The 103143-nt window shown below is 37.4% G+C and overlaps 12 protein-coding genes, 1 long non-coding RNA gene and 1 pseudogene across 13 annotated transcripts; 7 read left to right on the forward strand and 7 right to left on the reverse strand.

The window, feature by feature from the left end:
• Window positions 1-11805: 11805 nt before the first annotated feature.
• On the reverse strand, window positions 11806-13376 carry LOC126583708 (zinc-finger homeodomain protein 9-like). Its single transcript, XM_050248213.1, has one exon. It carries the CDS (start codon window positions 13082-13084, stop codon window positions 12038-12040), a length of 1047 nt encoding a protein of 348 aa, XP_050104170.1. The 5' UTR covers window positions 13085-13376; the 3' UTR covers window positions 11806-12037.
• Window positions 13377-36325: 22949 nt separating this feature from the next.
• Window positions 36326-37694, forward strand: LOC126583713 (gibberellin-regulated protein 6-like). The gene is made up of 4 exons (XM_050248219.1): window positions 36326-36498; window positions 36623-36664; window positions 36811-36844; window positions 37224-37694. Exons 1-4 carry the CDS (start codon window positions 36430-36432, stop codon window positions 37403-37405), a joined length of 327 nt encoding a protein of 108 aa, XP_050104176.1. The 5' UTR covers window positions 36326-36429; the 3' UTR covers window positions 37406-37694.
• Window positions 37695-38962: 1268 nt separating this feature from the next.
• Window positions 38963-40937, reverse strand: LOC126582521 (uncharacterized). The gene is made up of 5 exons (XM_050246666.1): window positions 40891-40937; window positions 40178-40442; window positions 39488-39559; window positions 39281-39360; window positions 38963-39146 (listed from the first exon to the last, which is right to left on the reverse strand). The coding sequence occupies exons 2-5, from the start codon at window positions 40421-40423 to the stop codon at window positions 38963-38965; spliced, it is 582 nt and encodes a 193-aa protein (XP_050102623.1). The 5' UTR covers window positions 40424-40442; window positions 40891-40937.
• Window positions 40938-43443: 2506 nt separating this feature from the next.
• LOC126583714 (aquaporin NIP2-1-like) lies at window positions 43444-46808 on the reverse strand (annotated as a pseudogene).
• Window positions 46809-53833: 7025 nt separating this feature from the next.
• Window positions 53834-56235, forward strand: LOC126583715 (amino acid transporter AVT1I-like). The gene is made up of 3 exons (XM_050248221.1): window positions 53834-54332; window positions 54846-55453; window positions 55535-56235. Exons 1-3 carry the CDS (start codon window positions 54152-54154, stop codon window positions 56048-56050), a joined length of 1305 nt encoding a protein of 434 aa, XP_050104178.1. The 5' UTR covers window positions 53834-54151; the 3' UTR covers window positions 56051-56235.
• Window positions 56236-56381: 146 nt separating this feature from the next.
• LOC126583716 (ATP-dependent zinc metalloprotease FTSH 6, chloroplastic-like) lies at window positions 56382-61579 on the reverse strand. Its single transcript, XM_050248222.1, has 6 exons — window positions 60800-61579; window positions 59592-60132; window positions 59173-59486; window positions 58818-59058; window positions 58362-58679; window positions 56382-57900 (listed from the first exon to the last, which is right to left on the reverse strand). The coding sequence occupies exons 1-6, from the start codon at window positions 61408-61410 to the stop codon at window positions 56446-56448; spliced, it is 3480 nt and encodes a 1159-aa protein (XP_050104179.1). The 5' UTR covers window positions 61411-61579; the 3' UTR covers window positions 56382-56445.
• A 931-nt stretch (window positions 61580-62510) lies between these two features.
• Window positions 62511-63476, forward strand: LOC126583717 (protein DMP8-like). The gene has a single exon (XM_050248223.1). It carries the CDS (start codon window positions 62555-62557, stop codon window positions 63260-63262), a length of 708 nt encoding a protein of 235 aa, XP_050104180.1. The 5' UTR covers window positions 62511-62554; the 3' UTR covers window positions 63263-63476.
• Window positions 63477-67489: 4013 nt separating this feature from the next.
• LOC126583718 (granule-bound starch synthase 2, chloroplastic/amyloplastic-like) lies at window positions 67490-72159 on the forward strand. The gene is made up of 8 exons (XM_050248224.1): window positions 67490-68291; window positions 68416-68962; window positions 69036-69100; window positions 69315-69392; window positions 69491-69601; window positions 70417-70461; window positions 70568-70741; window positions 70989-72159. The coding sequence occupies exons 1-8, from the start codon at window positions 67935-67937 to the stop codon at window positions 71943-71945; spliced, it is 2334 nt and encodes a 777-aa protein (XP_050104181.1). The 5' UTR covers window positions 67490-67934; the 3' UTR covers window positions 71946-72159.
• A 475-nt stretch (window positions 72160-72634) lies between these two features.
• On the reverse strand, window positions 72635-75728 carry LOC126583719 (defective in cullin neddylation protein AAR3-like). Its single transcript, XM_050248225.1, has 9 exons — window positions 75485-75728; window positions 74660-74789; window positions 74446-74497; window positions 74257-74332; window positions 74066-74148; window positions 73654-73750; window positions 73474-73519; window positions 73277-73365; window positions 72635-73163 (listed from the first exon to the last, which is right to left on the reverse strand). The coding sequence occupies exons 1-9, from the start codon at window positions 75540-75542 to the stop codon at window positions 72775-72777; spliced, it is 1020 nt and encodes a 339-aa protein (XP_050104182.1). The 5' UTR covers window positions 75543-75728; the 3' UTR covers window positions 72635-72774.
• Window positions 75729-76414: 686 nt separating this feature from the next.
• On the forward strand, window positions 76415-77263 carry LOC126583720 (E3 ubiquitin-protein ligase RING1-like). The gene has a single exon (XM_050248227.1). The coding sequence runs from the start codon at window positions 76523-76525 to the stop codon at window positions 77069-77071; it is 549 nt and encodes a 182-aa protein (XP_050104184.1). The 5' UTR covers window positions 76415-76522; the 3' UTR covers window positions 77072-77263.
• A 722-nt stretch (window positions 77264-77985) lies between these two features.
• LOC126582522 (uncharacterized) lies at window positions 77986-78369 on the forward strand. Its single transcript, XM_050246667.1, has one exon. It carries the CDS (start codon window positions 77986-77988, stop codon window positions 78367-78369), a length of 384 nt encoding a protein of 127 aa, XP_050102624.1.
• Window positions 78370-78843: 474 nt separating this feature from the next.
• LOC126583721 (pentatricopeptide repeat-containing protein At5g50390, chloroplastic-like) lies at window positions 78844-81589 on the reverse strand. The gene has a single exon (XM_050248228.1). It carries the CDS (start codon window positions 81157-81159, stop codon window positions 79039-79041), a length of 2121 nt encoding a protein of 706 aa, XP_050104185.1. The 5' UTR covers window positions 81160-81589; the 3' UTR covers window positions 78844-79038.
• A 2358-nt stretch (window positions 81590-83947) lies between these two features.
• On the reverse strand, window positions 83948-85355 carry LOC126583722 (uncharacterized). Its single transcript, XM_050248229.1, has one exon. The coding sequence runs from the start codon at window positions 84853-84855 to the stop codon at window positions 84154-84156; it is 702 nt and encodes a 233-aa protein (XP_050104186.1). The 5' UTR covers window positions 84856-85355; the 3' UTR covers window positions 83948-84153.
• Window positions 85356-91832: 6477 nt separating this feature from the next.
• LOC126583723 (uncharacterized) lies at window positions 91833-93023 on the forward strand. Its single transcript, XR_007609811.1, has 2 exons — window positions 91833-92262; window positions 92347-93023. It is a non-coding gene; the product is annotated as an uncharacterized LOC126583723 (long non-coding RNA).
• The last annotated feature ends 10120 nt before the right edge of the window (window positions 93024-103143 follow it).

Raw genomic sequence — 103143 nt, forward strand, 5'->3', positions numbered from 1 at the left:
AAGGTAAGAGCTCATTGACAACTTGGACAATTTGCACTACAATGCACCCTTCACAAACAAGAAAGTATTTAGTGTCACTATCACATCATGTAATAGCAATTCACTTATATTATCACTCTTTTTAACTATATATACATGTGACGCATAATTTTGTCATATATTCATATCATTATAACACGTGAACAAAACATTGCATAAAGTGTGAATCTACACTTAAAAAAGTTTTTCTTTAGGAACATGATTACTGCATACAAGTTTTTCATCCCAAATTTGCATTTCTCCAAGCGAGCACTAAGCAAGCAAGCTACCACGCCTTTCTTCTATTCTTGAAGAACTCTAATGTGACCTTAGTACTCCGTAAGACTGAAGCCAATGATGGTTAGTTCTCAAGAAGCCATCTCTTGTATTAGTCTATTTTCCATTCGAGTCTACTTAAATCATTTTTCAACTCACCCTCGTATTTTCTTGTTTTTTCATTCTTTCTGGTTGTTAATCTAAAAATATTTTATGCTTAAGTGTCGTATTAGCCAACTATTTCTGTACCTCAAATACAATCAGAAATTCCCAAATACAATTTTTGCTTGTAAATGGTCTCACAATTAATCGAGTACATTCCAAATTCTACCGGTAATGTCCAATATATTTGTTTTATATTCACTAGGATGGTAGGACTAGGTTTTAAAAATGGTACGCAGGGTTTAAGATCTCTATGGCGACCGGGAATTCATTGTGCAGAATATTGGGCTTTAAAAGTTATGTTAAAATTTAGGGTTCAGAATACACAACCTATAGTGAACCGAACTCTGTTATTGGACTATGGGCCAAAAATTTTGCTGTCCGAGAACAAACTTTAGCTGGGTAATTCTTGGTCTCAACTTTTGAACATTCAAAATCCGTCAATTTATAAACCGTAGAGAATTGGTAATTGGTTCACAACATGAACCGAGTAACCGAATGTTAAGGTGAGTTTGTCCACAAATAATTACCAATCGTTCGCTGACATTAAACAGAGTCACCACCAATGATTAATTAGTGCATACGGATTTGACATTGGTTTGTACTACCTATCATATAACATCGCTTAACCATAGCAAGAGCATGAAATATTGAGAGCTTCTTTCCATAAAAGAAGAATTTACCGATTTTATAGGAAAATATGTTGGTCTAGTAGAAACAACCATTCAATAAACGCTTACCCCATATCTAAAAAGTGTCATACTCATCTAATGGACGATTATCATGTGGTGAGTTGGGAACATGAGAAAATTTTGATCTCTCAACAATTAGAAGGTTTGAATTGATTTTTTCTCGAGAAAAAGATGGTCTCATCAACACTTACAGTAGCAAACCTCTTCATTTTTTTCAAATTTCTTCAAAAAATTTGCTTTGGCACTATTTTTAAGTAAGTCACCAGCAACTCTTTACCTCCCCCCCCCCCCCCCAACAAAAAAAAAACAATTATCTCCAGAACAACCCTAATCGAACTTTGAAAGACCCAAAACTGAATGCTTTATCAAACTTGTAGAAAAACAAGTTCAGTTATTAGAATCTTCAGTAAAGATTGAGCTTGACCTAATTCAACAGAGCTAGGTCAGCATTTGCATTTACCGAAGTCAATGTTAAGGTTAGCAGCACGTGAACCAGACTGATCATGGTGCCATTTGGTTTCCCAATTAGGGTAGACAAATGACGTCTTTCTTCTTTGTTTCACATGGGTTCAAGTTCCATACCATACGATACGATGTAGCTATAGTTTTACGTGAACTCTCATTTGATTTAGGGCATCGATTAATCTATAAATCCGCATGCATGTGACTACAATACAGATACGTGATACAGAAGCACAATTACGTGCATAGATAGCTTACATATTACAACATTAGTAGATGTAGATATCATGCATGTGTCGAGAAGGTAAATTTTCAATGTCATGGTTTGTGGCAGTAGTAACTACTGAAGTTAAAAGGCTATCGATGGTTGATGGTGCCACATGTTGTGAAAACACACCCGCACGTAACTTATTCACGCAAAGTAGAAACTAGAAAGAGAGAGCCAAAATTTTCATAAATCGGTAAAATTCTCATACTTTCTATTCGTATTAGGATTAAGGACTTCACAATCAACCAAATCTGTTCTCATATTTACATACGTCCTTGTCTTATTTAGGGGTGGAAATTCTTACCAAATTACTGTACCAACCGCCCTACCAACCATATCATACCAAATTACTACCAAAAATTTGTACCAATTGGTAATGGTACGGTATTTGTACCATACCATACTGTTTCAGTACGGTACTGGTATCCAAAACCAGTACCAGTGGTATACCGTACCTACCAATATTATAAATATTATATTATGTATTTATTCATATAATTATTTGAGGAAAAATTAATAATAATTATTGTATAAGTGTAAAAAATGTAAAAAAAATTATACAATAACTCATAGTGACAAGCTTTACAACTTTCATGAAGGGGTCAGCTTCAAAATCCAACACTATAATCCATAAACCTTAAATTTATATTTAACCGTCGATTGTCATTTACGATTTATTCTTCTTACTGAATTTCATTTTTTAAATTTTCTTTTCTGAAAACATGATCATCTGACGGATGTAAGAAGATGAACGGTTCAGATCTTTGATATCACGTTTCGATATTTACGGTTAACTGAAATATGAGTCGATGTCATATAGTTTGTAGAAACTTTATAAACATCAAGCAATATTTTCACTAACCGTAAAACTCTAAACATAATATCAACGATCCAAACCTTTCATCTTTCTACATCCTCTAATAGATCATGGTTTCAGAAAAGAAAATTTGAAAAAAATAAACAAAATTTGATGAGAAAAATGAAGTGTAAATGTAAACAACAATCAACAGTTAAATTTTGATCTATGATTTATATGATTATAATGACGAATTTCAAAGTAAAGCTCTTCCAAAAAGTTGTAAAGTTTGTCATTACGAGCGTTTATATATTTTTTCTAAATTTTTTACACTTCTACATTAATTAAAAAATATTAGATTTTGTGCAAACAAAGTGACAATTACCATTGGCATACCATACCAACCAAACTATTTCGTATACCGATATTCGGTATACTGAAAGTTTGGTATGGTAATGGTAATAAATTCTGCCGTACCAAATATTTGGTATGGTAATTGGTACAGAAGTTTTGGTACGGTAAGGTACCAAAACCACCCCTAGTCTTATTAATATTATTATTATTTTGATTTGTAGATGTCTATGTCCCACTTATGAAGAGATAAGAAAAGTATGGTAAATATAAATGCAACCTTTAATTTGATATATATATATATATATATATATATATATATATATATCTTAAGAAAATGTGCAACCTTTATTCTCTCATAAAGCTTGTGCATATACTTATTATCCTATTTTTTTTATGAGTAGCAAGACTACAAAAAAACTCGTTCGAATATGATAAGGTATTCGATTGTGGTCAATTTTTGTTTTTAAGACACTGTCACAAGTACGTAAAGGAATATATATAAACACAATTAGGATGAGATTTAAGGTGAATTAGTTGGGTTTGCGCAAGTTATAAGTGTATATAATTACTAATTCATTACTATTAGACTGATAATATAAGGAATATATATAAAGAATGGAGTTCGGGGACATGTCTAGAACATTGTAGCTAGGACCACTGAGTAATGCGTTAATCTTTATGCTGCAAATAATTGCGTGGTCCTTCATTGACTTGCCGTATTAATTTTGTTTATCATCAAATGCATATGTGTTTGCAATTACATGCTTCCTTTTATATGTAGGATGTCAATGACATGAAAAAAGCTTTTCATAGGTAGCCTTCCTACTAACAAAATAAAGACAGATAACTTCGTTCAAGGGGTTTTGCTTTATACATTGTGTTGTTCTACTTTAAACTAATCTAAATTATAGAGAAATGAATGCGAATTCGGATTCATACGAGAAATACTTATGAAGTAATCATGTGACGCTGGCATCTGCTTGTTGTATTGGGTTTTTAGAAAAGAAAAAAAAGTTTGGAAATGAAAACCACATCATGGGAGAATGTAGAGCTAGCTAGTTGCTTGTGTTAATATCAAGCAATTTGAGGCGTCTTTGTTTTATTGCGTTGTAAATGATAAAAGGTTTGATAATTAGACGTTGCAGCTTTCCTCTCTCGTGCTTTTTATTCTTTTTCTCATGATCAGTCTTTAATCTTTCTTCCTTCCACCGATCATCCATAACGCAGGTACGTTAAAAATCGACGTGGAGGATGTAAACACCCAATCACCACCGATCAAATGCAAAGATTGAAAGGACATCATAATTACGTAACAACAGCTTTCAAAAGATTCCTCGGGATTTATTGGAAAAGTAACTAATTAGTAGTATGGTTTATCTTTATGTTAGGGTATTTTTAATACTAATATATTAAGGTTTTATATTAGAATAGGGATTATGATGATTTGTTGTTAGGGTTTAACATTACTTTTGTTTATATCATACTTCACCAATCTCGAAACTATCGAGTACCTGTCAACTTTATACCTTCAAAGACCCGGATTCATGTTAAGGCATCCATGCTGAAGCACAAGGTTTTTCTCCAACCAAGAGGCTAATCACAACACGACACATGACAACATAAGAATAAAGCTTATAGGGTCCCACATCGACCGCGGACAAAAGCCGAAGACTCTCCTCAACTATAAAAGGAGATCATTCTCATACAATTAATCTTTAATGTCATTATTCCACTTAATCCATTATTAGAACTTACTAATGATGATCATGTTTGAACCTTTGTATTATGCAAACTCTACATTATTAATGAGACTCCTCTATTCTCGTGGATGTAGCACTACTTAGGGTGAACCACGTACATCTTGTGTTTATTTTCTATCTCAATATCTTTACATATTACCTTCATAAGGTGACCAGAGCAACTTTGCGAAGGTCACAACTTTAACATTTTACGTTGTTCCAAAGTCAACCCAATTTGTATATGAACAACTTTCATGTTTGCTTCAACATTAGGTCATTATAAATACACTTATTGTAACTTTGTAGGCGTATGGGAAATTTACGGTCTTTTTCATTCTTTTTATCAACGGATTAACAATCATATATAGTTTGCAATCCGTTGTTATTCTTTTCTCGTTCTATTATTTGTAAATTTGATTTCCATTTAAACTTGTTTCTTTTAGTTACTCAAATGTTACATTCGTTTATGTTTGGATCTGTAATCCGATTATGTTATCAGATAAAAATCAAATTACGCTATTTAATATGTGATATTTATTAGAAAATCTAATTCAGATTGATAGTCTAGCCCAACAACCATATGAAATAAGAAAACCTAAGCCTCCAATTGAATTGTAACCTTAATTATGAGTGTTTGTAGCTGTAAAAAGACCTAATAGGATGGAAGTTTGGGGTAAATTTTAATTTGGAGCTTTCTTCAATAGTAGCTTGGTGCTAATTTAGCCACTTTATTTCTTGTATTTTGGATTAGGGTGATGTTAGAGTGGTTAAAATTTTAAATTTTCATTTGTAAGCCACATAATGTGACGATAGATTAATGATTGGACACTTTCTTTGAGTAATTAAAAAAGAAGTCCAACTATTAACTGTCATATCATGTGATCTACAAAAGATGATTTTAAAAATGGGTAAAAGATTATTTACTACCCTTATGTTTCGTGATTTTCAACATTTAATACATCAAGTTTTTTTCGTCCTAGAGTCATACCTAAAGTGTAAATTTTGGAACAGTCTCATACATCCGTTAGTCAAACTGTTAAATCTACCGTTAATTGTGACGTGGTGCCCATGTGAACAATGAATGGGCGCCACGTGTCATCCACGTTTTGTTTTTTTGTTTTTTTTCCCTTATTCTTCTTCTTCTTCTTCCTTCTTCTTCTTCTTCTTCTTCTTCTAGGGTTCGGTTCCTTTTTTTTTTTTCTTCTTCTTCTTCTTCTTCTTCCTCCTTCTTCTTTTGGGTTGCAGGGGGTTGGGTTTTGGGGGGAAGGGGGGGACAAATTGGGTTCCCTTTTTTTTCTTCTTCTTCTTCTTCTTGCTCCGAATCTAGGTTGCAGATTCGGTTTTTTTGTTCTTCTTCCTCTTCTTCCTCCTTCTTCTTCTTCTTCCTCCAAATCTGGGTTGCAGATTCAGTTTTTTTTTTTCTTCTTCCTTTTCCTCCAAATCTGGGTTGCAGATTCGGTTTTTTTTTCTTCTTCCTCCTAATCTGGGTTGCATATTCGGTTTTTTTTTTCTTCTTCCTTTTCCTCCTAATCTAGGTTGCAGATTCGGTTTTTTTTTTCTTCTTCCTCCTTCTTCCTCCTTCTTCTTCTTCTTCCTCCGAATCTGGGTTGCAGATTCGGTTTTTTTTTTCTTCTTCCTTTTCCTCCAAATCTGGGTTGCAGATTCGGTTTTTTTTTCTTCTTCCTCCTTCTTCCTCCTAATTTGGGTTGCATATTCGATTTTTTTTTCTTCTTCCTTTTCCTCCTAATCTAGGTTGCAGATTCGGTTTTTTTTTTCTTCTTCCTCCTTCTTCCTCCTTCTTCTTCTTCTTCCTCCGAATATGGGTTGCAGATTCGGTTTTTTTTTTCCATCCTCCTCCTCCTTCTTCTTCCTCCGAATATGGGTTGCATATTCTTTTTTTTTTTTCTTCTTCCTCCTTCTTCCTCCTTCTTCCTCCTTCTTCCTTCTCATTCTTCTTCTTCTTCTTCCTCCAAATCTGGGTTGCAGATTTGGTTTTTTTGTTTTTCCTTCTTCTTCCTTCTCCTTCTTCTTCTCCTTCTTCCTTCCCCTTCTTCTCCTTCTTCCTTCTTCTTCCTTCTCCTTCTTCTTCTTCCTCCGAATCTGGGGAAGATGAAGGTTTTTTTTTTGAAATATATATATATATATATAATTTTTTATTTTATTTATTTATTTATTTTATAAATATTTTATTTTTAATTTCCACGTGGGTGACACGTGGCGCCCAGTCATTGTTCACATGGGTGCCACATCACAGTTAACGGGAGACTTAACAGTTTAACTAACGGATGTATGAGACTGTCTCAAAATTTACACTTTAGGTATGACTCTGGGACGAAAAAAACTTAATGTACTAAATGTTAAAAACCACGAAACATATGGGTAGTAAACAGTCTTTTACCCTTAAAAAATTGATCTACCTATCACTTTCTTTTGGATTGTGGTCAATTCAAATGGTCTAGAGAATCCACTAATTTTAATGTTACTGGACAAATCCCTACAGTGACACAAAATAGCCTATAAGATTGAAAGGTGCTCAACGAGAATCCAAAGAAATTAAAATTGACTAGAGAAACTAAAATACCAAAAAACACCTGGCCTATCGTGGCTCTTGGAATCACTAATCAAATTTCTCTCACCAAAAGCTTGGGATTAAAACCATACATTATATTGTGAGAATGTGAGGATGATAGATCAAATCATACAAGGGCTTATAAGGAGTTGACAGTTGAGTTACTTTCCATATTGTTTATTAATTTTATAGTGAACCTTAACCTTTTTCATGATATCAGAACACGTTGGCCCACATGTGAAGCCTAACACACATGCTCCACATCACCCAATTTGTGTTGTCTACATGTTAAGGTTAAAAATTCGCCAAACGTAATAGGGCGTGTGAGAAAGTGAAGACAAAGTCTCACATTTGTGAGAGACCAACCATGCAAGAGCTTATAAGTGTGAGAATGTGGGGACAAAGTCCCACATCAGTAAGGGACCAAACCATGCAGGGGTTTATAAGAGGTTGGGCTATTCTCCATATTATCAATTGGTTTTATGGTGGAACCTCAACTTCTTCAATAAGGAGTTATATTGTTCCCCATATTGCCAATTAATTTTATAGTGGAACCTTAACTTTTTTTCATATATAACATATGCTTCGAATTTATTTAAGGTAATGTTATTCACACACTGTTAAATTTTTTTCCATTGACTTTCCTCAATTAATTCAATCTGACGATTGAAAATTAAGAGAGATATATGAGAGATAAAAATAAATGTATGGATAGCATCACCTTTTATTTAATTTGTGGTTCGATGTGTTATCCACTAACCCTAGCTAGTTCCCTCTACAGTGTCCTCTCTTCACATGCAGCTGCCATGCACATTGAAATTGTGTTTTTATTATTACAACTCATGGAGCATCATCTACTGGCACTAATTTGGGCAAACCAATTGAACAGTGTCCTGGTCACGTTTTGCTTGGACTGGCAATAGAAGGAAACAAAAACTTAAAAGGGGTGAAACATTGCATGATGACTCTGATCCAAAGTAAAAAAAAAAATCCTTCTTTGATTATGTATAATTCATATGATCCCCACAACTCCATTTGAGCTCGTTCCAGGAATCTTATCGTACAAACTTTAAAACAATGTTTAGAAGCACATGACTAAAGAGTTTACGGAAAAAAGATATAAAGTTACTTTATAATAAGAGCTTACTTGAAAACGTTTATGCGGAAAACATTTCTACTAAAAACGATCTTGTTAAAAGTAAATGTATATTTTATTAAGTGTTGGCTTCTCTATAAAGCACTACAAAGTAGCTTTTTAATCAGTAAGTACTTTTACTGTGTCCTAGTCAAATTACTTTTGGTTAGGAAGGGTGATGAGCCGTGTTCCATCTACCCATTCTTATTTATGTAATATTCGTGTAAACAACAATGCAATAACTCATGCTATTCATTAGAAAAATTGAGAAAAATTATCATTTGAACAAATAGGATATCAGTTGAACAGTCAACAGTGTTAGTTGTCTACCCAATGAATTTTAATTTGTGCTAATTTCAAGTTATATATTGTGTCATGCATGAAATTGTCATTCTTACTTTTGATTATCTCAAAAGATATTTTAATTCGCAAAACATGCCCTTAATCTTATCAGATAGAGTAAAAGATTTGCTTTCTTCACAAACAATTCTCAGAAATCACCCACAGTTGTATATTGGATTGAGTAAAAGATTTTCTTTCTTCACAAACAATTCTGAGAAATCATCCACAGTTGTTCGACCAAATCCCAACAAACTGGCTACCAGCACTCCGAAATAGTCCATGCGAGGAGTTGGCGAAGTGGGTTTTCAACTTAGAGTTCGAACAATCAAATTCTTGCAGTTAATCTTGTTTTAATCAGGGTTATAAACAGCTTCAATATCTAACATGCAAACCCCAATTTGATTAAGCTAAATTGCTTATTAATTAGGAAATTTTAACGAAAAACTCACATAACTGTTCACTTTAAAGAAAAATTACATTTTTACACTACAAAGTCAATCCTGATACTATTCACTTAACCATTTATTTTGTTCTTATCATTAAAACTCAAAATTTTCAAAATTTTTTAATTAATTTACCTTATTAATGAATGATTAATCCTGTTTACAGACACAGATAGCAATAAAGAAGACAGGATCACACAAGTCTAATGACATCATATCTGATGGATACATGGATTTAAAGTCAAGGCTTTACATTCAATACAGCCCTTTTTTCTGACACTGCTCTTATATTCCAAGAAATTTTTTAGGGCGGTAGGAACACAGATTGATTCATCAAGTGTCATAATACAAGTGGTTAATTTTTTTTTTCTCAAGCATCTAACCAGTTGTATTATGACACTTAGTATTTTCGGCACACTGAAAAATCTCTCTTGTATCGTAGGAAAGTTCATCAAATCTAAGCATTTGTCCGGCGTTCAAGTTCGGACGGTATCTCTCAGAATTAAAGAGTTATTTCTGGTATTGTAATTATGGTGAGGTTTTAATTAGATCCTGGCTACTCTCACCAAACCGCATCTATGCTCTACATATATTTTCCGATTGGGGCAAAGTGTGACTTAAAAGATAAATTACTCCTTCACTTTGAAGCTTCAAAACCTAGATTAAGCAATTATTTCCCATTACCTATTAGCTGATTTTCTTAATTATACCTTATATCACTACCGATCTATCCACCTTAAGGGGGGTGTATTCCATTGGAATTTTAAGGGATTTTAATTCTTTAATAAATTTAGGGGTATTCAATTTGGATTTAAGTGATTCTCTGAAATTTAATGTGTATTCAATCATGATTTTAAGATAGTTTATTAAAATCCTTATAAATCCGGATGTATTCAATTATAATTTTAAAGAAGTTATTAACATTCCAGGTGTATTCAATTAGAATTTGAATTTAAAGAATTTGGAAAAATTGAGGAATTAAAGGGAATTGGAGAGATTTTGTAGTGTATTTTAAACATCCACAAATCTCACCTCTCCCCATAAGATTTTGAAGGAATTGAATTAAAATTTACGTAGAATCTCTACAAATCAGTTAAACTCCATAAAAATCTATGGATTTACAAATCTATTAAAATCTCTCAAATTCCCAATGAATATACCCCTAAATCAGATAGTAAGATGTTAACATTTTCCCTGTGTGAGGAGTTAAGAAGGCCCATCCCCATTTCCCCACTAAACGCTTTAGAGGGTAAATTGACTGAGCATGAGCAACCCATACTTGGCCATACTTGGCACAGTTGGAGCCTGGAAGGGCATATGCAGGCAAAGGACCCGCCCCCACAAAAACAAGATTACCGACTTCATCAAATGAGAAAAACACCAAAACAAAACCAAATTTTGCTGGTGGAAAAGACACTTGATTTTTCTATGTACCATTTTCGATTTAACGTCGTCGTCGTCTCATTCTTTATCCATCTAACCTATTAATTTAGTCCAACATAATTTGGGTTATCACTAATATCTGCTTCCCTTCAAAGGCAAGGGACAAAACATTACACATCCTCAAGCTTACCAACTGACCTCATTAGATTATGCTTTACTTAATTCAACTAATTAATTAATTAACCCTTTTGGAATAGATTAAGGTTAAAAAAACATAGAGTAATCCCTAATTGAAGCCTACCATCCAAAACCCACCAAAAAAGTTCACACATTTGCAGTCATTGTTCTATGTATTGCTTTTTTTTTTCTTCTGGTTGCACACGCTGTAGAAGGAATAAAAAATTAAAGCCATGATAGCTAGCTGAGGATTTCTTAATTTACAGGCATTTTAATATATGATCAGCAGCAAAGAGGTCCATACCACAATTATTAATTAATTAAAAACAATTAAAATAGTGGTGAAAAAAGTCTAAGACAATAATCGGGATGTGGGTATTAATTTAAAAAATGATTTCTCTAGATCTCTCTTGGATCATTCTCTAGTTTAATTTTATATATAATTAAAACTTAAGAAAATGCTTAAAGCTAATGGGATAATGTAGAATAATTTATTTTGTAACTGCCCACAATGATCTTATGTTTTGTGCCAACACTTTCTGCTTCTTTGTATCGGACACCGGATAAGAAAATCTCTCCCTGATGAGACATTAGATTCAGAAATTACAATGCCTCTCTCTATCTCTCTCTCACCTTCTGAAAAAGAAAAAGGGAAAAAGGGTCACCTGCATTTCTGCAGCTTATTCTCAGAGAACAGAATATTAATAAAATCCAATGCATTTGTTTTAGTAACAAGAAATTGAACACATTTTCGGCTTGACATAGCTTTAGAACAAAAAATAATAATAATTTTTACGCTCTCGTTTTTTCTGCGCAGTATGATTTATTTCTGTTATGCTCTTGACTTTAGTTAATTTATTGAATACAAAGGCGAAAAATAAACACAAGAATTAAACAGGAAGAAAAGCCTATGCGGAAATCGCTATGAACTAATAATAAAAATAGGGGGATATGGAAAGAAACTAAAATAAATAAATAAAGAGAAGATATAGGCAGCAAATTAATTCCCTTTTTTTTTGTCAATCAATCTCTCTTCCCAGGTTATCCTCAGCAAACTGAAGTATTGATAGTCTCATTACTTAAACTAAACACAATGAGAAAGAAGAATTAAGAAAGAAGAAGAAAGAAAGAAAATTTAAGAGCAGCTAATTAATTAATTACTTCTTAGCACTGGCCTTACTCTAATGCTAATTAAGCTCCTCTTATTATTCATCAAAAGGATCAAGAAGAAGAAGACGACCCATTGTTGCCACCACCGTCAGCACCCTGGTAATGATGATTCGGATTCGGAACGCCGTTCTTGTTGTCGTTTTGATCATCATCCTCCTCCTCGTCATCATCGTTGTTGTTGCCGTTGCCATTGGTGCCGTTGTTGTGGTGGTGGGAATGCTCAAGGAGAAAGCTGGGTCGGCTTAAACTACCAGCACGGCCGCCAGCGCCGCCATTGAGCACGTCTCGCTTGGAGAAGGTATTCTTATTGTTGTGCATCCAGACTTTGAGAACCCCTTTTTCGACGCCGGCCTCATTACAGAACTCCCGCACGATTTCCTCGTCTCTCTTCTGCATCTTCCACCCGACCCTCTCTGCGAATTGGTACATCTTCTCCTTCTGGTCCTGGGTGAACTTGGTCCTGAACCGCTTCCTCGCATTCGGGCTCCGCGACATGACCTGGGGCATAGCAACGGCGTTATTATTATTCGCACCTGCCAAGGCGTTTTCGTGAGCGGTGGACAGAGCCAAGAGCATGTGGGGGGCGGAGGGGTAGTAGGAGGACGAGATCGGCGGTGGAGAAGCTGAACTGGGGCTTCGGTTGCCGGGGTGAGTCGGCGGAGGAGGATGGTGGCGGTGGTGGGGTTGGTACTCGATGACATGCGTTGTTGCGGCGGGGGTGTTTGGCTGCACGGGGTCCTCGGGGTCACGGCGGTGAAAATTGCGGTGGCAGCCGCATGCAGCGCATTTTAGTGAGGTGGGGTCGGCGAGGTTGGCAGCGGGAGACGGCATGAACTCGCCGCAGCCGTCGAGGGCGTGGCCACCCAGCGCAGCGGCGTGGTTCTTGAGGCATTCTTTGTAGGTGACTACGACAGGGGTGATGGGGATGTTTTGGTGGTGGAGGTGGTGCGTGGGGTTGTGGCGCTTGAGGACGCCGTTGCTGAAGGACAGAGGCTTTAAGGGTTGCTGGATCCGAGTCGGAGTTTCGCTGTCGGCTTCCGGGGATTTTGTACTGGCGGTGTTGTTGGTGGTGGTGGTGATGGACGGGGTTATATCCATCGCTCAAACATCTAGGGGTCTCCAAAAAATGAGAACAAAAATCAAAAGCAAATACAGAGAAAGTTAAAAGGGAGCTGCTTTAAGTCGTTAGGATTAGATTTCTGTGCAGATTACAGCTCTGAGCTGCCATGGAAGCTCTGAGGATGTTGAGAAAGTGAGGGGAGGTATGGAGGAGTGATAAAGATGGTTCCGTTTTTTTGGCGAGAGAGAGAGAGAGAGAGAGACACGGTTTAGCTAGCCGAGAGAGGGATGATGATGTTGATGATGAGCAGTGATGACTGTCGATAATAAAAATCTGGGTTTTGTGGTTGTCCTTCTTAACCACTTGTTCTTTTAACCCTAGTTCTAATCCATGGTTAAGTTGCTTACCCCACTAGGGGTTAGATGTTGTGCAATAAATATACCTTAGCAACTTATGCCACTAAGTTGAGTTCCGGAAATAATTTTCACTCTTATTTTTTATTCTATACTTTTATTTTGGTCTCTTAAATTTTATTAATTTATTCAATTTAATTACTAAAAATTATTAAAGTGTTTAAAAATGCAAAGGGGTGGGCAAAATTTCACTTCAAATAGAGACTAACCTTTTACCATCTTCCCATTTATTGATTTTAATTGATTTTGACTTAATAGCTTATCATTCACGCGTAGTTTATATGTGTCGCTATTTATATATGCGTATTTAAGTCACTAACGCATGGTCCATACATGTCACCGATTATATGTACGTATGTAAGTCACTATTAGCTGGACTAGATCATTGTTCTACATCCTGATAGCTTAATTTTTTCAGAGCCAAGTGGTTGGCATGCGAATCGTGTAGTTCATCTGTCTGCATTTCTCTCCAAGTGCAATATAAAGTTGGTTGTATTAGCTTGATATGCGCATCGTTGTTCGTGTCAATTCATCTTTTTCCAACATATTTTTATTTATGTTATTTTTATTAGTAACTATAAACAAACAAAGTATATGGTAAAAAAAATAGATGTGCAAAAATTACTTCCCATTGAGAATTAACCTTTTTAATTAGCTATAACACAGAGTAAATGGTAAAAAAGTAGATGTGCAAAAAATTACTTCCCATTGAGAATTAAACCTTCTCAACTTTTCTCGTTCTGGACTTCAATTATTTCTCTAACATAATACCATATACTTCATGGATGGATCATATGTGTCACCGATTATACATGTAATAATGTGCGTATTTAAATCACAGTTAGCTGGATAGCATCGTTGTTCCATACAGGGATGAAGCTAAAGATTTTTTTGAATGGACCCATTAAACAAAAAAATTATTAAGCAAAATGAAATGATATCCAAACACATGTTTTATCCTTCTATGTACACTTTTATTTATTTTTTTCTATTAGTTTTATTTTAATTTATTCAATTTAATAACTAGAAATGCACAAGAACATGTAAGAAGGGAATGTGAGAATGTGTGGAAGTTGAAATTACATGTAATCTGTTTTATTTTCAAACCAATGTGAGTGGGCGCATCCGCCCTGGTGAGTACAAGGTGGCTCCGTCCTTGGTTCCATATTTTAACAACTTAAGTTTTTCGAAGCCAAGTGGTTGTCATGCATAGTGTTGTGCAATTTGTCTTTCTACATTATCTCCAAGTGCAAGATGAAGTTGCATGGTGGTGTTGGCCTTATATACATGGGTATTTTGTGCAAATCTGCTTTTGCACGCCCTGTTTATTTTTGTCCGTTGAATCTCCTCTAATAGTTAATAACAAATATAATGCATAAGGAGAAAATAGGTGTGTAAAAATTCCTTTCCATTGAGACTTAGGCCTCCAGCCAAGGGCTATAGGTAACTTTTAGTCCGAATTTGAACAAAATATGTCTCCAACCAAGGGCCAAAATGAGTCTGCTACAAAGAATTAAGGCTACATTTAGCCAAGGGTAGAGTACATATAGCAAGCCCCCAAGCGCCTTGGCGGGCTCACAACATGTGCTTCCCAAGCTAAGGTGTTAAAATTTAGCCTTGCATAGCTGGAGATGGAAAAATTTAACCTACAATATTCTTCAAAATGTAAATTTTTGAAGGGCTCCATGATTGCAAATGACCTTAACCTTCTCAAGTTTTTCCATTATAGATTTTAATTAATTCTTTGACTTAATAGATTTTACTTTGCTCATATATTATATGTGTCACCGGTTATACACATAATAATGCGTATTTAAGTCGATTTTCTTTATCCTGATAGCTAAACTTTTTTAGGCCCAACCGGTTCATGCTTAGCAATGTCATTTGTTGTTTGTATACCTCTCCAAGTGCAAGATGAATTTGCCCGAGCATATTGGTTTGAAGTAAACAAGAGAGAAAAAGTGGCAAAAATCACTTTCCATTGAGAAATGACCTTCCCACAAAAAAATTCTGATATGAATTTTAATCGATTGATTATGTAATAATGTGTGTATTTAAGTCATTGTTAGCTCAATTAATTAATCGTTGACGATTTAATTTCTCAAAGTCAAGTGGTTGTCATGCTTGGCATTGCCTTTTATTTCTCTATATTTCTCTCCAATTAAAAGATAGAGTTGAAATGTGGGTTTGGCTATACATCCTCGTCTTGTTCCATTTATCTATGTCTGTCTCTCGAAATGCAAGATCGAATCTCACATCGGTGTTAGCTTGAAATACATTGTAATCTTGTGTTGATTTATTCATTTCTCGCGTTCATTTCTAGGCCGAGTTAACTCGGTGGTGTTAGTTCATAATGTTTAATGTAGGAGTGAATGAATTACAAAGTCCTGATGAGGGGAGGGCCTGCAAATCTTTAGACTTTGACTCTAACTTTTCTCCATTTTTTCTGTCAAGTGGCACAGTGACGGTCTGGACCGCTTTCACACTAGGTAAAGCTTTGCAATTTGCTCTTGCCACTCTCCCTTGAACTTTTTTGGACATTCTAAAGACAGTATTGCCCTTGTTCAAAGTACACGATAACATATATGCAGTGGCAATGTTGGGTTTTCAGAATGATGGGGAGCGGATTCATCAAATCAAGGGTGTTTAGGCAACCAAGTCCCTGTAAATCAAAGGCATCTCTGTCGCGTGAGAGAATTTCGGACAATGGTGGTTTGTCCAAAGAACATTTTGATACGTCTTTTGTACCTACTGAAAATTCTACTATACATATACATCAATGTATAGGATGGTCAAAAATGCATGCCCGATAACCATTATTAGGAGAGAAACTTACCAACGTCAAAAATACAACTATGAGTAGACGACAAATTGTGGAAGGTCTAGGGTTCGATGCTCCAAGCTAGTAAGTCTGCTTAACTATGGTCACGAGTAGGGTGAAATTCTTCATAGTCTCTCCGGTCGAGAAGAAACGGATAACCATGACTTGCCACTAGTTATGCTCATTTTACAAAAAAGAAAAGAAAAAGAAATACAATTATGAGTATATGAAACTAAAATCATTACAAGACCTTAATACAGTTACAATAGCATCTATTTTAAAGCATTTTCAAAAGAGATGGCAAATTTTTAACATCAAAATGATATTTGATGGCTTATGTGGTAATTTGACATTTTTAGCAATTTTTTACTCCACCAAATATGTTATATAATAATAATTTGACAACAAAAAGCTTGCCTTCTATTAACTTAGCGCCACGAAAAAAATTGAAGGCTTCGTTGGAGAAAATTTGCTACCCTTTTGTATTTTTATAAGTTTGTTTCACTTATTTGCGTTACGTTAACTGTACCGTAAAATGGGGGTCGTAGTAGGCGCAGAATTATTAGACACTCGTTTGGAGCTTAGTGCATGACCCTAATCATACTTAAGACGTAATAAAGCAACTTTATTCCCCGACACGTGTACAAAAACTGTACGTTGCGACACGTGTGTGCTACCAAGGGGCTTTAAGCTAACCACGTGGCTTCGTGCCGATCGTATCCAGCTCGACTACAGTATGGCTGCGTGGTCCGGAAACCGTTGGACCGTGCACTGATTCTGTTGTAATTAGTTAAGGCTGATTGGATAATTAGTGCAGTGATTAAAGGTGGGATTAGCATCGGGAATGGTGAAGGTGCGGTACGGGTGACGTCATCAGGCCAATCATGGAGCAGCGAAGGTTTAATCATCGAAGGGCGTGCAGATTAATCCACAGCCGTTAATCCATTTGCATCGAAACTCACAATTCATTGAAATTTATTATCGCAAGGTTGTTTTTTTCATGCGGATTATGTATGTACTTATAAAATGGTTAAAAGTTTTTTTAGAGGAAATATTTTTTTGTTTCAAAAGTATTTAGAGTGTTTTCTGTAAGAAGTATTAGTTATTTGCTTTTTTCAGGAAGCACTCTAAGTGTTTTTATAGAATTTATTTGCATTTTTACTAATGATTGATCCAAAAACATTTTCACCAAAAACGTTTTCAATCATTTTAAAAGTATATCCAAACAAACACTATAAAACTAAGAAATAAAAAATTTATAATTGATTAAGATCCTGGTTTAAGATCCATTTGGTATATTTGAATACAAGTTTTTAATCACAAATTTTGAATTCTTGTTTGGTAAAAAGTTGAACTTAAAAATAATAAAAAACCATGCCTGAGTTCTGAAAATACAAAAGGTCATTATTTTTTAAAAAAATTCTTAGTCCCAATCTCTTCTCTGCGAGTTGAGCTAGGGCTAACTTGGTACGTTGTACTTTGAAAAAAAAAATATTGTTATTGTACTGTACGAATAAATAGATATAAAAAGTTGTAAAGTTTTTTATAAGCTCTAGTTATAAAAATGCATTTAGCAAACAAACAGTGTTAAAGTGTTAGTAAATTTGCATGTTAAACAGTAGTGGATGTGTAAAAAGAACCAAAGGACATAATACTCGTTGTACTATTAATTTAGTTGTTTGGGAAATAAAGATCAATTATTAAATATACGTTGTTTTCTTAAGAAGTATCACATGTCGTTGTTGTGGTCAGCAAAGGAACCAGATTGAATATAAAACAAATGGAATTAACGGTCATGATTTACAGGGGTGTTAAGAAGCTAAAACGGTGAATTAAAATCACTTCCCTTACCAAACTAGCTAATTTCCAGATTTGAACAAAAAATAGCATTATCTTAAGCAATAGAGCATTACTCGAGAAGTTGGAACACTTGTTGTGAGCATTCGAGATTTAGAAAATAGACTTTGTAGCTTTATATATGTTGATGGCCAAATTTATGACAACTTAAGATTTTACATACTAGTAATTATTTACTATGGTATCATCACTCTGTTGTACGTGTAATCTTATAGTTCAAGTACTACTAAAGTTTCTTCATTTTTTCTTCAATCGCTTTCAAGTATAAACCTTCTTCTTTTTTTTTTGGTAAGGAAGCATAAACCTTTTTTTAATTTATCATGATTAAGGATCAATATTATTTGAGATCAAAATAATGTTGAATTCCAATCAAAGTAAGGCAAGGCACATGGGATTTTCCATCTATGAGGATACATTGCCTTAATTATAGATTTAGTCCAATAATTTTCTTTGGCCATCGATCCCACTGGCTAAATATTGCTAATGGAAAACATAGCTGGATATAACTTTGTTGCTGGATTTCTTCGGTGGAACCCATCATTCTTCAATGGGACCCAAAATTGCAACTTGTGAGCTAGCCCAAGTTCCTTAGTCCTAGGTCCCGACCATGACCCGAGGGTGGATATAGGGACAGACCACCTCCCTCACACCTACAAACTTCCCATCCTTAGGGACACCGTCAAATTTTTTGTGGAGGCGCATCACTGCCATGACAATTACTTGCTCTCTCCTCCTCTTGATTTCTTTTTGTTTTTTTTTTTGACTTTTTACATTTGTCTTTGTCAATTTCTTCGTAGCATATTCGGGAACTATGATGATTATGTTTCTAAGAGAAGTTCTTTTGTACGATTATTACATACGTCAATAGCTTCTTATAAGTACAAGATCACATGCACAGTCGAATGAGAGTAAATTATAAGGAAATATATTTTTTTTTTCTGTGGTTGGTCGCATGATAAGTGTTGTCCATGATGGATTTTTGAATTTCTCCATTCCTTGGAGTATGAGTTTTTTGTTATCTCTTAACTATGTAAACTTGATGCTAAAGATATATAGAGAAATCAACGTAATACGTAGAGATATGAGAACTATGTAAACATTGTGACAGTGATATAACTTGAAAATGGTTAAGATTTTGTCAACTTTGTAAGCGCATGGGGCCTAATTGAGATGATTAAGTGACCAAATGCATGCATAAATCCAATTTGCAGGACCTGTGAAATGGTTTTGGTCCAACCGTCCAAGACTAATTGTGTTGATTAATGTCCTCAACCTTGAGTCGAATTCTTAACGAAGATGAGATTATAATCCCATGTTCTTGGTGCTATGAAAAGGACATTGTAGTAACTTAATCGATTTGGTACGTAGCAAAAAGATTTGCTGATCGATCCAAGTTCATCAAATTCACAATACGATCGACTTTCAATTATTTAGGGTTTCCCTGCAGCTACACTATGTTTATAATTTTATTTGCTGTGACATCTTCAATCTTATCAGATAGGCTTCTCATGTATGTACTAGGTTGGACATGTAGGAAAATGACTCCACGAAGCCTTATCCTGCCTTTCTTGATGTAACTATTTTCAGGTTTTGTTAAGAACCATATTTCGGGTTTTTAGCTTCGATGCATGCTTTTATATCTCCGATGTTTAAGTATTTATTTTGGCATTCACGACGAAGGTTTGATTCTTGTTTGTCGATGTACTTCAATGAATATTTGATTTTCATGATGTACTTCGATGAAAGTTCGATTCTTGTTCTTCTATTGTACTTTTTAGGGTTTTATAGGTTCCTTGTGAAGAAAATGAAATAAATTTTCCTTTGCAAACAATTCAAAGAAATAATGAAAAATCCAAAAATCATAAACAAAAATTAATAGGATGACTCAAATTTGCTAAACAAACCATTTTTTTATTTGGATGTACAAAATGCAAATCCCCCACCAATGTTAATAATGCCTCATGTTTCCTTGCACAGGTACGTACCTGAAGATAGTGCAACAATGTGAAAGCTCAGCTCTACCAAAATAAATCAACTGGAACTTGGAAGAGAAACAGCACACCTTCTTCAATCATACAACGGGCCAGTAGTAATGCATTTCGACCATCAGACAATTCCCTACCATCCAATAATAATGGTCGTTTATATAATTACAACGTTTCATTAATAGTACACAATCATTGAAATACAAAATGTGATATTGATCGATGCTATAAGGGCATTTCATAGCTTCATTTTTCTGAGTTTTCTACTTAAGTTCTCATATGTTTAGTAGTTTTTCGATGTTAGATTGTGATATGAATTTTGTCTGAAAATTACTTGGCACATTTCTTGTAAAAAAATATTTATTTACATATAAATCAAAAATTGATAAATATACGTAATATTCACTCAACGCATGCAAAGGAAAAATTATGTACATGTATCAAACGTCTCAAACTGTGATTTTGTCTGTAAAGAGGTTTCTTACATACAATAGCCAAGTATTTTTCAATAATTATTTCTTGAAAAATGCTAAAATGATTCTTTCAAAAGTGTGACTCTTCATGAACTATCTGCCACCTGATAGTTTAATATTAATTTTCGTTCCTAACATTATTTTTTGTTGTAAGCATTAGAATGTTTTTTGGTCAAAGCAAAAAACAGTAAGTATACTTCACACATGCATCGGTACCAATGAATGAGCTAGGGGAGGTACGAGTCTAAACAGTAGTGTCTCTTGTATTTTGACATATAATCTGTCTGATCGCAAAGCTAATTATACAACCAACGATGTGAAGTTGCATTCCAAGACATATGAACTCTCGCACTCTCACCTCGCCTTTGGCGCCTTCTACTTTCATACACAACCCAAGTGGAGTTACTGGTGACCCAACATATCCAAAAATTCTGTTCATGAATGTTACAAGTCTAACGTTCAAAATAATGATTTATTTATTCATTTACGAAAATTGACTCAATGAGGATACGAATTTTCCTTTCTTCTTTCTTACAATATGATAATTTAGATTAACATATTTTCACTTTAATGCAAAAATATTGACTCACAATTCTGACTAACGTATCTAACTCACATCTACATAGTTAATAATTTGATTTAACCTAGTAGGATTTTAATTTCTACTAAATTTGTGAGCATGACCAATTTGCTCAGTCGCCTTCTCTTCTGATTAATTTGCCCAGTTTCATTTTTTCTTTTGATCTGGTTTGCTCAATTACCTAACTAACCCAATCAATTTTCTGATCATTTTATCTTATGCAGGAAAATGTAAAAAATAATTCTCAGACAATAAATTTTCAATCTGAGTAAGATTTCTGTAAATCTAGTTAGGACTTTACTATTAAGTACTAATAACAAATGGAGATGGTGTAACATATGAACGGAAGAGGATCCTCCCCTGAGCTCAGGATGCGGATCCTCCTGACCAGCCCATCTGGACCGTTCAAATTTAACCTAACAGCTCCAAACAGGGAACTCTCTAAAAATTATAATAATTACAATCGTTAAATTAAATTTGAATGGTCCAGATGAGCTGGTTAGAGGATCCTATCCTGAACTCAGGAGAGGATCCTCTTCCCATTTGAACAATGCTTGGCTGCTAGAAGCTCAGCAGGAATTCCTGCACAAAAGTGACGTGGCATGTCCAGAGAACTACACGTGTGGTTTTATTTTTTTGTTCCATCGTCACCATCTTCTTCTCTCTTCCTCTCCAACCCCTCAGATTTGAAATTTGAGTAGGTGTGGGTTGTGATGATCGGTAGGCTATGGCGGTGGCGGATAACAGTGGCCTCAACAGATGGTGGGTTGAGCGGGAGTTGCCGATTGGAAGTCAGAAAGAGGAACATTACTTGGGTTAAAGAACAAAACCAAAGTTAATAGATTTTTGGAACTAAATAGAAAACCACACGTGTTGTCATCTAGTTCTCCCACGTCATTTACGTGCATGAAGTTTTGCTGAATTTGCAGCAGGCCAAGCATTGTTCTTAATATTTAGGATTTAGGCCTAGCTAGTTAGTTATTCACCAGGCCATTAAGAATCTAATTTAGGATAGTTTGGAAAAATTAGTATCCGGTCCCTAATTCTTATTGTTTATTGACTAAGACCTTATTAGTTCTCAAATTTTGATTCAAGTCCCTAGCATTAATGTGATAATGAATTTACATGTTTATTATATAATTTTTTAATATAAAAATTAGTAATTAATTTAGGGTTTAATACTCACACCTCTATTAAACTTCTAATTAATTTTCAATTCAAACATTTCCAAAATAATACTAAATTAAATTAAGTTTGTACCTATTAGTTTTTTTTTAAATATATATAAAAAGATTCTCAATTTTTTAATCTTAAATGTACCCATTCATATAATTTTTCAATTTTTTTAATCTTAAATGTACCCATTCTCAAATATATCAATTTGTTATATTTAAAATGTACCCTTTTTTTTTAATATAAAATCCTTTTAAATTTTTTAATCCATGTTTAAACTTATATGGATACATTCTTTTTCGTTGATTTGAGAATGTATCCATGTTTTGGTACAATAACTTTTTTTTGTTAATTTTGGTTAATGTACCCATACATATATGTACACACACACACACAATATAATAGAGAGTATAATTTATATTTTATTATTTTTAATCCCATAAATTATGGGTTTTATTTAAAATCTCATTAATATAAACAATTACAAATTTCAATTTTTTATTTTTAATTTAAAAAATATAGTAACTTACATTATTACATTAATGTCAGGGACCTCAATCAAAAACTAAAAACTAACAAGGTTTCAATCAAAGAATATTGATAGTTAGGGACTGCATCCAAAGTGTCCCTAGTATAAATCTAGTTGCTCTACTTTGGAAAACCTAGAGGATCCAAAACAAAATCATACAGTGTTGTGGTAATTAAAAGGGATTTGGATTCTCTCCTGAGGAGGGGGTCCAAATCCTCTTGATCTAATAACACGGACTGTTGAATTTTGATCAAACAGTTATAACTGTTGCATTTTGATCAAATGGCTACAAACAGATGACCTCTCTAAAAATTATAATAATTATACGATCCGTATTATTGAGTTAAGAGGATTCGGACCCCCTGATCAGGAGAGGATCCAAATCCTTGCCAGATGTCGGTGAAACATTTAATACTACAATACTGTTGCCCATTGACCAGGTCAGTAAGGAGATTGAGATTAAAAAAAATAATGCTACACTTCCTAACAAAGTTCATCACGAAAATAATGCATTTAGTAGGATTGAGTACTTAATTGATGGGTGCACTTTTTTCTTCTGTTTCCCATTTAATTGGTTAAGGCAACAACCAGCATCACTTCCATAGAGCACTTGCGTGTTTCTTCTCCAATGGTCATGGTGGCAAATGATTATGACCTACAAGAACATGGGTTATTAGGGATTTAACAAATTAGGTCAAATGTACGATTAAGATTATTTGGTACGTTATAATCTGTGGAATTTTTCAGGTCGACGGGCCAAGAGCGCACTTCAACAACATTGACATTGTCCCACATTACCATCTGTCCAATCCGTCAGTGGGGTTTTATCACAAAAAATTTGGTGTTAGTTAGAGTGTAATAATTCTATTTAGAGTAAATTCTAGCAATGGTCTCTCAACTTTAATCAAATTGAAGCAATGGTCCCTTAACTAAAAATCCATTACCATTGGTTTCTCAACTCATTAAAATGTGTAGCTATGGTCATTTTCATCAACTTCGTCAAATTTTTGTCAAAATAAGTTATATTGGAAGGACCATTGCTACAATTGGGGTCCTTCAACTCATCAAAACGTGTAACTATAGTTCTTTTCGTCAATTTCGTCAGAATTTTGTCAAAATAAGTTATGTTGGAAGAACCATTGCTACAATTGAGTTAAAGTTTGAGGGACCATTATTCCAATTAGGTTAAAGTTGAGGGACAATTTCTCCAGTTGGATTAAAGTTGAGGGACCAATGGTAATTGATTTTTAGTTGAGGGACCATAGCTGCACATTTTGATGAGTTGAGGGATCAACAGTAATGAATTTTTAGTTAGGGACTATTGCTCCAATTTAGTTAAAGTTAAGGGACCATTGCTACAATTTACTCTTCTATTTAAAGTGATTCTCTTCTTTCCCTCTTGCCGACGCGGAATAAATGGGATTCCAACATAATCCTTGTGTTTTACAAGCTCGAATTTCAATTTGGTTTACATCATTTTCTATTTGGCCCATTTGGTTAATCAATCAGTCATTTTCGTCTAATTCATGTGTTACTCTGCATACATCACTCATAGAAAAACTCGCATATCATAGTTGACTAGTGTAAAGTTATGCAAAATAGATCAAGATTGTTAGTGTGATGAGACACAAAAACCACGTTAGGGACCATTTGATAATTAGTTCGTTTTCATATTTATGTTTTTGAGTTCCGAATGAAAAACGGTTACTAAATAAGTTTTTAATTTGCAGCTATCAGTTAAAATCATTGATATATATTTGAGTTCCTACTTGTAAGCTCTTAGAAGTTCAAAACCACAAGGCATGCATAAAGTGAGAATAGTGAGTCGTACTCCAATGGGTAAGGGAACAAAAAATAATTGCAGAGTTTAACCCCCAAAGAGTATGCAAGAGCCTAAAATGATGGCTTATGTTTCAAGAAACACAAGTTCCAGCTGGTCTGATTGAGCAAACACAAACACAAACACATGTGGTTTGTCAAATTATCAACACCAAACTCGATTGCTCGTGGTTCTTACACAAGGCAATTATTGTTTATGGTGCCACTGCTGCAACAAAATTTCACTCCTATATTATTGAAACGAAGATAATTGAAACAATATTTTAAGGGATACTTTGGATGCGGTCTCTAATTCTTAACATTCTTCGACTAAAACCTTAATGGTATTCAAAGTTTGATCTAAGTCCCTTGACTTTATACACCTCATTATATTACAATTAATATTAATATTTTTATAGTTTTGATATTAATTGTTTGATATTTTATGAGATTTATAATCCTATAAATTTAAAATCCCTCATTATAATACTATTAGAAACGGTTACAATGAAAAAATTCAAACATTTTGATTGAATAAATGGATAAAAACTATGTAAAAATAAGAAATAATAAATGGCAAAAGAATGTATCCATAGTGTTAAAAAAATGGTACATTTTACAAAAAAATTGGTATATTTCACATATAACAAAGTGGTACATTAATAAAGAAAAATGATTATATTATAAATCAATTAGGGTACAAATAAAATATTAAAAAATTATGAGTACAAATGAATTTTTAAAAAATATAGGCGCTAAAAGAAATTAATAAATGGGTACAAAATAAAACTAAAAAGAAAATATTACAAATTTAAAAAAAAATGTTGCAAATTAAAAGTGGGTACAAACTAAAAATATAAATATATGATACAAAGTTTAGGCATAAAACATAAATATACCGTATGTAATTTTTCTATCATTGATTAAATATACAATGTCACGTGACGGTGTACACATGGGTACAAACACAAATAAAACTTTTTAAAATATGGGCACAAAAAGAAACTAATATATTGTGACATCCCACATCGCCCAGGGGAGTGATCCTTAAATGTATATTCTCATTCCTACCTAGCACGAGGCTTTTTGGGAGCTCACTGGCTTCGGGTTCTGTAGGAACTCCGAAGTTAAGCAAGAAGAAGGCCAAAGCACTCCCAGGATGGGTGACCCACTAGGAAGTTGCTCGTGAGTTCCCAAAAACAAAACCGTGAGGGAATGGTAAGCCCAAAGCGGACAATATCATGCTACGGTGGTGGAACGGGCCCGGGATGTGGTGGACCCGGGTCGGGATGTGACTAATGGTATCAGAGCCAATCCCTGGCCGAAAGTGTGCCGACAAGGACGTCGGGCCCCTAAGGGGGTGGATTGTGACATCCCACATCGTCCAGGGGAGTGATCCTTAAATGTATATTCTCATCCCAAAGCGGACAATATCGTGCTACGGTGGTGGAACGGGCCCAGGATGTGGTGGACCCGGGCTGGAATGTGACTAACTGACACACCCCGACCGAGATCAAGGCATGCTGGTCGTCGCGTGACAGTGACGTAGCCATGTGCACAGTGATGAAGCAATAAAGATAAGAATTATATGAATAATTAAAAACCGAATTACTAAAGTGCACTACTAAACATGAAGTGATAGGAGTTAGTTACAACAGTAAACACTCCTAAGCAGAGCATATTAAGTCTAGATGCAGTCCAGTAGGATAAGTACTAATTATACAGTACCAGGAATGTTCTTCTATTATTTAGATAAGTCAGAACCACCGACGTCCTCAAGACACCAACAACAAGCTTACTTAAAACCTGAAGAGGCGCAAAACAGAAAACGTGAGTGGGCAAAAATAAATGTTTTACAAAATTATTTTCTTTATCAACATATCTAACCTCTCGCTGTAAAACATGTATTATTTTCCAAGAACCAAGATATAAGCATATATATATATATATATATATATATATATATATATATATATATATATATATATATATATATCTCTCTCTCTCTCTCTCTGAAATCATAACAATTCAATTCATGTTTCACATAATCATATTCAAATATATGCCATGCCAATATAAATCAGAGTAAGCAATTCAGGTAAGAATAAATTCATAGAAATATGATTAGCTGGAACCCCTGTGGTAGTCTGTACGGTTGAATTCATAGCTCAAAAGTCAATCTAGCCGGAGTCACTACAATGACCTATACGGCAATATACTGCACATAAGTCGGAACCACTAAAAATGTCTGTACGACAAAATTGGGTGTAATATAGTTATGCTCAATTTTACTCTCTCATAAAAGCCGGGTGATAAATCGCTAGTCACCTATGAGTCGGAACCATAAATAAGGTCTGTACGACAAGACTGTGCACTTAAGTTAGATCCAATATGAGCATATAATGCGGGAGGTGACGTAAATAAACAGGCTTGTACTTCATATATCTGGCTAAATCACAATCACCCTAGGTGCAGTTTTATGAGCTCAATATTATTCAATCACATATCACATCATCGATAATTCACATAATCAAACATAACTTACCTGTGCCTCCACAGCACCACACACACACACACACACACACACACACACATATATATATATATATATATATATATATATATATGCAACCATGAAATGCATATTCAGAATATAAAAGCATTTGACATATTATTTCAAAGCATACTTTCCTTAAAAATGCATTTCTGGGAAATGTATCAAGTATTTAAATATATACTGAAAACAAAAGCCCACTCACTGGTACGTCGACGGGTCGTAACCCCCGAGTCGCCCGTGGATACGCTTGTCCTCGGGATAAGTCTCACCTATATGCGAATTAACTATAAAAACGTTATTTTAAAGCACATAAACAAAACTAGCTAATAACTTCTCATACATTGCTCAAAATAGGTATATGAATATATCATAGTGACCTACACAACCTCAAGATCAACCCCAAATTTTTAGAATATTTTTCCGAGCTCCCACGCACCACCATGCGCTAGCCACGCGCGGCCACGTGCTTGGCACGCGTAACGGAACAGAAACAGCGTTAGGAATATTCTCTGAAATATTCCGTTAAAACCCAACGGTAACCGTCCAAACTAACTGACAGCATCAGCATATTCCGTCCAAACTGACGGAATATTCCGTCTTCGTCCCCGACGAGTCGCCGGTCGTCGGAAAACTGGGTAAAACTTTAAACTCACTAATCTCACTATTTTTCAACCATTTTTCATGAAATTTAAACCATATGAAAGCTTACAGTGAAAAGAATGGAGTTATACCTATTTGAAGCTTCCAATCTCATGAAATCACGTTGAGGAAGCTTCGAAACTCCAACCAAAACTGCAACTCGACGTTTCTCATGATCCTGACGTCCAAATTCCTCGAACGAACTACCCCGAGACTCGTGAGGACCTCAATAAGCTTCCTATGAGCTTAGACTTCCCAAAAACATAAGGTTTTACGTGAGTATGAACAGTGCATGGAGATTGGGTTACAGGTTCACGAGTTTTCGAATGATTCCTTACCTGAAATTGGTGTCAAACGATTCGTATCATCACAAGGAACACAATGGTGACAATTTCACCCTCGATCTGCAAGGTTTGGGGTGAGTTGAAGCTTGTCCGTACGAAAGAGGGAAGAGAGAGAATGAAAACCGAGAGAGAGAGTACGGGAGTGAAAGAGAGGAGGGAGGAGTAACGTGTGTGGTCCAAAACTAGCCAACAACTCAATCACAACCAAAGCTTCTTAGTTCCTAAGTGGTTCCAAAAACTTAGGAGAAGCTTAATTAATCCATCTCAAAACAAATCACGCACCACACATTTATATATCCAAGGGTAAACTAGTCTTTTCACATCAACGATAATTATTTCTCGGGATGGGCTGTGACATATATGGGTACAAATTAAAAATGAAAAGAAAATTGGTACAAATTTAAAATAGGTACAAACTAAAAATAAAAATATATGATAAAAAATTTAGCCATAAATATAAATATACTAATTTTAACATTTTTAACACTAAATGAATATATTTAAAAATAAAAATAATTTATTATTCAAATAATTAATGATGTTATTAATACCCAAGGACCTTAATCAAAAATTGAAAATGAATAGGATTTTAATCCATTGAGTAGTAAAAAGAAGGATGTGAACCTAATTTCTTCATATTTTAATTTACTGTGAACTAATTTAAACTGTGAGATGGAGTTTACAGATCTCGCAAAGAAACCAGAATTATTCTTAAAAATGGAGCATTAATGATACCATGAAAATCTATGGTTTCAGAGAGATCAAGAACTCAAGAGCTCGAAACTATACTCATTAGATTAGAAGTTTCTTTGTTAATATTACAAGAGAAAAGCCAACTGAAGTATCAATCCCACATCGGAGAAATGAGAGATTTTGCATGTGCTTATTAGCAATTGAGTTACTCTCCATATTGCCAATTGATTTTATGGTGGAACCTCAACTTTCTTCATGATATCAGAGCAGAGTATCCCATGTGTGAAGCCTAACGGCCACACGCGCTCCATGTCATCCAATTTGTGTTGCCTACATGTTAGACTTGAAAATTCGCCATATGTGAGGGGGTGTGTTGAGAGGATCAATTCCACATCGAAGAAAAGAGATAATTCACATGTGCTTAATAAGACTATAAGTAATTGAGCAATTTCTATATTATCAATTGATTTTATGGTGGAACTTCAACTTTTTTTCATATACAACTACAAGCATAGCCATTACTAACTATGAACAACTGATCATTAACTAACCGCCATGATTAATCATTACAACTAACTAACCTGCAAAACTGTCAAAACTAATCTAAATTACTAAGACTAACCACATTAAATATTGAGCTAATGCGTCACATAGACTAGCTATTACTCGGATGCACAAGGAGAGCATACTGATTCAAATCGATGTTGTTACGCTCATATCTGCAATCAATATGTTCCGGAACATGGTAAAATTTTCGCTATTCAATTACCTAATTCCTCATGGCAGTGACCAAATGTCATTTTCAAACTCCATAGAAAGGATCACCTTCACCAGGACACAAGCTTATCTCATTAATGGCGTCTGACGAGCCTACCAACAACCTTCACATTGTTGTACACAGTTTGAATAATTTCTCTGGGTTAGTGGTGGTGGTGAATCAGCTCATCTCATATGAAGTATGTGAAAAGCCCGTCGTTCAACCAAAATACCAACTGGTCCTACGTGCATGCTGCTCCGATCGGGCCCCGCGTCCCGCATTCAGGTCCGTTTCGTAACGTAGGACTCAATTTGCATTATTTGTTACTTTGGATAGAGAGCTAAGAGAAAATTGGTTCATCCTTGATACATAATAAGATTGGCACTATTGTCCAACTGACTAGCATGAGTTGTTGGTGTAATTTAACTCTTGTTTTTTAAGGTAAAAAAAACAAAAAGAATTTGGCAGGTAAAGTTTCGGTAGGACAACCTAATCAGCAGGAGTAGAGCATTGATGATCAAGGCTTGAAAGGTGGGGAGGTTTTAAGAGCAAAAAAGGGATGATAGTCAACTGTCTACAAATGTCTAAAACTGATTTTTATGGGCTAAAATGGCAAAAGCCCAAAATTATACAAAAAGAGCCCAAATGCTTGGGCTACAACCCAATCAACTCTGAGCATAGCTCCACCCTTGCTGACTAGTTGGTCAGTCCATCTCATAGAGGAGGAGCCTCTGTGCATTGAAATTGTACTTGCTTCAACAAATAAATAAATAAAAAATGTACTTATGTGCCGTTGAATGATAACCCCAATATGGCAGAGTTTTATTGTGAGAGTGTCATACCATTCAGTTTGTCACGCTGTCTTATTTAAGTTTTTTTTTTAATCTAACTTATCTTTTTTATTTTTTATAGTCAGTTTCGTATCCAAACAATACCAAAGTTCTTATTCAATCATTAATAAGAAAGAAGTTAAAGACAGAAAATTCTTAAAGAAGCTCAATGATGCTGATTTGTTAGGGTTTTGAAGGTGATTCTAATGAGGAGGAGAGCGAGAGAGTGAGAGAGAGAGAGAGAGAGAGAGAGAGAGAGCGATACAGAGAGATCGAGAGGAAGGAATGTTGTGTTATTTGTTTTAGTAAGGGTTTTGCGATTGTGGCTTTGAAAATTTTGGGTGGTTTCCGGGTTTAGTTGTTGGGTTTTATGTTGCTTTCGTTTAAAGGTTGTCTTATTGTGCTTATTCTTTCTTTTCTACGTTATTTTAGGTACTGATAGTGTTGTATAATTTGGTCTATTAATTTGCTTAAATATTCCTTTGCCGTAGATTTCTTAATACCTAGCTGCCATTTGGAGTTAATCTTGAAGATGTTCTTGATGTCGCGGTTATGGAAATGATGGACGTGGTGTAGGCAATGTATGCAAGTTGTTGTATGTTGAAGTTCAAGTATGTGCAACGTCCTTTGTTTCGTATCCTGAAGTTTTGTCCCACGTGATTTTCTTTTGGAAGGTTTTGTTATGAGGCTCACATCGATGGAGCACACACCTAGCTTCATGTTCTCTTCTTGAAAGACTTTCGTATTTTATAGTTAATTAAGCTGGTATTTGTAAGACTTTTTTTATAATTTATGCCCCGTGATGTTAATCAGGCAGCGTGTCTTTTAATTAAGAAGTAACTTTAGTTTCTGATCTTCACGTTTGGGTTTGGATAGATCTATCCTATGTATTATCTTATGTTGTTTAATTAAGCACCTGATTCATTAAAAAAAATTCCAAATCGAAAAATGAAACAAAATAAAATAATACACATAATGAAGAGTTCTGCTACTGATTCAAGGTTCTTTGGAATAAAACTTCACACATTTGCAGGTTTGTAAATGTTTAAGTTGAATATAATTAATAGTCGACTGTACTTAATTAACCTTGATATTTTCTTCAATTTAAACATTTTTTTTTATTAAACTTTGAACACAATAATGAATATAAGATGATATTTGTGCATATATTTACGTAAGACATTGGTGTTATTAAACCTTTCCTCTTATAAGAAAGAGGAGAGAATTTTGAGAAAGATCTAGCACCAATCATGTTGCTTTTAAACTAAATTGAACCCCTCCCGATGTGGTAGTCGGATCATGTTCACATGAAAGAACAAGAACACTTCAATAAGGCATACCTTTTTTTCTCTTTCTTTCCGTGATGTACCTTGCAATGCACGACCCTTAATTTGTTGGAACAGGATTGTCTCCCCTTCAAGTCTCCCTCCTTTTCTTTTCTCTCCTATCTATTTAAACAATTACAATTAAGATACGTCAACATTTTGTGTTAAATTTTTTATAGACATAGAAAGATAAAGAAGAAAGTGTGAGAGAGAATTATATAATTACATTCCTAATTTGTTGGAGGGTACTATTCATTTAACCCTTTTTGTATATTCTTGCAAGTTTAGGCATCATCCATTTCATTTATGTATGATTGTGAAATGTTATTGTAAAAGTTTCTCAAGTTGGTGCAATTTGTTTTCCAATTGCTAATTGATCTTGATTAGCAATATTTTTTAAGATAAAGTGAGACAAAATATAACACGAGGTCTTCCCATTTTCTTTGTTGGGTCCGTAATACTTTAATAGCAGAATGTAGATTTCAATAGTTGTTTAAGCTCGTTTAAAATTGTTTTTAAAATGACTAAAAGCGTTTTTAAAGAAAATATTTTTGGGTCCGAAAGCACTTGAAGTGCTTCATGTAAGAAGCACCAGTTATTTTCTCTAAAAGTGCTTCTTACAGGAAGCACTTCAAGTGCTTTTTCCAGATTCACTTGCATTTTTACTAAAAATTGGTTCTAAATATTTTCACCAAAAATGTTTTTAACTATTTTCAAAACACTTCCAAACGAGAAGATAATATCTAAGTTCTAATTGCTGTTAATTTACAATGCAAGATGGAAGTTCATGTCAGAGTATGAGTCATTTGCGTCTCACTTAGGGTTTAGAGAATTGGAATATAATTCGCTTAATTATGGTTGTTGATTTTGTTTGACTTATTCGATTAAATGGTTATAAAAAAGTTTAAATGTCAAAATGATTCCTATGTTTTACTCTATCAGCCAATTTAATTCTTGTGTTTTCAATTTGGCTAAATCAATCATGTGTTTACATCTGTAAGCCAAATTTAGACAAACCATTAAAAGACCGTTAAAATTGACATGTTCTAAATTGCATAGTATTCAAGTGAATTGAACGAAACATCAATTTCTACAGATGGGCATTGTATCTGTTTAGGGGTGTACATTAAATTTACGTTTTTGTCCTCTGATGCACCTGACACATGTCAATTTTAACTATCTTTTAACAGATTGTCTTGAATTGGCTAACAGAGGACAAATTGAAAATACAAAGGCTAAATTGGCCGATAGAGTAGAACACATAGACAATTTTGACATTTGCCTAAAAAAATGTGTAAAACTTACTATTGGAAACAAAATGTCGGTGAATCCGTTGAATGTAGAGCCTTGGAAGGGAGGAGAGCAGTTAACCATTTCAACCATTTTATTGGCACAGAGAACCTGAGAGATGAGATTTGGACGAGACAACTGAAACTGAAAGGGATGGGAAGCGCAGAACACGCAGTTTTGTCAAACCCACAAACGCATCCGCATGCAGCAGGCCTTCGGCTTTGGGTCATGTGCTCTCGTCAGTTGAAGCACATGCAGCTGCAGCAGTGATACATGGAACAGAGTTAGCCCTACGGTGACCTTTTTTTTTTTAATTTTTTTAATTTTTAAAAACAATATATTGTAAGAGTAAATTGTAGCAATGATCACTCAACTTTAATTAAATTGGAACAATGGTCCATCAACTAAAAATCCATTACCATTGGTCCCTCAACTTATCAAAATGTGTAGCTATAGTCATTTTCATCAATTTCGTCAAAATTTTGTCAAAATAAGTTATGGTGGAATAACCATTTATATAATTAGGATCCCTCAACTCATCAAAATGTGTAATTATGGTCATTTTCGTCCACTACGTCAAAAAATTTGTCAAAACGAATTATGTTGGAAAAACCATTGCTACAATTGGATTAAAATTAAGGGACTATTTCTCCAGTTGAATTAATAACTGCACGTTTTGATGAGTTAAGGGACCAATAGTAATGAATTTTTAATTGAAGGACCATAACTGCACGTTTTGATAAGTTGAGGGTTTTGATGAGTTGAGGGACCAATGGTAATTCATTTTTAGTTGAAGGACCATAGCTGCACGTTTTGATGAGTTGAGGGACCAATGGTAATGAATTTTTAGATGAGGGATAATTGCTCAAATTGAGTTAAAGTTAAAAGACCATAGCTACAATTTACTCCATATTGTAATGTTGAGAAATTTACACCCGAGTGCCTATAAACTTGTTTCACTCGTCTCGTTAAACGCAACATAACCAAAATTTTCGTTTTCTTGTCTGTCAACTATGACATTGCGGGGACACCCTCACTCCCAATGCGCTTAACTACCTCTACCCTCCCTTCTTCAATGCACCGTCCATTACATGTTCAATGAAAAAAAAGAAAACTAATGAAAAAAGACTTGAAAACTTTGAGTTTTAATGATAAGGACAAAATAAAGGGTAAAGTGAATAGTACCAGGATTGACTTTTTAGTGTAAAAATGTGGTTTTTCGTTAAAGTGAACAGTACCGGGTGCTTTTTGTTAAAGTTCCCATGAAAAAAAGATTAGGCATATTATCACTGGAGTTCAACCTACGCATTTGATATTAAGTTATTGTTGACATATCATATGATTTATTTTAACTTGGATATCGTATATAGTGAAAAAATTTAGAGTGAAGAAATGGTGGAGAATCTGAAGGACCTGTTGTTCCGGTGGTGATATGGAGCTCTTTGATTTTAAAGAATTTCTTGCCGGCTTTGTAGAGGAGAGACTAGTAGAATCACACAGAGAAGTCGAGATTTGAGAGCGAAAGAGAGTGACAAGGGCAGAGTTTCGTGAGAGAAAAGTGAAGAGGAAAGGAAAAGTGGAGACGAAGTTGAAGTAGAACCTTCAGCGATGATGGACGCGTGGGCAGCGAGGGCAAATTTGTCTTGTTGCTGTACAAAAATGGGAAAAAACACACGACCAAGAGCAATTGAAGGACACTTTGGTCAGTTCTCCGTTAATGAACAAGAACATTGAGTTTGAATTTTAGCATATGTATAATTTGAGCAAACCAGGGAGAGTAAAGATTTTCTGTAATGATTTAACATTTTTAATTTTTTGTCTTACGCTCTGTATGTTGTTTTTATTTATCCATTAGCTTTTGATTTATAATGAAGTTAACAACAAAAATGCTAAATTGCTAATACTGAAAAAATAAGAGTGGCATATGATGTTATATCGTAATAACAAAAAGTAATGATGTTTATATATTTTGATACGAGCTCGATTTCTATTGATTTTTTTATTTTTAACGGCTAACAATTCAACTCACTAAAACTATTCTCTGTTAAAAAAAAAAAAAAATATTTGCAGAAATGACAAACTCTCACATAAACCTCTCAAACGTTGACCTAGTGGGCTAATTTGCCCTCCTTTTTAAAGGCTGAGCATGAGCCACACTTTGATTTATAATGATCTGCCAAGTTACCCAACTAGTTCACCTACAAGGTAACTTTTTCCCCTTGCCTTTAAGGCTCACCATTTTTGTACCAAATATATTAAATTGCATTCCTGCATAAGATAGGATTGGTGCAACAAGAGATATATTCTCATATGTGTAAAGCTTGGAGCAATAAAAGGGGAAAGATTTTGGGTGGTTTGATAAAATTCCAATCTTTTGTTTTAATTTTAGTTTTTAGTGAAACGTAAAATATGAAAGTAATTATTTATAGTTTAAAAAATAATTATCAAACAGCTTCTTAGACCATCTCCAAAATGTCAAATATGTCAAATAGGATTAAAAGACATTTAGGTATTTTCCAATGGATATGCTATATATGATGTGGCATATGAGTCATTTGACTCGTTGCTTTCTAACTGACTTTTTTGACAGCAAACAAAGAAGGAGTCAAATGTATTTAATTAAACTTTTTTAATACATGAATCTCATTAACAACCAATAGAATAAAAACTACAATTAATTTGGATTATTTTTTAATAGGTAATGTAACTCTATGCCTAATAAAATAATAAAATAAATATTTGACACATCCATTGAAAAAGAAGAGAATTTAGCACTTGTATTTAATTTGTCACATCAACCATCAAATAAAATTTTGATATATTATATTTGACATCTTATTTGAAAATGCTCTTAGGTTGTTTACACGTAATAAATATTCTCTCAACGTAATAAACGTGGGTATCTATATATAAAGAAACAATAAACATTCTATCCATATATCCTGTTGCCCATGTGATGATCTTTTATGCCAACTCAGAACGATATTTTCAAGAAATGATGACTCAAGAAGACATCTTTCCCTTTTTAATAGTGGGTTAAGCCATACTTAACCTTTGCTTCATCATAGCCACTCAATCAATGTGCCTGCACGCGTGTCAGTTGATGCCAAGCTAGCAGCCCTAGTAGTCTGTGTGAGTGAGTTTACCCAACAATTGCGTGCTCGTTGATTTTCTGCTACTTATACCCCCCACCACACCACCAAGTACGCATAACTCCCCTTTCTTCTCTTTCTGTTCACATCACCCTCCTCTTGTCCCTGAGGTTAGTTTCGCCATTTAACGGGGACTTGTCTGTAACAATGGCCATGGCTAAGTTCTTTGCTGCCTTGTTCTTGGCTTTCCTTGCCATCTCCATGCTTCAAACCATGGTATGAGCTCAAAATTTCTCTTTTCAAACCCCCCCCCCCCCAAAACCTTTGAACTTGTTCCCAATGACAAGAATGCCACCTACATTCACAAAATGACATGTTTTGTTCATCAATTTTGTTGCAGGTTATGGCAAATCATGGGCATGGAGGCCAGCACAAGGGCAATGTAAGCTCTCTCGCACTATACCCCTCACACACAGATAATGTGGATCTTTCTATAAAGCTTGAATCTTTACCTTGTTTTATGAATTATGATTGAACTGTTTACATTTTGCTTAAATGTTGTTACTATTTTTTTTTTTTTTTTTTCAGAATGCATATGGACCTGGGAGTCTCAAGAGCAGCCGTAAGTAGTTAATCTCACAACCCAATTTTCTTTTCTCTTCTCTTCTCTTTTAACATATTACATAGCAATGTTTCAACTATTTCAATTCACAAAAAAAGAGTATGAATTTCGATGCAATCGTGGACACACTGTCTTACTGACTTAGATGTTTACTTATTTATTTTTTCTTCTAAATACTAAAGAAATTATTTTTCTTTAACCAAAAGGAAAAAAAAAAGCTTTAATTTCTCTTCCCAGTCAAAGTCTTGACCATGGTCTTCATTCATTTACCAAGGTTCAACAATATTGCAATCTGCATCTGGGTTGGGTTGAAAACGGAGACTGTTACTGTTTCGGTTTTGTGACTTTTGCCTGTCTCTGTGTGTGATAAAATGACCAGAATGCCCGTCACAATGCACGAGGAGGTGCAGCCAGACGCAGTACCACAAGCCCTGCATGTTCTTCTGTCAGAAATGCTGCAAGAAGTGCCTGTGTGTACCCCCTGGGTTTTACGGGAACAAGGCTGTGTGCCCTTGCTACAACAACTGGAAGACCCAGCAAGGAGGACCCAAGTGCCCTTGATTATTAATCCCTTAATTATCCTATTTATCATAATCCTCTTAGTATTACTAATTATCTATATATAATATCATATATTCATGAAATGTATGAATTCTCTTTTGTACTGGGTTTGTTTTGTTGGTTTGAGAAAGACTTGAAATTCTCTTAGCCAAATCCAGTCACTGAGAATTTTGTTTAAGTTAGAGAGAGACAGGGAGCCTGCCTGATGTATTGTTACAATATATATTTGCACTACCTTTTGTATTGTGGATGGTGGAATCCTACTCATATCCATTGTGTGCCTTTTAAACCAGAGTTTCTCCACTATTTCAGTGGCGTCATTGGTCTAATGAATGTTAAACATAAACGTGACTAGTCGAATGAATGTTAAATATATGTTTAACGTGAATATTCTGTTCAACAAAAGTTCGTCACGTGATAATATTTAGTTGAAATTGCATCCAATGCCATTAAGAATTTGGAGTACACAAATTACAAACACAAAAGTATAATACAGTCTTCAGTACATCAATGGTTTGAAACACTAATATTTTCGCCTTTGTTTCGTGTATAAGTCATTCTCTCAAACACTAGGTCTAGTGCCTACTTCCGTGACAAGACTTCTCTTGTTCTAAGTAAGTCATCGTGTTCTAAGTAAATCATTGTGCATCTTTCCAAATAGCACCTCCTTATGAGATTTGTAAAGAAGAGAACAATGCATGACTACATTTAACAATTAAGATGGGCCACAAGGCTCGAAGGCCTTAGCTCAAACAACCATAAAAAATGTTTGGGCCTCTATCTTTAGAAAGCAAATCTTAGCTCAAACAGCAGACTTCACTTAATAAAATAAAATTTTGTTGTATTCATAATAACTAGTTTGCTCTTGTAATAAAATAAAACATAAGAGTACAGCAAAATAAAATTACAAATTCACATAAAACAACCAACATCTGCATTACATAAATTTCATTTAGGAGAAGAGAGTTTATTGGCTTATAGAACCATAGTTATTCCCCATCAACTCTGAAGAAGAGTCTTTGCATCAATATCGATGAGCAGTCCAGTTATACTGCAGCGCCGCCGCAACTGGGACCTCCGGCACTGCGACCTCCACCACCGCTAAATCGCCTTCACTTTGGTTCGGTGCACAACACTAGTAATTAATGAGAAATATGTAATTAGATAATTAATCATGGAAGAGGTCAGTGTAATAAGAATGAATCATGGAAGTGCTTGCTTACATATGCACTTGCGCACCAAGCTATGAGATAGGATGGTATGAGAAGACCCAACAAAACCTGTGTGTATCAATCACCATGGTGCTGAGTTAGTCTTAACCTTAACATAAAAGAATTAACCATTTTCTAAGAAGAAAATATATAGATTTAGTGTTGATTAATATCCTACTTACCCAAAAGATAGTAAGCAAATGGCTATCCTGTCCACTTTCATAGAAGTAGTACATATCTTTCATTACAAGAAATGTGAGGCACTGCAAGGCGATATTACTAAATAATAAATGAAAACTTGATAAATGTATAACTGAAATTATTATGACTCAATAAAGATATATAATTAGCTTCTTGGCCTTACAATAACTGCTGCAATGCGACATAGTGCATTTGCATTGAAAGCTATACCACCGTGAGCCTGCATAGCATGCTGGCGGCGGAGGAACTCCGCTGCTGCCTCTGTCTGCGCAGTCCTTTGTGCAGCTTGCAGCCCAGCCTGAGTATTCACCATGAAATAAGTTCCATCTCTGCGACACATGCATCCATACCCATATATCATATTAGTTTCATGATCAACGTTAATTTTATGTGGTTATAATTATTAGCTAATTACAACTATGGTGCTACTGCATGTTTTATAGCTTCGGGAAATTGGACTTGCCTGATTGGAATAGTGACATTTTCGGTTTGAGGACTGGGCTGTGGAGGGGGTATCACCATCGTATATCCAGCCTCGTAGGGCTGTGTATTCAGTGGCACAAGAGAAACAGAAAAGTTCATTTTCTAGATATAAACCCTAAACCTATATATATTTGTATAGAAAAAAAAAAGCAGAAATAAATTAAGAAGCATGCTATATGATATATACCTGGTTGCAGATTTCACAAGTCATACTTAGCCTCTCGTTGATCCATTTTTGAACACAATCCCTGTGAGCAAACTATACAGCCGAAAAGAAAGCCAGCCATATTAATTAGAGTAATGCTAAGCAAATCATTTATTTAAGAGTGATGTTACATTTACCACTTATTTGTACCATCATTTGTATCTTTTCTCTAGTAGAGGTAGAGTCTGTCAATACATGTGGGCTTCATCTCTATTAGATACAAATGATGATATAAATAGGTGGTAAGAGTAGCATTCATATTTTGTAAAAATTATATGACATGGTTGTTAATAATTGAATTATTATTGAAATGTTGATTAACGTGCTAATACATTATTTACATTAAGAGGGAGGGGGGTTGGCTTAGCCTCACAATGGGCTAGCAATAATGTAGTTCAAAATTACCTTTGGCGAGGATTGAACTTAAGACCTCTCACTTAAAAGTGAAGAGGAATATCACTAAACTGTAGTACTATAAGTGACAATAAACATCATATTTGGACACATGAAACTGCCATCGTTGATAACACCATGTAATAAATGGATCCTACAAACATACCAAAACAAGTTGACTAGCTGACATTGCAGAGACGTCTTCTTAAGGATTAAAAGCGTTACATGCATGTTCGTATTTAAGTAATTAATTCATAACATATACATGATATGGTGTACCTTAAGAGTGCCGTTGCAGCGGCAAGGAGCTTCGAGTTTGTGAAGGTAATCCTCCTCCTGGCAAATTCTGCATTCATTTTGTATTCCAATACCAGATTCCTGCCCTTCTTCCGAGTTCACATTCGAGGATCCCTGACCTGCTTCTATGTCTTTGTTCAGCGCCTCTACTTTCTCCTTTGCTTCAGTACTACTTTTCCCTGAGGCGAAGGCCGCCGCTTTCTCCACCATCTTGCTTGCGGTTTCCATCGAAGATTTTGTACGTTACCTGCTTCCACAAAACATATACAGATCAGGCATGCATGCATAATAAGATGCCATCAGATCTGAAACAATAAAAAAAAATGCTATATATAAATTTATCTTGGGAAAAAATAGAATATATAATCACATTAACCAATTAAGTGTAAGGCATTTTAGTTTACCCGAATATGTAGAAAAATAATTAAATGTTTTCATTGGGAAACTATTAAACCGATGCAAACCCTCTAAAAACGAATTTTTTTTGGGAAAGATGGTCTCTTTAAACCCTAGAAAAATATGATACATCTATTATATGTACATGACCGAACCGACCAAAAAAACTATATGTATACACATAAAAATAACTCGAATCAGAATACATTTGTATATACAGCAAATTAGACAGAAGGCTCAAGAGCAATGAACTGAAGGAATGAAATTAAAAAAATGAGAGAACAAAATGCACCACTGACTGGAGATCTCCTCTAAGCTTCTCTCTTTTCAGAGACTCTCTCTCTCTTACATAGCAGTGCGTGTTTTTCGCTTTGCATCGAGGGCTTAGAATAGCTCACATTTATAACGCAGTGGGTGGACTAGGGTCGGAAGGAAACAATGTTCATGAAATACATTTGGCGCCAGGCATGGCTGGAGATGGACGCGTAATCCAGTGTTTGTGCCACATAACCATGCTTTTGTGTGGCAATTTGCTTTTCTATTCAATTTCTTCTGGTGTTTTCTCCCCTTGTTCTACGACGGTTACGCAAGGTTGGCTTTTTCTTATCCATTTACTACCATGCCCTTCTTTTTATCAGAAAGCCTTCTTCTTAGATTTTATAGATTTACGTTCATGTATCCAAAAAAGAAGTTAACATGTATAATTAACCATGAAATTAACACATATTGAAATTCGTGATTAAAAACAGTACAATACTTGCGTCTTCTGTGCACCTTCTTATCAACTTAGTTGTGATTGACGTTTTTTAATCATACATATATCATAATCAGAACATCATTCATATTTTAATCACATTTTAAGATTGATTCTACCAAAAAAATTATCAAATTGATGATCGTTTAATCATTTATATATAAATATATGAAACAAATTGATGATTCATGAGAATGTTAGTAGAACCATTGATTTGTTATATGCATAAGGATTACTAAATAACCCCAAATTTGATTGCTTTTTTGCAAAAAAAAAAAAAAAAAATACATTTCATGGTTAAAAAAAATAAACAATTAATTATGTATGGACCATGGTTAACATTCATATTCACATATGGGTGACCAAAGGGTTCCCCTAATAAAGTGTGAGTATTTCCCTTAATTAATAAATATGTATTTCTCACCTCCTTTAGTGTAAATATATCGTTGTATTTAAGAAGAAAAAAAGTTTATCTAATTTTAAATGCTCAATATTTAAAAATTACAATTCTTAGTAATATTATATAAAAAAATATTCAAATAAAATGAAAAATAAAAATTAAGCAGATACATAATGATTAGAGAGAACTCAGTAAATTTATTCCAATGAAAAAAATTGTCGCCATTCGCAGTGACAAAATTGTAATTCAACATGATAATTTTTTCTGACACAACTCAAATTCCGACAAAGTTTCACGTTTAGGTTCGTTAGTGTTCTTTTTTCCCGATAACCTAGATTCGTTAGTTATGATATGTTACGTTGACAACAGTAAGTTAATACGACAAAACTGTAATACGACATGATAATTTATTCGGGATAACGTTGCGACAAAAATGTACTTTCAACTCGATTTTGTAATTATGATGTACTATACATAGACAAATGTAAATGAATTGTACTTTCAAAACATGATCAATCAACTAAACCTAGTTGTGTTATGCCTAATTGTAATGCTCAACTAGATTGCAGTTTATGCCAAATTTGTTGGAGTGTAGAATTGAATTAATATTTGGAGAGCTTAAAATTCTAATGTAGTGTATTTTTTATCTTTTGTATTTTATTGTTTTTTTTATAACTAACATATGCATTCTAATTTTATTTATTTTTACTTGTAAATTCCTCATCCAATTATAGAAAAAGATAGAATATATAGTTACTTTCACATTTTTATGTAATAATTTTGATTCTCACCTTCTATCTACTAATAAAAGGGCTGGACCACTAAAAGGACAGTATGATGAATGGAGAAAGATGAGGCATGCCATAGTTGCAATTGTGATCGTAGGCTAGATGAATTCATAGCAGGATTGAATGCAATCACTTTGAAGTTAGAGGAAATGTATCAAGTTTGTCCACTGATCTCTCTCTCTCTCTCACTTTGCCTCTTCTCCAATTTGTGATGGATTTTATATATTTCCATTTTCCACCTCACATTAATACACTGCAGGTTGTGTACAAGTGAGCTTGTTGAACAGGCATTCTTTGTGCCACATGTACGGCGGCAGCGAATGGTGTTTCAGTCATGCTTTTGATTTTGTGTTAAATGTTTCTTTGGATGAACCTCCATGATGATACAGTTTATGTTTTATTTCCTTTGTTGAGTAGGGTTTTCTCGAATCTTTTCTTCATAGAAGCTGCCCTAGTTACCTTTCGATGAATGCTAGAGCTAAATTCCTAATTTTATCATATCAGTAAATTAACGTATCTTTTTTTATTCGTTTGACCAACATCATTTTATGCTTGATGTCATTGTAGACTTCAAGAATGTTTCTATTGTGGGGCATTACGATGAAGGACCGAACGAAAGATGGGCGGTTCGTAAGCATATAAGGTTGGTTGATTGGTGTGATGGATTATAACTGGAACCACTGACATCAAATTCACTTTGAGCTGTTGTTTCATATAACATTGTATGTTGCTTGCAACCTAAGGAACAATATTTTTTAGTGGGGGGTAGATTGATTGGGATATATATACAAAACAGATAATTGCACAAAGAGCACTATCATCAATCCAAGGAGTTTTCTGGTGTGCGTACAAGTTGCTTAACGTGTTTTGCAGACTTTTGGAAGATCCTATTGATCTGTATACAGAAATTTCAAGCTGAATCCAGAGGGCCCTTGAAGGTAGGTTGTCCATTGCCGTCGCTCTTGATTCAACGAAGCTTGGAATGCGAATGAGGGTGGTGATACTGCCTGGATCGGGTTATCGCTGACCCGAATGAAGCTGTAGGACCATGAGCCAAGTAGGGCTCCTATCACTGGTCCAACGATGTAGACCCATATTCCTTTGTAGTATGCATTTGTAATTGCTGGCCCTATTGTCCTTTCTGGGTTCATTGATATCCACCTGATATTGGTCTGTGTATTCACCAAACACCACGTTAGCTGTTTCCCTTGCTCAAATATATGCACGGTTATTGTGTGTTTAGTGTCTATTTTTTTATTAAATATTTGTAACTAGTTCTGTTTGTGCGTATCTCCACGATCTTTTACTTACCCGGCAAAGATTGAAGTTATGCAAACCGCGGAGCCAACCGCAATACCTGCTAGCTCTCCTACCTGTTGTGAACAGTCCTCAGTGAAATGTCAAATAAAGAGTTGGCATTTCATGTCAAAATAAAGGGGAAGAATTATATATGTGAAAACAGTACAGCTTTGGTATCAGTTGCGACAGCGGAGGCTATGAACTCCATGGAAAATGTCATGATTATCTCTGAGATCAAAGCTTGGATCTCTGATCCAGAAGGTGAAGTGGTGCCAAGTTGTTTAATTGGGTGCAATAGTACAGAAAGGGTGAACGAGGCAGATATTGATCCTGCTAGTTGAGCTACTGCATAAATTGGGACCTGAAAAGAAAGGTCATGAATGTTTGTGGTACAAAAGTATGGTATACATTCCTAAACCACTCCACCAACTTGCTGAAAAGTGGACCATATATGGTATACATTTCTACAAGCCTTTTGTGCAAAGGGATTCTCATTTTTTCAAGACATGAGGATTAGTTGTGGGACTCACTTTACATTGAACTCAACGATCTGAACAGTCTATTTTGTAGGTCTCGATTCCTAGATCATCCTTGCAAAAATTCAATTCAATCCAAAACTATTTGATTATTTAATTATCACAATGAAATTTCATTGTTTTTTATAAAACAAAGCGTTCGTTAATTTCTTTGAACCCAATTAGATGTCTCAATTTTTTCTGATTTGATTAATCTTTTGCAAGGATGACCTGTGAGGTATAACTTGGAAAATAGATTGTTCAAATCATTGACGTTCGATGTGGTATGAACCATACAAGTAATCCTCATTCAAAAAAAAAAAAAAATCTCTTCCCTTAAAGACTTCTTACATTCCTAAATCACAACATATAGAATTGGTAGCCCAAAATTACTCCATGTACCAAAAAGTCTTTTGGGAATTTTTCACAATACGACATGTATTATGATTTTTTTTTTAGTACAAATACAATAAAATTTTCGTGAGATTGAGTTAGACATAATACCTAGGTATTGAACTCACAATAAAAGTAAGTCGAATTTAAAACCTCTCACATATATAAGTATAGAGATTACTATGTTAATGATTTCACGAGACAATATTTTATACCATTCAAATATTTGGAGAAAAGAATTTGAACTTGTAAGGGGGCGGGCACACGCCTAATAACCCGAACTAACCAAAATGTGTAAACATATGGGTTTTTTTTTATCATAGGGTGGGGTGACTAAACTTATAATTTCGGGTAAAAAGGTAAACGTTTTTTTATTACTTGAGTTATGGAGAAATGGATCACAAAATGCAAATAGGAGGGATTAGAAATGTGCCTCACGTGTGAAATACAAATACATGTAACAGGAATTTGTAAATCCCTTGTTAGAAGGTGTCATATGCAAATTCCTCTTATATACCTTTGTAATGGTCATGTAATGCATTTTTAATCTATCCTATTTAAAAGAATTATGATGTATTTTTTCACTCACTTAGTCTAATTCCTTTGAAACTTGAAAAATCTTTTACCCAAATATAATCTTAAGAAATTAAATATTACAGTTTGTTATCCCCAATATCATAAATCATAAGAACAACACTTGAAATGCAATTCTCTAACAAACATATATGGATGACTATGATATAGAGGATTCAGTTCACTTCAATTTATGAGAATTTCCAACAATCTCATTCTTTTAGAACCCATGGTTTCGGGAAATTGTAATTATTCATCGTTTGATCTGAATCTGTTATTTTACGTTTTCTTACGTTGTTGAATTAAAACATAATTGTGGGTGACTAAAATTTTCTTAAACCGTGGGATCCAAGAAAATGGAGCTCTGTTTTTATTAAATGATGTTCCCTTATGATATTCACTAAGGGAGAGGGGATGGGCTTAGCTTCACAATGGACTAGCAATAATGTAGTTTAGACTCGCTTTTGACGTGAATCGAACCTAAGATCTCTCATTTATAAGTGAAGTGAAGAGGAATATCATTAGATTACTAAGTGGCAAGTTTGTTGGGTTTTTATATTAAAAAAAAAAGTTGAGTTTTGTGGCCAAGTGTGTGGGTACATAGATAACGTTATGGGTTATGGGCCCAAATGGGCCTTAGCCTGGACCCCACACAAGCATCTACAATGTGAGTTTCATGGGCCTGTCTATGCATGGCATTATATTGTCCATAAGTCACGTCTCACACATAGTTCTGAAACAAATAAAAAATAAATTTGCAATTCCATAATCTATTAACAAAATAGAAACATGGGGACCTTAGAAGGCTGGCAGTGAGTGTACCTGTTCCCATGGAAAATGCCTAACGGCGGCGAAGGCAAGAGTGACGGCCGGGTTCATGTGCGCACCGGAGATGTGGCCGACCGCATAGATCATCACGGTTATGATAAGCCCTCCTGCAATCCAAGCTTCAAGCTTTGAGACTCTGTGTTCGTCGCTGGCAGCAAGAGCAGCTGAGCCGGCCGTGACAAACACCAACATATACGTTGCTATCAGCTCTGCCACCACCTGCAAGCATATACATATATGAAATTGGATATTTTTTCTATTAGTACATATTTACATTAACGATTAACTCATTTAAACTGCGAGAAAGAGGATTCAAACTTGAGTAAAGCACACTATTCTATCTGCGAAGTTGATAATTTAAGAAAACGATGAAAGTGCATGTTTGCAACGAAAGCAAAACAAAAGCATACGAGATATATACAACGTTATACCTTTTTGAAAAAGCCAGGTGGGTAATATTGTTGTTCAAATAATGTCGATGACTTCGGAATATGATCAGACATGTTTGGATTTTGGGAGGTCGCCGGGTGGTTTTCCGGTGAGGCTAACTGACCAATTGGAGCCATTTCTCGATTCACAATTAAAAACCTGGAATACTTGAAAAATATTTATAAACTAGTGATGGAGGAAACTAATTAAGTAGTGCAAAGTAGCAGCTCTTGACATATATAACTATGACATCCTCCGGGCTGGTTTGGTGCCTAGTAAGAGCTTAGTTGATCACTATATATAGAGTCCAACAATTATTGCCCTATGTTGGGGGACTTTGATTGATGGAAGAGAAGAGAATAAAACAAGTTTGAGAAAGGGACTATATTATATATAGAGAGAGAGATTTCTGTAGTGCGGTTAAATGTATTTAAAAAAAATGAACGTGCAGTTGATATGTCATTTATTAAGTTACCGTTATTATTGATAAGTCGACATTGTGAAGTTACTCTTTGTCAAAACGTTGTTGTTATGGTCATCAATAAGTCATCGTTGTTATGCCCACAAGTACAAATAACTGCAATTTTGCTGTTCGGTGTTTCCAGTGAGCAAGTGATAGAGCACGGTCAAAGAGAGGTCTGCCTAGAAAATCTTTTGTGTCATCAGGTATAAGATTATATATGCTATTTTATAAGATTTTGATCACGCTTGTTGGCATAGTTAGTGTCACTAGATACAGTCTCCACTAGTAGGCATCCTTTGCTCTCAACCTCAGAAAATCTAACTCGACGGATCAATTTACAAGCACAAAATCAATCATTCATAAGAGCTGACCAAATCATTTGGTCGGCAACAGTTTCGTCCCTTAAAAATGTGCTTCAGCTCGAATCTTACTAATTGTCTCATCATTGTTCTACAACAGCTCAAAATCATATCGAGTGAATGAAAGTTATCAATAAGATTTTGCTTGAGAACCCTCCTAAACAATCAACATATCAAACACGTTAGCCACCTTCCAGTTCCACCCTCATGTGCTGTATACACGATATAGAATTTGAATCCAAGGACAAAGGCCTGACACAAATTTTGACACCCATTTTCTAAGGCTCACTTTCTAATTTATTTTAACAATCCGAATAATTTATATCTTACAGTTTCCCTCAAAGATAATGTCTACCAAAAATCACTCAAATCCGAAACTATATGACCATCGTATACGTATTACATTTAGTGTTTCTTTTTAGAACCGTATCAGTTCATTTTCTTCACTGCATATAAATGTCTTAATTGTTTTGAATTTATCTAATTTGTAACAAAATAATCATCGAAACACAAGAATTTATTTCTCCATAGGTCCTCGAATCCCCTCTTAGACATCAGTTCCATCATGACTCACCTGGACCTGTTGGAACTCCATTATATTAAGACCTCCTTATTGTGGCCCATCCTATGTAGTCTTCCCTTGGGCTTGGCCTACAATTACACAAGAAAGAGGAAATCACATGTTGTGTATGTTCCATCAACATGTGTACAACCAGTCTTCTATCTATTTCTTAACTTGTTGCGTCTCAAAAAAAAAAAAAAAAAAAAAAAAGCTAAAAATTGTAGAACATATAGCAACTAGAACCCTCCCTGCCTCCCACATGAGTTTCCAATGAAAATCCAAACCCTATCAACTAGATTTTCCATTCCACACCAAGACGATAGGAATCATAGGATTTACCTATCCTTATCCGTTCAGCATAAGAAATTATATGGTCCTAGATATAACAAGTTTCACTTTTTCTTGGCACTATTTTAGCACTGCACAATAATTATTTTATAATAAATCATATTAATCAAGGTTCACTCATTTCGAGTGACGTTATTCAATTTAAACTAAATTAAACTTGTCTGGTACTGTCATAATGTTATTGATCCCCTATTTATATATCAACTATATCATTCACTCTTACTATAATTCATAAATTAGTAACATCGTATGATAATATGAGGCTGATTCACATAAACCAATAGAATCATGGAGGCATCTTTATCTAAACATTATATTATCTCTAATTTGTATCATCTTTGTTGGATGTTAGAGAGTCATTCGTTAATCAAGTCAAGTTTATATAATGAAATCAACTATTATATTGAATAAAAGGACAATGTTGGTCGCTTTCTAGTTCCCATGATATGACAAGTTAGAGAATGTGGGTTCTTAATTTTTCAGATTTTTCAAAGAAAATACAACAAAACAACGAAAGGGGAAAAGAAGGCTGGGCAGAAAATCTGACAAAGAAAAAGAATAAGTGGAATGAAGGAAAAAACAGGACATTAGATAAATTTCACGGTGTATATTAATTCGGAGAAAATTCTGAAAACTTTAAATATAAAAGTTACGACAAATATTGTACTTAATGCTTACCAAGTGACATATTTTGAGTGGATGCTAGTATGACTTGTGTCACTCAAAAAGCTTCCTACAAATTTTTCTCCTTAAGAGTGTAACAAACAAGTTCACTTTGTCTTGGTAGTACTGTACAATAATTTTGGTTTATAATAAATCATCTTAATTAAGACATGTGCATGTCGTGTGATGTTATTAAATTTAAACTTAATTGAGCATGTCTGACATTGTCTTAATCTACTATTTACATATTAATTATATAATTCACTTCCTTTACAATACGTAAATTAATAATATTATATAACCCCGCACTCAAAAAACTTTTCCCCAGTCTTATCAAGATAAAAAGGAAAATACTTGGCTGCCGAACGTTTCGGCAAGAACTCCTGCTTACACCTAATTTTGGATGAATGCGTGTCCAAGTTTTGATTAAAGAAATCAAAACTTGAACACGTGTTCATCTAAAATTAAATGTAAACAGGAGCTTTTGCTTTTTAATCAAAACTTGAACATATGTTCATTCAGAATTAGGTGTAAGCAGGAGCTCTTGCTGAAACTTCAGCAGCCAAGCAGCGTTCAAATAAAAAATCTATGGGCCATATCACATCAATGTTTTTGATGGTGTGGTACAGCAGTGATTGATTGGGGGCCTTGTTTGCGTGGGGCTTTCATTGCCTCCTTAGAGAATGGGGAAGTGGGGTGACACTGATTCACCAGAGCCAAGAGCCGCGATTGTAGTAGATCAAGTTAAAAATACACTCTACCCTTTAGCCCTTTATACATTAATTTGTATGAAGTTTCTTATCAACTGTGCACAGTCCAGGTTTTTCTTCTTTCTTTCCTTGTTGTCGAGGTAATCTCAACATCTGTATCAAATTAGACAACTTTCACATTCTTTTCTTGAGTAAATTGTAGCTATGATATCTTAACTTTAATTCAATTGGAGTAATGGTCCCTCAACTAAAAATACATTACCATTGATCCCTCAACTTATCAAAATGTACAGCTATGGTCTCTCAACTAAAAATTCATTACCATTGGTCCCTCAACTTTAATTCAACTAGATAAATGATGATCTCTTAACTTTAACCCAATTGTAGCAATGGTCATTCCAACATAACTCGTTTTGACAATTTTTTTTGACGTGGTTGACGAAAATGATCATAATTACACACTTTGATGAGTTGAGGGACCCTAATTATATAAATGGTTATTCCAACATAACTTATTTTGACAAAATTTTGACGAAATTGATGAAAATGACTATAGCTACACATTTTGATAAGTAGAGGAACCAATGATAATGAATTTTTAGTTGAGGGATCAGTGCTTCAATTTGATTAAAGTTGAAGGACCATTGCTACAATTTACTCTCTTTTCTTTGTCTATTTATGTGTGTCTCTCTGGGTCATGGAGGCAGAAACCATGATGGGTTTCTCCCACATAAAAGCAAAACAAATTACAGGACGATGACATGTCAGGGAAGGCTGGTTCTGAATCTGAATATGGCCACCAATCGAGTACCTCATTTTGCATGGCTTTCTTTAATCGACTAAATGCCTTGTCAAGTACTTTCTTCGTGCCGTTAGAATGTAAGAATCGAACTCAAAATTAATAAGTAATGTGATCGAGATGATGTAAGGCTCTAATTCATTTTTGCGTTCAAAACCTTGGTTGGTTAGGGTTTATCTTTTGGGTAAAGATTTGAACACAACCATTTTCCTTTTATGCCTAATTCTATTATTTGATTCTCTTTTAATTTTTTTCAATCGAACAATCATAAATAAATATAAATGTGCAGAAAGAAAACAAAAATGTAGAAATCTTTCTTCTTTGTTTTTAGCCTAATTTTTAATACCCTCTAATTAAAATAACATCTCCTTTGCATTGGGAATCCTGACCCCTTTTGATTTGAAAATCCACAAACTGAGTGAACTGATACGAAATTTGCATGAGCCGTGCTTTGATTTCTTTAGTGTGCAATTCTCCCATTTACTAATTCAAAGCAGTTCATGCAGCATGTCAAATTAAATATACCCTATTTTGATTTCTTCTTCTTAAATCTGATGAGACTTCTGACCTAATCCATTTATTAATCAAAAAGCAGTGCAACAGCAGACCAATCATATCTGTCAATCCAAATCACATGTATCATGTGTAGGCAGATTCACCATCCCACTTTAAGGCTTTTTATACCCTAAGAGCAAGTCCACCTCTAAAGACTTTATGCCAGCATCCAGCGCATTTATCCACTCAAGTGAACAGTAATAAACCCCAGTGAACAGTAATAGGCCAAAGCATCTCCACCCTTTAAAATACGCTGGCACCCAGCCTATCTAATATTATATTATTTTATTCATATCAATTAATATTTTATCATTTAATTTATTTTTTATTTTTTTTTTCTTGCTTTCCCTCTCCGGTCCTTTCTTTCTCTCTCCCTCTCTTTCTATCTATTTTCTCTCCCTCTCTCTTTTTTCCAGCTCACTCCCGTGAGCTCTCCTTCTTCTTCCTCTTCAAAATCTTCAACAAATCAAACACAAAATATCTCTGCAATCAATGAAGCCGAGAGCTTGAGCTCTCCTCAGATCTTTCTCCCCTAGATCTCTCTACAATATCTCTGCAATCAATGGTTGTTTCATGAATTGAATCCCACAAACCCCAAATGGAGGTTGAAAATTAAATGGGTTTTTAATTTTCTGGGTGAAATCTCCATCGACGGCCCCAATTCTCTCGACCATCCGGCGTCGGAGAGGGCGTCGAAGGCCCCCAAACGCCATCCCCACCGCCCTTTGCTCTGAATCCTACAAATTGGCCTTCTTCAAAACCTCCTTGACCCGACCTGGCGCGGAAAAAAAAAAAAAGGTGGCTGATGTCACGCTGGCGTCAGATAGGCCGGTCTCTGGGTCTGTCAAGAATGAGCTGGTTTGTTGCCTGGCTTGGGTTGGGTGCCAGGCAATTGGGCGGGCTAAAGTGAATTGACAGGGTGCCAACCTGATTTTTTGGCTGGGTGCTGGGCAAATCCACCTCCGGTGGAACTGCTCTAAGAGCAACTCCACCGTGGGAGTCCTCCCCCAAATAATAATACACTATGCTATCCACTCAATGAATAGTAACTACCATAAATGAACAGTAACCATCTTTTGCATCTCCACCGTTGCACTTCAATAACCCTGGCAATAGGCAATAAAATATTAGTTTTTTTTCTAAATAATACAAAATAATTTTATTTGTAATTTCGAATATGATTTATAATTTGTACAATTTTCTATTAAAAAATTATTTTTATTATTTCTTTTCACATGGTGCAGCACACCATTCCAAAACCTTTTTTTAATTATTATTTTCTTCTTTTCACATGGTGCCAACGCACCATTTTTTTCTTTCTTTTTCTCCAGCTCAGCCACACCCGGTTTTCAACCCGTCTCCCCCCGCCCCCAACACACCAATCCCTCCTCGCCTCTCTTCCTCCATCTTCACCATCCCACCCACCTCAGCCTCCATCAACGGTCCCGATCTCTGGTGACCCATCTCTGCCACTCATCTCTGCCATTTTTTTGTGCCATTTTTCAAGCTCAGCAGTTCCCACACCTCAGCCACCCATCTTTGCCATTTGTCTGTGGGTGTTCATCACCTCAGCGACGAACTCCGGCGAGAGCCGTTGAGTTCGAAGCCTGGGTTTTAGTTTTTTTTTTTAATTTATTTTTATTTTACTTTATTTTTATTAATATTTTATATTATGGCTGACGTCGCCTTACGTCAGATCCACCTTGAGCTCTCGGGCTGGCAATTCCCCACGGGCCTGGCGCTTAGGCCTCCCCTGTCCCTCGGGCTCCCAATGCTGGAGTGTGTCACTCGAGCTCTCGGGCCCTGTTTGGTCCACTGTCCCCCGAGCAAACTCCCACGGTGGAGTTGCTCTAACATCACGAGGCTACATATTTAAGAATATAACTGCTCTCCTTTTCATCGTTTTGTTTTTGGAGTCGATAACTCGTATAATCATATATTATAGAGAATTTTAATGAAAAACTTATGGTACTGTTCACTTTAACGAAAAATCATATTTTTACACTAAAAAGTCAATTATGGTACTATTCATTTTACCCTTTATTTTGTCTTTATCATTAAAACTCAAAGTTTTCAAGTCATTTTCATTAGTTTTCCTTATATTATATGAAGAGCATACATTATTAATGGTCCCTAGGATTTTGGCTTCGACTCAACAATTTTAAAAGTACTCAACAACTTTATTTTGTGGTAAATACTTACTCGACAACTTTGCTTATGTTATTTTCACCTTGTTAGTCTAATGGTAGCTTAACCTCATATGAGAGAGGGGTTGTGATTTTCATGTTCTCGTTTTTTCTATTTGCACTCCTCTTTTGTATTTTTAGATTCTCTTTGATTTTTTTCAATCTAAACACTAAAAAATAAAAAGGAGTGAATATAAAGAATAATGAAGTGCGAAAATCACTACTCGAACTATTTAAATGTTCGGAGAGTAAATAGACAAATACTATCTGCCTATTTTAATTTTTGGAGTCAATAACTGCGCATAAGTTATACTTATAACCGTATTTTATATGAAGAGCATGGACTGTCAATGGTCCCCAGGATTTCGGCCTTTTAAACGATTTTGAAATTACCCAACAACTTTTTTTGTGGTAAATAATTACTCAACAACTTTGGTTATGTTTTTTCTATGAATAATATACAAAATATGGAGCAGATGCTGTTTTGTTGTGTTCGTATTTTAGTTACTCAAGTTTCAAAGATAAGTCCCTCTCAGTGTTATTATTTTGTTTTTTTGCCTGTATTAATGTACTGTCATCTTCTGTATGTATGTATGTATGTGTCATAGAACACTGCATTTTTTTCTGGGAAAAAAGCTGGCTCCTACAATTGTGCAAAAATTCAAAAATATAAATAGTAGTTTTGCAGCATTGAGTCGACTCGTCGTCGCATTCGTTCCTGCTCCCAAACCTAATGAATCTTAATTAGGACAAAACAAAAACAGTGTGCAGTTTGAAACCTTTTTTAAGTATTTTTAAACACTACATACTACCAAATTTACATATATACATCATCACCAGCCTTACATATAATATATGTCTGGATTCATTCTTGTTCTTCCCTTCTAGTTCTTTTGACACCTCTCTCTCTCTCTCTCTCTCTCTCTCTCTCTCTCAATGGATGCTGATTCTTCAGAAAAGTCATCATCCTTGAGCTTGCCTCTAATCCTTGGTGAGGAGCAACATGAGCAAGCTGGAAGCAAGGTAGAAGAAAAACTAGAGTCGAGCTTTCATCACCAAACTACAGCCACAACCTCCTTCCTCAAAACCTGTTTTAATGGGCTCAATGCTCTCTCAGGTAATTATCTACTTCTCAGATTGATTTTTTTTAAGAAAGCTTAATTAAGTTACGAACTTATCATCTTCTCAACCTTTTTGGTGTTTCTTGCTAGAATTTCTTGCCTCTTCATTCTGCACACAACAAAAGTTAGTTATGAACAAATTATTATGTTATTTTCACATTGTTAGCCTAATGGTAGCCTAACCTCATGTGAGAGACGGGTAGTGATTTTCACACTCTCGTTTCTTCTGTTTGAGCTTCTCCTCTTTCTTCTGTCACTATATTCTCCTTTGATTTATTCGACCTAAACGCGGGAAAACGAAGAGGAGTTGATATGAAAAAATAGTGAAGTACGAAAATCGCTACCCGGGGCTATATATAATCTAGTTCATGTGGAACCATGAATTCTGATCTGTGTATGATTTCATATTGTTACATTTGCATTTAAAATGTTCTTCACTTCTAGCTCAGGAGAGTACGAGATTTTAATATCGAAAATTGTGCTTTTTTTTTTTTTTTTTGGGTTTTCAGGAGTAGGGATACTGTCAGTTCCTTATGCACTAGCATCAGGAGGATGGCTAAGCTTGATCTTCCTTTTCTTAATCGCGGCTTCAGCCTTCTACTCGGGCTTGTTAATCCAGAGATGCATGGATGTGGATTCTGATATCAGAACTTATCCGGACATAGGTGAGCGCGCATTCGGGAAGAAGGGAAGAGTTCTGCTGTCGATTTTCATGAATGTAGAACTCTACTTCGTTGCAACAGGGTTCCTAATTTTAGAAGGAGATAACTTACACAACTTATTTCCCGGCGTGGAATTAGACGTGGCTGGATTAAGAATTGGCGGAGAACAGTGCTTCATAATTGTTGTTGCCCTCATTATTCTGCCAACAGTTTGGTTAGATAACCTGAGCCTTCTTTCTTATGTGTCTGCAAGTGGAGTTTTAGCATCTGCCATCATCCTCGGTTCGATTTTGTGGACTGGTGCTTTTGAAGGAATCGGATTTCATCAAGAGGGCACACCACTGAAGTGGAATGGAATCCCTACCGCTGTTAGCTTGTATGCCTTTTGTTACTGCGCACATCCGGTGTTCCCTACCCTCTACACTTCAATGAAAAACAAACGTCAGTTCTCCAATGTAAGTAAAAACTTGTTACCAAGTGACATTCATGCTATTTTGTTGCAGCATATTTATCAATCCGCTGTTTCTTTGTTGCAGGTTCTTCTCCTATGCTTCATCTTGTGCACCATCTGTTATGCATCAATGGCAGTTTTCGGGTACCTAATGTTTGGATCTACGGTTCAATCGCAGATAACTTTAAATCTCCCAACTCACAAAATTAGCTCAAAAGTCGCGATATACACCACGCTGGTCAATCCGATATCCAAATATGCTTTGATGGTTACACCAGTTGTAAATGCTGCAAAGAAGAAGTTTCCGAGTCACTACAACAAAAGACTCATCGGCATGTTAGCCAGCACCACCTTGGTGATCAGCACCGTTGTAGTAGCTTTGGCTATTCCATTTTTCGCTTATCTCATGTCTCTTGTCGGAGCTTTTCTGAGTGTAACAGCATCGATTATATTGCCGTGCTTTTGCTACCTTAAAATTTCAGGTATTTATCGACGCCTTGGATGTGAGATGTTGATTATAGGGCTTATTTTAGTACTGAGTGCTGCAGTTGTTGTATTTGGCACTTACACATCTCTAGTAGAAATAATAGGGCACCTGTAAACGGATTCTCTTTGTGGTCAATATATTTGTTTCGGTAGCAGTTTTCTCGTTCGTTCTTTCTTTCGGGCTACTGTATGTGCAATCTGCATAGTATGGGAAAACAGAGGCTCATTGTCGGAGGGGTCAAGGATTTGTAAACTTCCTGTTTTTAGTTATTGAAACTACAGATGCTTCTTTTTCTTCCATTTTCTTTGGGATTGAAAATGCTTCTCGAAGGAGTTCATTTTATTAACGATCACATACTAACAACGAGGACCCTTTTCGGAATGTAATGAATTCCATTACGACTGAAATACAGAGTTTCTTGAATCCTAGAAATCACAATTCGGGCTTGCAGAGTAAATTCACTGATAATGAATTTTGAATAAAAGAGGTTACATGACAATTGATTTTGATTACATGTTAACTAACTTCATGTGCAAGCTCAATACATCTAGTAAGTGGTAGATAGTCTCGTAACCAGCTTGGGAATCATAGCCGGAAAAGAACTTATGGACAGACCCGCCTAACTCAATGCAACTCTCCCCCGCCATCTTCTTCATCCGTCTTTCTTTCATAACCTTCCTCAAATTTGCGGCTTTCTCCCACATCCCAACTTCAGCATACATGTTTGCGACCATCACAAGATTCCCACCCCTTTTCGGCTCTAATTCAAGCAGCTTCTCTCTTACTTTGTTTCCTACCCCTTCATTGTCCTTAGCACTATGAGTAGTGCATGCACTAAGCAATGTCCTCCATACAATGGGATCGGGGTCAAGGGGCATGCTCTTCATGAAGCTATAGGCCTCGTTGAGACGGCCAGCACGACCTAAGATATCCACCATAGCACCATAGTGTACCATCATGGGTTTAATCCCATGTACATGTTCCATATCATTGAAGTATCGGTAGCCATCTTCTACCAGTCCAGCATGGCTACAAGCACAGAGAACCCCAAGAAAGGTGACATAATTTGGGCGTACTGACGAGCTCAGCATCTTCCGGAAAATTTCAAGGGCTTCCTTGGCAAACCCATGCTGTGCTAACCCTAGAATCATGGCACTCCACGTCCACACATTCCGCGTCTCCATCTTATTGAAAACTATCCTAGCATAACCCAAATCCCCAGACTTTGCATACATGTCCACAAGTGCAGTACCCAACTGACAATTCAAAGCCAACCCTCTTTCAATCACTTGGGAATGAACCCATCTCCCAATGCTCAAGTTCCCAAGCTCCGAGGACGCATTCAACACTACCACCATTGTAGTCTCGTCTGGCTCAAACCCACAACCCCGCATCTTCATAAAGTACTCAATTCCCTCATCCAACCAAAAATTCTCAACGCAAGCGGTTATAATTGCATTCCAGGAAACAACACTTCTCTCAGACATTTCATCGAACACTTTCCGCGCATCTTTAATGTTCTTACACTCCCCATAAAAATGAACCAGATTGTTCTGAACATAAACATCACAGTCCAACCCACACTTCACGACTCCCACATGCACTTGCCTCCCTTCTTTCAACGCGGCGGCCGAAGCGCAGGACTTGATCAGGAAAGGGAAGGTGAGCTGGTTGGGTCGAACGCCGCGGGCGAGCATTGCTCGAAAGACCCAGATGGCCTCTCGGGGCGAGTCGCTGGAGGCGCAGCCACGGATGAGGAAGTTCCATGAAGACGGCGGGGAAGACTCAGAGTGGTCTAGGAGGTTTCGGGCGTAGGCGAAGTTTTTGGCGGGAGACGAGGCGCAGAAGCGGATGAGTTGGGTGAGGAGAAAGTGGTTGTTTTGAAAGCCGGAGACTTGGATTTGGGCGTGGATCTGAGAGAGGTGTTTGAAGGTGGAGCACCGGCTGAGGAGATGGAGACATTGCTCCTTCTTGGAGCCAAAGTTTGAATTACAGTTGTTGGCGGTTGGGTTTGGAAGCCGAACCATGCACTTGGGTTATGGGGATTGGATTGGATTGGATTGGATTTGGGGAGAAGTCTCGGCACGTAACAAAGTAGTAAAAAAAACAAAGTAGTAAAACAGAGTGACTTAACCACACGTTTGTTGAAAAAGGTTAGTACGTGCTTAATTGTTAATTTCGGGCTGGTACTCTTTGGAAATACTTTTTTAGAAAGTACTTTTCCTAAAAAAAGTTTGTTACGAGCATGAGAAATTCAAATTCGAATATATAGACATAGTAGTATGTTATATTTAATGTAACTCTATCCACGTCTACAAATGTATCCAAAAGTTACTGAGTGATTTACATTATTTACAAGTATGTGATAGCAAAAAGTTTGTACATGTATGGTGATATATGCCTAGGCTTCAATCATCGCCCTTACTGATTTCCTATCCAACTTTGCCATAGAAGTATCTGTGAATTCAGAAAGAATTGCTCTGAATTCATCTCCTGTGAGAATCTCCTTTTCCAAAAGCACTTCTACTAACTTATCAATGGCCTCCCTGTTGTTCCTCACATGCTTCTTAGCCATCTCATATGCGTTTTCAATTATCTGTCTCACTGACAAATCAATGTCCTCCGCCAGCTTCTCAGACATGCTGTTTCTTGCCAGCATCCTCAGCACGACATCGCTGTTTTGTGTTGCCGGATCTATCAGCGCCCAGGGTCCAATCTCCGACATCCCAAACATTGTCACCATCTGCAAAGAATGGCAAACTTGTAAACTTTCTCTAGTACTTTTTGGTACATAGTTCTTGACATTTAAGATTGGGAAGTGATTTTCACACTCTCGTTTTCTCATTCTACACTTGCGTTAATTAAAGTATTATGTATTTACCTGTCTTGCTATCTGTGTGACTTGTTGCAAGTCTCCTGCTGCACCAGTTGTTATTTCTGGTTCCCCAAAAATCACCTCTTCTGCTGCCCTACCTCCTAGACCTCCAACTATTCTAGCAAATAGTTGTTGCTTAGAAACAAGAGTAGGATCTTCGCCTGGTATGAACCATGTCAAACCGCGTGCTTGGCCTCGAGGAATCAAGGAGACCTTCTGCACTGGATCGTGGCCGGGAGTCAGTGTCCTGCAGTTCACAAAGAATACATAACATTTAGTTCAAAAGGCTTGAAAAAAGTTGCTGTATTACTGACCTAACCTACGTTTGCGACAGCTAAATGAAGAATGAATGCAAACTTACGCACAAATAGCGTGGCCAACTTCATGATAAGCCACAAGAACTCGGCTCTTCCCATCAGTCATTTTTGTGCCTTCCATCCCTGCCACAATTCGATCAATCGAGTCATCGATTTCCTTCATTGTTATCTGATTTTTGCCTCTCCTACCAGCAAGAATGGCAGCTTCATTCATGAGGTTTGCAAGGTCTGCACCGCTGAATCCAGGAGTTCTCATGGCAATAACACTCAGAGAAACATCCTTATCAAGCCTCTTATTGCTGCTGTGAACTTTTAGTATCTCTTCTCTTCCCCTTATATCCGGTAATCCAACGCTAACCTGCCCGAGAAACACGACAAAATTAACCCGGTTTTCGAATACCAGTCACAGCTCAAAAACTTAAGAAAGTTGGAAAGCTTGGAACACAAGTAACAGCTAGCTTACCTGCCTGTCGAATCTGCCAGCCCTAAGCAAAGCAGAATCAAGAATTTCAGGGCGGTTTGTGGCGGCGATGACAATCACTCCACTGTTCCCACTAAACCCATCCATTTCAGTGAGCAGCTGATTCAGAGTTTGCTCCCTCTCATCATTTCCGCCGCCGATTCCTGTGCCTCTCTGCCTCCCCACAGCATCTATCTCGTCAATGAAAACCAGGCACGGAGAATTCGCCTTCGCCTTGTTGAACAAATCTCTAACCCTAGAAGCTCCTACTCCCACAAACATCTCAATGAACTCTGACCCTGACAGAGAGAAAAAAGGCACCCCCGCTTCACCTGCAATGGCCTTGGCCAGCAGTGTCTTTCCGGTCCCTGGCGGCCCCACAAGAAGAACCCCTTTGGGAATTCTTGCTCCAACTGCAGAAAACTTTTCTGGGTTTTTCAGGAATTCAACGATCTCTTGGAAATCTTGCTTTGCTTCATCGACTCCGGCCACATCATCAAATGTCACCCCTGTATTGGGCTCCATCTGAAACTTGGCTGTGCTCCTGTTGCTCCATATAATATAAGAGTACGTAAATCATGTCAAGTATTCAGTTCAATCAAATCATGAACGTTAAACACCCTAACTTACAGTGGTGGAGATGAGTGTGCCCTTGCACCACAACATGGGTTATCATCATGTCGGCTTCCTAATCTAACATCTAATCGAACAATTTTATCGTTTGACAAAAAGATTAAAAAAAAATGTAAAGACGTTTGTTCTTTATTATTGATGTGTTATCAATAATGTGGCAATATCATCATCGTCAACGAAACGTATCAACATGGAGTCGATACGTTCTTCAACAATATTGTACAATAGAGAACTTTTGTGCATTCCTTAATAAAGAACATATGTCATTCATACAGAATTTCGGCCTTGACTTAATATGAAGTACAAAATATATGCCAAGTATTTAGCAATGCAACCTAAACTTAGTCCGTTGTTTTGATTTGCCTTCTAAACTATTAATTTCGTCCGTTCAAATGACAAAAACAAATTAAAAGTTGCCTTCTAAATTATTAATGTCGTCCATTCAAATGATAAAAACAAATTAAAATTCGAGAGAGCAAATCGAAAGAAGTTCATTACTTAAAGGTGCACTGCTAAAGTTTTTCCGGAAAATTAAAACTAGCTAATGCCATATATGAGATAGTTGGTAAATTGTATACCTTCCAAGTCCAAAAGGCAAGTTGGGGCCTCCTGGCACGTTTGAAGAACTACTCCTCAACAGCAATGTCCCGAGCAGGATCAAAGGAAAAGCAAAATTTCCCAACAAATCCAGCACTGCTGGCAACCAATTAACCTCCATTGGATGAGCTGCAAAATCTACGTTCTTCTGTCTCATTTTCCTCAGCAGCTCCGGTGGCAGTCCAGGCAACTGAATCTTAACCCTCTGGACTTTTTCCAACGCCGGATTAAAAATCTCGGCGATCGCGACGGTGCCGTTCTCAAACAAGTCCACCTTCTTCACAGCGTCTTGGTCCAAGTATTCCAAGAACCTGGAGTATGACATTCTGCTCGAAGTCGACGCGGCCGGGCTCTCTGGCTCTGGCTCTGCTTTTGCAGGGTTAGAAACAGAGAGGGGTCCTGCAGCTCCTAACAGGGTCAGTCCCAGTGAAGTGGAATTTAACAGCGACCTTCTGGTAGATTTGAAGTTTGAGGGAGTTTTGTGACATGGGTTCTGTTTTTTAGGGTTTTTGGGGAGTTGGGTGTCCTTTGAAATGTCCTGGGATTTGCAGAGTGGAGAGAGGGAGATTGAGAGGCAGAGAGCAGGTGACATGTTCTTAGGTGAAATTGCTCGATTATGGTCTGTTTGCTACGCAGGACTGGATTGGACTGGACTGTTTTGTGATTGGAGTGCGTCGATCGTTTGAGCAAGTTTAGAGTGGAAGAGTGGTTTAATATGGGAGGCATTGGAGGTTTCTAGCACTTCCAATTTGTCATGTCTCTTCCAGTTTTCTGTTTGATTCATGAAACGTCGAGAAGTCTGTACAAACTTGATGTGCAAGATCAATACGTAATCACAGTGAAAAAAATTGGTGACCTAGAAAATTTATGAAGACGACATGAAATTTTGAAGTCTTACCATCATCTCTCAGCCGCACACTTGGAATGGAGTGGTACATTTGGTAATCAACATCAGCATAGTATTGGGTCCAAATTAATCATGCATAATCGTGGGTCCAAATTAATCAAGAAACTCTTAAATTTGGAGGGTGCAGTCTAAACTTCACTCATATCGAATAAACTCTTAAATTTTGGCTAAAATTGCTAGACTTCAACAATATTTTCCAATGATCAGTTAAAATATCGACAAACTGCGATATTTCTTGTAAGTTTCATTTTAAATTAGAGAAATTTCTACTGGAGCAGGTGCTATCCGAGAATGATTTGGATTTGCAAATCACCCTTTTTAGAAAATTTCCATCATTTTGTATCGAAAACAATATATATTAATATTGATATTTCTACAAATTTACATATCAATATTTTCACCGATATAGATATTTCAAACATTGATTATACTAAAATAATCTAATCGTTCATACATGATTAACATGTCAATTTTTTTTCACTATAAACAATTATAGAGATGGGGAATCAAATTCAGATACCTCGACTATAATAACCCTTGTGTGTTGCATGCTTTGCTTCCAAAGAGAATATATCTAATAAGTAACTAGAGAAAAAAAATGTTTTGTAAATTGTTTGAATTATTTTTCAGAAAGAAAAAAAAAAGATTTTGAACAGTTATATAAACCAGTTATCATTTCACCAATAACCGTTGATAACTACCTAAATTTGAATTTAAACTAGTGACAAAGCCTCTATATAAATGTAATTGAAAAACCGTTTGAAAATTAAAATCCATATCCAGAATACCAATTGATCGAATTTGCCCAAAGAGAAGAACAACTACAAAAATGGACCAAAAAAGCGATGGAGTTGGAATCAAAATCTATAACAATGCAGTCTACGGGGACCCGCACGACGACGAGTCCGCCAAGTCACCACCAAAGCCGCCGCCAACTTCTTCTTCATCTCACCCTCTGCCTTTGCTCCGACTGAACCCGGACCACTTACACGGCCGCAAACGCCGTGCCGTTGCGAAAGGGGTCCAGAAAACCCTATCCAAGACCTCAATGCTGGCCAACTTTCTCCCCACAGGCACTCTCTTAACCTTTGAAATGGTGCTCCCCGCTATCTACAGAACGGGAGAGTGCACGGGCGTCACCACTATGATGACACTCGTGCTCCTTGGCATGTGCACCCTCTCATGCTTCTTCTTCCACTTCACGGACAGTTTCCGTGGTCCTGACGGGAAGTTGTACTACGGATTCGTGACGCCGAAAGGACTAGCGGTATTTAAACCGGGCCTGGGGGTGGAGGTGCCGAAGGAGGAGAGGTACAAATTGGGGCTGTCAGACTTCGTTCACGCCATTATGTCTGTCATGGTGTTTGTGGCGATCGCGTTTTCGGACCGGCGCGTGACGGACTGTTTGTTTCCGGGGCACGAGAAGGATATGGATGAAGTTATGGAGAGTTTCCCGTTGATGGTGGGGATCGTGTGCAGTGGCTTGTTTCTTGTGTTTCCGAGTACTCGCTACGGGATTGGCTGCATGGCTGCGTGAATGAAGCATGCAGACGCGTAATTCAAGATACAATTTATTTGTTTTATTAATTAATGATGTTTGTGTTTCTGTAAGTTGTATTAATATGTTTTATTGTATGTGTTTTTATATGTTAATATTGATATGTTGTATCATGCTTCACTTTGACAATGAGTCTGTCTGAGTACTAGTATATCAAGTTGCAAATTTTATGATATATATGTGTGTATGTATATATATCTAGATAGATATGTGATACTACTTTTTTTTACACAATTTTTATTCAAGTTTTTGTGGAGCCTATATTATAATGTATTTTAATATTTCGAACCATCTATTTTTTAGGTTTCTTTCAAAGATCATGTCTACAAAAAATACTCAAATCTGAAACCATATGACCGTTTCAATCGATCACTAATCATATATTTATCTAATGACCTAAGTCATGAGCATGAGTTGATTTCTTCTCTCCTAATATTGCTTGAATCTTCTTTTCCATTTGCAAAGGATAATCATAATAATAATCATATATAACATGTGTAATCAAGAATTTGCCTAATCAGTATATATATAACATATGCTGTAACCATTATCTTGCCTAATTGCCAGATTCATTCAAAATAATCATTAATATACCTTCTAAAAATTTGTGTATATATTTGGACAATCGAACATATGTAGTTTCTCATCCAAATTAAGGTGGATTAGTTTTAGATACAGAACCCACCCATCAATTATATTCTTGTTAATTATTTGTTAATATTTTTGGAAAATGGCCAGCGTCAATAAAATTGTATTTTGCATGGCGATCGTACTGTTTATAACTGTAGTAATACGACAATGAAAGCTCAAGCAACTACTCGGCTCTCTAGCCTCCCATATCCATATGTCTATCTCAACGACACCAGGCTGTCTTCCTTCGCCAAGGCCGCCGTTGCCAGTATGTAATTAACAAGTTTAATTAATCCCCAATAGTAATTTAATTATTAATTAGTTATGTACTATACACAGTTAATCGACTTAATTTTGTTTGTTGAATAACATGTTGTAGAATGTGAAGGGAGATGTGTATGCTGCCCGCGTGTGTATGAACCCAAGCCCTATTGCTTTGAGTGTTGCGATCATACAGGCACTGCCCCAACGCCGACCTCTGCTTTGCAGTATTATGCATAATCCTACTGCTCTCAAGACTATGAAGAGTGAAGGCTGCCTATAACTTTTTGATTAATTAGTCAATAAATGGTGTAACTTCAATCATATAATCATCGGGATAAAACATATGTATTAATTTTAAGGCTTATTTTTAGCTATGATACATATAGTATTCATCAAATCTCACTTTATCATCTACACTTTGTATTGTCTCATTTTACCACCTGCACTTTTTCTTTGTATCCCACATATCTTCTACACTTTCTATTGTGTAACTTTTAACATCTGCAGTTTTTCTTAATGTCTCACTTTACTCTATTCCGTCAATTAAGTTAAAAAAAATTGTTAATTGTATTGATGTGACATGAACAATTTAGTCTTTTCAACTAATTTTGTTGTGTGGCATGTGACATGACATGCTAGCGGAACCCTTGGGTAATAGGAGGTGAGTTAAAATCAAACTAGGTCTTGATTTCTCTAGATTAAGACAAAAATATAAGAATAGAAGGTTGAAATATAAAAAAGAGTGTTGAATTTCAATACTTCGTGAATCAATTTAAAGTTTTCAAATCATTTTGTATAGATTTTTTGGGTTTTGTCATGAGAATCTCGACCTTTATCACTTTCCTCTTCTTTATTTTTCTTAATTTGAAAAAATCAAACCCTGATTTGAGGTTAACCCATATTCCTGCATTCATGAGTCTTACTAACATGGTTGAAAAAACAAAATTGTCCTTGCCACATTAGCACAATTAACAGATCTTTTTAACTTAATTGAGCGAATATGGTAAGGTGAGACACTAAGGAAGAGTGCAAGTGTTAAAGTGAAACAATATAGAGTGTAGGGGGCAAAGTGTGACACAATAATTAAAAAAAAAGTGCAAGCGGTAGAGTAAGTTAATATAGAGTGTAAAGGCTGAAGTGAGATCTGACGAAAAGTAAAAGTGTAAAATATAAGCCTAATTTTGAAATGAAAGTTTGGATTTTGTTGTCTTTTAAGTATGAAATTTTACTTCTTTGGTTTGCATTTGTTGCAACTTGCAACATTATGCAAAGTGCGTAAACGGGATATGGCAATTGGTAGTAGCTAGGACCCTAGGAAAAGAAAGGTCAACCCCCGTCCATTATATGTAAGGTTGGTCACAGTTTAGTTTGGTTCGGTAGTAACCCAATTATTTAACAGTAGATTACGATCGGTTTGATTTCGATTTGAATAAAATGGGCATATCAACAAAACAAAACCGGATTTATCCAATAATGATTCGATTTAATAGTTTATGTTCCGTGTGTGCATGAACTCGCGTAAATTTTTGTTTTAGTATTACATTTACCATCTATTTGTACCATCATTTGTATCATTTTTCTAATAGAGATAAGGTCCGCTAACGTATGTGGATTCTATCTTTATTAGAAAAATAATGCAAATATATGATAAGAATAACATTTTTCCTCATCTCATAGCCTTCAGAGGCCAATACATTACTTTATGGCATGCTTAGAAATTCTACCAGTTGTACCAATTCATTTCAACTTTCTAAACAAAGAGATTAACTAAAGCATTTTCAAGTTTAAAAAGCAAAAAGGTATAAAGAAATTGATTACAAAACAACTTGATTGTTCAAGATTGGAAAAAGTAGAAGAAAGTTGCCTTTTAAATTTAAAGAAATAGATAGAAAAGTTCTTATAATTTCATAATTAAAAAAACTAACAAACTCCTTTGATAAATTTTTTATCCTAACATGTTAAATTATTCGACAAATTTCAATCATCAACCTTTTAATTCTCGAAAAGCTCTACATCATGTCTAAATTCAGATTCTTTCGATATTTCACAGTTCGAACAACCCAATCATTTAACAGAGCGAAAGAGATCTAAATTCTTAATTTGTATGTGATAAGTTAATAAAATGAGAAAAATGATCCAAATTTCTCATTGGTCCACCCAAAACTGCGAAATCTGTTAGATGACCTTGATTCCTCGTATCTCCCAAAACCAAAATGACACTACAACTTTTCATGGTGTCAAAGTCGGTGGCAGCAGACTAGAAATAAAACAACTTTTCATGGTGTCATAGTCAAAGCGAAAAATGTGGCAGCAGATTAGAGATAAAACAAAATGAATGAGAAGCATCTTCGGATTCTCTTTATGTGGAGCTTATGAATCTTTAAATTATGTCTGTTTATTATACATCGTGTGATTCGTTTTCGTCAGATACTATTCATATTAATTTCAAATAAAAATATTTAAAATAATTTATGATCGCACGATGTACGATGAACAAGTATGATTTGAGGATCCTTAAAATCATCACAAAGAGGATCTAGAGAGGATCCTCATTCAAACAAAATGAAAGCCAAACGTGAAATTCGTTTGTGAAGTGTTTTTTGATGATTGAAAGTACTTTTTGAGGAATATTTTTGGGTTTCAAAATCACTTAAAATGTTTTTTTTTTCAAGAAGCACCAGTTATGTGTTTTTTATAAGAAGCACTTCAAATGCTTTTCCAAAATTAACTTGTATTTTTACTAAAAATCAGTTCCAAAGCGCTTTCAGTTAAACAAGTATAATTTTAAATAGAATATCACTTTGTTGAATAAGAGAAGTGATTTTCACATTTTTTTTCATACAATTTTCTGTTGTGCTATTAAATTCAGTATATCATTTGACAAAGAAAAAAATCAATATATCAAAGAAAATATAAAACAACAAACATGGAGTCCAACCATAAACTATCACATTATGCGGTCTGCAAAATATAGGGTTTGTTTGGAGATTCTTTTGAAATAATTAAAGAGCTTTCAGATTGCTAAAAGCGCTTTTGACCTTGTATGGCAGAAATTTTCTCGGTTCAAAAACACTTAAAGTATTTTCTGAAAGAAGCACCTGTAGTGTATTTCTTTCAGGAAACACTTCAAATATTTTTTTCATATAGCACTTGCATTTTTATTAAAAAACCAATGTGCGTTTAATAGAAACGCTTTCATTGAAAGTGTTGAAAGCTCTTTTGAGCAAAAGTGCTTTTAAATAAGCAATTCCAAACGAAATTATAGTTCAAATAGATGGTATTTCTAGTACCAGAAGTATGTACAAATTTTCTTCACATCGTCACCATAACTCGAGGAAGCCCAGGCCCACACAGAACCCGAGTCTCTGGCAGAAGAATCACAGTTCAGTACGGAGTCTGTGTTTGTGGTCGCACTATCATCCAAAACTCTTGGCGATGCTCCTTTCTTCCCCAAATTTTCATCAGCAAATTTGAGCCTTATTTCCCCTTCTTCTGTGGGACCCATCTCAACGATTGTGCTCTTGCTTCTTCTCTCTGTGTCCATGGTTTCTCTTTCTCCCGTTTCAGTTTCGCCTCCAATTCCTCCTCATTGTTCACTCCGGCGTCGTTTATCCACCATTTCCTCAATTGGGTTTGTTTCTGATTAAATTTCCTCAACTGGGATTGCTTTATTTTCATCCGAATCATCTCAGTGTGCTGTATCCGGTCTCTGAGCTCCTGCTAGTTCGCTGAGGCATTTCATCGAACACATTGTCTCATGGCTTCCATTGGGTCTCTGCATTTTATCATGGGGACCAAGACTGATAGCTCTGTGCTCGTTCACAGCAGTACTAATCCCCGGCTCAGATTCCCATTCTTCACGAATCGGCCAAGAAGCTCCATTGAAGTTAGTGGGATCAATGCTTCTGCAAATGGGTCTGCAGGAGCTGCGCGAATGTGCAGAGGACGGAATAGTTGGTGCACAAGAGGGAAACTTTGGAGGATTAAGCCGCTGAGAGCGATCCGAAAGAGCTCGGCGGAAGGTGAGGACGCGGGCGAGCCGGAGGACGCGCTTCAGGCCACCATTGAAAAGAGCAAGAAGGTTCTTGCTGTGCAAAGAGAACTACTACAACAGGTAATTTCAGAAATACTCTCTTTTGTTATGAAAGTAATTAATTTTAGGCCAAAAGATTGCATCTTTTGTGTTTTTAGGAATTAAGGAGAGTTGAAATTAGAATTAGCAAATTTGGGTTTTGCAGATTTCTGAAAGAAGGAAATTGGTATCTTCTATACAAAATAGTGATATAAGCCAAGAAGAAGGGGAAGCTTCTTTTGAACAAGGGAATGAATCGTTTTCGAATGCGGAAAGTTCTTCAAGTAGTGTTGATAAAAGTGTTGACCAAATTGGCAGCATTGTTTTGAGCAGCTATGAGCATTCAACTGAAGAAAAGGATTTTGAAACCGTGCCTTCTGCTCTTAGTGGAGGGCTTGATGAAATAGAAAAGGATCATGGAGATGCTTTACCGTTTGATAAGTCTCCCAGTGAACTAGAGTCCAGTAACCATGTGGGTAAGGATAGTTCCAAGACAGAGTGGTCTGATGGTTTGCCAACTTTTCTTACTAACCCTGAGTCGTCTATGCTAAAAGATGACGAGCTTATTGATTTGAAAGAAACAAGTGAAGAGGAGGTCAGTGATGGGGCAACTGGTTTTACGAGTGAGGACGTAAAGCCCCCTCCTTTGGCTGGGCCTAATGTCATGAATGTCATATTGGTAGCTGCAGAATGTGCTCCATGGTCGAAAACAGGTAATGTTTCGTAAGCCCAGAATGCGAGATGTCAATGTCCTTTATAAAGACTGAAAATGAAGAATTCTTTTAGGTGGGCTTGGAGATGTTGCTGGGGCTTTACCAAAGGCTTTGGCTCGGCGTGGACACAGGGTCATGGTAATGCTTTTCTCTTTTATAATTTGAAACTTCTTTCCCAAGTTTTGTTTTTCAGTAATTTCATGGACAATGAGCTGGGAATATAATGAAATGTTAGGCATGGGGATCAAGTCAAACTGACATTTCCAGCATGCATGTTTTATAGACCTCCCATTTGATTTACAATTCTATGGCTGCTAAACCCATACTCTCTCTCTCTCTCTCTCTCTCATAGGTTGTGGCACCTCGCTACGGTGATTATGCGGAACCCCAAGATTCAGGAGTTCGGAAAGCATATAAAGTTGATGGCCAGGTGTGCAGCATCTGCAGCATTTGATTGTTACTAATATTCTAAGTTCTGAATTAGATACATTTTAACTGCTCGTCATCTAAAAATAACTTACTTTGCAGTATATGGAAGTAGCATATTTCCATGCCTATATTGATGGTGTAGATTTTGTCTTCATTGAATCTGCTGTGTTCCGTCACATGGAGCACAATATATATGGAGGAAAGCGTGAGGTAAGATATTTGTTCTCATTTTAGCTTCAATTGCTTCTCAAGAGGGATAAACAATGTTCGTCTTATTTAGATTTATTAGATTACTTTTGCTATGCTATGCAGCAGATTTATCATTAGAGACTAGCATTGAAGAACCACTACCAATTAAAAGAATGGCTCTGACTTAATGACACCTTTTTCTCCTGAAAAAATCTATCAGCTATGTCATTTGTACCCCTTGTTAACAAAGATTTGTTTGCTATTTGTTAATTATTGTATCAGGATACAGATATGTAAAGTTTGTCTTGATGGGACTTGGATGGGCTTAGTTTCTTAAGCGAAAACAAAGTTTAGGTTGGGTTTCGGATTTTAAATTAGGCCTCGTCTAGCCTGGTGCAGCTCAGTATTTATTTCTTAAAATATATTTTTCAAGAATCGGTTAGAGGAGGAGGGGGAGGGCGTCAGGTAGTTGACAGCCGGCACTCCGTTTTCACGTCGAGTCCCTATGGTTAGAATTGATTAGGACTTGCTCATACACACTCAAATCTTAATCTATTTGTGATTAGAAATGAGAAAGCAACTAAAACTAGATAACTTTGTGCATGAAAATTTACAAGATAGGCAGCAGTGGCTTCACAGATAACCAAATAAATAAATTGAGCCTAAGCGGCATCTCAACCTTGATGGTGCTCCTTGTGTGATACTTGCTGATTACATTGTTGATTTTGGGTATCATCGATTTAAAATTATAAACTCCTTTTGCAATATGGATCACTGTTGTTTTGCATGCCATTTTAATGCAAATTGAGTTACTTTTCTTTGGTTTTATGGTGCAGGATATTTTAAAACGCCTGGTGTTATTTTGCAAGGCAGCAGTTGAGGTACACCACCTCACCTCTTTGCATAGAGTCAAATTAGCAAATGCTCTTTTCCATTTTAACTGCTAAGACGTGATTAAAAAAAAATAAAAATAAAAACTGGTTGCAGGTCCCTTGGCTTGTCCCCTGTGGCGGTGTTTGCTATGGTGATGGAAACTTGGCTTTCATTGCAAATGATTGGCATACTGCATTGTTGCCGGTGTATTTGAAGGCATATTATCGGGACAATGGTTTAATGATATATACAAGATCCATCCTTGTAATCCATAACATAGCTCACCAGGTTTGTTCCTTTGATAAAGTTCATTTAACTGAAACTTATTTTCAAGTCATTGTATTGTCTGGTGGAAACTCGAGCTTAATTTGCATTGTAGGTTAGAAAATAAGCTGAAACTTTGTCATTCAATTGTTAACTGCAATATTCTGGCTATCAAGTAAGTCCAGAACACCATAAGTTGTTTCAAAGGTTTTGCATGTCATCGTAGTATAAAGAATTGTTTGCATGGATTATAAGTGTTAAGTTTATCCAGGGTCGGGGGCCAGTAGCTGATTTCTCCTTCGTTGATCTTCCGGGACACTACCTGGACCTTTTCAAAATGTATGACCCTATTGGAGGCGAGCACTTCAATATCTTTGCAGCTGGTCTAAAGACAGCAGACCGTGTGGTTACTGTGAGTCATGGATATGCGTGGGAGCTTAAAACGGTTGACGGTGGTTGGGGATTGCACGGGATCATAAATGAGAATGACTGGAAATTCAGAGGCATTGTTAATGGAATTGACACAGAAGACTGGAATCCACAGTATGATGTTTTCTTGAAATCAGATGGTTACACGAACTACTCCCTGGAAACACTTAAGACTGGCAAGGCTCAGTGTAAGGCAGCCTTACAGAAGGAACTGGGTTTACCAGTCCGTGAGGATGTCCCCGTAATTGGTTTCATTGGGAGGCTGGATCACCAGAAGGGTGTTGATCTCATAGCAGAGGCAATTCCTTGGATGATGGGTCAGGATGTGCAACTAATCATGTTAGGCTCTGGCAGACCTGACCTGGAAGAGATGCTAAGGGCATTTGAACATCAACACCGAGACAAGGTCAGGGGATGGGTTGGGTTTTCTGTACAAACGGCTCACAGGATAACTGCCGGTGCAGACATTTTGCTCATGCCATCAAGATTTGAGCCGTGTGGATTGAACCAACTATACGCTATGAACTATGGGACAATTCCAGTTGTTCATGCTGTTGGTGGACTAAGAGATACCGTGCATCCTTTCAATCCGTACGAGGAGTCAGGACTTGGGTGGACATTTGACAGCGCTGAGGTCGGTAAGCTAATCCATGCATTAGGGAACTGCTTCTATACGTATCGAGACTACAAGCAGAGCTGGGAAGGAATCCAGAGACGAGGGATGATGCAAGACCTGAGCTGGGATCATGCTGCTCAGAACTATGAGGAGGTTCTTGTTGCTGCAAAGTACCAATGGTGAGCTATTGCTGCTTGACGGCCACAAGTTCTTTCTAAGTACTTCATCGATCCACCGCGGTTCTGTTAGGGAAGTAACTACGGTAGTTGTTACTGTGTAAATATTGTTCAGACTCCTCCCATCTCTCTTTTTTTTCTTCTAATAAATCACACAGTTGCTCGTACTCAGTCCGGCACGCGAAAGTGAAAAGAATGATAGCTGTTTCTCTTGTTTTTAATCAGTACTGCTTATTTTTGCTATTGAAAAGCTTCTTCTAATCTAATCTAAACTGCGTGAAAGGGTTTCAAACTTTGGGTTGCCGACGGAAACACTTTGTCTTTGGCAAACTTGGCTACGCCTAAATCTACAAAAGTTTTGCCTTGCGTAGCCTCGGCCATTTATCTGATCAACCATTGATGATGATTAAAACTAATATAGCATAACTCAATACATTAGGAATACAAATTAAATTTGTGAAGAACTAATGAAAAGAGCTTGAAAACTTTGAGTTTTAACAATAAAGACAAAATAAAAAGTAACCTGAATAGTATCAGGTTTGACTTTTTAGTGTAAAAATATGATTTTTTATTAAAATAAACAGTACCACGGGCTTTTCTTTAAAACTCCCCTAAATTTATTAATTTTGTCAGTATTAGGTTTGACTTTTTAGTGTAAAAATGTGATTTTTCGTAAAAATAAACAGTACCACAGGCTTTTCCTTAAAACTCCCTTAAATTTATTAATTATGTCAAATCCGAATAGAAGACTATTATTAACGTTCAACCAACAAATCAATAAGAAGACTACATCCCAAGTAAACAACTCTAATTGCATTCGGAAACATCCAACTACATTAAACTGCATCTCCTCGTAAAAGACGCTTTCGATATTTGTGACTCTTTGAAAATGAAACTCCCCTGTCCCGATCAAATTGCAGACAGGAACGCGCAGAAAGCAGTCCTGCAAAACCCTTCAACAGACACCCTTCAACCGCGCATGGAGATTTGGAAGAATTCACTGGACTGCTATGTCTTATGGTTTCCATGGAATCATCCACAGTATTTCCTGGTGTACTCTCCTCCCAGTTTGCTGGTATGTAAGACATTGGCCGACTTTTCTTAGTGCTTAATGCAGGATTCCAGTCTGTACAGTATGGGAAGAGGGCGGGCGAGGGCACCACTTCTTCCATGTGAAGGTCCTCCCCAGGTAACTTCCTTTTCAAACCAGGTAAAATCTTCAAGCCTGCACCACAATATTATTAGGACGGAAGCTGGGGGATACGTTACGCCAATACAAGCCTGGCATTAGTTAAGGTAGTGAATACTGGGACTGCGCTTGGAAGTATAGTTACATACCAGGAAGAGGGTCATCATATGTACATGACCACGATTCTGCATCACCACAGTTACAGTTGAAGCTAGAGTTATTGTTAGATCCGGAAACCCTGCACGACAAAAGTCTGTTCAATTATACATTTACGTAGACCTATCATTATGAGTATTTACAGCCTCACATTTCATGAGCTATCATTACGAGGGTATAGAGATCAAACCTGTACATATGTTCAACAAAGTCATCTATTAAAACAGGCCAAGCTCCTGCAAAAATGATTAAAGCAATGATCATTCAGATAGGAGTCTCATATCTGATGGACTCTAAGGGAAATTTGAACTTATCGTTATGGGCTTAGATAGAAGGGAGTAAGCATCAACACAAAACTAATGATATATACCTTCAGGATCATACCCTTCCAGATTTTCATGCACACAGCGGCTAAAAGCTAAAACTTGCCGCCAGGTATCTTCAGAGATGTTATGCCGCTGATTTTTCTAAGAGGAATTCCAAAGATTAGTTGCCTTGAAATAGAGAAAAACTTTATGCACATGAACTAAAAAAAATACATTCTCATATTTCATATAATTTTGCACTTACGTGCAGAATTCTTGGTTCTAGCCACTACAGTGTTGACACTTTGGCTTCTGTCTATACATAACTTTATATGACAACCAACTACATGACATATAAAAATGAATTCTTGGTTCTAGACTTCTAATCATGGTCACCATTAGCAAACCAAACATAGTTCTACACAATAACTGTTTCAACAAAACATACTAGCAAGCACTGAGTTGGGGTAATCTTACCTCAACAAAATCACACCATTGATTCAGCAACCGAAACCTCCCAGCTAGGACTACTCTCCATGCATTAACCGCCTTATTTACAGCTGCAAATGAATCAAGAAAACAAGAAAGACAAAGGAGGGTGTTACATTGCAGGAATGAACAAAAAAGGTTAAGAACTATTGTGGATTGAATAAAATAAGAGAGCTTACTGATATTCTTCTGACCGTTTTCACGGCACATGAAGAAAACAAAATCATAGAAACGTGAGAATTCAGAAAAGTCTACCTGCATAGGGAGGTTATTTCTTTTGTTAGGAACTCATTGAGTCATAGTGGAACCAAACATCACACATTAGTTAACAAGAATCTACTTTAAAAACTTCGACAAATAAATCTTACCATCGAATCCAACCGCAACATTAGCTTGAAAACTTCATCAAAAATTGATATCCTGTCAAAGCGGACAGTCTACTACTCAATAAACTGATATAGAAAAGGGGAAACAAAATGCTTAAAGGCTAAAATTATAGCATGATGCAGGATGACCTCATCCTAAGGGCACTCCAAATTATGTTTTGTCCCATAACTCTAGCTTCCATATAAAGATATATACCTAGCGTGCAGTTTTGATTCCACCAGATATAAGAGCTGAGTTAATGCCTCCCTTGAATATTTAGCCATCTGTGAATCATCATTTTCTCTGTATCCTTCACCGTGACCGTATCCATTTCCCGTCCTGATATCTGCAATTTAACAGTCAGAATTCGTACTCTAGACTCATCAATAATAAAAATTGAAATTTACATAATGACTGGTTATACTTTACACAGAACTGGAGACTAAAATAACTCCGTAGCTCATAAAATCGAAAACTGCAAATTCAGAAAATACCCATGAAACGGAAGCTACCTGAGACCAGAAATGCATTTGCTTTATTTCCTAAGATAGTTAACGATAATTGAAAACTCTTTTAGTGGTTCACAAACAAATGCAGTTAGTTAGCAAGAAAGATACAGCCTTTGCACCATAACTACCACAAAGCTGCAGTATTTTCACACAATGGAACCTCAAACATGTAAATTTCACGTATTAAATCAGCTCACTGCATGTCTTCTCCACACTTTCTCGGCAACCAAACAGAAAATAATTTACAACCCAACTTTAGTAAGGAAAATCCCACAAAAGCAAAGTATTTATTTTCAAATTTTCTCGCACCAAATTGAAAACTTTCAAAACCCCATTAGAAAGAAGTTAAAGGTTCAACAAATCATCGGCTTTCTACCCCAAAAATACCATAAATTCAAATTTCACAGCCAATGAACAACCATGAGAGAAAGAATTAAAGCTTTATACGAATTGGGAGAATATAATTAGCGAAACGACAATAGGAGAAATTCAAAAAAAAAAAAAAAAAAAAAAGCCGGAGTAAAATAATTACCGCAGAATCGGCGATAAATCTCAAAGATGTCGAATCGAGTGGACCCGGACGGATCCATCAAGCTCTGGGGAGCTTAGGGTTTTCAGGAAGGAGGAGGTGTGTGGCTTTGGCGTCCACCACAAGCTACCGAAGCTCTTTCTCTTTCTTCTCTGGTTTTTCTCCCCTCTTCCAGTTGGGTGTGTTGATCGATGTGTCAGGCTGAGTGAGAGAGAGAGAGAGAGAGAGAGAGGATGTTGTGAACCGGATCTTTAATGTTGAGTGTGGGTCGGGTATTTCAGGTTTACCAGTCTCAGCCCAGTCCGTTGGGCGGGATTTATATTTGTGGCATCAGAAATTCATGGCTCATTTCGAAAGATAAAAAAAATAAAGAAATATAGGAGTATAAGAGTCCAAAGTGCGAAAATTCGGTTGGTTATAGTAGTGTGTTTCTCTTCTGCACTTAAGTTCAACTCCTCGATGTAGAGTTTAGATTAAAATAATTTGAATACCACTTGAATAAAAAATTCCTCATAGCAATTCTTCTATGCCGGAATAAGAAAAAAAAAATCTTTAATTGTAAACAATCGAACAAGGATTTATTTTGCAAATTATTGAATAACTTAACTAAATTCATATGAGAAGAGGAATTCGAACTGAGGCGTAAAGTGGACATCACGTAATTAATTATAACCAATTTGCTCTAACAATGCGAGTTTGAATTGATTATTATTAACTTATTAAGGCCTTTATTTTTTAGATATTTTTAGCAATCTTGATTTAAATTCAAATACATTAATTTTTAAATGTTAGCTTCTTTCCTTATATTTTTTTCAAAATTTGTTTTAAAAAAATAGGGAAATTGTTACCTTATAATTCACATGACCAAAATAAACTATTTTCTCTAGGGTTTGGGAAGCTTGCCCTAGTTCTTGAAGAATTAGGTTTAATTTTTACCGCAGCCTTTATATTATAAATCTAAATCCCTAAATCTCGGTCTTTTTGTTAAGCAAAACGAGATCAATCTCTCTAATCCTTGAAGCTTCAAGGACGACACAAACAATGTCTTCCCAATCGCAATCTGCAGGCTCTTCCTCCGACCAACCACCGAATACTACTACTCAACCGACAACGTCCTCCACACTACACGCACGCGACGTCGACTCCGACGATACGTCCATTGTACTAGCCCTACCAGCTACCCCAGCGATGGCAGAAGTCGAAGCAGCATCCCAAACGTACAGTTTCCTCGCCTCTTATTTTTATCCAAATCCCCCGCCTGCCGCTGCCTTTGCGGCCATGGCGGGCCTGGCGTTGGTGACGGCCTTGGCTGGGGCCACCCAGGAGTCGATAGAAGCCTTGCCGAAGGTGACGGTGACGGAGGAAACAACGGCGGAGTGCAGTATCTGTTTGAAGGAGTTGGAGGTTGGGGAGGAAGCCAAGGAGATGCCATGTAACCATAGGTTTCATCCGGTTTGCATTGTTAGCTGGCTCGAGAGGCGTCCTTCCTGCCCGCTTTGCCGGTTTTCGATGCCTACGAGGGCGGAGGCGGCCGCACAAGGGCGAGGACATCAAACCACCGGGGTGAATTCGATTGAAATGGTTGATTAGGGTTCAGTGAGTGCTAGAGACTCACGGAAGAATAATAATAATAGTAGTAATAATAATAATAATAATATAGTGTCGTTGTTTTTTATTGAAAATTGTTGTGTTATTAGTTTAAAATAGGTATTAGATAATTGTTTGTTCTTATATATATGAGTAATATATATGACATTTAATCTCTTTTTATTCTTCTTCTCGTACGAATATATATTACATATTAATATGTATAAACCCCGTTAGTCGAGGGATTTCTCAAATAAACTTTGTGCTTGTTTCACTTTAATGGATTTATAAATTCATGAATTTTTATGAAGTTTAATTGATTTGTAGAAATTTCATATAAAATTTTGATTCAATTCCTTTGAAATCTCATGGGAAGAGGTGAGATTTGTGGATACTTAAAATAATCTCCCCAATTCCCTCTAATTCCTCAACTTTCTCAAATTCTAAAATCAATTTCTAATTGAATACACATGAAATGCTATAATCTTCTTTAAAACCTTAATTGAATACATCTGGATTTCTAAGGATTTTAATAAACTATCTTAAAATTCTAATTGAACTTAAAATCCTAATTGAATACACTAGATTCATTAAAGAAATTAAAATCTCTCAAAATCCCAATTGAATACCCACCTAAGTTTTGAGCGTTGGAAGAATTCCATCTTCTGGGCCCCTTCGCAAAAGAACCAAAGAAAGCAAGAAAGAAAATCTCTTCACTATTTTCCTACAGAGTCTGGGAGAGGGACTCGTCCTTCACGAAGCAGGAAATAGCATGCCTTCTATGACAGGCTCGACTCTAGAGTATCCCTCTAGCGCCCCTTAATATATCTGTATTCCTCTGCAACCTCAACAAGTAAGCAAGCAAATTAATCACAGCGTCTAGCAATTCAGAAGATTATTACTCGAAGACAACAACGATGTCCCAAGAATCCAGCAACGCTTCTGTAGCGGTGGCGGCATCGATAGGATCATTCATGGAGGAAGCATGGATGACGAAGCCTTTTCTGTCGGACGAGTGGCGGTGCTGCAGTATTTGCTTGGAATGCTTGAACAGTGAAGAAGCCGATAAGGAGGTAACATTGCCTTGTAAGCATAAGTTTCACTCGGCTTGTATTCAAACCTGGCTCGCCAAGCGCGATATATGTCCGCTCTGCGGGATCAATGTTAAGCCTGCCGTGCAGCTCTGCAGGATCAATGTTAAGCTTGACGTGCCGGCAATGATGGAAGAAAACGATGAGATCAACGTGTGGGTGAATATGATCACCAATATGGCTCAACTATGGCACTTTGATAGTCTTTGAAGATGTTACTGTTTTATGTCAACTTTTTCTTATTCATCATATGTAGCTTCCTATTGACATCTTACTTTAATTAGTTTGTATTTTATGAGAGCGAGGCTTGACGCAATAAAAAGGTTGTTTCTTTGTGAACAAAAGATCACGGGTTTGAGTCGTGAAAACAGTCACTTTACAAAGCAAAGATAAAGATGCGTACAATAAACATTCCTCCCTCAACTCTCGCAAAGCGAAAATTCTTGTTGGCTTGGGTAGTCCTTTTATTTTATCTGTTTGTTAATACATTTATTTGATTCAAAAACAACAACAAAGCTTTGTCCCACTAAGTGAGGTCGGCCATATGAATTTTAAAACGCCATTGCGTCTGGTTTTGCTCCAAGTATACGTTGATTTAATTCATAAATACATTTTTTTTCTTTTAAAAATTTGAATAAGAAATAATCGACTCAAAAGACTAGGCAACAATTTTTGCAAGCAAAATGAACAAGAAAAAAAGTCTTGATTTTATTCATTGGTCTTTAATCTATGTTTACAACAAACAGTATTACCCCTAAGGCTGAGAGAACTCGTACAACAGTTTGAGTGGAGTGATTTTCATTCCCTTTTTTCTCTCCTACACTCCTCTCTTTTTTGCAACAGAATCAAGAGACGGGGAGTACGTAAATAACTCTGCCATCACCAGTAATTTCCACAAGAGCAACTCCCATCCTTGAAATGGTGGAATCTGCTGGCGTCCCTCACTATGATTTCCCTTCCCGTAACCCTCGCAATTAACTTAACTGCAGAATGGCAGTCTCCGCAAATGCGGTGACTCTGCACAATTTGCAGTGGTGTCCCATCCGAAGTATTGATCAGACCATAAGCGATGGCCAGTTTCTCGCTGTGGTAAAATGACGTCTGCTCATGTTCATCGACATCAGGAAGTAGATACTTCTCCTCAGGGGTGTAACCGTGTTCTGTAATCTTGCTTATCAAGTCATCCACTTTCTGGTAGATCTCTCTTGTTTTGGCGTGGCTTTTTTCTCCAGAACGAAAAATATGCACCTGCTTTTTAATTTCGATCCAAGTGCATGCCGGAAGCATTCTCAAACCTTTCCGTCTTAGAGTCTGAACGACACCAGCAGCCTCCCTCAACTTCCCAGAACTGTTGTATATATTTAAGAGCACAATATAATTACTTAGCTTATCAGGTTCCATCCCATAAAGTTTTTCTGCTGCAAATTTTCCGAGCTCTAAATTCTCATGGACTCGACAAGCTGTTAGCAGGGCAGCCCACATATTTGCCGTAGGATCAAAGGGAGCGTCTATTATTAGTGCATAAGCTTCATCCAAAAGCCCCTCTCGACCTAGCAATTCAATCATACAAGCATAATGCATCGCCCGGGGCTTGATCTTGTGATCCCTGCTCATTGATTCAAAAATCTCCCATCCACGTTCTGATAAACCAGAATGACTGCAAGCAGACAATACAGCAAGAAATGTAACATGATTAGGTACCATTCCTTCCCGAAGCATCTTCTCAAACATCTCAACAGCCTCATCGCCCCGGCCATGATTACCATACCCAGCAATTAAAGCATTCCAAGATATTACGTTCTTGAGAGGCATCTGGTCAAAAACATGACGAGCGTCTTCTATTCTTCCCCATTTGCTATAGAAGTCAACGAGTGATGTGTTGGCCACTATATCTAACCCAAAACCATGACGAACTAGACCTGCATGAGCTTGCTTAGCATGTTCCGGTGAAGCCAACCTTGCACAGATTCTTATGATCATGGAAAATGTGAAATGGTCCATCTTAACACCGGAATCACGCATGTCATAGTACATACCCAGAGCTTCCTCACTGTAACCATGAAGTGCATAACCTGCAATGATGGTATTCCATCCTACCGTCGTCTTCCGTGGCATCTCATCAAAAACCCACTGAGCATCTTCGATACTCCCACACTTGCTGTACATATCGATCAACGCACAAGACACGAATATATCAGCACCTAGCCCCATCTTCAAACAACAAGAATGAAACTGTTTTCCAGCAAAAATGAGTCCGAACCCAGCCGATGCCCGAATCATGGTGGCAAAAGTCCGTGACCCAGCATCAGAAAACTCCTGCCACATAATTAGAAACAACCGGAAGGCCTCCATGAAATTCCCCGAATCCACAAGGCCCCCGATTATCGTGTTCCAAGAAACCTGGTTTCTCACAGGCATTTCATCGAAAAGCCTACGTGCATCAATCATCATCCCACATTTCACATGCATAAGCAGCACCCTGTTCCTCATATACTGATCCAACTCAAACCCATTACTAATCATGTAATTAGAAACCCTCTTAACCCCCCTAATCGATTTCAAAATAATACAAGCGCTCACCAACGCGTCATAAGTACTACCCGCCAATTCATACCCGCCTTCAAACTCCAAAATCTCAAACAATTCAAGTGCTTCTCGGTACCGATTACACAAAACCAGCTTCTCGATCTGACTACACAGCCCAGTATTGCGTTTAACGATCTGGGTATCTTCCAAAGGCGCTCCCTTGGGCTCATCGACCTCGATTTTCGACGGCACGGGCTTCGGGCGCGACTTCAGCTCCTGCTCCACTGAGGAACACCTGATATGCGGCAATGGGTTCCTCCATTTTCGTCGATTGAACTGGAAACAGTACCCAGAAAACAGAGATAACGATCTCCGCCTTAAGAACTTAGGATCCGAGAACGAAAAATGGAAGCTGGATCCGCTCTGGATCTGATCCAACGCCAAGTTTTGATACCGCAACACCGGGATCTCCATGATTTGGAAAATGGAGCTCACTCAGTGAATCAGAAATGGAGCTGATGAAGAAAGATGGTACCTTTGAAACGGAACACCGGAGTCTCCGTTCAGTGAAACAACGACGTTACGGTTGCGAAGAGAGGAATGGTGCCGTTTCAGGGTGGAAAGGTGGAGAGTGATGGGGACGGAGGGATCGGTGGTGTAGGAGAGAGGATCAGCATTGGGAATTCCGCCGAGAAGAGTCAGATGCGGGTAGTTCGAAGTTGCTCACCTTCCAACCGAAAGCTTCTATACTTCTGTGCAAGCTTTGAAGGTGGAAAGTAGGGAAAGGGATCCTCTCCGTACCAAAGCTCAGCAATTAAATGATTCGGACCTTTACAATTGATAACGGTTAAAAGCAAAAAAGTTTGTAAAAAATTTAAAAGTTATAATAATTTTGAATCGTAAGATTAAATTTCAAAGATTCGGATCATTTGATCCCTCAGCTCCGCATGCATAGATATGGAGAGGATCTCTTTCCGAAAAGTAGAAAGTAAACGAAAACAATGCGTTTTTGGGGTCAAATCAAAATTGATACTAAAGACTTGGACAATTGAGTACTGGTTAGGATCCAACCAATCTAATTTTTTGTTTGTTTGTATAATCAATTAGGGGAGTGATTTCCGCACTCTGTAGCGTCTATTTTGTTTTTATGTAAATTTTATTTAAAGAATTTTAATGAAAAATTTTCGGTACTGTTTATTTAACGAAAAATCATATTTTTACACTAAAAAGTCAATCATGATAGTATTCATTTTACCTTTTATTTTGTTCTTATCGTTAAAACTCAAAGTTTTCAAGTCATTTTCATTAGTTTTCCTTTTTATTTATTTGTTAAATTCAATAATCTAAAAGAGAGGGATGCATATTTTATTTTCTAATTATAAAAAATAGACTCGTGTCTTAAAAGGAGTATCGATTTTTCTTGAGCGTCGATGGTTCTCGATCACTCAACGTAAATCGTTAGATCAAATCAAACTGTTAAATATACGTTAGTGCTTAGCGTTCGTAAGTACTCAAAATGGAAAAGCATGCACACAAAGTCTTGTGTTTGAAGTTTATCAACTTTGATATTGCTTATATAGAAAATTTTACATGTACAGAAAATACAAACAATTCCTTTAAATAAATATGTTGGCACATCGATCATATAAATATTTACAAACTATACACTTTACTAGTGGTAACTAGTTTTACTTATGTGATTGTGCATGATTAATTTGAAATACCGTTATCATAGATAGTAATTTGAAATGCCGAACGATTTAAAATAATGTTATCATGGACAACATGATTGATTTGAAATACCGTTTTATGTGTAGCAATAATGACAAGTGCAAAAAATACAAATATTTATAACTATACCTTTACTAGCGATAATGAGTTTTACTTATGTGATTATAATGGGACACGTATTATACTTTCTAAATCAATCACACAATGTTACGCGCCTGAACTTTCCCGCTTGATTGTGCATTAATTTGAAATATAGTTATCATGCACTGTAATTTGAAATACCGTTACTGTGTCATCCCAAATGCAATAGAGTTCATCGATTGTACCATTTTTGGGAAGAAAAAGAAAACAAAAGTGAATTTCACTAAAGAAAAATGAAACGCCACCACATTTTCATGGTCGCTTCAAAGGAAAGGAAACCTCCTTTATGCCAACATGTACCCTTTCATCTTTCTCAAAACAAAACAAGGTTCACTAGTACTCTAACTACAAGCATTCTCTACATTCCTGCAAGCGTAAGGTGAAACCATGTCAAAACTTCCCCCAAAGAAGATATCGTGAACGTTAAACGTCAAACAACGTAAACTCAAACGTATACGCGAAGTCCACCGTGAATTTCTTCGAGAATTTGTGCCTACGAAACCATGTACCGCCAACCCACCCGTGTGTGCAGATGAACTGGTAGAGCAACAAGGAATGTTTGAACTGAAAAAACCTATCAACCATTGCAACGTCTGAGTCTTTCTAACCTAACCATGACAACGGTGGAGTTTCAAATTCGAAACCCTGTTACTCTTGAGCAGAATGAGAAAGCCTCAATCTCCTTTTGAACACAAGAGGAGATATCAAAGAATTTAGTACTCCCACGGCGTAATGGTATTGAGAAACATGATTCATCGGAAACCTACACGAGGGAGCACGCCCTGCAACTGCAAATGAATTAGGAATGCATCTAACATTTCACTGGCAACCTACAAGACTGATTTCTTTATGATAAAGCTTAAAAGCTAAACTGAAGCAGAACAAATTACTCAGATGAAAGCAAAGCCAAGTAAATTATACAGTGTGGTGCAAACATGAGTAGACAAAGCATATCATAACCGGAGTCAAATCAAATGTTTAGTTCCTTCGGGGAATTGCATTGAGTTTACCTCAACAGTTTCCACTCATCGAACTGGAACATCCAAGCCAAGTTTCCAGATTGCTGTCATGATGCGAATGAAAAAGTTACCTGCTTTTACAAGTTTATATAGCCAAGCAAGCTGTAAGTTTCAACAAGAACCGAAAAATCACAGAATCGGAGACCGCCCCTCTGCAGCTAAAGTATAATACACTGCTCCTAGTCTCCTAAGCACTGAGTAACAATTGGATTGTGCAAATGCAGAGAAACCATTTCAAGACAATCTTACCTCATAGAAGAATCATATCTTATAAACGAAAAGAAAAAGAACCGATCAACTGCATCAATGAAGGACCAAATTCAAATTTCAGGTTCAAAAACTTTAGGGAAAAACATATAACCAAAAGGAAATGAAATTAAATAAGGGATTGTTATATATTCCTCACTATAACCAAGGGTATATAATCCTTACAACTTATTCCATGAGCTAAGTTTATTTAAAAACAACACTGTGTTCCGAGAAGACGGCCTACAGAACGGCACTCTTCTTCTCTGCATTATGACTACTCCTTTACTCATAATTTGTCCTCCCTATGGTTTGATAACCACATCCAATCCTACTTCTTGATCCTTTTAAGCTTCTTCGGTCCGGGAACTTCCAACCTACCAACAGAACACCCGCACCTAGCCCGAAACAAGAGCACTGCTCTCCCATTAGGAGGTGCCATCTTCTTAAGCTCGGCCTCCAATTCGCGGTGGTGATCTCGAGGCAATTCGAATAGGCCCTTCTTCACTGCGTCCTTAACCGCCGAAGCTGAATTCTTCACGCACTCCTCCGTCTCTAGCTGAATGTCGAATTCAGCTGCCTTTCGGAGGCCCTTGCAATTGGGATTCCCACACGTCCTGCTGGTGCAGGCCAGCAGAGCCCAAGCGGCCAGTGCCGCACAGCACATGCTGAGTCCCATACATCCGTACACCAACGGAGCATTCGAAACCTCCTCCCTCAGCACATACATGATTATTTTCACAATTTCAATTGTCTTAACAGATACAAACTTCACATACGGCAATAGCAAATATCCAAAAGCAACAACCACAGCAATAAACAACACAATATCGATCATCAAAGCCCATCGAGATCGATCGCAAGACGGAGCCTTTGAGCAATTGGGAGAATTGGGTATCTTTCTTCTTCCTTGAACATGGTTGGTTTGCCTGGATTTGGCACTTGGGTCGGTTAAACTCATTGAATCCGCCATGGGAGTGTTTGGTTGGTCAACGGAGTTGCAGACCGAGATTGAGCTATGGATATATACCATTTCAAATCGAACCCAGAATCTTGATTTCCAATCCAATCAGCAAAATCGGATAAAATTCAAAACCCACCAACCTATACCGAAAAATCAGATCGACCCACCTCGCAAAAAAAAATCAAAACAAAGAACAAGAATCCGATTTGCACCTGACGATCCAATAGAATCACTCGTCGGTGCCCCGAATTGAATCCGAATCAAAACCAATCAATCCTGTTTCGACATCTCAAATTCTTGAATCCGATTCAAACAGCTACGAACTTGAGATATCAATACAGAGAAACAGAAAACGAATTGAGAGAATTGGAAAAGTGCGAACTCGGTTGGGATGCGATAGGCCGGCTCGAAAAGCTGAGAAAGCAGAGCGGACAAGGAAGAAGCATTTACTGGTTGTTTTTATCACATTTTTCTTCTTCTTCCGCGATGAACTAGTAAAACTCTCTCTCTCTCTCTCTCTCTCTCTCTCTCTCTCTCTCTCTCTGGTGCCTTTATACACGCAATGGAAAATCCGAAGCGACACGTTGTGTGGGATTACGCGGGCTGCTTCTCAGATGGGCTTTTTATATTTTGGCACCGCCACACGATGATGTGTGCATGATTTTGTGGGGCAGTTCATTGGGCTTGGCCCACTTTTGCTTAATTTGCAGTATTTAATGGAAAGAGATTCTCCGGATCCTTTCTTTCTAATCCATCAAATCAGGGAACACTATCGTTGAAATTTGATACAACAGTTATAAACAGGTGTTCATTTTAAAAGTTAATAACTTTAGCTATTGGATTAAATTTCAATATCACGGATCTTCTGATTTTGTGGATCATGAAGAAAGGATCCGGAGATGATCCCCTTTTGTTTAATAATTAAAAACTATTTTATTTTTATTTCTCTTTTACTTTATGGAAAAGAAACCAACTTTCGTGACTGATTTGTCCTCTTTTCCTCACACTTTCGTGAAAAAGTGTTATTGTTTAGCGAATTATTAATTTTGATCGGAAATGGAGTCAGGATTTTATTTGAGAGGTCATAATTTAACATAAAATGTTTTGATTCTCTACAAAGTAAATTATAGTTTGTACTTTTAAATAATAAAATGGGCCCCACCTTCTTCTTCGTGCCCATTGAAAACCAGCCACACCCACACATCCCTCCGAAGAATGCTCCGCGACCCAACTGCTCAAAGACGTTGTAAGACCTCTCTCGACTTGCCGTTTACCAATACATGAAATGAAAAAAAGTGTGAGTTTCTAATTAAAATTTAGGGAACTTTAGCGAAAAACTCATGGTATTGTTCATTTTAACGAAAAATAACATTTTTACATTAAAAAGTCAATCATGTACTATTCACTTTATCCTTTATTTTGTCCTTATCGTTAAAACTCAAAATTTTTAAGCTCTTTTCATTAGTTTTCCTTAAAATTTATAATCCAATACCTCAAAACTGTAAGATCCCACATCGCCCAGGGAGTGATCCTTATATGTATATTTTCATCCATACCTAGCACGAGGCCTTTTAGGAGCTCACTGACTTCAGGTTCCATTGGAACTTCGAAGTTAAGCGAGTAGCACGCGAGAGCACTCTCATGATGGGTGACCCACTGGGAAGTTCTTGTCTGAGTTCTCAGAAACAAAACCGTGAGGGCGTGGTCAGGGCCCAAAGCGGACAATATCGTGCTATGGTGAAGTCGAACCAGGGATGTGGTGGGGGCTCGGGCCGAGATGTGACAATTTGGTATCAGAGCCTAACCCTGGCCGTGGTGTGCCGACAAGGTCGTCGGGCCCCTTAAGGACGGTGGATTGTAAGATCCCACATCGCCCATGAGAGTGATCTTTATATGTATATTTTCATCCCTACCTAGCACGAGGCCTTTTAGGAGCTCACTGGCTTCGAGTTCCATTGGATGTATATTTTCATCCCTACCTAGCACGAAACATTTTAGGAGCTCACTGGTTTCGAGTTCCATTGGAACTCCGAAGTTAAGCGAGTAGCGCGCGAGAGCACTCCTATGATGGATGACCCATTGGGAAGTTCTCGTGTGAGTTCCCAAAAACAAAATCGTGAGGGAGTGGTCGGGGCCCAAAGCGGACAATATCGTGTTATGGTAGTGGAGCGAGCCCGGGATGTGGTTGATCCCGGGCCGGGATGTGACAAAAACCCATGAATTAAAGCAGTCTTCCTCAATTCATAAATCTTCATTCCAAATAAGTAAACATGTCATAAAAATAATGAAAATAATCTTCTTTGAATGTGTGGTTTTTCTAAACCAATCGAACAATCTAACATTTTTATTATTATTAAAATAATACAACATGTTAAATTGTCTTCTACATCTGCAATTTTGATACGTTCTAGTACTCATATGTCAAATTAAATATGTTTCCATTGATGAAAAAATGCATTTCTTTGTGGGGAAATATACCAAACAATTGACAACAGAACGGAAGCAACAACGAGATGAAGAATTTACGCGTTTGGGTTGGGAAATGGGAATCCCAATTGGCATATTTTTCAACCAAATGGACGCATCATATTCCCCATCAGCCGTGTTGCCCTTAACCTTCTTGACTTTGATGAATGCTTCTCCTTGACGTCAAGTCATGTTACCAGTCAACTATAACGCGCTGGATTTTACTTTTCAAAACCCATGATATTTGTGTGAAAATGACCCCATGAAAGGTACACTTAGCCTTGTCGACGCGATCGTTACATTTAAAATTTTATTTTTACGCGTACTTAGACGGTTTAACATAAGATCCCAAGTAGGGTAAACCAACGGATTTGGTAGAGGTTGTGCAAAACGAGAATGTGTTGTGTTTTTTTTTTTTGCCACGGAAGGCAAGGTCCTAACCAAAGTATGAAAGTTACTAAAGCTAAACCAGTACTAGTGACCCCATCAACCAAGAAGTTTGCCTGCGTGACACATGTTTCTCAATCACTTAATGTCTTCAATAATGTTTTTCAATCTCCAGGGAATTGTTTATGTCTTTCCAAATTTGCCAACAAATTAACAGAGCCTTACTCAACTTAGATAGGCTCTCACCATCTGAGACGTCAAGCTTTAGAAGCCAATCAATTAAACCAACATGATTACCATGTGGTACCACAATATTATATTTGTTGATGCACAAAATCAGCGAAGACTTTGGTACAACAGAAAGTGTCAGGTTTTGTGACCTCCGCTTGGTTGCTTCGGTCACTAGTGAGGATAAGTACGTAAATGAATAGAGACAGAGAAGCAAACACAGGATGTACGTGGTTCACCCAGATTGGCTACGTCCACGGAGTAGAGGAGTTCTTATTAGTAGTGAAGGGCTTACACAAGTACAAAGGATCAAGCTCTCAATTTAGTGAGTTCTTGTGAATGATTTAACACAAATGGCATTAGGCCATATTGTGGGGGAATGACCCCTATTTATAGAAAAACTTGTAGCTTTGTCACATTGACATTTGTCATGTTATGATTGGTTCTTGATGTCGACACGTGCTGCGCTCTGATTGGCTTCTAATCTTGACACGTGTCGAGTAGTGATTGGCCTCCTGGTCGGAGGGGAACTCTTCTGGGTCCTTGACAGTATAGCGTTGGCCGGTGCTCGGTAGTTTCGGGATTGGTCAAGTATGGTACAAACAGTGCTCCCCTAAGTTCCCGAGTGAGGGAAACTCCTCGGTTGGGGACTTGCAAGATCCAATCCCTTGAGTAATCACGAAACTTCTAAGTACTGAAGTGTGGTCTGATCTTCATCTGCCCTTCTCTGGAAGTACCTTTCCTCCATCCGGGAATGGTGTATTTAGCTGATGTTGACGCACAAGGTAATATATCAATTTCACTTGAAGCTTAGTTGTAGTTTCGGGCTTAGTCAAGTGTGATACAAACCCTATAGTAGGAGTCCCCCAAGTCGCCGAGCTAGGAGATCTGCCGAAAGAGGTGACAGACAAGGTAAGCAGTCAAACTTCCAAGTAAGCAACCCAGGATCAGAGGTTTGACTTCGGCTTCCGGTTGATTGTTCTCCTTCTCCTTGTCTCTCATTCAACTGCCAGGATAAGGAGAAGCAAATGGATAAGAGATGATATGAGATACTTTTGCTTTTGAATAAGTAACTTTCCACAGGCTTATTCTTGAACTGTGCTGGAGGGTTTTCTGGTGCCCTTCAGAGTATAAGGCCGACTCAAAAATTTGAGGGTCAAAACAAGTCCATCAAATCTAGAGTACGTTCGACCTTGATGATATGGGATACTTTTGCTGTTGACGGAATAATGAATGTGGTATGGAAAGGTGTCGTGCTGTAGTGATCTGTTTCAGCTCACCGTTGAACCTTCTGCTTCAATCTTTTGCATGGCAGAAGTGGTGTGCAACCTTTGCATTTAAATGGTCCTTCAGAACATTCCTTCATAGTGACTCATCCACGCTTGGCAGCTTCAGTGTAAAGAGCCAATATCTGATCAACTGTCATGAGGCATTTGCCGGTGGAATTCGTGACCTTGACAGCAGTTGAGGATGAGTACTCGAGAGCAATGCTAAGTAAGCAACCAGGCAAAGGCTCCAGGCAGTCAGTTCCAAATTGGAGGTTTGATTTCAGGTTCCGACTGACTGCTCTCTTTCTCCTTGTCCTGCAGGTGTGGACAATGACAAAGACAAAGACAGGGAGAAAGCATGATATGGGATACTCTTGCTTTCGACCCTGATGATATGAGATACTCTTGTTCTTGGTGTGGCTTATTTGCTGAGGTATTATCGGGGGGAAATAAAGCTGAGTATTTCGAGAGGTTATGTTGAGGGTGCCTTTTCGAATGCGAGAAAGGGTTGAGCATTTTTGCAGGTTTGCCTGTCCGTTGAGGAGGGAGGTCAATGTATATAGGGATTTCCCAATAACAAGTAGTAATGATATTCCTTTACCCTTCTTGGTCACAGCAATGTAGTGGGAGCTGCCAGCTTCACGTGTTTTAATTTTGTCAGAGCATTTTGAAAAAGTGGTATGTGGTATCTGGAAAGCTGATGTTACGTGTGAAGATTACAGACAAGCTTTATCTAAGGAAATCTGGCTCTCGAAGTTCTGAGAGTTGTGCCTCTTCGGTTTTCGAACAAGCAATCCCGTCGAGGAGCTGACTCTCGAGATTCGGAAAGCGGTGCTACTCCGGTTTTTGAGAAAGTAATTATGTTGGGAGTCTTTTCTCGAATGTGAGTAAAGGTTGGACGTTCTTGCCAACCTGTCTTGCCGCAAAACACGGAGGTCGACACACATAGGGACTTTCCAGTTGTCAAGCAGTGGTGCTGTTCCTTTACCCTTATGGGTAATAGTAGGGTAGCTGGAACTTCGAAATTCTCGTGCCTAAACTTTGTCAGAGATCTTTGACAAAGTTATATGTGGTACCCGAGGAGTTGATGGTGCATATGGAGAGCGGTGATTGAACAGTAAGATTCACGTGCTTTCTACTTCACCAGAAATCTTCGACAAATTGCCCGCAATTTCCGCAAAGCTGAGTGTGCATGTGACAGGTGCTGACGAGGCTGAAAAAGCAGGTGCTTCTTCGATTTCTGAGATCGGCCCTCGTGGTCTCTGAGCAGCCCAGCTTTTGAGAAAGCAAACGCCTCTTCGATTTCTGAAGCTCCGTCGAGTGCAGATTTTTATAGAGGCTGGCATTAAGTTCCACAGCACACTTGAATCTCTACCAGTAGAAGCTCATTTCTTGCACTTCTAAGATCTTGATTTGTCTGACCTCTTCCCTCTTCAACACATTTGAAAATGTCTGGACCCTCCGACCGTCGTTTTGACTTGAACCTTGGAGAAGAGACAGCCACGCCTTCTCCAGACAACATATGGCGCCCATCCTTCATATCCCCTACTGGTCCTCTTACCGTTGGGGATTCTGTGATGAAGAATGATATGACCGCTGCAGTGGTGGCCAGGAACCTTCTCACTCCCAAAGATAACAGACTACTTTCCAAACGGTCTGATGAGTTGGCTGTTAAGGACTCTCTGGCTCTTAGTGTTCAGTGTGCAGGTTCTGTGTCTAATATGGCCCAACGCCTATTTGCTAGAACCCGCCAAGTTGAATCATTGGCTGCTGAAGTGATGAGTCTCAAACAGGAGATTAGAGGGCTCAAGCATGAGAATAAGCAGTTGCACCGGCTCGCCCATGACTATGCTACAAACATGAAGAGGAAGTTTGACCAGATGAAGGAATCTGATGGTAAGGTTTTACTTGATCATCAGCGGTTTGTGGGTTTGTTCCAAAGGCATTTATTGCCTTCGTCCTCTGGGGCTGTACCTGGTAATGAAGCTTCAAATGATGAACCTCCAATGCCTCCTCCTTCTGGGGTTTTGTCAAGTACTGAGGCTCCGGATAACCACCCTCCGGTGCTTTCTCTTTCTGGGGCTCTACCGACTGCTGAGACTTCCCCTAAGCAACCTTTGTGAAGGCTCCCTTTTGTTTGTTTATTTTGACTCATGTATATGTACATATTTGTGGCTTATCGAAAATATTAATAAATAAGCTTTGCTTCATTTCAACATATTGTGTTAAATACACCAAAGCCTTCTTCATAAAGTTCTTTGAATTTTTGCTTTTGTTGAAACCTGTATTGTTGAAGCTTTGTGAGTGAAGCATGTAGTTTGAGGTAGTGTTCCCTTAATTTCCCGAGTGAGGAAAACTTCTCGGTTGGAGACTTGAAAAATCCAAGTCACTGAGTGGTTGTGAGACTGCCGAGTATCAAGGTGCAGTAGCATATGGTGGGAGTCCCCCAAGTCTTCAGGCGAAGAGAGTTGCCGAATGAGGTGTCTAGCTAGTAGTCAATGTCATGAGTAGGAAAACTTCACTTGTTTCTTTTCGAAGTGGTAACCCAGGGCTCTTTCTTCATATACTGTTTTTTGTTATGAAGATGTGTTAGGCCCAAAGAAGTGGAGGCCTAGGCCTTTTTTTTTTTCTTTTTTTTTTTTGTTTTTTTTTTTTTGTTTTTTTTGTTTTTTTTTTTTTGTCAACTGAGTGGGATGTTTTCAGCTGAATCCAAATAGGGGGATGTTTTCAGCCGAATCCAAGGAGGGGGGAAAGCATGACTCATCATCATTTGTCATGATGTTGTTCCCACACTTCATCATCATTTACTACTTTTCCTTTTCTTCTTTCATAATATGCCATCAATGTGTTTAATTTTCGTTTGCTTTGCCTTTCCTTTTTGGCTGGAAAGATTGCCATCTTTCCTCACAATCTGATTTTCTGCAGCCTTGTTTAAGGAAATGTGGGTGTTGGAGCTAGGTAAACCAAGGAGGGTGTCTACGTAGAGGGAGTGGTAGCTCTTCAATATAACACCATTTTCTGTGGCTCAAATCGCAAAACCATCTTCATGAAAGTTGTTCCTTAGCTCGTGAACTACAACATATCCGAATTGGAGATCCATCGGAGCAGTACAACTCCAGAAATTCAGGTATGATGAGTGATTGTTCGTCATTTGTATATCAACGCGTCAGACTTGTTGTGAGCTTCAAAAACTCCATTTTCTCTTGCTCAGATCAACATACTTTCTTCATCGACGTTGTTCCTTAACTTGTGAACTACAACATATCCAAAATTGAGATCCCTCGGAGCTGTATAACTCAAGAAATTCAGGTATGATGAATGACTGGTTATTATTTTTCTGTCAACCCGTCAGATTTGTTGTGAGCTTCGAAACTCCATTTTCTATTGTTCAGATCAGCATGCTTTCTTCATTGAAGTTGTTCCTCATCGTCTCTTTCATAACATATCAAAAATTCAGAATGAACTAATGGTTAAATATTTCCAGATCTTCGAAACATCACAGCAGCTTCGAAATCTGCAAGAATCCGACTGTCATGTTTGGAGCTTCAACACTTTAATTTCCGTCGCTCAAACAGAAATGGTTCCTTCTTGAAAGTTGTTCATATGCTCAAAAACTATAGGGTGTCCAAAATTCAGCTCCATTGGAGAAGAGCAGAGGTTGTAGAAATTTGATAGATGAAAGGAGGCGGAAGAGGGAGAGAGAGAAAAAGTCTCTTGGGTTGGATTTCTATTTTGGGGCAGATTCCAATTTTTGTAGCACCTTCATTATTGATGAATTGCTTGTACTTTTGTCCATTAAGAAACCTGGGACTTTGGCTTGTTGTTGGATCTATTATAATATGTTTGGGAACATATATAAGTGAATAAATAAGAAGGAATATTTTGGGCCCTTGTGGGTGTAAAACAAAAAATGTTTATGTTTACCCAAGTGTTTTTGTACAAGTTCAAGGGCATCTTGGGTTTTGTGAACAAAATTTGTTTATTTGGAGCAAGGTTTTGTGTTGAAGCTTTGTAGGTGAAGCTTTGGTGTTGAAGCTTTCTAGGTGAAGCTTTGATGGTGAAGCTTTGTAGATGAAGCTTTGTAGATGAAGCTTTCTAGGTGAAGCTTTGATGGTGAAGCTTTGATGGTGAAAGTATGTAGAGGGAGCTTTCTAGGTGAAGCTTTTTTAGGTGAAGCTTTGTAGGTGAAGCTTTTTTAAGTGAAGCTTTTCGGGTGAAGTTTTTTTTGGGTGAAGCTTTGTGGGTGAAGCTTTTTAGGTGAAGCTTTGTGGGTGAAGCTTTTTTAGGTGAAGCTTTTATGGTGAAGCTTTCTGGGTGAAGCTACGTAGGTGAAGCTTTGTAGATGAAACTTTCTGGGTGAAACTTTTTGGATGAAGCTTTTTTTTTTTTTTTTTTTTGGGTGAAGCTGTTTTAAGTGAAGTTTTTTGGCTGTGTATGAATAGATCTATTGTTTGGATATAAGCCATTGTTTGGTTGTTCCTTTCTTTGTATAGTCTTGTCGACACATACTTAGATTTTGTTTCGTGTTGGATATATCTGCTTTGAGGTTTCAACACTTGAGTGTTCCATTGCTAGGAATGTAAAAGAGTGAGGGCCAAGTTGGCTAAATTACCTCTTTAGTGAATTCATTGCCAAATGGCCTTCATTACATAGGATGCCGAACGGCTATAGCTCAACACTTGTACATCGTGAGTCTATTTGTAGTAGTACTTCAAGTGATCAGCGTTCCATGGATGGCCAAGGGTCTTGCCATCGGAGCTTCTAAGTGTGTAAGAGCCAGGGCGACTGATGCCAATGACTTCATACGGTCCATCCCAGTGTGGACTAAGTGTGCCTTCACTCGGGACTCTGTCGCAGAGTAATCTTTTCTTTAAGACCCAGTCTCCTATTTTGAAAGAGCGAGGCTTGACCCTAGAGTCATAATAGTTGGAGATGCGCTGCTTGTAGGCGACATTCCTCAAGTGAGCTTGGTTTCTGTGTTCCTCGACTAAATCCAAGTTGAGGGTGAGTTGTTTGTCATTTTCACTTTGAATGTAGTTCTGGACTCGGAATGTTGCTTGCTCGAGCTCAACAGGGATAACCGTCTCTGTGCCAAAGGCAAGTGAGAATGGAGTTTCTCCTGTTGAAGTCCGATATGAAGTGCGATATGACCAAAGAACTTGGGGTACAAATTCTGGCCAACAGCCTTTAGCTTTGTCCAAGCTGGTTTTCAAAGTGCGCTTGATTATTTTGTTGATGGCCTCAACTTGTCCATTAGACTGGGGATGAGCTGGAGAGGCAAAGCATAAGTTGATGTTGAACTTAGAGCAGAACAACATGAACTTCTTGTTGTCGAACTGTCGCCCATTGTCAGTGACTATCGCATTGGGAATGCCGAATCTACAAAGGATGTTCTTCCACACGAAGTCTTCTATCTTTGCCTCAGTAATGGTTGCCAAGGGTTCTACTTCGGCCCACTTTGTGAAGTAGTCCACTGCAACGACTGCGTAACAGACTTTGCCCTTCCCTGTCGGCATTGGGCCGATCAAATCAAGTCCCCACTGGGCGAATGGCCAAGGGCTGATCATAGGAGTAAGAGGCTCTGGAGGGGAATGAGGAATAGCCGCATATCGTTGACATTTGTCACATGAGCGGGATACTTTGATGGCATCCTGGTGGAGTGTTGGCCAGTAATATCCTTGGCGAAAAGTCTTGTGTGCTAGGGACCGAGATCCAGCATGATCTCCACAGACTCCCTCATGTATTTCCCGAAGGACGATTTCCGCCTCGGCAGGCGTAAGACACCTTAAGTATGGCAGGCTAAAACCTCGCTTATAGAGTTGATCATTGATGATCAGGTAGCGGGTAGACTTGTATCGAATTTGCTTAGCCTGGACTTTATCATTTGGGAGGGTGCCATGAGCAAGGAAATTATAGATCGGGGTGATCCAACTATCCCCCTGTTGTAAGTTGCATACTTCTGCGGCCATGGTGCTTGGTGTTGCCAACAGTTCGACATGAATTTTTCTTCCAATCTTGTCTTCCACAGCCGAGGCGATGCGAGCCAGGGCGTCTGCATGACTGTTTGCCGCTCGAGGAACTTGGGTGATCTGGTAGTGGAAGTGCTTGAGCAAAAGTTGTGTTTGCGCAAGATATGCTGCCATGGAGCTGTCCTTAGCATCAAAGTTGTTGGTAACCTGCTAGAAGGGCTTCATACTCGGCCTCATTATTTGATGCCTTGAATTTGAAACGAAGAGCATACTCCATTGCTACTTTGTCGGGTGTAGTCAAGACTAGTCCCGCTCCACAACCCTGTTGGTTGGATGAGCCATCAACATACAAACTCCATGCTGGGGTTGTTGGTTCTATCTTCTGAGCTTCCGGGGGTAATGAAGCCACTGCTTCAGGTGTAGAAGCAATGTCAACCGGATATGTGAAGTCGGCAATGAAGTCTGCCACTGCTTGGCCCTTCTCAGCTGGCTTTGGTTGGTAGGAGATGTCAAACTCACCCAACGCTATTGCCCATTTGATCATTCGCCCTGAAGTGTCAGGACTTTGGAGTATCTGTCGAAGAGGATAATTGGTAAGCACGATGATGGAGTGCGCTTGGAAGTAAGGGCGGAGTTTTCGAGCAGACATGACCAATGCCAGAGCCAATTTCTCAATGTTAGAGTACCGTGTCTCCGCATCTTGTAAGGCTTTGCTAGCGTAGTAGACAGGTCGCTCAATATTCCCATCCTTTCGAATGAGAACGGAACTTACGGCTGAAGCTGATACCGATAGGTAGATAATGAGAATGTCTCCTACCTCGGGCTTGGAGAGTAGAGGGGCTTTACTCATGTACTCCTTGAGGTTTTTGAATGCCTCGGCACATTCATCAGTCCATGTAATGTACTTCCTACTTCCCTTAAGTGCTTTAAAAAAGGGAGCACATTTGTCTGTGGCCTTAGAAATGAACTTGGTTAAGGCTGCCACCTTGCCAGTAAGGCTCTGGATGTCCTTTGAAGTTACCGGTTCCTTTCATGTCGAGGATTGCTTTGATCTTCTCGGGATTAGCTTCAATGCCTCGTTGGCTAATCATGAAACCTAAGAATTTGCCAGAGCCTACGCCGAAGGCACATTTGTTGGGGTTTAACCTCATTCGATACCTCTTCAAAATAGTGAAAGTTTCAGATAGGTTGGTGATGTGTTGGTCAGCATGTTTGCTCTTGACTAACATATCATCAACGTAAACTTCCATGCTCTTCCCAATCTGCTCGGCGAACATTGAGTTGACTAGTCTCTGATAAGTCGCTCCTGCATTCTTTAGGCCGAAAGGCATAACTTTATAGCAGTATAGTCCTCTGTCGGTAGTGAAGGCTGTGTGTTCTTGATCCGAAGGGTTCATGAGGATTTGGTTGTATCCTGAGTAAGCATCCATGAAGCTCAGGAGTTCACACCCGGCCGTAGAGTCTATAAGTCTGTCAATAAGAGGAAGAGGGAAGCTATCTTTCGGACACCCTTTGTTTAGGTCGGTGTAGTCAACACACATTCTCCACAAGACCTTTTGAAGCAAAAGACTTTCTTTGGTCGGATTTTTCTTAACAAGGACCACATTTGCTACCCATGTCGGGTAATTGACTTCGCGGACAAAGCCTATGCCTTTGAGTTTTTCAACTTCTGCTTTCATTGCCTCGTATCGTTCAGCATCATAAGATCTTCACTTCTGTCTCACCGGCTTGATCTTGGGTCAATACTCAAACGATGACAGATGACATCGGGAGAGATGCCTGACATGTCCTCGTATGACCAGGCGAAGACTTCAGTGTTCTCTTTCAAAAAAGATATCAATGCTAACCGAATGGGTGGTGACAATGTGGTGCCAATCTTCACCATGCGATCTGGATAATCTCTTGAGATAGGTACCTTCTCCAACTCTTCAGCAGGTTGGGCTTGCTGGGTGAAAGAGTCATCTCGAGGATCATCGGGTTGATTGTTGCTATCAGGAAGATCCAAGTTCGCTTCATCTAGGCTGGTCTTTGTGACTTGGTCATGTACAGACAGGGTTTCCTTGGGTCCGGGCAAGTGTTGTTGCTTAACTGAAGTGTTGTAACATGATCGTGCACTAAGCTGATCTCCTCTGATGTAGCCGTTGCCATGGAGGGTTGGAAATTTCATCAACAGCATATGCGTGGATACCATAGCCTTGAGATCATTGATGCCTGTGCGCCCAAAGATGACATTGTATGCCGTTGGGCAGTCAACCACTAGGAAGTTAGTGGTAATGGTAGCCGTGTAAGGGCCTGTACCAATAGTAAAGGGTAAATGTATGCTCCCTAAGGGTTGCACGATATCACCGGAGAAGCTTATCAGAGGAGAAATCGAGCGATCGAGCAAGTGTTCAGCTACACTGAGTGCCCTGAAAGCTTCGGCAAACATGATATTGACCGAAGCCCCTGTGTCTACGAGGATTCGTCGAACATCAAAGTTGGCTATGTGAGCCTCCACGATCAATGGGTCGTTATGAGGGTAGATGATGCCTCTTTCTTCCTCAGGGTAGAAACATATCGGATCCCAGTTAGGCTTTTGATACTTCCCTCCCCTGATGTCTTCCACGTGAAACACTTGGTGACCAGGCCTCAGAATTCGTTCACTGTTTTTCATGGCCCTATTGGAAGATTCAGATATGGGTGTGCCGCCGCTTATGGAATATATGACATTCACCTGGCGTTGATTACGGTTATCCCTTTGAGGGTGAAGGAGGAATTGATCAATTTTTCCTTCTCGTGCCAAAGCTTCAATACGATCACGGAGGATGATACATTTCTCGCTATCATGGCCGTTATGCTCATGGTAGCAACAAAACATGCCCGCGTTATTCGGGGGCGTGTAATCTGGGTGTCTCGGCTTTGGCTTTGGTATCAGGTGAGCTATGCTGGGGTAAATGGCCGCGCATGTGGCATTCAAGGGCGTGTATGTCTCATACCTTGGGGTAGGGGGTATCTTGACGCGGGTTTGACCCACTGCATTGACTGCCTGGGGGCGAGCGTTATTGTGGCGATACCCTTGGTTATCGGGATAGTGTCCCTTACTCTTTTTACTGAAATGAGAGTGGTGAGGATGGAAATCCTTCCTCTTGCCTTGAAATTGATATGTCTGTTGATTCGGCGAAGCATTATGCAAGGCATGGGGAGGTGCCACTGCTGTTTGGAAAGTCGAGGTCTTCTCATTTAGGTGAGTCTGGCTTCCACCTCCCACTTGTTGATAAAGGATGGTTGTAGGGGGTTTCTCCTGATATGTCTTTGCCTCGGCGGAGGCATGGTTATAAGCCTGCGCCATCACCTCAGAGTAAGTCTTCCAAGTATTGGCATTGATCATGTATTTAAAGAAACAATCACGTAGGCCTGCCGTGAAGGCTTTGAGGGCAGTCTTGTCGTCTGCCTCGGCACACCGGGAGTATTCATGGCTGAAGCGGCCAGCATACATACGTAATGACTCGTCTGGCTTCTGGCGGATAGTGTACAGGTCATCTGCAGAGTGCAAGCGATCGGTTTGGAAAATGTGTTGGGAAACAAATAGTTTCCTCAATTCCTCAAATGAGTCTACCGTCTCAGGTGTAAGACGACAATACCAATTTAGAGCTCCGCCAGAGAGGGTGGAGGGGAAGAGAAGACATCGCTCTTCGTCGGTGTGCATCCGGTATGCCATGGTGGACTCAAAGAGGTTAAGGTGCTCAATCGGGTCCTCTTTTCCAGTATAAAGTTGCAAGCCAAGCTTTTGCTTTGTCTTTGCTTGAAGGGGGGTGTTGAGGATCCTCCTTGTAAGAGGGCCAGGCCTGGGTTGGTTCCAGTCAGGTATTTCAGCCTGACGTTCAGCCTTCAACTTGTTTACTTCCTCAAGAAGTTGTAGGACAAGGGGGTCCTGAGCGGAGTTATGTGCCACTGGAGCTTTCTTTCGTAAATCTCCATCTCCTCTTGGAATTAGGAAGGTTTGATCAAGGGCATGTGATTTTTCCCTGGACTCGCTGTACTGGCTTCCAGGGTATGTCTGTCGGAACACCTCTGAGTCCCCTGTACCCTCATGTCTCTCTAGGACTTGTTGCCCCTTCCCCAAATTGGTGGCCGGCTCGGGCCGTGGCAGGGGACCGAGTCTCTCAGAAATCCTTGGGTCATTGATCTTTGAGCTTATATGGATGGAATTCTCTCGACGTTGCTTCAGGAAATCCCGACAATTGCGAAAGACGGCTTTCGATCCTTCTGCCCCTTCAGCAAAGAGGTGTCTCCCTCCACTTCTCATGGTTCGGGTCGAAGCAACTGGGTTAAGAGAAGCCTCATGTTGATTATCAAGTCGAGGGGTAATCTGTTCCCTATCAGGGATATCTATGTCGAATGCATGTGACCCTCCATGTTGGAGGGCACCCAGTTGATGGTTGACTTCCACGGGGGCAACAAGCTCGCGTGTCTGAGCTTGCCTAGCTTCGTGAAGTGTCTTGAAGAGCTTCTCATATTGCTCCTGGAGGACCTCATTCCTCATTACTATCTTGTTGTTCTGAGCTTCCAACTCATCGACTTTAGCTTGAAGAAGAACTCGTTTTCCTTCCTTCTTTCGTTGCTTCGCACTATGTGCAAGGGGGGAGTCATTCTGTGTGCTGTGGCTTCCTTCGCTTCCCATGTTGGAGAGGGATGCCTGGTCAAAAGAAAGTGTACGAATGATAGAAACCAGCTTGACACAGCTGAAGAGAGTAGGAATAAGTGTCGTTCCCACAGACGGCGCCAAATGTTGATGCACAAAATCAGCGAAGACTTTGGTACAACAGAAAGTGTCAGGTTTTGTGACCTCCGCTTGGTTGCTTCGGTCACTAGTGAGGATAAGTACGTAAATGAATAGAGACAGAGAAGCAAACACAGGATGTACGTGGTTCACCCAGATTGGCTACGTCCACGGAGTAGAGGAGTTCTTATTAGTAGTGAAGGGCTTACACAAGTACAAAGGATCAAGCTCTCAATTTAGTGAGTTCTTGTGAATGATTTAACACAAATGGCATTAGGCCATATTGTGGGGGAATGACCCCTATTTATAGAAAAACTTGTAGCTTTGTCACATTGACATGTGTCATGTTATGATTGGTTCTTGATGTCGACACGTGCTGCGCTCTGATTGGCTTATAATCTTGACACGTGTCGAGTAGTGATTGGCCTCCTGGTCGGAGGGGAACTCTTCTGGGTCCTTGACAGTATAGCGTTGGCCGGTGCTCGGTAGTTTCGGGATTGGTCAAGTATGGTACAAACAATATTAAACTACCATTCAATTTGATAACACATAAAATTGATTAAACTAAGTAGATGCGTTCATAGTACCACACTATTTTTCAAGCATGACAGAGTATAACTGGCTTAAAATACCGTTTAATGATTGTAAATATTACGTTGTATAGAAGTTCTTTACGATTCATGGTACTTTATTTATCGGCCTTGATCTCATAATCTACCATGGCAAAAAACTCATCCTGGCAGCCACAATTTTACGATATTTAAAAATTTATTCTTTCCAAATACCATTTCTTTATTTTTTTACCTAAAAATGGTAAAGCTAAAATGTTACACAAGTTTAGAAATAGGTTTAAAATTAAAAAAAACTAGTGAAAAGGATTTGAAAATTTTGAGTTTTAACGATAAGGACAAAATAAAGGGTAAAGTGAATAGTACCAAGATTGACTTTTTAGTGTAAAAATATGATTTTTCGTTAAAGTGAATAGTACCAGAAACTTTTCGTTAAAGTTCCCTTTAAACTATGCTTCTCTAACCAATGGGGTTATCTTATCACAAAATCTATGCACCATGAATCATTAATTCCTTTTGTCCCGCCCAAATTAGTAGACCAAACTACAAACAGACACCAAGCCCAATTCTTTTTAAAAAAAAGCCCAATAGCAAATCTTACAACATAAAAGCCCGATTCAGACTCATGAAAAGCCCTTCAGATTAAAAACAATTATAAAAAATTCGGCCCTTTAAAGGAAGAAATTTTTAATTTTTTTTTTCAAAAAATAGGAATTAGTTATGGGGCAATTTCACAACTAGCTGGAACCAGTTGAACCCACGAAGCAAAATTTTTTTACCGTAGACAATTAATTATCACCGCCATTTTCTTATTTCTAAGTCAAAATAACAATTAACGACCTGAATTCCTTGATTAAAGTGTTCATTTGCCAAGGTACTTCACAACTAAGATTGATAACATCAATGATATGAATAAATACACTAATCACAATAAAATTAAAGAATTGTTATTGACACTTCAAAAATCTCATTTTGCACTTCAAACTTTCTATAATTAGTAAGAAAATTACACTTGTGATGAGTGTAGAGTGATATTTTTAGAGTGTTAATAACAATTCCTTAAAATTATGCTACAGATACAATTTCAACAAAAAAATCTGGCCCTTTCATATTCCTTAGTGGACAATCTCATCCATAGTCAAACTTTTTTTTGTTTAAGGAGTGCCTAATCTCATCATTAAACGATAAGATCAAAACAAAAAAGCGTTTTTTGCAAATAAAATACAAATTAAAGTATGAAAAAAAGAAATAAATATTTTCCAATAAAAAGAACCTTAATCCAATATTTATTTCAGGCCAAAAGAATCAATCACAAAAAATTAAACAAAAATAAACTAACAAGTGGTTAGCAAAAAACCAAGAACATAAAAAACAATAAAAAAATTATATTCCATCTAATCAGACGGCTGCGCGTCAAACGAAAAAAACTAAAAGATATGATCCGGCTTTCGTTGGGGACACGTGTGCGCTCCAGGAGAGATGTCTATCTCGAAAGGGAAAATCACAGCCTGTAGCATAAGATTCTTTTAGGCACTTCGCCCCAAGGGCCAGGAGATGCTTCACACGTGTACCTCAGTAGACACGTGTGATGAAAGTAGGGGACCTGAATCATTGGGTTGGCGTTTGGTGACTTTTCGCTTTACTTTTCAGGCGGGGCCCACTAAAAGTATGGTCTGACCTGGCACTTTTTTATCTGCTTTTAATGCCTAAATACTTTTTATTATTTAATTATTTAATTTGTAGACTTGGTTTTCTACGTCAATTTATGCAACTACAAGGCAAAGACTAGGCGAAATTCCTTTTTTTTTTTTATTAATAAAAAATTGAAAAAAAAAAGTACTTTGCACTTGCAGTGTACGCTATAATTATTGCATGACAGTCACAGATAATTCATATAAATATATATACTCATATGATGATCATTTTATTGTCGAGATGATGATTATATTAAATACATGTAAGTATTGTGACTAAATTCAAAGTATCATTATCAAACTATGAAACTATACTCATATTTAATTTTAGGACCGATCCATCATACTTACATGTATTTAATACAAACGTCGTTTCAATAAGATGATAATTGTATTAAATAAATTTGGTGCCACATTTGATTCCCCTTAATAATTTTTGTTATAGATATATCTAATTCCCCTTTTTTCAATTGAATAATTCCCTCTTACTGAGAAAAGTCTAAAGAGGTTAGGCAATTAGCAAAATTTCATTTAATAGAAATGGGGAAGAAAGCTCGTTTTTAATGTAATATATTTGCAACCAACTATGCAGATTCGAATTTAGTCAAGTTAATTAAAACAATGTACTTTTTTTTTCTACATACAAGTTCAAATCTCTATCTCCCTAAATTTTATAAATTTAGTGTAATCATCCTATCTCTAAGAATTAAAAAGATAAAAATTTAAAATGAATACAAATTTTTTGAAGATATATAAACAATAAGTTTAGTAATTAAGATTAAATAGTGAATAACGAACACACTTGCTCAATTTAATTTTTTTTTTTTTGGTGAAGAGCTCAATTTAATTTTACTTAATGGTTAACTCAATTAATTTATCAATAATTATAAATTCGTGCGCGTGAATAATTGACGTGGGAGCATTTTTGCTCACCACCATAAACTATAGTGTATGCTCATCATACACCTAATCAATTGACACGTGTCATTTTACTTAATCTTGGTTAATTTTTTTCAA

This window comes from Malus sylvestris, chromosome 9 (genome assembly GCF_916048215.2).
Source record: "Malus sylvestris chromosome 9, drMalSylv7.2, whole genome shotgun sequence".
Classification (NCBI taxonomy): domain Eukaryota; kingdom Viridiplantae; phylum Streptophyta; class Magnoliopsida; order Rosales; family Rosaceae; genus Malus; species Malus sylvestris.

Coding starts and splice junctions, on each gene's coding strand:
- LOC126583722 (XM_050248229.1), bottom strand. CDS start 84,855: ATGGTATATATCCATAGCTCAATCTCGGTCTGCAACTCCGTTGACCAA.
- LOC126583708 (XM_050248213.1), bottom strand. CDS start 13,084: ATGGATATAACCCCGTCCATCACCACCACCACCAACAACACCGCCAGT.
- LOC126582522 (XM_050246667.1), top strand. CDS start 77,986: ATGTCCCAAGAATCCAGCAACGCTTCTGTAGCGGTGGCGGCATCGATA.
- LOC126583716 (XM_050248222.1), bottom strand. CDS start 61,410: ATGTCACCTGCTCTCTGCCTCTCAATCTCCCTCTCTCCACTCTGCAAA. Junction 60,133..60,799: donor TTGCCTTTTGGACTTGGAAG/GTATACAATTTA, acceptor ATGGAGCAACAG/GAGCACAGCCAAGTTTCAGA. Junction 59,487..59,591: donor CTGGCAGATTCGACAGGCAG/GTAAGCTAGCTG, acceptor TTTCTCGGGCAG/GTTAGCGTTGGATTACCGGA.
- LOC126582521 (XM_050246666.1), bottom strand. CDS start 40,423: ATGGAAACCGCAAGCAAGATGGTGGAGAAAGCGGCGGCCTTCGCCTCA. Junction 39,560..40,177: donor GCTGCAACGGCACTCTTAAG/GTACACCATATC, acceptor TCGGCTGTATAG/TTTGCTCACAGGGATTGTGT. Junction 39,361..39,487: donor CTTGTGAAATCTGCAACCAG/GTATATATCATA, acceptor CTGAATACACAG/CCCTACGAGGCTGGATATAC.
- LOC126583715 (XM_050248221.1), top strand. CDS start 54,152: ATGGATGCTGATTCTTCAGAAAAGTCATCATCCTTGAGCTTGCCTCTA. Junction 54,333..54,845: donor TGGGCTCAATGCTCTCTCAG/GTAATTATCTAC, acceptor TTGGGTTTTCAG/GAGTAGGGATACTGTCAGTT. Junction 55,454..55,534: donor ACAAACGTCAGTTCTCCAAT/GTAAGTAAAAAC, acceptor TCTTTGTTGCAG/GTTCTTCTCCTATGCTTCAT.
- LOC126583717 (XM_050248223.1), top strand. CDS start 62,555: ATGGACCAAAAAAGCGATGGAGTTGGAATCAAAATCTATAACAATGCA.
- LOC126583721 (XM_050248228.1), bottom strand. CDS start 81,159: ATGGAGATCCCGGTGTTGCGGTATCAAAACTTGGCGTTGGATCAGATC.
- LOC126583718 (XM_050248224.1), top strand. CDS start 67,935: ATGGCTTCCATTGGGTCTCTGCATTTTATCATGGGGACCAAGACTGAT. Junction 69,101..69,314: donor GGCGTGGACACAGGGTCATG/GTAATGCTTTTC, acceptor TCTCTCTCATAG/GTTGTGGCACCTCGCTACGG. Junction 69,393..69,490: donor CATATAAAGTTGATGGCCAG/GTGTGCAGCATC, acceptor CTTACTTTGCAG/TATATGGAAGTAGCATATTT.
- LOC126583719 (XM_050248225.1), bottom strand. CDS start 75,542: ATGGATCCGTCCGGGTCCACTCGATTCGACATCTTTGAGATTTATCGC. Junction 74,790..75,484: donor GATTTATCGCCGATTCTGCG/GTAATTATTTTA, acceptor GTTAAATTGCAG/ATATCAGGACGGGAAATGGA. Junction 74,333..74,445: donor TGTTGCGGTTGGATTCGATG/GTAAGATTTATT, acceptor CTCCCTATGCAG/GTAGACTTTTCTGAATTCTC.
- LOC126583720 (XM_050248227.1), top strand. CDS start 76,523: ATGTCTTCCCAATCGCAATCTGCAGGCTCTTCCTCCGACCAACCACCG.
- LOC126583713 (XM_050248219.1), top strand. CDS start 36,430: ATGGCCATGGCTAAGTTCTTTGCTGCCTTGTTCTTGGCTTTCCTTGCC. Junction 36,665..36,810: donor GAGGCCAGCACAAGGGCAAT/GTAAGCTCTCTC, acceptor TTTTTTTTTCAG/AATGCATATGGACCTGGGAG. Junction 36,845..37,223: donor TGGGAGTCTCAAGAGCAGCC/GTAAGTAGTTAA, acceptor TAAAATGACCAG/AATGCCCGTCACAATGCACG.